The 121,896-nt window shown below is 40.0% G+C and overlaps 2 protein-coding genes across 2 annotated transcripts; one reads left to right on the top strand and one right to left on the bottom strand.

Annotated features, from left to right (window-relative positions):
- Positions 1-270: 270 nt before the first annotated feature.
- CDC73 (cell division cycle 73) lies at positions 271-101,097 on the top strand. The gene is made up of 17 exons (XM_063407713.1): positions 271-508; positions 5,891-5,996; positions 6,955-7,024; positions 8,028-8,090; positions 8,180-8,232; positions 8,575-8,663; positions 9,994-10,210; positions 20,182-20,280; positions 21,507-21,585; positions 31,890-31,954; positions 84,247-84,304; positions 87,304-87,339; positions 87,745-87,832; positions 94,498-94,659; positions 96,432-96,532; positions 98,723-98,864; positions 99,681-101,097. The coding sequence occupies exons 1-17, from the start codon at positions 378-380 to the stop codon at positions 99,715-99,717; spliced, it is 1,596 nt and encodes a 531-aa protein (XP_063263783.1). The 5' UTR covers positions 271-377; the 3' UTR covers positions 99,718-101,097.
- LOC134555765 (beta-1,3-galactosyltransferase 2) lies at positions 54,875-63,101 on the bottom strand. Its single transcript, XM_063407712.1, has 2 exons — positions 62,466-63,101; positions 54,875-57,701 (listed from the first exon to the last, which is right to left on the bottom strand). Exon 2 carries the CDS (start codon positions 57,567-57,569, stop codon positions 56,301-56,303), a length of 1,269 nt encoding a protein of 422 aa, XP_063263782.1. The 5' UTR covers positions 57,570-57,701; positions 62,466-63,101; the 3' UTR covers positions 54,875-56,300.
- Positions 101,098-121,896: the final 20,799 nt, after the last annotated feature.

The following is a 121,896-nucleotide window of genomic DNA, read 5'->3' as shown; positions in this document are numbered from 1 at the left end:
ATAAACTCAGGCAGTGGTTGCGCGTAAAGGCTCTATTTTCACAGAAGACAAAAAGCTGTGCCCGTACCCCTTGCACAGGCAAGGCCGCCACGAAGGCGGCAGAGGGGGCGTGGCCTCCGTGAGGGCGAAGGGGGCGTGGCCTTCGTGGGGGCAAAGGGGGAGTGGCCTTCGTGGGGTAAAGGGGGCGTGGCCTTCTGCCCTCAGGCTCCGCCCCTCCCGGGGCGGGCCCGCGTCATTACCATGGCAACGCGTCTCGCGTCGCCCCGAGTGGGCGGTGCGGCGGCGCCGGCTCAGGCATTCGCGGCGGGCAGCCCGGGGCGCGCCGGCGGGGTCCTGCGGCGGGCGGCGGCGGCCGGAGCGGTGGCGGCCGGGCGAAGATGGCGGACGTGCTGAGCGTGCTGCGGCAGTACAACACGCAGAAGAAGGAGATCGTGGTCAAGGGCGACGAGGTGATCTTCGGAGAGTTCTCCTGGCCCAAGAACGTCAAGACCAACTATGTCATCTGGGGGTGAGCGACGCGGCCGGGGGAAGGGGCGGGCGGGGGGAGAAGTTGCCCCGAAGTTGCGCCCGGGCAGCGGGGACGGGGGTCCCGCCGTCCTTGGGGCCGCGGCGCCCCGCAGGCAGCGAGGCAGGCGGCGTCGGGCGGGCCGGTGCTGCTCCCGCGGGGCCTCGGGGCCCCGGCACCCTGCCCGGGTGTCCCGTGGGCGATCCCTGTCCGCCGGCAGCCCGGCCGGGCGGGAGCAGTCGCCGCTGCCTTCGGGGACGTTCCCGGGTGCTGCCCTGCGCCGGCAGAGCCGCGGAGCCGGGCCCGCTCCTGGCTCCCGGCGCTCCCGCCGTGCCGGGGCCGCGTCCTGCACACTCATGCGATGAGATGGCAGGAGGCAGCTTCGCCCGAGTTCTTGCGGGTGTTTGGTGAAGCAGACGCGTTGTGCCGTTCGGACAAGGTTCTCGGGCACACGGCGGATTCTGGGGCATTCTGCGCGGGGCCAGGAGTGGCAGTGGGTGATGCTGATGGGTCCGTTCCCGCTCAGCACAGTCTGTCACTCTGCTGTCCTGCCTTGTCGGGGCTGCTTTGATGCAGCAGAACAAAGGCAGCGAGGTCCGGCGCTGCCTCCGATGAGCTGTGCAGGTGCTCTGCCCCCACCTGAGGCCTCTTCCTGGGCAGGACCTGGTGCACGCTGCTTCCTAGTTGGTCTTATCGTAATAAACAAATACAGAGAGTGGCTTAAGTGATTGTATTAGATAAAATGCCCGGTTTTAGAAAACTTATAGAAAACGAGGGGTTTTACCTGTTGAGTATCCTAGTACAGCATGGATTGCTTGCATTGCAAAGGAGTTGCTTATTTGCCTTTCCTCAGAATTCAGCAGCTGCTTGCTTTGTAATGTCCTTGCTAGAAGGATTCCCATGTATGTTTTTCAAACTTAAGAGGGAAAAATGCTTCTTGTTAAAGTTCAGGTACTGATCAAAGAGGCCATGTTATCCAGTGAACCTTTGTGGAAAAGCAGAAGTGCCTGCAGATTTCTCAGAAACCCCCAAACTTGTAATTGAGTCTGACCAGGAATTATTTTTTTGTTTTGTTCTCATAATTATGATATGACTATTAGTGGCCTTAGATTGAGAGAGAGAAAGGAAATAAGCCTACTTGCTTATCTTCAGTTGTAGGTGGACTTTTCCTAGCTGATTTTACTTTGTGCCTTATGTATTACTAGAAATATGGTTTTTCATTACCTGTTTCAAGCTCTCAGAAACTAATTTTGGAGTTATTTGTGTTCCTGGCTGAGTGAGGGATACTGGTATGTAGGCTGAAGAGGAAGAAAAATATTTGGATAAGCAGTTGCAAGTCCTGGCTGTATTTTTGCTGGGCAGTGTGGAGACACTGTGGTGCTTTCCTTGCTACGAGTTGCTTTTCCCAAGTGGCAACAAGTAGTGGTTAAGCAGACAAACAAGTTTCATTGGCCTTCTGCAGGGAACAAGAAACTGATCTGCCAGCCCTTTTCTATTGCTCAGGAGAGCTTGGATTAGACCCAGAAATCATTCCCAAAAGCCTAAAAGCAGCTGGAGAGCCAGCCTTGCTCTGTACAGCCAGGCAGCTTTATCCTCCAGGTCAGGAAGGGTGTGTGGGTGAACAGAGGCGCGCAGCAGCAGCAGCTCCCGGTCAGAGCTCACCTCCCAGGCAGGTGTGTGGCAGAATTGGAGGGGTTTTGTTCTTTGGTTTGTTTGAGGTGAGTTAGTCGATCTTGGTTTGGACCAGTGGCTTCTGAACTTTTGCTAGGATCAGGCTGCTCTGGGTTCACAGCATTTCTTGTTAACCACTGTGGCATTTTGTGTGTCTCAGCTTTAAATTGAAGACACTGTAAAAATGGGACCAGTTCTGCAAGCCAGGCTCAGTAGCTGAACACCACACTTCAGGAGCTGCTAATTTAGGTAATTGCCACACTCAGGAGGGACATTTTCAAAAACTTTAAAGATTCAAACCCTTTTATATTCAGGTCACTTGACAGGATCCAAATTACGCTTGCACTGAGCAGGTGTTGGTGGCTTAGTCTTTCACAGAACAAACCAGGAGTTCTGTTTTCGGTGTCCACAGCAGAGTTTCTGTAATTGCATCTGCAGCCTGAAGAGAGAAATGCTGGGCTGAAGAGCAGCAGTGGCATTTGTCCCTGCTAGAATTAGAAGTAGTCCCACGAGACATTTAGCTCTGGCTCCTCGAGCAGCTTAGCTGGCACCAGTCAGCAGTGCTGCCCTGCATTGCCTTCTCCCTCTGCTAGCACAAGTGAGGAATCAAGCCAAGTTAAAGGTAACCTGCAGTAAAAAAACAAAACAAAACAAAAAAAAAGTGGGGGGAAAGCAACTTTAATCCAGTTTAATTTCCAGATAATAATTATAGGACTGCTCCTGCTGGCACATGAAAAAGGCTTGGTGGTGTGAGATGAAGTGGTTTGTGTGTTTTGACCTATGGGCCCTGAAAAGTGATTAATGAACCTGTTTCAAAACCAAAGGAAGGAATGAATCTGCCAGAGAAATTTATTGCTTTGTTTGCCTAGTCAAGGGGCTTGGATATGCAGCTGAGTTTTTAAAGAGTGAGCAGCTGGCCCTGGGTATTGTCAGTTGTGTGATACTCAGTGTGCTTTGTCATGTGTTTTTAAAGGTTTCTGTTTGATTTTGTGGATGAGGCACAGGTCTTTAATCCCTCTGTAAAACTTCAGGTTTTGAAACAGGAAAGAGGAAGTAAAACTGTTAAAAATTAATACATTCCTGGTGCCCACAGGCAGAAGGTGAATTGATGAGAAAGAAGTAAGTTTCTGGTATTAAAAATGAGCAGGTGAAACTTGCTCTCTCCTATTATATAAACAGTTTCTCCATTTTTAAGTTGGGGTTTATTTTGCAAAAGATACAACTTTTCCTTATATTTTTGCTTTATTGATTGTCACTGGGTTTGTTGAGGTCTGCCTCTTAAGATTTTAAATTTTTATTAAGCAATTGATGCCATAACTGAATATGGGAAATAACACAATTAATTTCTATTTCTCCTTTGGATGTTTGTAAATCAAATGAGGCAAGCTACCCTCAGATCTGCCTGTTTTTAGTTCTCTGTGTATTTAGCAGGAGCACACCCTGATGTTGAAATGTCAGTTTAGGCTTAGGTTTTCTCCTTGTGTGCAACTGCTTGTGCATCTGATGATTTCCAGTTAATGTGCAATATCTTGTCCTCCTAATAAAACATCCTCTCAGAGCCATAATGAGCACGGGGAATTTTTGTGTGTGTGGTTGGTGAGGTACCAGCTGTGCCCTGCTAAGCTTTGGCAGTGCCTGTGGCTTTGTAATACTGTATTTTTTCAATTAATAGATAATGGTTCAGTATTTGTGTGGTTTTGTGTTTTATCATTTATTGCTAAATATTGTTAAAGCTTGAGTAGGTGACCAGCTGGACTTCTCTCTCATGCTCAGTGCATATGGCACCCTTCAAAGCAATAATGAGTTATTCTGAATTAGACAATCGAAAGTGCTTGTTTTGAAATGAAGTGACAGCTCTATCATGTGACATCACGGCTTTGCTTCGGAGCCAAGCCTGTGTGGAGGAAGCTTTTGTTTGTGCCACTCCCTCCAGTATATTTAGATACCACCTTATCAGAGATGATTACTGCTTTGCTGCCTGGTCAAACAGTTCCTTTGTGAGTGTCCAGTTCTGGTGGCTGCCTGTGGTTGTGAAGCCAAGTTTTGGCTTCTAAACAGTTGACAAAAAGATTCTGTGTCTACTCCCTTTCCTCTGCAGCAACAAAAGTACAGGCACCCTTCACCTGATGCAGACCAAGTTTTCAGAAGGAAGGGACAGTGGTAAGAGAGACCCTTTATTCCCTTTATTTTACAGTTCTGGTATCCAGAGTCCCTTTTCTCTGCTTGTTATTCTTATATTTTTCTCAGGCATCATTGTGAAGGTTTCAACTTTACCGCTAATAATGAATTCTGAACAGGTTATTGGGCATTCTTAGCTAATTTCAGAAAACTAATGACAAGCAAAAGCAGTAGGTGGCATTAAATCCACAGTACTGAGAAAACACACACTTCTGTTGGCTTAGTGGATTTTTGTGTGTCTCTTTCAGGCTCCATCAAGTTGTGACTGAGTATTTTTTATGTCCTCTCCCTTCCCCCAGTGAGGCACTTCTGTGGTCTGTTTTGGTGCTGATGATGAGCCATGAGTAAAGCCACTGTACTTAGAAAGAAAACTCTTTTAATGAAAGGTTTCTTCCTGAAATCTCTAGTTTGTTGAAAATCCTCTACCAGTGTTAAATTTATAGGTTTGGGCTGGTTTTGTGGTGGCTTCTCCTCCTTGGGCTTTAGGGTGAGCCAGCTGGTTGGGGACAGGGCCTGGGCAATGTGGAGGAGCCCTGTCCTGCCTGGAGCTGGGGTGTGACACTCAGTCCCCAAAGTGCAGCTGGGCAGTGGAATTGCTGCTTTGGCTGTTTTCCTGACTGCCAGGTCTGCTTCAGAGCAGTTGGAGTGTTCAGAGAGTCAGGTTCTTTGAAAGAAGGACAGGCATTGCTTTGCCTAAAACATCTTGTAATAACAGCAGAATGGATGGATGTGTGAGGGGGGGAATTATGTTCAATGTACATGGAGCCAAGCTGAGCCAGGGATTTATTTGGCCTTGTTTGGTGTGGTTTGTTTGGGTTTTTTGTGAGTAGTTGCACGGAACAAGTTCCCTTTTAGACTTAAAAGCTGTATCTTTGAAACAAGCTGTTTGAAAGCTGACATTGAACTTGATGCTGTTGTGTTGTTCTGATGTGGTCTGACTCCAGTATGGGAGCTCACTGATTTTGTATCCTTCAGGGTTTTGCTGGTTTTGTGTGCAATTAATTTGTAGTCACGCCTTATTTTGTTCTTTTGGCACCATTTTGCACCCTTTGCTCCCTAGACTTTGTGGAATTTATATATCCCAAGTTCTCACTGTGCTGTCTCTAGTGCTGCAAATTCTGGCCTGTTGCACCTGAAGATGATGTAATACTTTATTTTGTTTGCAGCTCAGTTCTGTTTCTCTGGCTGTCTCACACAGTTCCTTTAATAATCACAATAAATAATGTGAATGAGGGGGAATGTGTAGTTACAATTTCCCAAGTCTTGCTTGTTTATTTTACAACGCATCCAGCTCTTATTTTGGATCGTTTTGGGAAGGTTTTTTTAATAATTCATTCAGTAAAGAGGCTGCAAGAACTCATTTCCCTCACCTGTGTTTTTAGCACAATTGAGAGCACACTAGTTGAGCAATAGCCTGATAATAATATTAACTGCTTGCTTTTTAAACTGTCATCTGAAAAGAAGAGACCTTTTCTAAAAGAGGGTGTGCTTGAGACAGAGATGAGTTAACTGTGACAATCTTTTCCTGTGTTACAGGACAGGGAAGGAGGGCCAGCCCAGGGAGTACTACACCTTGGACTCTATCCTGTTCCTGCTCAATAATGTGCACCTTTCCCACCCCGTCTATGTCCGTCGTGCTGCAGTAAGTGACCACACAAAATGCGATTTTTGTCTTGTGATAATGACCACGTGTGTAGCTGTTTTCAGGGAATGATAATAGTTTTGTGTATGAATTTGGCTGGGAAAGTGAGAACAATGTGCAGCACAGTGTGAGTGTGTGTGTTTGAAAACAGGCATCTCTGCAGAAGGATCACATGACAGGTCCTGTCAGGGTGGAGTGTTTTTCTTGACAATTCACTTCCTTCACAGATTATCCCTTCAAACCACCAAATTATGTTTACAGCAAGAGTTTGTCAACCAATTATTAACAGTAATGGCAGCATTTATCTTAATATTCTATGGACACAGTTGTTTCCAGCACTAAACTGTTTCAGTAGTACTTTTTTCCACCTGTTGTGTGGAGTGATCCCAATCTAGGTGATCCTTTAGTGCCTTAGATGGCAGGGATCTGCAGAATGGAGAACAGCAGAACAGCTTTGGAGTGGACTTGGAAGTGAGCATTCAATTAAAAAATTGCTGGTTAAACCCTACAAATGAAGGTACAGAAATTTTTAAAAAAGTCCTTTTGATTTCCATTTGACTGCGTTTTACCAGGCCACTCTTCATCTTTCTTGTGCTTCATTGTTACCCGAGACAGCAGTGGTGTGTTGGAAGAACACAGCTGAGATACTTCATTTCTGTGTATCAGCACAGACTCCTGGTAGAGGAGTGTGTGTGTGTGATAAAGGCTAGTTCTTCATCTTATTTACAAGATTCAAGGGAAGGAGGAGAAGGCTGCCCTCTCTTTCAGTTTTGTAGCAGGCTGCATGTTTAATTTTGTGTAGCTGAACATCCTCTGGGATGTGGTTGCATTTTAAGGGTGGCAGGACGTGTCATGTCTTTGTATGAATGAGAAGTTTGCAGTAAAAGTGAAAAATCTTCAGCAAGAGTCTCTGTGAGGGAAGTCCAGTTAAATGTCACATCTATTATTATCTTTTCAGACTGAAAACATTCCTGTTGTGAGAAGACCTGATAGGAAGGACTTGCTTGCATACCTGAATGGGGAGACATGTGAGTGATGTGTTCTTTTGGACACACAGTGCTCTTTACTGCTTCATATTCGTGGCACAAGGGAGGGGTAGGAGGGGAGGGCTGGGTAACAACAGGCACTTTGCATCTTAACTGAATGTGCTGGAACTTCTCAAGCAAAGTTACTAATTATTGTGCTTTTAACTGTCTTCTTAAATGAACTGTTTTGCTTAGAAAGGAGCTGCATTTCTACATGCATGTTTAGAGGGGAAGATTTTTATTACTGTTAGCCTGCTTTGGTTAATAATTATGTGTTAGAATGCTTAGCATGTATGTTTTTTCCTTCTCTAGAGTATGGGAAGCTTTCATTGATGTTAAATACAAGAAATGTGTGGGATGAAATCTTCAGTTTAATAAAATATATTAAATCACTACTTTGTCAGTCTGGCAGATTTGCCTGGCATTTCATCATCTTAAATTTTTTGTTAACAATAGTCAGAGAAAAGAGGTTTCTCTGAGAGAAACAGAAATATTAGCTTTGTAAGATGCTGTGTTTCGTAGGTGGTCTTCAAATTTGAAATATCTTGGAGTATGAGATTATTTTTGTAATATGATGAGTAAAATCACTTTATATATATACTTTTAAAGGGATCAGTAGGTTGTCTTCTTTTAAAAAAAACCCTAGACAAACCAGTAGATCTTGATTTTAGGTTCAAACTCTCATTGTGACTGTTTTCTTTTATGAGTGGTATATGGAGATCATAGAATCACTGATTAGTTTAAGTTGGAATGGAGCAGAAGAGGTCACCTGGGTCAGTTCCTTTTTCAAAGAAGGGCCAAATGTCCCTGAGCAACATTTTTTAGCTTTACATTCAGTCAGGTTCTGAATATTTCCACTCCACTAGTCCCAGGGTTTGACCACCTTTGCTATCTGATATGTAGAGTTTCCATTGTTGCAGTTCATCTGTTGTCCTTCTTTCATTTATTATTGCAAATACTATTGCAAATATTTTCTATTTAAACTGAATGTTCTGTTTGAGTGCAGCAACCTCATCAAGCATAGACAGAAGTGCTCCACTTGAAATTGGTCTTCAACGATCCACTCAAGGTACAGTTTAACTAAAAAATAACTTTGTGGTTTATATTTATAAAAATCTACTACAGTCTTGCATTTTTAATGTCCTCTTTTTCTTGTAGTTAAAAGAGCAGCAGATGAAATTTTAGCAGAAGCAAAGAAACCAAGAATAGAGGTAATGACAGTGACTGTCATCAGTACAAATTGGGGGTGGAGGTGAATGGTGGTGTTTCTCTGTTTTTGTAGGGATTCCACTGGGTTACTTTGGTGTACAGTGTGCTTCTGTCCATGTGAATGGGAGCTGGAAGGGCTTGGAAGTTAGGCTGGAAGAATTGTGGTTCTTGAGAGGAAAATTCAATAGCTCTGTGCTTAGTGCTAGTGCCCAGATCCAAAATCATTTGAAAAAAAGATTGTCCATGCAAATGTGAAGAAAACACTTCTGAATAGCTTCAATTCTAGCTGTATTAATGTTTGAGAAGAGAATGCACAGGAACTGAAACCTGCCTGTCCCTTCCAGGATGAGGAGTGTGTGCGCCTCGACAAGGAGCGCTTGGCAGCTCGGCTGGAGGGGCACAAAGAGGGCATCGTGCAGACCGAGCAGATCAGGTGGGGCTCCTTTCCTGGTGCCTGATGGGGAGAACAATTCCTGGGCTGTTCAAAGCAGCCAGTTTTGCTTCTGTCCTGCAGCTCTCAGTGGAAATTTTCCTCTTTTTGATACTCTTAGTAATGTTTGAGGAATCTCACCTTGCAACACTTATGACAGCACAGATTTTTGAGGCATTTATGAAATCCATAATCATAGCTAACCAGATAAAATATGTATTTTGAGTGACTTCTTCCTATCTCTTATATGTATTTAAAAGGAAACTGTAGGGAAAAAAAATCTGATTGTGGCATAATTAGAAAGCATAAGAATAAAAAAAAATCACAAAGTACACGTGATTTTGTAAAAATTAATAATTTGGATGCTACCTTGAGTGTATCACAACTTTGCAATGCTGCAGTGAGGATTACCAATTGTTGTTTGAATTACTTTGCATTCTCTAGTTATCAGTTCTTTTAATGCTGAATGTAAAAGCCTGCCCCTTTAAAAAAAGTACAAATATTTACAGGCGGTGAGTTTCAACCCCATGCTTGACCCTGCTGTGAACCAAGCAGCAACACAAAGAAGTTCCCTTTCCAATAACAGAGTTATAGAGGAGAATGCTTCACAGCCAGTCCTTGCATTCATTTTTTCACATATTCTTAAAGAAAAAACCCTGTGTAAGAGTGAATTTGGTGTGGACAGTTAGTATTGTGCAATTCAGTCTTTCTTTTATTTTCTTCAGCTCACCTGCAAAACAGGCTGACTGACAGCCCAGTTCTGTGTTTGCAATTAAAAGCAAACACACATAGGTATTGCACTCTTGGATCAAGTGAGCTCTCTCAAACCCAGATGAATGTGGATGAGGTTACCACACTCTGTGGTTTTATGGCCTGCATGGTCTGGGAAGGTACCACATCCTCCAAGGGACCAGGTCCTCATAGCTGCACCTCAGCCAAGGTTTAGAGTAATGCTTGGAAAGCCTCAGAGAAGCCAGGGGTTGGCTGGCTGCACACAAAATTGTAATTCATTAAAAATAACAGGGAACTGAAATTTGGGTGTTGTTATAAATGAAGGTGTTGGTCCTGATGCTTTAAATTTGGATTCTTTATTTTTGTTTGGACTTTTGGATGGTCTCTGTGTTAGTGATGTCTTTTGTCACAGATTGGATTTACATGCCCAAAACAGCAATGCTAAGCCCACATAATATTTCAGTGTATATATAAGGTGACTCTTTTGTGGTTTTTAGCATAGCCTTAAACTTTGGCAGGATGAAGTTACTCATTCACAAATTCCTTCAGAAGAATCGTTTGTGCAATTATTCAGTCTCTACTGTTCGTTTTGCTCATTTAGGTCCTTGTCTGAAGCTATGTCAGTGGAAAAAATTGCTGCTATCAAAGCCAAAATCATGGCAAAGAAAAGATCCACTATCAAAACTGACCTGGATGATGACATAACTGCTCTGAAACAGAGAAGTTTTGTTGATGCTGAAGTGGATGTAACTAGAGATATTGTCAGCAGGGAGAGAGTATGGAGGACAAGAACTACAATCTTACAAAGCACAGGCAAGGTAATGCTCTGGGTTTTGTAATCCCTATGACAAACTGCATTTTTATTTTCTGTATCTAATTTGTTCATCAGAGGTGACAGGGGGATTATGTTCAGTGTTCCATGTAAAGGTGGGCTTGCAGGGCTGTTGGCACAGTGACAGAAGTTTGGTATTATCATGTTACAAGAAATCTAAATTGTATCTCCAACTACTTGCTCCAGCCATTTAAAAGATACTAAGTAATCACTTAATTCCTCTCAACCAAAGTTGGTTTGAGCTCTGGAATGGGGAGAGCTCCTTGAAAATACCTGTGGGTTGGAAACAGACCAAAGTGGTGAGTAATTGATAGGAAGAGCAACCCATGTACATTGGAAGTCCAAAGGCCTCTACGTTGTGCAAAACACCAAAGATAGGAGGAAGAATGCTGGAATGAACAAACCCAGAAAGTGTTACCATGGAGAGGTTTTTGTCCCTTTACACTGCTTTTGGCTGCACTTGGTTATGTGCTGCTCTGAACATGGGTGCAAGCACAGCTGACAGCTTGCTCTTTTTGGGCAGTAAGCTTGCTTTATTGCAGAGCCACTTAGCATTAAATTTCTCAAGGAAACAGTAAATCAATTTCTAAAAGATTTCAAGGGTCTGTTTTCCTGAGGTTATTGTCAAGCTGCATCCTTTGCCTTCACTACTTTTAAGTATTGTCACAGGAAAAGAATGTTTGGAAGTAAATGAGCTCTCAGTCTTCATTTGTCTTATTTTGAACAGTATTTTACATAACTCTCACCTTCCCAGCATTGTCTCAGGGCATTAGTAGTAGAATAATTTAATTCATGAATTAAATGATTACTGGGTATGTGACACATCCCTGTGTGCCATGTACAGAGTGAGTGTTGCTTCTTTGAGTCTGGGAGATCTGACCCAGGGAGAAAGACAAGAAACAAGAGGTGAAGTTTGTTCTTGGACTGTGCCATGCAGTTCTGTGAGCAGCCTGATGGGTGTATGGGCATAACAGCAAATCTCTTTTGGTTTGGGCAAGGTTGCAGGAACATTCTTGATAGCTTGGACAGAAATCACCAACTTTAATGTTTAATAAAGTTCATATTTTCCAAGTAGCAGTGAGAGTAAGTAGATGAGGAAAAATCACATGTTACTGAGGGCTGTGATTTATCCCAGAACAGCTCAGGTTTTTCATTTTTACATTGGTTGGGAGGGTTGTTTGTGTGTTTGTTTTTTTGTTTTTTCTTGAACCTTTGTGAGGACCTTCTTGAAAGTTGTGAAGAAACTCAGATACGTTGTCTCAGGCAAATAATTTCTTCCCTTCTCCCCTGTTCCTTTTAAGAATTTTGATCAGGGAAGCATGCTACTGCTCTGCAAATGCTGTTTTGACTCTTCTGTATGATACTTGAATTGCTGATGTGCCTGATAATTCTTTTTATTGTAAATTTTCACTATCTGCTTGGTATGAGTTTATCTGCAGTCTCTTGAATGCTCCTAGAGTATTTAAAACCAAAAATAACTTCAGCAGTGCATGCCTTTTTAATATCTGAGTTCCTTTGGAGCTCCTGGGTGAATGGTAACAAACAGTGAGCACTCCTAGATGTAAATTTTGTTGTTTCTTTGCAAAAATTCCTTCAGTCCAAGGCTGCTTCTCAAGCTCTTTTCCACAGAGCAACACTCCTGTGTGTGTAAGTTTTCCCAGTATTCTCTGTAGTAAACTAAGATCCAGAAACAGCTTAAGATGCAAAAAGGAAACACTGGGAAGATCAGGACATAGTACAAAAAAAAATCTCTTGACCTTTTCAGCTTACTGCCAGGTTTCCTCTGGTTTTGATATGTTTGAAGAAAATATCAATTCCTCCAGCAATATGCTTCTCCAAATTCTTCATAGATGCCAGTAACATTAACTGTGGTTCTGAAGCATGTACTGTTTCTCCTTTTGGACACACTTCCCAATTCTGAAGTTTGCTTTATAGAACTGTTCAGGATTCCTTTATGTCTCCAGTGATGTAGTGTTCTTTTTTAACATTTAAAAAAATTCTCATGCATTCTGTCCTTTTACCTGCTGCTTTTATTGCCAGCATCTTCACTGTCTCCCATCTCCCCTTGCTGAAATGACAGTGGTAGGTTTTTCCCTGGCTGTGGGCTTTTTTTGCTTTATGAGAATGTGGAATTTGGGTGCATTAATACTCCTGTTGTGGAAGGTGCTTCAGTGTCATTCCCAGTTTGTTTGACCCCTAAGATTTCTGTCATGCATCACACAGGTCCCCTGTCTGTATGACCTCTGTGTTGCCCTCTTTTGATCACATGTAGCACTGATCCCTGGGTGTCTGTTTACTGATTTCTCTGATGTCCCTGTATTTGTAAAAATCAGACACTTCAGTTCACCTGTCCTCTTCTGGTTTTAAGATTTCTACATATATATTTATCTGCTTGCTCATTGTTACGTTTTGCTTAAAACTTTTTGTTGAGTTATTTTCCCATAGTTTTCTGTCTGATTATTATGCAGTTCTACCTCTTTTGGAAAGTCAGTGTTTGATTTAATTCCTAGTAGATGAGTCATCCTGCACTGTTTTATTTGTTGGCTTTCCCCAAGTGTATTCTGTAGTCTTCTAGATTTTTATGAATAATGTGGCATTTTTATGTGATCACTTTTCAGAGCCAAACTGCATTTGTTTAGAATAAGGATTTTTTTTCCTTGTCATAGTAACTTAATTTTAGAACTCTTTGACAGCATATGTTGTTTATAGGAATTTAATTTCAGGAAGAGTTTTGAATCCATACATAGGCTATTTACTATCATAAGTGTTTGAAATGTTAGTTTTTGCATCAGTGCTCTGCACAGGTTTCAGCTGTGTGCATGTTTTTAGCTAATGGGAGGCTGTTCTGTAAAACAAACCACGGAATACCTAGAAAAGACCCTGTGTTTATTCCAAAATTGATTCTTTCCTTTGACATCCTTCCTCTAGCTTTCTTTCCTAAAAATCCTTTTGTTTTTATCATCTTCTGTAGCAGGCAACAACAATCTTTTCTGAAGGAAAAACCTCCTCATTTCATCTGTACTGTAAATGTATTTGGCACTTGAATTTTCCCTGTGGGAACAAGTTAAAGTAGACTAAGCAGGAGTTTCAGCATTCACAGGTGTATTTGGAGAGTGTGTTTTTGTCTGTGACTGCTGGTGTACTTGATTTCTATTTTGTTATTTATTTTTAATCTCCCAGACTGCTCAGAACTATTTCTTAGATAAGCAGCAACGTAACTGGATGGGCTGTGCTGAACATGCTCTGCTTGTGTGTAGAGAAATCTTAAAGCTGGGATCTTGGAAATGCACTAATACTGGCCTTGTGAATTTGTAACTTTTTGAAATGAACCAGTGTTCTGATAGGAGCAGCTCTGAGCATTTTAGATGTTCTTTAAAGAAAAAAAACTACAGTGTCTCATCCTTTTCTTTGTAGAGGGTGGTGGGTTGACCTTGGTTGGATGGATGACAGTTGTCCACAAGCTGCTTCCCTCCTCAGCAGGATGGCTGGGAGAAAATAAGATTCCAAAAAACGTGTGGGTCAGTATAAAAGCAGTGTAATAAAAAACAAAGGTTGTGTGGAGAAGCAAAGGAGGACAAAAGATGTATTCCTCACTTCTCATCAGCAGGAAATCTCCAGCCACTTCCTGGGGAGTATTTAGCTGTTGATACAGAAGACAAATATTGTAAGAAATGCCCGTCCTCCTTTTTTGTCTTAGCTTCTGCTGCTGAGCAGATGTGATGGGGAATATCCCTGCAGTCAGCTGTCCTGGCTGTGTGTCCTCTCAGCATCCTGCCAGCCCCAGCTGCTGAGCAGGGGCTGCTGGAGGCAGCCCTGGTGCTGGGCCAGCAGCAGCCCAAACCCTGGGCTAGTATCAGCACCCTTCTGGCTACCAAGGCACAGTGAGCACCACCAGGGCAGCTGGGGCAGATTAACTGTGCCTCAGCCAGACCCAGTTCGTGTGAACATGCTACAGATTATTGCTAAAACTTCAAATTTCAGCCAGCACTCTTCAGCTATCTTTTTCTCACAGTTGCTAGTATATTAGAATTATATTTTCTCAAGTGAACTCTAACCCTGTGTACAAGGAAATAACATAATCCAGCCTGTCAAAGATAGGGGAAGTCTTAAAGGTTATAGCACATAACCTTTCTAAATCTCTTCAGCTGAGAAGCTGAACAGTAGCTGCACACTCCTGATGTAGGTGCATGGTCCAGGCAGACACATTTACACATCTGTCAGCAGCTTTGGGGCATTTCTCAGCTTTTAGCATATGTGTAAATATTTTCTCCTCCCTGGGCCTTCTGTAAGTTTTCTGGAGACATTGTCGGGCACTGGGAGTGCAGAGTGACCTATATGGCATCTGAACATCACTGCCTGCCTGGGGACAGTCCAGGAAAAGCACTGAAGTAGAACCATGTAAGTTGGACAGGAGAAATGGCATTTGAGGTTTACATATTTCTCATGGAGTTAGGGGTGTATAAAATCTAAGAATGCTGGGATGTGGGCTCTTTCTGTAGGTAACTGTTTATAATGGAAAAACTGTTAAAACTTGGCATGGGATCAGAGTTAGCTGGAGCTGAGTCCCTGTAGTTTCATAACCTTTACATCATGAAATTGTATCTTTTTGTAAGTGTAACCTTGTTCCTGTAAGTGTATATTACTTACAAGGTCAAGGTTGAAATGTTGAAGCAACTGTCTGGTTTTTTTCTTGTTGTTGCTTCACTGCTGCAGACTGGTGAATTTGATTCTCTCTCAGTCTGGGTAGTTATACTTTCTCTGCTTAATATAATATATACAAAAAATTAAGAAAATATTCTAAATTACAGCTTTTTAATATAAAATTCTTCGTTCTTTCTAACAAGGTAGGAACTAAGCCTGAATCAAATAAAATACTTTCCTGCCTTAATCCTTATATTTATATATCCTCTGTTCCTGTGTGAAAGATTTAGACTGGGCTACATTTTCTTAAGTTTTTTTTTGAAAGTATGGAAATCTTACACTCTATAACAAATAATTTGATTCAATAAACAACTTTGTTTTTTAAGCCTTTATGGCCTTTAACCTTTTATATCTTTAGTTATTGTAATGTACTAGTTCTCTATACTTTACTTTTAGAAAGTTACCTGATGTCCCGTGTATTGTTATCCATGACACAGGATGTTAACACAGAAGGGAACAGACTTGAAGCTGAAATTTAATTTCATAGCTCCTGACTGTGAGTTTTATGTATTAAATTTCATCATCCTGATTTGTATTTCCCCACTGTGCCACCCTCAACTTGTGGGTATTTTTTGTGTGCCTGGTGAGAGAAGAGCAGAACTGAGCAGGATAACTGGAGTTTGTAGCTGACATAGCTGGAGGGATTGGCATTTTCCTGCTGTGTGGCATTTACCTTGGATGTAACCCACAACTGCAAATTTATCTAACACAACATCTGAACTATTCCAGCATGTTGTTATTTTGTGGTTTTCTGTATTCTTGTACACCAGTGTTAAAGAGCAGAACTGTTATTTTTCTGCATAGGGAGCATGATTTTTAGTTTTGTGTTACCACCTGCAAAATATTACTCCTGCAGTTAGTACTTGGATATTTTATTTTTAAAATTCATGTATTTTCTTTATAGGTTTGATCTTTTTCACAGCAACTATTGAATTTGAAGTAAATGTTGTGAGAAATCATGTTTTCAGTCACTTTCAGTTCTCATTTTTGTTCTGATGGCTCTTGACCATCCTTACTAGTGAAGCTACCGGTGAGGAGGTTAATACTACAGTTATAATATCAGTTACAGTTTCAGTAATTTAATTTATCTGGAAAAACAATTTTGAAGCAAGACTAATAGTATTTTAATCACTTTAGACAACTAAGATGTCTGGGAGTAAAATTTTGGATATTTTAAAAGAAATTGATTGTAAAAGCATCCCATCTGTGGGCTCTAGGTGGCAGAATTGTCTCACGTTGATGAAAATCACAGCAGTGGGACTCGAATAGCAAATTGAAAAAGGAAATGTGTGGCAGGCAGCGGGTGTCCCTGTGAGTCCTTCAGGTGGCTTTGGGGTGGCTGTGCACAAATATCATGGTACAGCCTGAGTGCCCAAACTCCACTTTGTGCAGGACTGCCTCCCTTAGTAAAACGAGGCAGATTCTTTTATTGCTGCCAGGCACTACTGCAAACATTGTGAATGTAACATTTAAAGGAATGATGGGCCAGATTTTAAAAATTTTATTTGTACTGAGCAATAATAAATCTTGTTTTGTCTATACGTGCCTTGAATTCGACCAGAAATCTGTAGAATAAAGCATGATGTTTCCTGAAAGAATATTTAGGTCAGCTATAAAGTAATTCCTTTAACACTACTCCAATATAACTATTAAGAAATTATGTATTTCCATATGCTGCACTCATAGGAGAAATAAACCAGGATTATGCATAAAGGAGATTGGGATTATTGAGATTTTAGACTATACTGTATCTTCAGCCTGTTACAATGTTGCTGCTCTTCCACACTTCTGAATTAACATGTCAAATTAAATGTTTCAGTTGTCTTTCATATAATAGTCTGGCTATAAAAATTTACTGAAGATAACACAGAGAAAGTGAAAATCGCTGAAATTTTTACTGAAAACATAGTCCACAAATGTACAGGGAGCATAGTCCACAGCTATACAGGGAGCAAATAGAGCTATGTTTTCAGTTCAGCTTCAGTAATACACAATTAACTTTTTGAGTGGAACACAAAGAGAGGCCCAGATGAACTTTTTGTGAAAGGAGTGTCTGATTTTTTTTTTCTTTCCCCCCAACAGTTAGTAACAAGTTGAATTTTGTCAACCTTTTTTATAGACTCCCTAATCTGAAGCTTGGCAGTCATGTGCTCTGCTTTCAGTTGTTCAGCAATAGAAATTCCAGTAGTGTAAAGTGCATTTCTTAAACTACCATTGTCCTGAAAGCAGGATCACAAACACCCATTTATTCAGGTGTTTATTCTCCAGTCCCCTGTGTGGCAGGGTGCTTGTTGTGTACCCCAGCATGGCTTGTCTAGCTCAAAATTGGGCAGGGAACAGTCTGAGGGGTACCACGAGTCCTGCAGCTGTGAATTACAGCAGCAGGGAGGAGAGAAAATCAAACTTTGTCAACAGTTTGCAAATGGAAGATACATAGTCTGAGGCATAGGAGAGTGATGCCTGAAGTGATTTTTTACTTTTTGATTTGAATTCCAGATTTAAATATGTACTTTAATTTTAGATGTGCAAAATATTTTCGTTTAAATATACAGTTTATCACTTCATGTTCCTTATGAGCAGTGTTTTAATTTCTGCTGTATTTTTATGAGGCCATCCCAATGCTGTTTTCACTTTGCTTGTCATGCCATACATAGGAATTACTGAAAATGTGTGATAGGAATATTGCCTTTTTGGCACAGCATCGTGCCTTTCAGTCTGCCAGTGGCTGTAAAGGAGGTAGCAGTATGTCTCAGCATATCAAGCAAATGTATAAAGAAATGTAGTTGGGGCTCAATTTGTCCTTCTCCAGCCCTGTCTAAGTCTGGACAATGTTTACAACATTCTGCAGCTCTTGATTTTCTGGGGATGCATATCCAAGAAATCCTTACTGTCAGTGCAAGTAAGAGTTTTTTTGAGTTTATGTGGTTTTTCTTAGACTCCTCTTTCTCTGCAGTGAAACACCAGAGTGTAAATCTGATTAAAAATGGATTACAACTTAGCTATGGGAAAGTTGTGAAGCACTGTAAGCCATATTGTCTAACAGGGTATATACTTCCAGTTTTACATGTTAGATTTAAGGTTTGATTTTTGTCAGATGATTGAGATGAAGTACACTTCAGATTTTTTTTTCCTCTAGAATTGTTTTCAATGAAGTTGAAACCCATATTTATCCTTGATGATCACTATTAAAAGAATAGTGATTTATTTATTTTTGCTAGCATGATAAAGCTGCTGTAGTGACTAGAAGTCTTTGTTAATGAGAGTTAGGGTTATGGTGAGCTCCAGAAATTAAAGACTGCAATTTTTTAGAACAAACTGTGATATATTGAGATGGAAGTATTTTTGTTACGCAGGAAATTCAGTTAGTGATGTGGCTTCATTAAGCCTTCCTCATCAGAGCAGTCTGATCTGGCTGGCCCTGGGATTTCTCCACAAACATCCTGGCATTTTAAATTGCCTCTGGTGATAGTAATTTGATTTGATGTGTGTTAGTCACTGTGTTGGCAAGGGGTAGAGCATCGGTACAGAAAAACAAATATTTTGATGTTTGGGGTTCTTCCCCTCTTCTTTTCTGCTCTGTCGCCCAGAACAGAAGTTTTTGGTAGTAAAAATACTGTGCTTGATTAAGTTTAACTAAATCTAGGACAGAAGCTAATGGATATTCATATTCTGATCTCTGAAGGGATGAACAATGAGAAGTTAGCAGTCTTCAGCTCTGCAGGGCTTTACAAATCAGCCTGTACATGCCATGGACTTCCTGCTCAATCATTTTTCTGTCACAGTAATATAATCCCATATCCCTGACCAAGCCAGTGACTAGCAAGAAGATGATTTTAGTTTGAGTGCTTGTTAGAACACTGCTGGTTTTCTCCCTTCCAAACAGCCATTAGTTGTGGCCCTGAGGGTCTTGCATTTTCTCACAGTGGAAAAAAGATATCAGCAAGAACATTTCTAATTCCATGCTTATTAGTGGCTTGTTTTCAGCAGATGGGAGAAAGAATCTCCTGGGTTTTTTTACCTGAGTTTGGTCCAGGATGTGCAATTTAAGGTTATTAAAATCCCATATGTTTAAAGGCTTTTGAAAAATTCATCATTTGAAGTTCAAACTCCCTTTAAGACTATGTTAACTGTCGGTTTTATGAGTAAAATATGGATGTAAATGTTGGTTGTAACTTGCTTGTGACTGGAAGATTTGCCTTCTGCATGGACAATCACTCTTACAACATTGCTCCTGTTGTTAATTAGTTCCTCCCTGCAAGTTTCAGAAGATGGAGTAGCCTTGTTTCCTAGAGACAGTGTGTGATACAGCAGAGCAATGATAAGAATTGTGATTGATATGATGCTCAGACCACAGTTTGGGAGAAATCTGAATTTGCAGTAAAAAAGCCTGTAGTTCAGGCTTTGAGTATCCTCATATAATTGATATGTGCATGGCTTGCATCTCTTGCAAGGCTTTTTTTCCCCAGGATTTTTCTGACTGAAAAGAACTTTAAATTTAAGACTTTAAACCACAATTTTGTGTGAGTTCCTTCAGACTTTCTGAAAAGAACTGGGTTTGCTCAGGGGACGACTTTGCCTTTATAAGTGATCTTCCAGTTCCTGCCCTTGGTGGTTTGCAGTGGATTGATAAGATGTTCAGTGAGGTCAAGTGAGCAGGCTTAGGGAAGCTTTTCAGTGGAACTCTCTAAGTGATTTCTACAAAACTCACCCCAGAGGTCTTTGGTTTGTAATTCATGTATTTGTTTCATGATGCCAGTGGTGTAAACACCACTTCAGTGTTAATATACAATACTCTGGAACAATGTAAGCATTTTGTGAATACTTTATATTATTCTGTACCATTAAAAAAAAAAGTGTTTTCCTTAATTGATAAAAGGTTTCTTTTACTGATTACTGCAAATTGACATTAGTAAGACACATTGTGTACACTTAAATCTGTAGCTCAAAGGTTACAAGTGCTTTGAGAGGAGCTTGGTTTACCTTGTGAAGCCAAACAATTAAAGTTAGATAATTAAAGTTAGATTTAGAAGGTGTGGGCCTTAAAGAGTAGGGGGTAGCAGTGATGCCTTAAAACCCTGTCAATGTTTGGATCCTGTCACAGAAAAGGGGTCAGAAATCAGCTGTTTAGAAAATTGGTGCATCAGTTTTGGTTTTCGGTGAAATGTAAATTAGCCAAGTGGTGTCTTCTGCTTGGATGGTTGGTATGTGAAAAGCAGATGGTCAGTAAGGTTCACAGGTACCTGATATCTTTTTCAGAACTTTGCCAAGAATATTTTTGCAATTCTTCAATCAGTTAAAGCCAGAGAAGAGGGCCGAGCTCCTGAGCAAAGACCTGCACCAAACACAGCGCCCACGGTAAGAGCAGTGCTTGGCTGGCCACGAGGGCTGGGACAGCACAAGTGAGAGTACAGGGTCTGCTCAGTGTTACACACACAATTTGTTTGGGTTTACTTCCAAAAAACGCACATTTTTCAAGCATAACTTCACAGCTATTCTTTTACTTAAGTTGCATTTACTGGTATTTAAAGAGTTGAATATATTAGTTTAATTAGTTCAATATGCTCTTGTTACTGAGAGATTAATCTGCTAGTGCCAGCTTCTGCATCTATCAAGCATTAGCCACATGCTGCATCTATTTGCAAAAAATGTATTTGATGAGAGTGCTGCCATTTCAAATGAAGTGTTTTGCTGCTTTTCTGACAGATAGGGTAGCAAATGTTTAAGAATCTGGAACATGACTCATGAGTGGGAACAGCTCGAACCAGCTTTCTTTGCCTGTAATAAAGCAGGACAGACTTAGAGCTGTATTGTTTACTTTTATCTAGGTATTAGACAGGATTTGTTTAGAGTTGTGGTGTTTACTATTGTGTTCTATTAAACCTAATATATCTTTGAACATGGTGGTAGTCTGCTCTAAAAGCTTTTTAATCATGCTGTGTTTTGTTTTTGCTGCTCCTGCATTTAACAAAGAACTAAATTTAAATAGCAAGATGAATTCCAACATGTAAATATTTGATTTGTGTTGTATTTCTTAAATGGTGCATGGCATTATTCAAATATCCCACTCAGAATAGGTGTGAATACATAACTAAGCCATTCACATAAAGGATTGAATTGGTCTTGAGTGCGCCTCTAGATTGGTACTTTTTCTTGTTTCCCAGAATGCCATTTTTCCCCTCAAAATTGTTTTTATTTATTTTATTTAGAAAAAAAATATCTTAATCAGGATGACAATGGAAATTTTGTGTGGCTGAAGCCTTATTCATCAATTGTCAGTTGATTTTTTTCCTTATTAATTCTTTAGATATAACAAAAACTCAGAGATTTTAGTAATGTAGCTTGTTACTGTTATTTTAGTTTTGCCTCAGGTTGTTCTCTTTGCATTCAGTACTAAACTCTGTTTCTGTAAGACTGTAAGTGGATATTGAATGGAAACATCAGAAGTTTTCAAATGCATTGGAACTCCTATGAAAATGAACTGGTTTTATGCTCTTGAGTAGTTCTAAGCAACTTTTCATGAAATTCAAAAACCATCAAATGCCTTTTAGTATGTTTTACAAATGTTATTTAATCTGTTTTAGGATCCCACTTTACGAAATAAGCAACCTATTCCAGCTGCCTACAACAGATATGATCAGGAGAGATTTAAAGGCAAAGAGGGTAAGTCGACTGCAATGCTTTTTTCAAAAGAAAAAAAACCTGACAACCAAAACTGACAAGTCATAAAGGTCATATTAGGAGATTTTATCTGCTATAGTTTAAAAAAACTATGAAAAGACAAAAAAAGAGCTGTAACTGTGCCTGAAGATAGCTTTCCAAGTAATAAAATCCAAAAGTATTATTTTGGAGAAATCATTTCTACCTCTTAGGAAGCAAACTGAAAGCCTAAATCTTCTTGGGGGAAAAAATTGTTTGGGGAGGGTCCTATGCAATTAATAAAAAAGGACAAGGGCAATGATAAGTGTCAGGTGCATAACATGTAACAGATTCCCTATCCTCCAACAATCACAGTTACTCTAAGAGTTGCCTCCAAAAATTCCCAGTAAATATTATATATTTGTGTCTATTTAAATTAAAAAACAGACTGGGAACAGCAGTGCAAAACACAAGTGCCCTTCTGGAGAGGAGATGGAAGCAATCTACAATATTGAACAATTCTCACCAGTTTTAAAACATGGTGAACATTGAACTGGAGTGGTGATTTGTCTTTCTAATGCAATTTTTCTCCTGTCCCCATTGCTTTTTTTAATCTTGTTTTTAGCACAAGTTCAGTTATTTCACTTTCATGTCTTGCTGTGGTTTTATTTTGCAATCTTGTGTTTGTTGTGCTTGGATGGTTTTGTGCTTCTTGCAGAAGGTCATGCAAATTTTGTTACACTTCTGAATTGCCTCTTCCTCCTAGTTCTCACACAAAATAATTTCCCTCTTTAATGAAACTTCCCATGTTTTTAAGGGCTTAATGTTTTTAACGACTTTCTATTCTGACTGCAAGGATTTAAATGCTGCTGAATACCATTTTAAACTGTAAGAGAACAATTCAACTTGCATTTTTTAGAATATTTGGCTTTGTCCAAATGATTACCATTTTTTGTTCTGGGACACTGTAGCCAACTCACCTCTGAAATGATTTAAATTAAAAAAGAAAGTTTTGTAAAGATGCATTTACATGTGAATACATCCTTTATGTTTATGGGGCTGTTTGTTTGTGTGTGAAACTTCCTATGGGAAATTTGGTCAGATATTGTATTATCTCCTCTTGGAGTCTATTCCCTGTTGGCATTAATATATTTCAGTGCAGTGGTTTTATTTGCTACTGCTCATTGTCAGTTGCATGGTGGGATGGAGAAAAAAGCCAAAGCAGGATATTTGGTAGCTTTTTCAGCACTGAAAAATAATCTCAAGTAGCTTCCATGAAGAATGAATTGTTACAAGAAAAACCAAGGGAATTTGGGAAAGAAAGGAACAAAAAATATAAACCTAAACCAACCCTTCCATGAATATTTTTGCTAGTCCTTACTCAGTTTCCTTCTATTGATATCTTAAACCTTCAAAACTCATCTATCTGCCGAGTAGTTTTCCTTTGAAAACTTGTAAAAGTAGTAAATATGTAAACTGGACAACGTGAAATTAAAAAAGTCAGAGCAAGAAATTAATGGTCAAGTGTAACAGTTCAGATGTACCAGAGCCTGTATTTGTGGACTCTTTTACACGAAGCTGAGGTCCAGGGCTGCTCTGAGTCCTCCTGGCTGCCAATGACAAGGTTCTGCTCAGGAACCCTGCACACAACATCTGTCCTGGACAGGGGGGGATTTTTGCTTTTACCACGTCTGTGTGGTTCAGGAGGGAAGAGGAAATAACAAGTTTTGCATAGCAGGAAAGAAGAACCCTGGACAGTTTGTGGAGCAGCTCATTGGGTGTGAGCTTCATGTAGAAACTTCTGAGCAAAAAGCAGGGCTGAGGTCAGATGACTGACAGGGGAAAAAAGATTGTCTGTAATTAGCAATGGTGAAAAATCCATTTCAGTGTTGTGTGATTCTGAGAGTGTGGTGTTGGGGTTTCTCTTGGTGCTGAAATGGGATTGACTGGACTGCAGCAGTTGTTCCAGCTGAAAGATTCCTTTGTGATGTGGTCATACTCTACCTGCCTAAGTCTCTGTCACACTCCATTCTGGAGTGTCTTTATCTGCCTTAACTTGCTGGTTAGTTATATTTGGTACAGTCACACAAAGTTAATTTTGTATTTCAGGTTTCTAGGTATATTTAAAGAAACACATAGGTTAAGAATATCAAGTTAGCTAAGTGTAGGCTAGCACTGGAAATAAAAATGAGGTGTTGGAAAAAAGGTATTTTAAACATGACATTGATTTATGAAGGGTATTGGTACATCACTTGGAAGTTACATAGAATTAGTAATTAACACCTGGATGTTTTAGGAAAGGATCTAGAGATATTTGAGATCTTCTTTGTCTTCAAATTTACTTCAGAAAATAGCAAAGTCCTCATTTACTTCTAGGGTATTGTATTGTAAAACTATTACCTTTTAAATTGTAGTCTAACTGGAACTGTGATTATCGGTGGTTTTCCTGTCATAATTAGGTGTTAATGCACTGATAATGTCATTTGCTTAAAGCTGAACAATGCACATCACTTGCAGCTCTGTCACAAGGGAATTCATTCCTTATGGGATTTTTAATGTAGTTGCCTTCAAAATGGAGCTGTGGCTGCCAAGTACCCAGTGTAGAAGTAGTGAGACTACAAGCAGAAACAGTCATCAATAAAAACAAAATAAGGCATTTTAAATTTTTTTATTAAACTCTTTTTTTTTATTTTTACAGCAAGTTTAGTAAGAACTTGGAATTACACATTTAGGGAAAGATTGCAGTATTGGGACTTCTGGGAAAGAATTCTGAAGGAAAAGAAAGATAATGAAGTTCAAAGAGTAATAACTTGCAGTCTTGATGCTATTGTATCCACTTTATTTAGTAATGATGGATAACATCTACAATAAAGAAATAAACTACAGATTTCTGCCATTCTGAAGGGTTCCCACACCTTGCCCTCTATGGCAGTGGTTGGCTACAAATGGTGGGTTTGGCTAAAGATTGAAACAAATCCAACGAGCAATATCTCTAGGGGTTTTTCTTTATTTTTCACCTATTTGCTCTTTCCTCAGAGGTATTGAAATCCTAGGAAGGGTTCACAGTAGTCCTCTTCTAATTGCAGCAGGATTGTGGTATATTGCCCATATTCAGTATTGTATGATACTACAGTATTTAAAGTTTAGGCAGCAAAGAGGTGAACTGTTTTTCTTTGAATATTTGTGTGCTTTAATACAGAGTTTTTCCATTAGCTATCTTGTCCTTAGCATAAGAAATTCAAAGCTTGTAGATTTAAGGGAGTAAATTTAGGAATTTTAACATGCATCAAGTAAACTGTTGAGTTGCAGCCAAATTTCTCTGCTTCTCGTGATGGATCATTATTTCTGATGCCTCTCTGGTAGACAAACTTAAATTCTTCCTGCCAGATGGGCCAGGCTGTGGTGCTGGAGTGGTTTGATAGTCAGTGTGAGGGGGTGGGAATTGTGCTGTTCTGGAAGAGCAAACAGTGAGTTCCACTTGCAGTCAGTGGAACTGCTCAGCAGCCCAGGGGCAGGCTCGGTCACCTTTTGTCCAGCTGGGGTCTTGTTCCTGCACCTGTGGTCAGGCAGGACAGAGAAACCTTTCCTTTGGTATTCTCTGGGTTCTGTGCTGTTAGAGGGTTGTTTGCAGTGGGAGTTGCACACCCTGGGTATTTGCACATGGAAAGGGGAAGAACACGTTGCTTGGCAGTGCACCCATCCTGCCCAGCTGCTCAGATGTTTCTGAGGTGAGCAGGTGAACTTCTTGCAATCACTTTCCTTGGGTGCTGTTTCCTTCCTGGGCACATGGCCACAGGTTACAAGGGATTTTAAAGATTTATTAGCTAATAAATTACTGCCACACAGATTGTTTCTATTTTCACACCAATAGATAATTAATTTTTCTTATATGTTTTTGCTTCAGTGCAGGCTTTCTTAGCCAATCATATAATGACACACAGAACTACTTGCTACACCTTAAAACTTTTTACTATTTCTGTAACTACTTCTATATCCACACTTTAAAACCTTAAAACTTTCCATTACCCAACTTAATATGTTTCTAGCTAAACCACAAACCCACATTCTTGCTTATGGTCTCTAAATCCAGAAGCCTTTTCCAAGGTCTTAGGTTGAACCCTGGATTCATTTCTGTTTGGGCCTGCGTGCACAAGATTTTGAGAGTTTTCTGTGCCTGGAATTCTCACAGTTCTTGTTGCTTTGTTTTCTTTCATGCTGGCAGTTAGTGAGGGTATCTTCTCTTCAACAGCATAGAGCTCCATCCTGTGCTAAAGTTCCTCTGCTTTTACCTTGGTAGTCCTATTCCTTTCCTCACTATTACTTGCTTGAGTGGTTTTTACACTTTATTAATGTGCATCTTTGCAACTGGGGATATTTTTTCAAACTGCAGTTTGTCATACCTTCTTGAGCAACATAATTTTAAAATCTTTTTCAAGATTTAAAATCCTGTGCTCAAATGCCATTTGATGCTTTAGGAGCTTATTTTGTGTCCTCTCGTGTGTGCCTTAATGTTTGATATTTCAATACACATTATTGATATATATGTTTTGGGTGCTATACCTTGTTTTTCCCCCATTTTCTTGGGTGGCTTTACCTCAGAAGATCTTTTTCACACGTTTGTTCTGTAATTTCAAAGTGTACAGTAGTGCTGGGATGGTAGTCTTGAAGATGGAACATTTTTTTGACCCATTGAATGCATCTCTCTGTATGGATGGCAAAAAGTCAGTTTTCCCTGTGCTGTTCCAAGGTCAGGCCTTTAAGGCTTATTCCAGGAGTGTTCCTGTTGTTCTCAAAGTTTCAACATAGTAGAAGCAATTGTTACTACTCCCCCCAAAAATACCAAAAACTCCCAGCAATAAAATTACCTCCAGCAATATTCAATCCTGTTTAATGTAAATCAGAGAGTCTTGCTGTGTGATTTAGCCCGTAATGGTCGAAAGAATATTCTTGACTGTGTTCATGTGTTTCTTTCAGGAAAGTTTTCTATTGAATTCCTGATATTGTCATTTGATGTTTTATTTATAACTTTATTCATAACTTTAACTCACAGCTGCCATTTTCCAGAGGTTTGTCTGGCTTTCAATCAGTCCTAAGTGCTAAGCCCAGGGAACAGAGGATGTGAAGTTATTAGATTTGGGGTGACACTGGACCATAACATTTTGTTTCTCTCTTGTATCCATTGTTAAGAAAGTTTCTTTATAGAGCATTTCTCATTATAAGTTATTTTGTTTTAAATTGTGTGATATCCTTTTACACAGGGAGGGTAGAATTGGTAGCAGGAGATGGAATATTCTAAAGTTTTACTGGTCAGACTTAGTCTGACCTGTTAAACTTTTATTTATTGCATTCACTTTAAGATTTATATGTTTCTTCTTGTTTTTCCCTAACAGAGAGTATGTGCAAGAGAGAGATGCACATTTGGAAAAAGAATGTGGTCTATCTGTATTTCCTGGCTTGATGTGACCAACTAATTTAAAAACTTTCAGCACTGGACATTCACTTCTGTGCTGGAAAACATGCATAAATTGCGTGTAACTGTGAAAAACTTAATAAGTTGGTGTTAATTACTGGTAAGGGTATTACAGAACAGTTATATATGAGCTGTACAGAGAATTTGTAAAGTAATTAGTGTAGCTTGGAAATTTAGGGGTGAAACTTTCACTTGTGAGGCTACAGTACTGTAAAAGGAGTGCTCAGCAAACTCTCATGCAGAGTGACGTTTGGTGTCAGGGATGAAATTACTGGGGCTGTGAAGTGGGGCAGTGAATCATTTCCAGGCAGTCTGCAGAGTGTTTCTATCTGGGGCTTGAAGAGTACACAGCTGAAAAAAGAAGTGGTTATTCAGTCTTATTCATCCACAATTCAAACCAAGTCTTTAACTTGAGCTCTTCAGTGTCTGAGACATGCTGCATTGTTCTGTTTTTATTTCCCTTGACTTCCTTCCAGAAATTCAGGTTAATTTGAGTCTTTTTCAAGCTTTTATTCTTTTGGTAATGTATCAGAGCTCAAGTTTGTAGCTGGATTGGATGGCTTGAGCTGCAGAAGGTGCAGAATCAAAGTGCAGAGTGACCTAGATGGATGTGGAGCAGTGGCTTTAAGCAAATGGAAGGCACTCTGAGCATTAATACTTCTATGCAAGGAAATGGAACATGCTCCCAAATGCTGTGGGAAAATATAATCAGTCCAAAAAGCTGATGCATTAGGGTGAATATTTCTTTTCCAGGTCTAATTATTTTAAATAAGAAAAGGCACTCAGATTGATGCATGGGGATGCTAGTAAGGTAACTAGGGATGAATCACACTGGAAATGTTTCTGGTTCTTTTACCAGTCTTTGGGTCACTGAGAAACTGTGACCACAATTCCTGCAATGACTGAAGAAAAAAGAACCTGGTGATAGGTTATGTTTTTGAAACACTAGAGTTGCTTATTTAGTTCTAGTTATTATGTCTAGTCTCTCAAGATGTAGTTTTAAGGCATCTGTTGATGTTGGTGTTTTTAACAATGCATATATTTCTAAAATTGATTATATTTGGCAAACAAAAGGTCTCAGTACAGTTTTTCATGACAAAATTATTGTTGGGCTTTGCTTGCCTTCTTTAGTCCTTAGTGTTAAACCTGTGATTGAAGCATTTCATATGTACTGCTCTTTGCCTAAAGGAAATGGGTGTCATAACTTTGTAGTAATTATATTGAAAATTCCAAGTGTACTGAAGAACCTCAAGTAAGTTTTTTAGTAGTTGTTCTGCATCCAAGTCCAAGCTTAAAAACAGGGGTCCAGAGTCTTACCATCATGTACCTTTATTTATGAGGCCCTTTTTTCTTAAATAACCTTTCCTAGTAGATGGTTTATCATTTAAACTGCTTCTATTGCCACCAGTGAAGCTGGGATTTTGAAGCTGGAGTTACAAACTAATTCTTGGCCAAGTATTACCATTTCATCTCAGTGCTAGTGCGTGACTCAGCAGCACAGGTTGGAGCAGCTTTGGGAGGGAGAGGAGAGGCATTGCTTTTGTGTTTTGGGAGGGGGTGGCTCAGCATTTGTGCTGGTGGTGCTGAGGGCATGGCCCAGCAGCTCAGGGATGCTCTCTTTCCTCTTGACTGTGGCCCGTGGTTCCTCTCGTATCCCAGCTCTGCTTTGAGCAGCTGCAGCAGGGTCAGAGCCTGGCCTTGGAGAATAATGTGGAAGAAGTGCCTCTGCTGTCTAGCCTGGTCCTTGAATATCTTCTGCAGCATTAACCTGGCTGACACCCTCAGCAGTTTTTGAAGTGGGGATGAGGGTGGAACTGTGGAGTCCATGACCTGGAAACATTTGTTTGCTGCTTTACCCAGGCTGTGCACAGTGAGGGGAGCTGAGGGTGCTGCTGGATGTGCCCAAGTGCACAAACTGTTGAGACCTTCTAAAATGGTACAGAATGCAAGGGCAGGGCTCTTGCTTCTGGCAGTGTTTGTTTCTGTAAGAGAAGGGATTGCCTGGCAGGTACAATATCGCAGGGTGTGTGAGAGGATCGAATCAATCAAGCTGTGTTCTGAGGAATCTCTCAGTGCTCTTACTGCTTCAGGGGGGACTGCTATGGCCCTCTGGAAGCTGAAGATGCTTTACTCTAATTCACCACTTGCTTGAGAGTTTGAGGCAGGAAATTGGAGAGCAGTGGGCAGTTTGGGAGGTGATTTCTTCTACTGATCCCACCCTAGTGCAGAGAGCAGAGCATGGGCCTGCAGTAGCTCTTGTAAGGCTGCAGTAATTGCAGGAATGTATGTGGGTACCTACCCTGACCATTTAACATGTCTTACATTTGAATTAGTACAGAAAGCTACTATGCCATTATTTGCTTATTATCAGAAATGTTTTATTTGCTGCCTGAGTAGCTTCTAAATAGTACTGGGGCCACTGTGTAGCTGCTGGGAACATTGATCAGGCAGGAAACTGGAGTTTGCTTGAGGCAACAAGTGGCTCTTCATCCAAGTTATTTACTTCTCCTGCTAGAAAGAAGGGTCAGGACAGGGCTGGGAGCAGGAAGCTGATGAGTGTCAGAGCTGTGGTTTGTGGCTCTCGTGGCTCATTAAATGAACCAGGACAGATTTTATGAGAGACTTGGGAAGACTTTTGCAAAAGATGAAACCCGTGGCAGTTGAGCAGAGATTTATTCCCTGCCAGGTGCCTCTCTCTCCTTTGATTTACTTTCTAACTGTGCTGCTGGCTCTGTGGGCCTTTATTCCTTTTGCAATGCTGATGGAGACAGGGAACAAACACGAAGAACTAATTACAAAGTCAGGATTTGTGCTGAGAGGAAAGAAGCCACAGCAGGCCAGGCACAACAGAGGATGGTGGTGTGCTGATCTTGCCATGGGGTGTCTGTGTTTTTTGGAAAGATCTAACCAAAACAGTTGGACATGCTCTGTGTCATGGGCATGAGGAACCCATAATAGGTCAGTCTGGAAAGGATAAAGGTCCTTCTGGTGGTGATGTTTGTAATGCACAAACAACTGTCAGCCTCGATTAGACACCTCTGATTTATGTAACTCCAAGTCATCAAAAGCATCCCTTCAACTTAGGGAGTTACACCAAGCATTCTGCAAGGCTCCAGGCACCACCTGAAATATGAACATGCTCCCTGCCCTGCTGCAGTGACCTGTATAGTCGCAGAGCAAACTGTTCTCCAAGGAAATGTTTGTGCAGTCACATCTTGACCATCCTCAGCTCCAGTTCAGTGGTGTGACCTCTGAGCTAAGACTCAAGGCATAGTTGCAGTTTGGGGCTGAGGGGAAAGGTGGGAAGGCCTATCCACTTGCTTAGGGAAGCAGTATCAATTTCTCTTGGGAGGCTAGGCTGCTTTTTGTGGGTTTTTCAGTGACACTGGGCATCTTGACTTGGTAGTGGGTGGCGGGTCTGGTGGCACAATTGAGGGAGTGAGGGGGAGAAGGTGAAAGCCCAAACTGTTCAGTAAGTAGATAGCTGTCTCTGTGGTGAGAGGAGTATGATAAGTTCCAAACTCTGGAGGATCTTTTTATAGGCACTGGAGAGTTCTTAAATCTGGGAAACTTTTTGGCCTCGTTTCCTTTGAGTGCCTGATGATCTTCCTCATCTAAGGAAGAAAGAATGAGCAGCCACAGATGTTTCCCAGAGCATCTGCATTGCTTTCAAGGTTGTTTGGGTTTCAGTTTAAGTTAATTTTCTCATGATGAGAGCAAGAAGCTCTAACAGTTTTGAAAATTCAATATTTTTCTTGGACTTTTTTTAAATTCGGGGAGGAGCCATGCTTTGGTTCTGCCTTATTTCTTCATCAACCATGATTTTGTGTTGGTGCACAAAATGAAGGGAGTGTGAGAAATGACAAAAACATTCCACTTCCAAGGAGCTGTTTCTGCACAGTAGCAGTTACCTTTACCCAAGTCTAGTTGGAATAGCCCAAAAGTTGCCTAGATGTAGACAAATGTTTCTCATGGTTTGAGTGGTAATTATCATGCCATTTTAGGTAGGAATGGTTTAGATGGTTGGGTGATGGGATCAGTTGATGGTACATGCATGAGGCTAGGGAATTTACAGAAAGAAAAAGTTTTCTTTCCAGTCCTGGTGGCACTGTTCAGGAGCTTACTTTGATCTTAAAGTCCTGAGAGTTGGGAGACAGGGAAGGAGTATTTAAAGCAAATAGGCTACTGACAGCAGATTTAGTCATTGGGCAGTTGCAGGCTTCTGGCACTTAGCATAAATTCAGTCTAATTAAAATTAATTAAAAAACCCATCCCCAGAACGCCCCTTTTTATAACCTTTGGTCTGGTATTGTGTATTTATGCAGATTCTGCCTCTGTATCATATGACAATGACAATGTTGCTCTTCAGCACTCCAGAAGTGAATTTATCAAATATAATGGCCGCACTTTTATAGTTGGCATGTAAATTGGTTTCTTAGGTATGTTTTTCCATTAATTCAAGTTGAATATGTTGCATTATAATGTATTCTGGGAATGTGAATGGGGCTTCTCGATCTTGTAGTGAGGAGAATTTCTGAGACCGCATGCAAGTTGTAACATATTCCCACAAAGGTTTGGGTTTATAGCCTTTCTCTGAAGTGCTTTCGATTATTCCATGCAGCAGGAAAAGCTTACTGTGGTTACAGAAAGCAGGAATATCAAACTGACCTTTGTCTAAAGAAAGCAGATTCCTGGTGACTACCCAGGTTCTGTACTGGGAACAGAACCTAAACCAGCACCAGCAGCAGCAAAATGTGTTCTTTGACAAAACAACTTCAGAGAGATCTCCAGCGCTGTCCATTTAGACATGGGACTGCTGTGTTCACGTGGATTTACAGAGGCTTCTTTTTCTTTGCAGAAACGGAAGGCTTCAAGATCGACACCATGGGCACCTACCACGGGATGACTCTGAAGTCTGTGACAGTGAGTGCAAATCTTTGCTTAAATATGTTTTATAGACATGATTGTAAACATCTATACAATATATGTTTAGAGATAGAGATATCTTGTCCTCCTTGCCTAGGCTCTGGAAGGTCACGTAGGCTGAGTAACAATTGGTGAAAGTTCTTGTCTGTGAAATAACAAAATGTGTTTTGTTTGATCTGTATGTTCTAGAGGTCTGTGCCCCAGGAATTTGTCTGCAGTAAAAAGATGTACTGGGAAAGGCTTCTTGAGGTTCAGCTCTTTTCTGTTACACTTAACATACCCAGGTTTTTGCTGACCTTAGGTGTATCTGGAAAAGGCATAAGTGATAAAAGTATACTCAGAAAACTGAAGTAATAAACCCAGATTTTGGGGTATTGCTGTTTCCCACTCTGCATTTAATAAAATAAATTTTTTTGGTGGTGGTAGTTAGACCTCAGCATTCCTGTTAAAGCTTGTTAAAGCCTGGTGAGGTGGACTGCTGTTGTATGGCTGTACAGTGCTGTCAGTGGGAATTGAAGCATTCACAGATGAGAAAGAGAGACCCTCAAACAGATTCCCTTTTCTTTCTTTGGCCTACTTTTGTCTATTTGTGTGGAAATGGGTTGAATGCTCTCAAATAAATGCTGTTTTGATCTGCTGGTGAGTATGACAGGTGCTACAAAACTGCTGTGGTGCCCTCATGAAGGTTTTTGCCAGCTGCATACCTATGTAAATGTGATGAATAGACAGCACTAAACACTCTGCTAAACCCATGCACTGCTTTTGGTTTACACTACTACACTTGGCATTTGAACTTAATTACGTAGAAATCTCTGAAAAACATTCAAAGGTTTTTTTGTTTGATAAAAGTCCTTTCCCAAATCTTTCATTCCCAACTCCTCTTGACTTAGGATACTGGAAAAGAAAATGGAAGGGAATGTTTAAGGAAAGAATGTACTTGGCAGTAATTAGTGTAATTGCTAGATGAATTCAGAAATTGATTGGATGAAGAAAAAAGATAACCTATTATGTCTGAAGATTTGTTCTCGAGCTTTGCATGAATTTTGTGCTGCTTTATGAGGAATCAGTGTTGTTATACCAAACCCAGGTTTCTATGGGATATCATCTCTCCTTCAAGGGGTAGTGATTTGAAATGGGTTAATAAATAGGTTCTGTTTAAATTGCTCTGTGGGGAGGCAAAAGAAAGAAGAAAGAGAAAAGCAGGATTATAGTAAAGCAGAAATGTTGAAATGTTTTAACCTTATCAGTATAAAATCTGTAAAAGTGAAGGGATGACTAACTCTAAAAACAATAAATTTTTTTAAGGTCATAAAAATAATTAAGGTTTTCTTGTTCTAGGAAGCCTACCTCATGTGTTGAGCATATTGCCTAGGGTTTTGAGGTTATTAAACTGTCCTTGTTGGTTTCTTCCCTTTAGGAAGAAAATACAATATATTAAATTACAAGTAAACCTTTTTTTTTTTTAACATAAACCAGAGTTTTTTGAAATAACTGTTTAAGAGTGCGGGACTGCACATAAAGCATCATCTGGTGTCATGAGAAATATTAAAACTCCATCTGTCATTAGCTTCTGTCTAAGAAAGAACTGGTGAGGGATTTTTGGAGCCTTATTTTCCAGACTATTAAAAAGGTGCCTTCAATCTTTAGCTCATTCATAAATTGCAGTGACATGCTGGCTTTGTGTTTCAGATGGAGGAGACATAAATCTGTTAATCATGTTCATCTGTTTTTGTCTCAACTTTGTCATGGTGATGGACCGCACAGTTCTAACCTTTAATATCAAATTGTATTTTTGTGGAGAATAGTTCATCTCCTGCCACTTGGCAAGTTTCATATTTTGCTTTTAATTAAGGTTTTTTGTGGTTTGTTTATATTTTTTTATGCTGGACAAAATTAGGGAGGAAATGGGAAAGTAATTGTTCCCCCTAGGTGTTTAATGGGAAAGTACATTATACTCACTGGCTAAATCCTAGGAATATGGAGGATAGCATTGGAATTCATTCCACCTGCATGATCTCATCTGCTGTCCTTGCAGGATTGATTTAATCCCTGTAGGAACTCATCAAACATTTCAAAGGAATTAGAGTGCTGGGTAGCTCTTGGTTAGAGGCTCTCTTCAAACTTCAGACCTCAGATTTCCAGATGGATGCTCACGTTTGAAAGCTTCTTTTTTTATGCCTTCTTCTCCTTGACATCATGGCTCCCCTGTTTTTTCTGTGATGTTTGCTTCCATTAATGTATTTTTGGAGTGTGGTCAGATTCCCTTAAAACTTACCCTTAGTTCTTACCTCCAGTGCAAAGTGATTCACTGTTTGGAATTGCTCACCTTCTTCTCATACAAAATTTGTAAAAGGTTTTTTGTTTTGTGTTCTGTTCCTTACACTTGCACTCTGCCTTACTGTAATTGTCTGTAATGATTTTTATGAAATGTGCAAAAGTTCTGTTTTGTGTTTGTTCTTGCTGAAATGTGAGCTGTCCTAGATGCTTGTTCTTTTTAACAGCAGAACAAAAACTTCTTCATCTTGACTGCTTTCTTTTCATCAGTGATGTTGGAAACTTTCTTAGCATTCAGAATTTGTGCCAGAGCAGATGGTGAATGGTGGGCTTTTTCTGAAGTAATGTCAGCTAAAATAACTTGTGCTGCTGGCAGTTCTTGCCTGTAACAGGGTTTTTGCTTGATTGGCACACTATGTCTTAGAAAAAACTGACTTATTTATTGAATTTTTATTGTGAAGGCATGATCTCATTATTCTGGACCTGGAATTGTTTATAGTAAGGCATTTTGCTCAGAAAGATTTAAATTTTTTTTCCTTTGTTTTTTTAATACCTGTAGCACCTTCTATTTGCCTGAATTGCTGATGTTTTGGAAAATTAGTAAGTAAGCTGGTGGTGGTAGCTCTTGCTATCTGGTTCCCCAGCAGTTCATGTAGCAAACTCTTCAGCAGGACTGTTCAGAACCTGCAGGTCTCCCTGCAGGCTTCACTTCCAAGCACAATCCCCTGTGGAGCAGAGCAACTCCTGCTATTTACCTCTGGAATTTTGGTGTTTGAGGTGGAGCAATCTTTAGAAGAGAAGTATGTTTGTATTTCTGTACCATATGAGGTAATGCTGAGAAAGAATCTTAAGCTGATATTCTGAATATTCTTTGTTGCTTGTGTAAATTTGAACGTTTGAGGCTTTAGCTTGCACTTTTCTAAAGGTTGATGTTAACTTGAAGGCCAGTGTCATCTGGTGCAAGCCTGTAAGGGGGTCTTACCTTTTACATACAACGAAATTGAATTTTAGACTATTCATTTCTGTAGCTAGGGTATGTGAATCATTTCAGTGTTAGTGTAGCTCAAGATGTAAAGATGAGAGCAGAGCAGTTATCTGCACCTAGGGCAGGATAAAAAGTTGTTGCTTGTTCTGTGAGCACCTGATAAAGCTGGCTGTGGGCAGCTTCCAAGCTCAACTCTTCCAAGCTGAGGGCCTGCTTTGCTTTGACTGTGTGCACTTGCAAATAATATTTGTTTATCCATTACAATAATAATAATGCTGGGGCTGGTTTTACTCATCTTTGTGCTTTTATCCTTGAGTTCTCATGAGTTTAATATGAAAGAAGGAAACAGCATGAAAGGCTGTGGAGTTCTGCAGGGTGGTTTCCTGAGTTCTGAGTGCCCTGGCTGGTCAGGAGCTGTGGTTCAGGGTGCTGCAAACTTGTGTTCAAATCAACAAGAACTGCATGGCACTTCAGCAGGTCCTTGTAGAAATGATTTTTTTGTCTTTCCTAATTGCTGGAAAGCTCTTCTGTTTTCAACTTGGTATTTCTTTCAGCATTCAGGGCTGCTGAAGCTTCCTTTGTCTTTGGTTTTTACAGCTAGTAATGGAATTTGTCATTGATCATCTGTACTCATAAGCAGCCAGAGCTACTGTTGGCATTTCCTTCTCTTCCTGTTCAGTGAACAGGCAGGTGCAAGGGCTCTTGTAGGATTGGGAGTCTGGAGCTACATCTGGATGATCTGTATAGTCAGTGAGGACTTCACTGGAGGCACTGCACTTATAGCACACTCAAATGCAAAATTCTGTGGTGTATTCAAACTCTATGAGTAAGAAATTCTACGTAAGTTTTCAGTGCTTCTGAGTTGAGTGATATTTTTCCTCCAAACTGACAAAAGTAACATCCCTCTTACCATTGCACACTGCCAGCCTTTCCAGCAATTTCTGGGTAAAAGTGCCCTGGGTAAACATATGAGAATATCAATAATTAAAGTAAATGCATTACATCTCATTACAACAAATACATTTCATAATCCTAACAGAAACCAAGTAATTAGAAAGGAGTCCTTAGTAAACCACAGTACAAGCAGGTCAAATTTCAGAAGAATTGGAGACTGGTTCAGCACCTCTAAGGTCAACAGCATTTTTTGATCAGTATCAGATTTGGGAATTAATTAATCAAAAGATGTTATTCTTATTGTCCTTAAAATCTTTTGAGTTGGGTATAATCTCTGTATTTTTTTTAACTGGGAGGTTGTTTAACCACCTCTGGTGTGTTTTCAAAGGAATAGTGTGTAGGATAAACGAACAGAATTACCAAATTATGGCACTTTACAGACTGAGTCATTGGAGAGGAAGCCGTTGGGGCAGAAACAATTAACATGGTGTGTGCATGTATTTTATATAAAGGACTTAAGAAAATTTATATGCTTCTGTGTGAGTAGGTAAATCCACAGAATCCTATAAATGATCATGAGGAATTTGTAATTCAGTGCCAAAATTGAAAATGACTGTTTAGAAGCATATGGTGGAGTTAGACACTGTCTCTCATTGTTCAGATAAACAGTACTTTTAAAAAGAAATAAAAACTTAATACATCTTTAATACTAGAGATGGAAGAGAGATACCTACTTATCCACATCGGTTTTCTCTGTCCTGTACTAATCTCATTAAAACGTTGGAGGACAGTGGGACTGAGGGAGGAGTCAGCAAAACAACAGACTCTTTGAAATGTTTGGAACAGGCTCTGAAGTGCCACATAATTTTCGTGCAGCCTGTGCATAAGGTGGTCATTATTCCCAATGTGAGTGCAGCACCACGCTGCCTCCACCCCCACCCCCGTCTGCAGGCTCAGCAGCATTCTGTGAATTCTCTCTCTGCATCCTATTCAGCTCTTAACTAGCAAGAGGAGCTGAGGAAAACTGTAATAATACAGAATCATAAAGTTAGGTAGATTTGCATGGAGGGCAGATGTTTTTCCACAGATGATGTTTGAGGTAGATAATTGTTTTTATTTGGTTTTTAAATTATTTTTCACCATAAGTATTGTCCTCTGTAACTAATTCAGACATGCCCATGAGGTCCTTGGTCCATTAGGGTTAAGGGCCAGGACATGACCATGAACTCAAAAAATCCTTTAGCTGGAGAAAACGGATGTTTCTCCAGAACAGTCTGCCAACAACCTTACACTGCTCTGGGGTAGCAGATAAGAATGCTTTGTGTGTCTGTATTACTCTAATGAGAGTGGATAAAGTGCAACCAAATTTCCTAAGAGCTATTACTGTATTTTATATTTAAGGCCCACACAACAGTTTCAGTGGTTGGCATTTCATTGCCTCGGTTGTGTTTCAAATTCAAATAACGAAATTGCTTTCGTTAAAAAGTTTTAGTGTAAATAGGGAAGCTGATACAGACCAAGAAAAATCACATACAAATGCTGCTTTCAAGAAAATGTGTTGGGTTGAACAATGGTGCACTTGTTTTCTTTGGGACTGTAAATCGTGTACATCTGTGCCAAGATATCTGACTGTTGTGCTGTGTTACACAACAGAACTGCCTGTTTTATGCTGAGGCTAAGAACTGCAAACTCAAGGAAAGGCAGGGATGTTGTGTGTGATCAGTCCTGCCTCAGGAAGTTGGGCATTGCTGTGTGGCACCAGTGTGCTGCTGAGCAAGAGGGAGCAACCCTGTGCAGCTTTGCCCTGGAATGAGCGTGCCTGGAGTCACTGTGTGTGTGTGAGACTCCACTGTGTGTGAGACTGCACTGTGTGTGTGTGAGACTGCACTGTGTGTGTGTGAGACTGCACTGTGTGCGTGTGAGACTGCACTGTGTGCGTGTGAGACTGCACTGTGTGTGTGAGACTCCACTGTGTGTGTGAGACTCCACTGTGTGTGTGAGACTGCACTGTGTGTGTGAGACTGCACTGTGTGTGTGTGAGACTGCACTGTGTGTGTGACTGCACTGTGTGTGTGTGAGACTGCACTGTGTGTGTGACTGCACTGTGTGTGTGTGTGACTGCACTGTGTGTGTGTGTGACTGCACTGTGTGTGTGTGTGACTGCACTGTGTGTGTGTGTGACTGCACTGTGTGTGTGTGAGACTGCACTGTGTGTGTGTGTGAGACTCCACTGTGTGTGTGAGACTCCACTGTGTGTGTGAGACTCCACTGTGTGTGTGTGAGACTCCACTGTGTGTGTGTGAGACTCCACTGTGTGTGTGTGTGAGACTCCACTGTGTGTGTGTGAGACTCCACTGTGTGTGTGAGACTCCACTGTGTGTGTGAGACTGCACTGTGTGTGTGTGTGAGACTGCACTGTGTGTGTGTGTGAGACTGCACTGTGTGTGTGTGTGAGACTGCACTGTGTGTGTGTGAGACTGCACTGTGTGTGTGTGAGACTGCACTGTGTGTGTGTGAGACTCCCCTGTGTGTGTGTGTGAGACTCCACTGTGTGTGTGTGAGACTCCACTGTGTGTGTGTGAGACTCCACTGTGTGTGTGTGAGACTCCACTGTGTGTGTGTGAGACTCCACTGTGTGTGTGAGACTGCACTGTGTGTGTGTGAGACTCCACTGTGTGTGTGTGAGACTCCACTGTGTGTGTGTGAGACTCCACTGTGTGTGTGAAACTCCACTGTGTGTGTAAAACTCCACTGTGTCACTGCTCAGGGGGCTCGTGGCTGGCAGGTCCTGGAGAGGTTTGGATGCAGGAGTGCCAAATATGAGAACCCAAAGCATTTCTGAGTATACATTCAGTTGGGGTTTTAGACATCCAGGAAGCTTTACTTAAAAAGTTTGAGAGCCTCAGACGTGCTTAGTATGAGTTGTGAGCTGACCTCCTGGACCTGTCTTGATCCAAAGCTGCGTGACAGGAGTGTATTTGCCAGCCCTTAGGGCATCCCCTGGGAAACTCATCTGCCATGCACACTGTGCACTAGGACTGGGATCCTTGATGAATGTTTCAGGAGTCACTCTCATTTGGAAACATAGCCCCAGATAAAACTGCCTAGGGCACTCTTTGTGTTCCTTAGGTTGGATGTCCGCCTTTACTTGAGTCCTGTATAGGATTCTGCTTAGATTCATTTGTGTTTCACAGCTCTTTGGCTTTGTGTGTAATCAAAGTTTCATAGGGTGCTGATACCAGCTGAACCTGAGCTACAGGTTTTTGTACTTTGTCCTAATAGTTCTGAACAATCAGACATCATGCACTGCACAAGCTTATTTTAAACAACTGGGTCAACAACTTTCCCTCCACAAATTATCTCCAAACACGTAATGAATGTCTAACTGCAGCATCTTCACCTGACAGTCCTGGGGGAAGAACAACTCTGCTGTTAGGTAGGGTTTTAGTTTATTCACAGCTACTGAAGGTGCTGTAAAGGTCTTGCAGACCCAGTAGAAATGAGCATGTGTCAGATGGGGGATCAAAAAATAATTCACTTTAACATACCAACTTCTCCCTGCAGGTTATGGGTAGCCATCCTCTTGTCTCGGAATTAGAGTTTTAACAAAGTTTTGAAGGTTTCTAGCACACTTTGCAATTCATGATACAGTAACTAAATCAAAATTACTATGAAAACATTTATTGATCATCTGAGTAATTTATGTAACTGATATGAGAACTGAAGATTTCCATCTCTGGTCAGTTTTTGAGATTATACCATTGTCATCAGGCCCTGTGATACTTTACTGCTTAGTTGTTTGCTTGGAATAGAGTAAGGTAGAATTGATTATTTGTGGAAACAAGTTTTCTGCTTTTTCTGCTTGGAGTACTTGTTTGTATCTAACTCAGTATCATAGTCTGTTTATATCTAACTCAGTATCATACCTTCTTCTGAGCTTGGAAAGTAGGATAGCTTGTTACCTTAGCAATATCCATAGGAACTGCCTCAGAGCCCAGGCTCATGTACATCTCACTCATGCCATTGCTACTACTTAGTTCAGCCAGAACACACTCTTCTTTATCATGTGTTTATAATTATTTTTATATTTTCTGTGCTTAGTCCTTATTGTTACCCTCTTTGATCACACATAAGGACTGTTGTTTCAATCTGTGCCCTTTGTTCTGGTTTTGGGCTTTTAAGGGTCCACTTCCTTTCCTTTTTCTTGCAGTGGGTTTATTTTGTTGTTTAGTGGAGGTTTTTTCCCCTTCTATTGAATTCTTTCAGTGTGTGGCTGGGAGTGTGTGACACCAGAGGGTATCTCAATGTGGCAAATTTTGTTCACAGGTACACAGTTACTACAGCAGTGTGGCATGGGCAGGTGTTCTTCAGTTCTTCATCTGAATATGTGAGGCAAAGATAGCCGTTTTAAAGCACATTACACCTACAGAGATTTAGAGACAAATGTTGATGAAATACTGAGGCAGGAGCCCTGGTTCTTCGTCTTCTGGGGATGGATTGTAAGTGATGTCATTGGGCACTATTTCCAGGTAGTGCAACATAACTAATGAGAAAATCCAGTTAGAATAGCAAAATAGGACATATTTTTAAGCTTTTTGGCAGTTCCTTCTTGCACCATTTAAGAAGGTAATTGATTAAGAGTGACTTATTTAGGTCTGGAAATTTGTGAGATTGTAGTATTCCATTTAAATCCAGGTGTTAATCTGCCTGTGTCTTTTGTGAAATCCGGGTGTTAATCTGCCTGTGTCTTTTGTGAAATGCAGGTGTTAATCTGCCTGTGTCTTTTGTGAAATCCGGGTGTTAATCTGCCTGTGTCTTTTATGCAGCCCCACTGTTGCTGTTGAGTCAGCATCCTCACCTTTAGGATGTCTGGAGGCCAAGTCTTGCTTTACTCAGCTTTGCTGTTGGTGGTTGTGCATAACAGTCTGTTCACACAGGCTTTCTTCCTAGGTAAATGCCTGTAAAGGCCAAATAATGAACTCTGCATTAGTTATGGCTCACTCACCTGGCATTTGGGCAGCACTGCTCATTCCTCCCGGAATATACCTGTGGCTGGAGCTGCTGAGCTGCCATCTGGAGCTGCACTTGTGTTTACACTCAGCAATATGCTATTGCCAACACCCCTTGCATCACTGCTGCTGCAAGGGTGGGTCCTGGCTCTTTATTCATCTCAGACTCAGCTCAGCTCAGGGACTTAAGGGAGATGTGTATGCAAGTGCCTGCAGGCTGGCACTGAATGATGCACTGCCTGGTTTAATTCTCATTCACCGCTTTCTCTCTTGTCCCTCTTTGTTCCCAAAAGGTTTATGGGGTTTTCTGGAGATTTTTGGTTTGGGATTTTTCTAAGTAACATGAGCCTCATGCAAATGGGACTTAACACTGAAGAAGGTGATCAGGTAAAAATAAATCTGGTTCCTTAGCTTTGTGAATCAATAAATGTGTGGCTTGAAGAAAAATTTCTTTGAGAGACAAACACTTTGATTTTCTTTAAAAATCTTTTAAAATATAAAAGGCTAATCTTGGATCTATGCATCTATAGTACTTAACTATTTTAAATAATGAAGATTTGTCCAGTGTATTTAAAATGTCAAATTTCTAAGGCAGTTGGTAAATTGAAAGAAATTTATAAATAACTTTGAGAACAACTATATTTTTTACAAGTACATAATTTAATTAGCTGGCTTATTGTTATAAACGACCAATCCCCAAGTGGGAATGAGTTATAGAAGTTTTATTGAGAACAAAAAAAATTAGCAAAGCAAAAGGGACAGTGCTGGGAGCACAATGCCAGAGGCTCATGCACAAAATGGTGGCTTCACCTTTTATACCCCTTATATTGCATCAGCTTTATGCATATTTATTTTTGGTTTTATATAAGCTCACCCCATGTCACTCTTTTTGGCGCTGGCGTAGTTTTGTCACTGTGGTCATCAGGGTTTTCACTGGATGAAGTTCTGCTCCTTTTGAGGTCGTGTCTCAAGAGGTTGGCTGGCAACAATCTGTCCAAGCAAACTCATAAATCCACATTACAGCACGTGAAACCATGCTATGCTCGTGAAAACCAGGTTCACAACTGGGCTAGTCTAACAACATTAACCACTTTATAACATATATTATTACCTTAATATTAACATTATAATATCAATTCATATAAGACTGTGAAAGCCAATTCCCATTAACTTGTTTCGCACACCTATAAAACTGTTGGTTTTAGACTCTCTACAACTTGAATATTAATAAAGCACATTTTTATTTTGTCTTATATTTCCATTGCATTTGGCATATTGAGGTTTAGGAAGTCCAACTATTCAGTTGGTTTGCTGCTTTAAGAAACTTAGGATGTATTTTTGGAATTTAAATCTCTTCCTTTCTATCTCTCCATAAAGATATATGAGTAGGTTTTATGCATGAGCAACAGACATGCTTTTAAAATTCAGTTCAAGTGTGAAGGAAAACTTGGTGTGACTAAGCAAAGTGACGTAGTGATATGATAAGTTTGCTTGTAGTTAACTATTAGTCTACTGGCTGTAAGTTCAGAGCACTTTGAATTTAGAATATTGTTAAAAATTTCTACATTTCTTCATATAAATGATGGGTTTGTCTCTAATCCCCTGAGCCTGTGCCCTCCCTTGGCCTGTGCAGCTGCTGAGTTACAGATGGGTGATTTTGGGTGGTTTGGTGCTGCTGTTCTGAGGGACCCAGAGAAAGCACTGCCTGCCTTTCACTCCCTGCGAGCTTCACTCCAGGGCTTCATCTCCCCGGCCAACAATTTGCATAAAAGTTGACAAAGGCAATAATTTTCTCCAGGTTTTATTGAAATTGGGAAGTAGTTTCAAACCATAGTGTGGGAGAAGGGAGGGAATGTTACTAAAGTAGGCTGGAAGAGTTCTATTTCCTGAGGTGGGGAAAAAACCAGCTCTGCTTGTGCTTTAGCACAGGAGACTTGAGGGTGCATTATGCAGCACCATCCATCAGCCCCAATTCCCAGTTACCTTTGGAGCAGTTGGTGTAAATCAGGCAAGCAGATTTACATATAACTGAAATAAAAATGGAATACAGTCATCATTAAAGCAGATAACCTGCCTGACTAATTGTGTTTTGTCATGATTGCTAACTAAAACAAAAGACATGTGGCTAGAGAGGGCTTTATATTGCCTTAAGACAAATATTTTGTAGCTAATAATACACAGAATATATTATAATATTCAGAACATATGCAGCTGCCTCATATGGGTCTATAAAAGCCATTCTGTTTTAGGGTGATGTGTGCTGTAGCAAACAATGATTTTTATAGTAGCTTTCCCATGTATAACTATGTCTGGAAAATAATGTCAAGAAAAAGCTTCCAAAAATATCTGGACATGAACAGCAGGTGAAATGCAGATTAAAGTAGTAAAAAGCATATTAAAATCCTAAATGGATTTTAATGCTGTCTTAGAAATTAAAATCTAAAGGGACTCTGAACTGCCTGGATGTTACATCTGATTTTAAAGGCTAGGTTTACAGCTGGCTCAGATTTCAAAGGTGAAGTTTTAATAAGTAAATGAGCTTCCTTGTTCATAGCTGAAATCTTTTGAAAACCATATTTGCTGGTTTGTTACAGTTCCCATTCAGAATAATGGAAGTGCCTAATCAGGCAGTTTGCTCACCTAAGGTGAGCTAAATATTTCATAGGGGTAGCTCGCATATGTGTGTTATTGTACTGCACAACAAAACCCAGATTCAATATGTCTCTTATATTCCTTCCCCTGGCAGGGCTCAGCAAGACTCTTAATGTCCTTTTATTTTCTGCTCTGGAAAGCTGCCTGTGCTTGGCTTGTAATACCAAACACTGTGAATTGTAATACTTTCAAATTCGAATGTGGGTATTAGATAATTTTAAAGAATGAGTACCATAACAGTAATCCATATGCAGGAATCTATATTTTATAAATGGAAATCTGCAGTACACAGAAAATATTTTCAACTATTATTTTATTACTCCTTTATATGGAGCTGAGAGAAACAGAATATAAAAGGTAATAAGTACTCAACATCCTCCAGGTTAAGATCCAGAATGGATTAAACACTGGGATAGTGTTACAAGTATACTAATATTTGTGAAAGTTCTCAGTTATGAATAAAAATCATACCTTTAAGGAAATAATGTAACTTCTTCTGATGCCTCTCCTAAGTGGAATGGAAGTGATTGATTAACCTGACATTTAATCTTTGGCATGCTTCAGGGAGTTTCTGCCATATGTTCAGTAAAGTGGTGTTTCTTTAGTGAAGTCATATTTAAACTATGGTAAAATGCATAGAAATGTACTGATACTTAATAAATGTAGCATAACTAAAGAGTGTTCCCAGCTTATGATTTTTTTCCCCTCCTCCCCCCTCTTTTTCTTTTTTCTCTTTTAAACAAAAGACTGACTTTGGCTCAAGTAGGCTTGGCTAGTTTCCTCTCCCCCCACATTCCCCAGAAGGAAGCTAAATGAATTCTGTCCATAAGAAGATTAAAAGCTGATGGGCTGGGCAGATGTTTTATTTTCTCAGGGGTGAAGGAAGTAGCATGAGCTTCTCTGGCAAGTCTGAAGATAATGGTGGTGGGAGACAATGTTTTGCTTCTAGTTAAATTGCAGAAAGGCATTTATACCTTTATACCATAATACATTTCATGTGTGCTTTGACCTTATCTTGATGGAAAAATAAAGATGTATTCAGGGTTTATGTATTAGTAGTTCATTTACTCCAACACTGATTTGTAGTGAATCTGTTACACTTCAGGATAAATTTAGGTGTTACTGTGAATTTTATTTGCTTTTTACTTCTTTGTTTTTCACTTTTAGATGTTTTAAACTCAGAATTTTCCTACATTATTTATATCTTGGTTCATTTTACTTAGTTTAGTTAGTTTTCAGTTCTTTTGCTTAATATTCTAATACTTTATTTTTCTATTGATAAAGCCCTGGCTGCAGTCTGGCTTACTCCTTGTGGCCAAGCTGCTGCAGGAGAAACTCATGGTGGACCTTGTATGATTTCTAGCAGAATTCAATAAGAATTCACAGAATTCTCTTCCTGGAATGAACTGATTCTTAACCCCTGAAGCTTCATCTCTCTGTGGCAGCCTCCAGCCTGGTGCTGACCTGGCAGCTTCTAAATAACTTAAAATGACAATTTACCTGCCTTTCTCATCTTTGGATCCTCCTGGATTCCAGGCTTGTTAAGGGATTTTGTGACAAATAAATAAAATTCTGGAGGTGCCTTTGTGCTCACACAAAAGACAATCAAAAAAAAAAAAAAAAAAAGCTGGGTAAAGCTTTGGGGTGACGTCCCTGTGTCCAAAACATGACCGTGGCTCTTCCTGGTGGCCTTGGCTTCTCTGTCAGTCAGTGCCCTTCAGGGACTGGAAGACCTTGTGGAACTTCCTCCTCGATTTCTGTCGTAGTTCCTGAGCTGTCCAAAGCAGGATTTGTTTTAATGGGTTCAAATCTTAATTCATATTTCATTTGTAATGAAACCCATCAGATCTTTCCAGGGTGGAGCTGTTGGCACCTGAGCATGGCTGAGAGTCATTAGGAAGTTGAGAGTCTTCAGTAAGAGTCTGTGTTTTCCTGTTAAAGCAGTACTTCATAGTTCTGCCATTCACAAATAACCTTTTCTCCTTAATACAATGGATGATGCAATCTAAAATGGCAATTCCTTAAGGCTATATCTAGATCAAGGCACTCAAGCAAATTAAAGCAAATTACCAAAGTGTTCTACATCAACATTCATAAGTTATAATGCATTAAATTGCCATTGGCTGGTGATGTCTTTAGGAATAAAATTAATTTAGTGAGCTGTATGTAGTTTAGTTTCCTTGGTTTACAGTGAGCGAAGGCCAATTTACTTCTGCATTGGAAAACTCCCATGGGAATTTAGTGCAGTTAAATTAATATGTTTTGACTTCTCACCTTTCCTTGAATCTTGATAAACCTTCAGATCTCTGTTCGCCCATTATGAGGTCCCCTTTCTTTGTGCTGTGTGTGGCTCACGTGGGATTACAGATTTCATCTGCACCAGGGCCACAAATAAAATTCAATTGCTGCTCTTCAGGCAGTAATGGCTGGATTATACAGAACCACTCTAGTATTTATTAACTAACCTGCCTCTTTTCCACAATGCACTGTTCAGGATCCTCTAGATCTCAGGGACAGCCAGCAGTAAATTCAGCACCTTTCAAGTTTTTCATAATGCACTTGTTCTGTGTGTATATATGTATGTAAAATTGTAAAGGTATTTTTAACTTTGGGTTTTATTTTGGTTGGCAAGCATAAGGGTAGTTTGTTTTGCTTTCAGTTTTATGTTTGGGGCGTTTAAGTTGAGAAAGGAATAGGAAATTAAATTGCAGTGGATGGTTAATAGACTGTTTATTTTAGGGCATAGTCAGTGCTTTCACACTTTACTTCGACTGTCATTACACAAGAAAAAACACTCATTTCCAGTACTTAAACTGGTGAATTGAAGCCTACCACTTAAAATTTGTCCACTTATTTACTTACATAAGCTCTTTAAGGCAGAATATTTTCTCTTTTAAGTGCTTTTCCTTCCTGTGTATCTCCCCTGAAGTATGAGTTTGTGGGTTTTGCATCTTTTGTCTCCCTGTTTAATAGAAAGAGATGTACTGTGTAATACTTAACTGAAGTGCCACAACTTACAGGGTTTGTAATTACTGTCCATTATTCCAAAGGATTTCTACTGCTTTGTAAAAGCATTTTTCATTTAATGCAGTTAGCAGCAGCAGAATAAAAGTACTGATAATTTCTGCTCCCATTCTGCATGTGTGGAGGATGGTACAGTCCTAGATGACAACATCCCTATAGCTGAATCCATGTAGGTGAATTTCTGTCTTCTGCCTTTATATTTTTCAGTAAATGGGGAAACTTGGGTAATATTTCTGTGACTTGTTGGCTAAATTTTACCAGCTGTTTAGGGAGGGAGTATTGGTAATGACAGGTCCTAATCAACATTTATTTATACTTACTGTTTTTTTGAAACAAGTAATTTTGATTTGGTCTAATATCATCTGATGCCACTGTTAAGTAAGGAGTTGGTCTGTAATATATGATCAGTTTTCTAAAGGACTAAAACTTGTTAGTAAGCTTTGAAAATGGTGTATAGAAAATTCAGAAACTGTAGTTTGGTATTTATGAGAAGCAGACAGATTTGTGTCATCTCTGGGAGTCATAAGGAATAGGTTTTTAGGGAGTTAGTGTTCACTTGTTTGAAAGGACTGGTTAGAAATTTCTCTGAAAGTGTATGTTTAATGCATTTTTGAGGTGTTTGGGTGAGGAGGGAGATTGTTTTGGAGTTTATATAGAAAATGCTTAGATTTTCATATTGCATCTTGCAAAGACTCACTCCTAGGGGTTACAGCATATCTCTGATAACTTGAGAAAACCTCTACCTGTGAAGAGGTAGTTTTAAAAGGAATATAGGACAACAAGAAAAGAAAGCTTTATTGATAGTTGGAAAAACAATTATATATGTATTTTTTGATTCCCAAAATCCAGGAACAAACACATATTTATCTGTATTGGCCACTGAAACAAATGAAATGCCAAATGTTTTAGCTGGCTGTGGTGGAAGGCAGCCTTTTTTTTTTTTTCTATGGCAACACATCTCATTGTCATCATTTTTCACTTCAAGTAACTGACAAAACCAGTGTGAAATATGTTCAGCAAATATGTAAAGCTATTTTTGCCCAAGTCTTAAAGTGACAAAAAAAAAAAAAAAAGAAAAAAAAAAAAAAGAAGGAAATTGTCCAGCACCAGTGGCAGTGGAACAGGTGGAAGGAGTGTCCATCCTTTCATTGCCCAACTGCAATTTATCTTAAATTTAACTGGATCAAAGCTGTATGTGCTGAAATGGCAGCACTTGGAACTGGAGCAGGAGAACTTTGCTGTGTCCTAGCCAGGATATGTCAGCACAGACTGCTTGCTGCAATTCCATTGTTGTGAGAAAAAAGAAACACTTAATGCTCCTGATCTTTGTTTGTCGTGAACATCCTATGATTTATCTGCTCTGTGAGTAACTCAGGGTCTGATGAATTCGAGGACTATGTTAGTGCTTCAGGTGCTGATATTGTAAGTCCGGGAGAATATTGTGATAAGAAATGGGGGAAAACCACTCTATTCCATGTAAAATATTCTACAATGAAAAAAAAAATTAATACAAGATTCATAGGTGGTTTTTTTCTTACAGAATTGGAGAAGGTAAAACATTAGTACTTGACTGGTTATCGTAAGGGCTCTTACAGGAAAACCAAAGTAGTTTTTCATAAAACTCTCAATTTATGGAATGTGTGAGAAGATGCTACTTTAAAAAGTGTGCTCATGGGTGTAAATTTTTTTAATGAATAGGAGGATGGCTAGGAAGAAATGTCATTGTGTAGTTTATTCTGGTTTTTCCATTCTGCTCTGCTAGCATGAAATTTGGACAATAAATCATTCAAACTGCCTAACTTTTACTAGTAGAAAATATGGAAATGGTGGAAGGGGAAAAAAAATTAAAATGGTGCAGGGATCCAGACAGTGCACTTCTTAATGACTAGGACAGCATTATATTTCATTCAGGCTTAGAGCCTCCAAAATATTTTCACAGGGCTCTCATTTATTAACATAAATGAAAGCTGGATATCTGAAGTTGTTTGCAGTATCCATTTCTGAACTGAATTTTGATGAGAGAAAAAATCTGACCTTTGATGGATGTAGCAAACACATTTGCCTGCTTTTTAAAAATGGGATGATTCACAGCTGGACAGTAGGAAGTAGTGACTGCAGCTTCTAACTCTGAATAAATTTTACTTTTTGTAAAGTAAAAGAATTGTGATTATTTATCATTGTTGCCCTAATTTTTTTCTTTTTTAGCATTTTGAGAATTCAGGGAAAAGATTAGGTTTTTCAATTAATGTGGACAACTTCCAAAATAGTTCAGTCATGTAAGATTTGATCAAATAATAAAAGCAAACTGCTGCCCCTGGTTTTAAAAATAACTTCAGATTTGGAAGACAGATTTTGTCATGACATAAATAGAGGTATTACTGAAAATATTGTTGAAGATACATCTGTATATGCACAATGTGATTTCTGAGGGTTTCATGGGTTTTGGTTGGTTTTTCCTTTTTCCCTTTGGTATGCCTCACTGTAGGTGCAGCATAAACTTTGTAATTTGCTTTTTGAGCAATAGAGGTGTTAATTGTTCCCTTGGGTATATATGAATTATTTACCTTTATTTTAGAGTCTTGAGTAACATTAAGAGTACCTCTGAATTGTCTCATTTCTTTTCATTTTTGCGACATAAAAATGTTACCCTTTTCTGCGTTAAAAAACAGTCAATAAAATACAATATTCTAAATTAGTTAAAGCTGATACAATGGGAAATTGGTTCTCTTCATTCAGAAGGCTGGAAAATTGAGTTGAATTTTTAAGGCAGCAAAAATCGGTGTCTAGGTGGACTTTGGAAGGATGCCTATAAAAGGACTGGCATTTGCATTAAGTAGCAGCACTAAATTTTTGACTGAGTCACAGATGGTACTTACCAGTGTTTCTTTTTTTGTTTTGTCATCTTGTATCAACCTAATGTTAGGGCAAAACAGGTTTAAAATGTGACGTAAATTGATGCTTCTTTTGAAAGTGATGACAGTGACACAAATCCTGAATGAAACCTGCAAGATTGTTGGTTATTCTTGTTCTCAAAATAGTTCTTAGATTGTTTAAATGCAGGGTGTGTTAAATATTTAGGAAAGGCAATGAGGAAGGTTTTAGTTTCCTTCGGTTTCTTGTCTGGTGTTTTATTAACAAAGGATTTCTTGTGGCAGTTGGTTTTTCTCATTTTAAACTTTGAGCCTTACTGAGATGTGGGAACATTTGGCCTTTCCAGAAGAAAAGATGTGGTGGGGTTGCGGTTTTTCAGGAGTGTGCAGGGGTTTGGTGGTTTTAGGATGGCATGGGTGTTTTTAATTTTTAATTAAATATAAAATTTTAAAACGTGCTAACAGCAAAAGAACTGGGAATACTTTACCTTCTGAAGACTTTTTTGTGTTGTAAAGATTCCTCTCTTAGATCCTTGAGAGCATATCAGCCTTTTCTGAAATCAGAATGTTTATCATCCAGGGAAATTTTTAAAGATTTCACACTGTTTTCAGTATCTTCATCTTTTTTTGTTGAATATATTGCTAGACATTATCAAAGCTGGTATCCTCAAAATGTTAGGATGACAAACATGTTTCACACGCTTCACTTTTTAATGAGGTAAAGAAAAAGAGACTTCTCCATTATGCCCACACTGAGCATCTGGGAGATCAGAGCAAGTGGTTCACAGAATATTCCTATTAAATAGTTGAAATGCCACTTATTATTAGCTAAAGCTAAATGGGCTAATAGGAGGTGGAGGCATTGCTGTGATGCCCATGTCCTCAGAGCACACTGTGTATTCCTCAGTGCACTTTGCAAGGTAGAACAGCTTGCAGGGTTTTGTTATTTAAAAAACTGTATTTTGGTTACAAACTGATAAAGATTGTATAAAAATGCCAGTTTCTTCCTCCTTCTCTTTTCTTGAGCAAATGACATCTTGAAGGTCACCAGCAATTCAATCTGCCCTGCAGAAAGTAGGTTTTTTCCTCCAGCCTTCCCAGGAAAATGAAAGCCCTTTGAGAAAAATCCCATCAAAGATTTTAGCAGTCTTGACTTCTCCACCCTGGACACTGTGCACAACTTAAGCATTCAGATGGAAACCTTCGAGAGTACATAAAGCTTTAAGCCATGAGAGCTCCCTGAGCTGGAGGGACTTTTTTTTCTTTTTTCTGAGTGATAATTCAAGGTTACTCTCTTGGTCAGAATGTTTTGACCAAAAGCATGCTCTTGAGAAAAATGAAGGGAACGGTTCGTACCCTGTGGTTATAGAGCAGTTAGCTTGTGAACCAGAATGCATCATTACTATCATTCAGTTAGTGTTATCAGGAAACCTGTCAGATTTAAATGCTTAAGAGAGCTCTTGTAACTGTTGCCATGGCAATATCAGGAAAGCAACGTGGTAGTGTTCATCCATATCCCCTGTTCAGCTAAATTCCTTTGCAGTCCTTTAACTGGAAAAGAAAGGTACCATATTGCACCAGGCTCGGTTTCTTTTGAGCTGGAACAAATGAAGGCTGAAATTAACTCTTTGTGTGAAGGTTAAATACAAATGCTAGGCAGAAGTGATCTAATTTGCTTTGCTCTTGGTTTGCTTGTGTACTGTGTGTAAAGTACTCTTTTTGTTACTGATCTGCTGTTCATGCCATCATGTCATGACTTGGAATTCAGTTTGGGTTTTAATAAGACACATGCAATGCAGTCCCAAACTAACAAATTTTTTAGAAGACTGGGTTTACCTCATAGGTTCCTATTTTCTCTAAGTGCAGAAGTGTGAACACTTAAGACTGGAATTCCAGATCCTGCTTTCTCATTTGGCCTCACTTTTGTAACGCTTTTCCCTGCCACTGAGCCCGCCCTGTATTTCCAACCTGTGTGCTGTTGATCAGCTGTGCATTTTTAGTTTCACTCTTCTGTTTTCTGACATTTAAGCTCCTGTTTCACTATCTTGCTGCAAGAAATTGTTTTCCAGAGCCCTCCCCCAGCCTCCTGCCCCAGAAAGCTTTGCCTGCACTCTTGATACAAAGCAGAGCCCGTGTTGTGTCCTTGCTGACCTGCATTTGCACAATGCAGTGTTTCAGAGGCGGCGGTGCAGCTTCCCTGCCTCCCTCCTTCCCTGGGCAGCCCATGGGGTGGCCGGGCTTGGGAAGCAGGGCTGGACGGGCTGGAGATGGGATCTGCAGGAATAACAGCCAGTGCCATGTCCAGTACATGTGCTGAGCCAGGGGCTGACACTGCCCCGAGTCACATCCTGCTTTGGAAGGACAATCGGAAAGGAAAAGGACAACAATGCTCTGCATTGAGAGGTGCAGTTCTCACAGTGTAACTGAGTGATTGTCCAATGTTTACTTATTTGTGCTGTTCAACAGCAGAAGAGGGATTGAGCAATACCATCTAAAATGGGGAAAATATGGCAACAACAAGGGATGTTTTTGCATATCAGTTACAATCCTGTTCTTCCCAAAAACACAAATGGAAGAAGTAGCAGCGTCTATATCAGCATCTTCCCTGTCCCTTTCATTTCCTCCTAGGACTTTTCCATGCCTTGCAATGAGCATTCATTCCAGAGAAAAGGTTTTTTTGCCCTGTGGGATTATGTAGGTATTTTAAATTGATGTGTGATTAGGGACTGTGTTAACATATCAGGAAAATAAATGGGAAGAGGGGTGCAGTCTAAAGTAATGGCCTTTTGGTGCTTCCCTCCCCTCCAGTGCCTGATTTAGCCTGGGCTTGGAGACAGTTAATGCATGTCTTAACATGTTGATATATTCTGAAAATATTTTGTAAATGAGGACTGACATGTCTTATATTACTGCACTGCAGAGAAAAGCAGATTCTAAATTGCTGTTCTAGTAAGGTTAACCTGAAAAGCAGTCTGTCTCATCTCTTCTACATCACTGCCATCCCATAATTTAAGTTTATAAATTTAAGTGAAGATCTTAGTGGGCACTGAATTTGCTCTTAGAACAACCACTGACGCTTGGAAGTACCTTGACATGTAATTTTTAAAATTTAGAACAGCTTGTGAACTTTACGCAGGGAAGATCTCCCAGTGACTGGGGATGGGATCAGTTCTACTACACCAAAAGCTGTGGTTGTACATTTTGCATTCTTAATTCTATTGGTGTGGGGTGTGCAAATATCTCACACCACTGATTTAATTGGAGACGTGAAAGGAACAGTTCTGTTGTACAATAACAACTTTTTTTGGTGGGACTTCATTTTGATCTTGTAGTATCAATGTGTAGGTCTCTATTAAGTTGAAAGTTAAATAAATATGGGGAAATGATGGAATTTCAATTTCTGATTTTTGTTACCAGGCCAGCTTTTCTAAGATTTTTCTTTGCCATAGTAATGGTGCTGATTACGTCACATTTTTTTTCTCCCATCATAACTTCTGAGCCATTGTGACTTGTTTTCAACCTGAAGCAGACACACAGAGAACTAAAAACATTTAAAGCAAGTATTATACAAACTCTTGTACTTCTGTATTCAATGAATAGTTATATCCCTTTTTTTACTGCATTGCAGACATGTTAGAGTTTTAGCTACAAGTTGGTATTGCTAATGAAAAAAGCATTTTTTTTCTTGCTGTACAGGGAAAGGAAGTAAGAGAACGTGTCCAAGCTTTTAATGATATAATTAATTATTGCACTATTTTTAACATGAACTGTTTTTGTATTCTAGTAGAGTGAGCAAATATCTTAAACACAAGCTAGAAAGTAGTAAAACATTCAGAGAAAAGAATGTAGAGTGTTCATTCTGTAATTGCATATTTCATCATACAAAATTATTCCCTTTTGTTTCTGAAAGCTTTGCAACAAACTGTGCAAGAAAACAATATTTGGATGCAAATGTTTTTAGTAGCCTTTGACCATCTTGATAAGGATTCAAGTATGTTTATAGAATAGTCTCAACTTACACCCAAACATTAACACAAATTTAAAAACTCATGTTACACCCTTAAAAGGGCATTAAGCATGGCTTTTTATTTAGCATTCTGGTCCTCACTAGTCCTGTAAGCAACAGGAGGTTTGGTTTGTTGAACTCATGGACATTGTGCCGTGGTTCTGCCAAGCTCGGGCAGATCAGCATCGTGCAGGAGCTCCAAAGCCCAGCACCCAAGAGGTGGTTTGGCTGCCAAACTTGATGATTCCAGTGCCAAACTATTTAAGGTTTAGTATTAACCTCTTGGACTACACCCAGGAGCCAGGAACAGCATTTAGGATGAGCCAGAGTTGGTAAAATCAAGTACATCACAGTGGAGCTGGCAAGTGCCAAGGGCTGGGAGCAGCACTCAAGTCCTCTCCAGGAGGCTGGATTGTGTCCTTGGCCAGCACTGCCTGGGGAGAGGCCACTTACGGCATTGGACATCTTCCAAAATGCAGTCCCCTGCAGCAGTAGCTGGCTTCCCACACTCACTCTGGGGGTGTAGAGCCTGCCCACAGTGACCTTCAGCCAGGTGCCTTTCAGCTGGATGTCAGCTGTGGCCTGCATTAGCTGGGAGCGAGCAGCACACTGAGTGGGCAGAACTGCAGTGAGCACTGCAAGCACTCCCAGAGCATCTGTCCAGGGCGGCTCTGTCACATGAATGCCAACAGGCATCATGCAAACTGAGTGTATGGACTTCCAGTTTAGCTGGAGAAATCTCCGCTGAAGAGAGGTATTACTTTGACAGATACTTGCTTTCCCCAAAGCCAGACATTTATTTATATGATTTGAGGTGTGTTGGAAATGCGAAAATGTACAATTAGCACACCCCAAATACAGCAGAGGAAAATATTTAGTGGATGATCTCCAAAAAAGGGTGTTGAGCAAATTCCCATCTCCGCCTTCCAGAGGACCTGCTGAAATTGCTTCAGAGGTGCATCCAGTGCCTTGCAGTCTGTTCACATGTGAGAGTTCCTGCAGACAGACAGCCTGAGAGCTGCTGAGAATGGTCAGTAATACGATTTATCTTCTCATTACAAAGAGAAAGCCCTGCTGTGGTCTCTGTACTGTGCACAAAAACCAGGCTTTAAGGACTAGGGAACACTAGAAAAACCAAGTAATGCTAAAGCTAGGAATTTCTTTCTTCCTGAGCAGCTTTCCCAGAAAAAGTGAAATCTTAAGACCATAAATATAATCAATTTTATTAAATAATAAAAGTACATCAAATATTTGTATTTTATCCAATTAATAAGTCCCAGTCAAACAGAAAACTAATTGCAGTTTGATCATTTGCTGATGATCAGAGGTGGGTATTGCTTACCCTGGCACTGTGACAAGCAGCAATAACCTGAATCTGATACAACTCTGCTGTAACAGTTGGAAAATAAGCTTTAAAAGTTCTGTTTGTTAGAAAACTGCAAACCTGTAAATAGATTTAACCCACTTCTCACAATTTATTTTCAGTGGTACATGTTGAGATTTTAAATTGCTTAGATTTTGTTCCTGCCGATATTGCTGGCTGGAACTCTCAATTTTATTGTGACCTAGTCTTCCCCACCTGTAAACTCAGGTGTGGGGCTTCATTTTCCCCAGCAGAAGTGTTTTCACTTGGTTTACCCTTGCTTTTTGTCAAACAGGAAAGATCAAAACAACACGTTTGATTTGCTTTCTTCTGCTTTGCACAAAATGATATTTTGTCAAGAATGGTGCAAGACTGGAACTTAGGTTTTACATTTCTCCTCAGCCTTTGAGTTACCTTGAAGTTATGTAGGGAAATTAATAGCAGATCCAATGAATTTGCATGAAGGTTCCAAGTGGAATGAATGTTACTTGGCACCAGGTCTTAGGTGTTTGCCCTGTGACTTCTAGAGAATGAAGTAACTTTCAGTCAGCTCTTTGTGGACTGAAGGTTGCATCCAGAACACCGCTTGCATTTCTGAAGGCAGTGTACAAAGCTAGTCTTTGCAACTTTGATTTCATTTATCTCTCCTTCCAATCTGAATAAGCAAACTTCTCGAAACTGGACCTACTTCAAGGGAATACATTCTAAGTGCTTTAGAATTTATTGGCAGTGTCTTACTAAATTGTGACATTGCTAAATGTGTTGTACATTAAAGTAGTGTATAATAATTGTCATGTGGCATTTGAAGGTAAAACTGATCTGCCCTCTGTGCATTTCCTTAGTTTTTAATTTTTCATTTTGTAGCAGTTCTGGATAATAAGAAATCATTACATGGAGGAGAACTAGAGCTATGAATGCACTCCTTAAAATAAAATTTTAATGTGGAAAATATGCTCAATTATATTTTACTGGCACATGAATCAGCAATTGTACCACCAAAGTGTGCATGCTTATTATTGCATGTTAACACAGAAATCCTTATACACCTTTTTTTATTTTAATCTCAAATTCGCTGGGAAAACCTTTTGGTTATAATTTCATCATACTCCAGAGCTATACTTAATTTTTTTAACTTAAAAAAATAACTTCTGGCGTGCCCTGTGTGCTGGGCTCAGTCTGGGCTGTGCCTGGGCTGCTCCGTGGTGGCTGTCCATGCGTTCTGCGTTTATTTACACGTGCCCCGCGGGGCGGGCGGCAGCGCCGCCCTCAGTGCAGTCTGCGGTGGCGGTACCTGCCGGCCTTGTCTTTGGCCGCGTTGGCGCAGGCGTTGTGCTTGTTCTGCTGTAAGTGGTTCCAGTATTTGATCAGTTCGCTGGGCTGGAACTGATGGGAGGTAATTAGGTGGCTGTATTTACAGCTGGAGTAAGAAACTCGCCAGTGATTGAAGACAAACTCGTTGGGCGGGGGCATGGGGTCAATCCGCAGCTTGGCGAGACAGATCCCCACGTACACATCCTCTAAATGTAAACGTCGGATGCTTAAGGAGACCTTAAAGATTTTTTCTGCTAAGTCTCCAGAAAAAACATAACCAGTTCCAGAGCAGAATACAGGATAACGTTCACTTGGATACAAATCAGGTGGCATATACCACTTGCTATCCTTGTTCCTGTTGGGTGCATAACCTCTCATTAAATAACCTGTAAAATACTTGTGCCTCGGAGGAAGTTCTGGTTTCAGAAGCTTGTGTATTAAATATTCAGTATTGACAAACATATCACTATCAGTTTTCATAACATACGGAACATGTGGACAGTAGGTTGCAACCCAGTTCATTCCCATCAGAGTTTTTATAGTTAAATTATAGTAGGTGTCTAAGTACTCCTGTTGAATGATGTCGTGGTGCTGTCTGCTTTCCTCAAGGATGGTTCGCTGGAGATACCCATTTACCTTGGTGCTTAATCCCAACAAAAAAATCCGCACAATTTGGATGCCAGGTGTCAGGCTCTCGTTGCCCCAGGTCTGTCGAATTGCTTGTCTGGCCTCCACCTGGCCTGGCTCTGCAGCTATGAGCAGTATTAGAAAAGGGGTCTTTTCCTGGCACTTGCCAGGCTCGTTGATGACATATTTGAAATGGTAGGAAGCTGGATGCCCAGTGCCTTTCTCGTTGTAAATACTTCCATTGGCACTGAGGGTATTTTCCAAACCGGTTACTCCCTGTGGGGACAGGTCAGTGTTGTTAGGGTTGGTGACTGTCTGGGGCCTGAGTGTCTGAGGCACAGCATCTCTCCACACGTTCCTTAGAGAGCTGTGGTTCGTCTCACTTTTTGTAGATCTAAATCCTCGTATGGTGTAAGACATGGGGTTTTCTCTGAATCCCGCCTTGCCTGGCAGCCAGTCGTGATGGTTGAAGAACAGAAACATGGCAAAAAGAAACACCAGAGAGACCAGGCCGATGAGATGGGTGCGAAATAGAGACCTTTTGGTATTCCAGGTCATCTTTGCCAAGCAGCAGTGTCGTCTTCTCCACTGAAGCATGTTGTAAGGATCCAGTGATGGGATATGAGACAATGCTCAAGGAAAAGGCTTTTCCAATTGCTGTAGAATCCACTGCTATTCTTTGGTATTCATTTTCCTTTGAGTTGAGTAATTGTCTGCAAATGGCTCGTTCTGCAAAGAATTAAAAAAAAATCATAAGTCTTTCATTTTGCACACTCATAAACAGTTACAAATAGAAACTAGATATAAACCTAAAATTGAGTTAAATTTACCTTTTCAAAGAACAGTGAATGTCAATGGAAACAAGATTTGACTTATGCCAAAAGCCAACCTTGTTTTATGATTTAACTTGATTTGTTAGCTTTTAAAAATGCTTTTTTGCCTGGTAAAAGTTTGGACAAGCATCCTGGATACCAAAGATAAAGAGAAAAAAAATGGATCATGTTAGCAGGAAAAAGTGTGAAGTAGATGTAAATAGCTTCATATTCATGGCTGTGAAATCCTTGTGGAGTGTTTGAGAAGGACTGAATGAAAAAGCCTTGCTGGCAGATGGAAGGTTTATTGGCATTAATTAAAATTGATTTGACACGCAGAGGCTAGGATGGCTCACCGTTTTAAAGGCCTTTCTGCAAAGGGCCGTGCCTGGTGGTGGGACAGACGGCGCGGGGTTGGCGATGGCAGAGCTGTGTTAGTCACAGGACACTGCCTGACGCGTCTCCACCGGCCCCCACTGTGCAGGGAAAGTCAATGAGAAGATGCACCTGTCAAAATGAATTTTCAGGGTCCAGTAACCTCACTGCACAGCCCTCAGATGCCAGTGCAGGGTAACACTCCCGGTCGCCTTTCAGGCACCTTTCACCTTCCACTCCACATTGGAGGAAAACATTGACTGGAACTGGGCTGTGGTGCCAGGCTCAGAGGCAGCTGAATTAAAATTAAGCTCTTGATTTTTAGTAGACAGAGATCTTGGGTAATGATCATGTTAACTGGAAATAAAATTGCTCAGGACTAAGTTTCTGGCCAGCTATCTGATGATCATGATACTGGGTTGGTTTTTTTCCTATATAAAAGTATATGTAACTACTGTAATAGCAGCTGGAAATTTCAAGTATTCTGACTAGCAGCTGTAGCTGTGGGAAAAAGTGCCAAAGTAATCTGTGCTTCATTTTCTCTTAAATTTTTGTACATATTCAGGAGCAGAGTCAATATGGCAGCTTCATGATGCTGCATATTAAAAGCTGATCACATCATCTCGTAAATGAACTTTCACTGTACAATAGCAATTCGTTTGCGATTTTCAATTTGCTCTAATTTATTCCTGGGCCCTAGGGTTTTGTATGGGAAAAAGGATGACAGTTGAACAAGAGTCCATAGAAAATGCTGTTTCTAATAGAAATATGTAATTTATTAATTGCTTCCCTATCTTCTTAAACCAATATTTGGATTAATTTGTGCATTTAAAAACTAAGTGATATGTTACATGGGAAATTACAGGGTTTAACATTGTAAGGGAGTAATTTAAGATGAGATGTCAATCGAATAATAGGATATTAAGTTGTATGTGTGTGATGCAACATTCAGTCTGCCCTGTTCACGAAAGGGAATATTTGCATTTCGAAAGGGTGGGCAGAGGGGTATCAGTGATGTTTATTTTGTTTGCTGCCGGTATTTTTACCAACACCCTTCGGACCGAGAGGGAGCTGCCTCCCGGCCGGCCCGCCGCCTCAGCCACCCCCGCCAGGGGGCGACGCTGCGCGGCGATTGTGACGCGAGTCCGGACGGGAACACCCGAGTCTGGACGGGAACACCCGAATCCGGAGGACGGGAACACCCGAGTCCGGACGGGAACACCCGAGCCCGGCCCGGGAACACCCGAACGGCCCAGTGCACCTCAGCCGCTTTCACGCGTTTGGTTTTAAAGCCTGCTGAAAGTATCTCTGATTTTCTCATTTTAACTATTCGGGGCACATGTCACTTCCCGGAGACTCAGCTGTCTGTGTAAAAATCATAAATGCTTGTGTCTAAACTGTGTACTTCAGGAATTAACCTGACATTCCACACTTGTGCTGCTTTAACTCGAGCGTTGGCCTTATATGAAAGAAGATAAGCCCCAAATGTGCGAAACTCGTGTTTATGTGACCATTTGCACCTGTTGGAAAAACAAGCTTCCCCTCAAAGCTCGTAATTTTTAGTTTGTCTGCAATTAGTGTGCAGTGAGTTGTAAATGAACACTCAGCTATTCGGGAATATCTCTAGATGAGCAAACATAAATGTCACTTGAAAGGATAGCCTAGATCTCAGGGAAGTTAATTGTTTGATAGCAGATTGGAGGGCAGCAGTGGGAATGTTTGATTAATTAGCGTTCCATTGCATGTGTCCACAGTTTAGGAAGAAAATCAAAGCCAGAATTTCACGAATGTGGGGTAGCAGCTAGAACTCAGATTAATTTTGTCACACTGAATTTTTCCACTCATAAAACTACAGTCATTAGATGGAAATATTTCAGCAAAAGTGCACTGGGATACTAATCTTTGTTTAATCTTTAACTGGGGTAGTGTTTTGATGAGGACCGACTTCAATAAAGCAATAGGCAAAAGTGAGAATCTTAAGTTACATAAATATTTGTGTAAACTGAAAGTGGTTTGCAGGTGCTGTGTTTCCCTGGTGCACTGAGGAAGTGTCCCAGCAAAGGCAGTTGCAATGGCCAAAGCCTGTTTTTATTAGGCTGCATGCTTATATAATGCATATGAAAATAAGTTTTACAGTGAGGGACAGAACTAGAATCAGAAAACATTTTAAGAGAGTCATATTTCCTTGATTTTTAAAAACTATTTCCGTGATTTTTCAAGGTAGGAGTATCTTAGAAAATATCTCTCTGTTAGCCCTTTAAAAAGGCATTTTATGAATAGGGGAAGCACTCACATTTATGTTTCAGTTTCATAGAGCTATTGACTGAAAAAACCCAAATAACTTTGGGCTCATTTTTCTTTGCAGTTATGTGTAAAACATTTCAAAATATATAGTGGAGTATTAAGCATTGAAAATATAGCAACAACATTTGCACCTTTGAAAAAAATACTACATGTTAGGGTTCATTGTTTAAAAATAATGTGAAAAACTGTCAATAGGTATTAAACTCACCATTGCATTGCATAATAAAAATATTATTTTCTGTCACTCAATTAGGGCTAGGGCATTACTTTTTTTCCCCCAAATAGTAAAAATTCCATTTTACAGAAAGGTTATGAACAGGCACCAACTATTGACAGTAGATAAGAAAGCCTAAGTACAGCAGAGGGTCTCTGGAACACTCATCTTGTCCTCTGAGAGTGTGTTGTTGGATGTAACTGCATTTTGGAGATATTATTCCTGATAATGCTGCTTCATTTTTGGCACCTGGCAGTGCAGTCACTGATGCATTATCAAATGCCAAATACATAAACTGTGAATGCCTCTTGAATTTTTATTTGTGGTCTGTGCTCTGCTGGTGTTTTGGTTCCTGGTACTTGCAGTTCTCCTCTATAATTACAGCTTTGAAAATTGAAGCATTCGACTTCCTATTCACACGTCTTGGTTTTTCATATTTTGATTAGCTGTGTGGGCAAACTCTTAAATTAGAGGGAAGAGTTCAAAAGGCAGCCAGAGTCTGTACTCTGATGAACAGCAGTTGCATATTGGGCCTCATTTAATGTGCCTGACTTCCCTTACGAGCTCCATTAATCTTTTGCACAAAACAGTATTTGGGATAAGGTTTGATGTGCAGGTTTTGAAATGTCTGGTGCCAATGTCTTACATTAGCCAGGTGTGCTTGTCCTGGAGTGTTGCCTGAAGGTACATTTTTTTGTTGTTGTTTTAGAAGTTCTGTCAAGTGACTTTATATTCTAAATGTCTTAAAACTGATTTGAAACCGGTGTCTGATGTATGCATCCCTTGGTTTGTGAACGCTTTCCAGCTGCAGTTGTTTTATTTCATGTTGGCATTGCCTTGGGCAAAGAAAGCACATCTATATTGACATTTAATGATTTGTTATAGCTTATTGGTAGATTCTGCAGATAAGGACTTTCTGTCTGTAATGTATTGAATTGCTATAGACCTAAATTTGTATTGCAAATATTCATTTTTTTTGTCACTAGTGACAAAGTATTTAAATTTCAACAAAAAATAGGAATGAATGGCAATTAGATGGAATATCATTTTACAATCCAAGTTAAACAGTCGGTGTTTTTCATATTAAACAGAAATTGCAGTGATGGCAGGAGATAAGTTACGTGCTTACCATTTTGAGTGTGCAGTGTTTGAAGGTTTCCTTTCGGGATGTCAGGGAGCCTGGTGTTACTTGTAAATCGTGGTGCCTGATTGCACTGCTGATGGTTTAAATCGTGCCCAGTCTTTTGCATGCTCCCAGTTTATGCTTGGCCGGTAGTGCCCTTGTGACATTTTGCTTGTGTTTGGGGGGCAGAACAGCAAGTGTAAAAAGGGCTGAGGGGACTTCTAAGATGTCTTTTGACTGTGTGGTCTGTTTTGATGGTTCAGTGCTCTCAGTATGTCACATTATGGCCATTTTACCGTGCTTTAAGATTACTTCAGATAAGGATTAATTCTGACCTAGTTTGAGAGGATTTCTAACTGGTTTTTCTGTATTGGAGGGGTTTGAGTTTTTAATTTCTCAGTTAAAAGCAATCATTACAGGAACTCCATTATCCCTTAATCCTTCCTCTCCAGCCACACCAGCCTTGGCAGACTGTGAGCAGTGCATTTAGTCAGTGTAAGGGAGTGACATTGTGCCGGGGGAGAGCAAAACCTGCTAGAATTCTTTCTCCCCGCTCAGAGACAGTGTTATCTCAGGGCTCTGCAAATTAGGAACGATCATTATCTGTAATGGCTGAAAAGGCAACAGACAAGCGAATGAATATCACACACAAGGGTTTGACATACCTTCCTTGCTCAGGCCATTTATGGTGCAGGATTATACCCACAGAAAATAGTTTGGGCACGCCATCACTTCAGCAAAAAAGATGCTGCCGACCATGCGCACATCCCCGGCAGCAGCAGCCGTGCTCCCCGCGGCCGCGGCGCCGGGCTCCGCTCTGTCCATCCGCCCGCCGCTGCCGCGTTCCTCCCGTGTCACTCCCGTGTCACTCCCGTGTTCCTCCCGTGTCACTCCCGTGCTGGCCAGGGGCGTCCTTGGCTCGGGGCTCTGTGCTCATGCTGCAGACAAAGGACACGAGCTGTGCTGTGGGCGCGGGGCGACCGCCGCTCACGGCCGCCGCTTTGGTGCTCTCACATCTGGTGTCTCCCGGCTCGGACAATGCAGGGCTGTGTTCTCCTCTCCTCGGGATCCATATTCCTGGTGGAAATGTTAGCGGGGAGTGCCAGTGCGTAGTGCCTCAGTTGTCTTCAGTAATAGGATCTCCCTCTGACCCTTCCTTCATTGTTGCTAGGCAGTAATAGAAATGGTTTGGAGTTGTTTTAACCCAGAATTGCGGTGTATAAAATCCATTCCGTAGTTGTTGGGCTGCTGCACAGGCAGGCAGCAGTTTAAATGTGGGCTTTGACAGATGCTGTCTTCTGACAGAGCAGAATTTAACGTCACTGCTTGGCTGAATCCCACGTGATTGTTTGCATTCATTTTGACTAAATCCGAAGGCAGACAGGAAGCTTTACAGGCTCTTGCTCTTATTTGATAAATGATACATACTCAGTTCATGCACAATGGTAGCTGAATAGTATAAAAATTGTATGATCATTAAGTGAGAAATTGAGGATTTTTACAGATTGTTTTCACTTTTCCTTGACACTGCAACCTAAGATTCTCTAGGAGATTTTAATGCTAGATATTCTATTCTCATATTCCAAAAGCTATTCTGCAGTGCAAGGGAATTATAAGCATTTAAATGCTGAAGCTTGATTTAACCCTTTTGGCTCTCTTGGAATACAAATAGTCTGTGCCTTCATGCGAAAGAAAATATAGAAATGTTATTCTTTCCTCACGTTTCCTTTATACATGCTTACTCTTTAAAAGCTGCTTTTTGTTATCTGGGGTTATTCAATTGGGCTGTGATGTATAAGCACATGCTGTTAAGCTGCCTCTCCTGTTAATAGCTTTCTGCTATGGTACTACTATGGTCTGGCATTGCAAAGTCAGGGGCACTTCAATTATTGATGAACCTAAAATGTCTTTTGTCTATTACAGATATACCTATGTCATAAAATTTGTCTTTTTGGTCCTAAGGAAACTTGTATTCTTTTCATTTTTTTTTCCTTTCAATGACTGACCCTTCTGTGCTGAAGCATCTTATTATATTTACTGTATAAATAGAATAACCATAATACCTGAGAAAATAGAGAGCTAGCAGTATACATACCCAGTTATTTATTAGTCACTGTGTTTGCCCACTCTATTTTGAAAAGCTAATGACTAGCTCTTTAGACTTTTTTTAGCCAAAGAGTAAAGAAACTGTGATTTATGTGGTGTGTCTGATTTGTAGGGTTGGGGGAAGCATGTCCCTTACTGGTAAATAAGGCTTCCCCAGGCAGTGTGTTTTATTATTCTGGATACATAATATAATAATTTACTAGAAACGTAATCAGATTTAGATCCTCCTAACTAAATCATCTATGTACACTAACTCTCTCTATTAATTTAGTCTTGTTTGTAATGCATGCATTTCCTAACCTAATAACGATTTCCACAAATCCTTTGATCCTATCTGAGGACATTTTAGGATCATGAGCATATTTCCTAAATAGTAATTATAAATATAAATTGCGTATCAGTAAAGACTTTGTATCTCCTCTAGTCTAAACAAATCACTGCTTAAAAAATGGAGGGGAGGGGTCAGTGTGGGGGTGGAGCATGAGAAGAGGGCCTGTGTCCAGCACCACTATAGATTTAGGTCTTAAATTTGTATTGCAAATATTCATCTTTTTTTGTCACTAGTGAGTGGGACCTTGATGAATAACTGAGAATCAGTGGATTGAGATGTTCCAGATGTGCCCAGACTACTCAATTTCCCCCCTAAACACACAAAGCTTTCTTATGCCCTTTATAATACCCAGAATTTGGTGTCATCTGTTGCTGCAGCACACAAAACTTGTGAGTGTGGCCAGGAGTCCTCCCAGTTTGCTGCACTCAGGGCTATGAGTAGGAAACCAGGTGGGTTATTCGTGTGGTCAGTGCATCCATGGGCACTCAAGCAGAAGGAAGGAATGCTTTTGTCAAACATAAGCACGTAAATCTGCATCTGGGTTTTGAATTTTCAGACATGTAACCTTGTATTTGGGAAATGAGTTCAAATCTCACCAGAATGGTAATTAAAATCTATGCTGTTTCAATTTATTTGCTACTGCTTCACTGTACCTGGTTCCTGAAGCTTGGGAGCTATAGGTAGGATGTTTATGTATTATATTGGAAGAGGGACAGCTGTTTTTATTTTTCTGTAAAAGCTCATTAGTAAATATTAAAGGTACAAAAATCCCAAGGGTTGTTTTTCTAAAGAGAATCCTTTTTAAAGTAAATTTAGAAGGGAACAGACAGCAGCTTCAGCTTTTAATTAAATGGCCATATCCCTTGTGTGTAGCCTGTAAAGTTCAGGCAGAGCTGTTGTCTGTTGGTATGTGTAAAAATTGTCATCTTGCCTTGTGAACAGATTGAGTATTGAATTCTTAAATATTAATGACCAATTTATTTTGTTCATTCCCTTTTTTTTCCTTTTTCCAAATAAAGTATGAGCAGTTCTTTGCTCATCTTACAGAAAAGTAAGAAAAAACTTTGATTTTTCTGCCGCTTTCCGTGTGGGAGTGACTGATTTAGCTTTAGAGTCAAAGTTGTGGGAAGAATTTCCTTTTCTTTTATAGCACTTTGTTCTTTGCTGCTTTCTATGATCCTGTGCATTTGTGGGTATTTCAGGAGGGCAGGTCTTGCTTTGGACTGGAAATAGGAGCTGCAGGTTTGGGTGATCTTGCTGGCTTGGAGGTTGCAGTGAGCTTTATTTCAGCCCGGGCTCAGCGCGAAGGGTCAGTTGACTGCTTGTTCTCCATGCAGGGAGTAGTGTGTTCTGTAATGTTACTATGGTTACATCCCAAATTAGAAGCTGCAATGTTAGTGTTTGAAAGGCTGCCACCTATTAAGGCTCCGAGGAGTGAGTGAAGATGTGCAGCCTGCGTGAGGAGCAGACGGAGTTACTGTGACCGGGAGCCGGAGTGCTCAGGCAGCCCTGCAGCCAGAGCAGGGAGAGGAGAGGGCTGCTACAACACCCAGTGCACATCACCCCTTGGAACTGAGCAAAATGGACCCGTGCAAAACAAACTTGGGCTGCTTTGGGATATTTTCTTCCAAAAACGTAACGCTCTGCGTGTCGTTTTTAGAGGGTGTCAGCGGAGTCTTGTCTAACTGGTTTTATGATAAACTCTTAGGTTGAGCCATTCTGTAAAGTTGTGTCTTGACAACATTAGGAGAAATTCCTCAAAGCAGTTTGGAGTAATTACAGTTGTCAGGCTTGGTGACTTCTGCATGGTGGCACAAGCCCCTTGAGAGTTGAAATACTGAGGCCATAGGTGACCTATCACTACTCCCTATGGGACTGTGCTTTCTGGATACTCCATGAATACTTTGCAAAGTTCATTTTATATGAACATGAATATATTTATTCATGAATATCAACGTATTTATTTATAGTTGAATGGAGTATTATATCAGCTGTAATGTGTTGAAAACCTTTCAAGTGACAGTTCAGAATGATTAATGACAACATTTTCAAGGTTGGTTATTCTTGCTTTTAAGCTTTATTTTTAACTTTTGGAAATGTGTTAATACAGAGTGTCGTAAATGCTTAGTTTTCATTTTCCATGTTGAGAGTTATGCTCATTCTGCTCTTTTCTTCTTCTTCAAAAAAAAAACCTTCTCTAGTAAGTTCATCTAGAGTGGAGACAGGGTTGGAAGACACTGGGAATTTGCTTGGCTACTCTGATATCCCAACATGTTTCTTAGCTATCCCAGACATGTTTGTAAGTGAATTAAAAATAGCAATCTGGAAATGACCACCAGTGTCAGTGTTGCCTGCCTTATTTTGCTTAGTAGATTTTCACCCTTGCTTGGCTGGTAGTGAAACCCAGCTTTTACATTTGGTGCATTTTTTTTATAATGGTCAAGATTTTGCACTCTGTTCTAATAACACCCAAGCCATAAACTTGATGATTTCATGAACTACTGAGTGTCATAATTTTAGAACTTGAATGCAGCAATATAGATCAATCATAGAACTAGAAAAAGTTCCCAGTTATTATGAAACATGCATCAGGTTTTATGTAGTTAATTATTATATTTTATTCCATAAGGAATATAAGCACATCCCCAACTTCACAGAGTTGTGAGAGAGGGGAAAGTTCAAGTGATGTTTTCAAGTCAGAAGGGGTTTCTTGGGAAACATTTCAAGGAGATGTTCTATAATTTTAAAGCTTGTATTTTTTTGTTAAGTAAACTGATGTTTTAGGTGTCCAGCTAGAATTCAGTCTGTTCTCCTATCACAGCTTTCGTAGAGGAACTCAGGTTTGGAGGGCTTCAGAATTTTCTCAAAAAGCCGAAGTACAAAATATAAAGTTTTGGTCTGCTTTGATTCACTTCTGGTTTTGTGTGTTATGCAAATGTATATTGGACTACTTTCAAGATGTGTTTCTTTCTTCAATACTGCGTTGTTTTCTTTATGATATCTTTTCTTTCTTCTGTATTCTGATTTTTCATATCTTTCCCCAGGCGCTGCATGCAATTATTGCTGATCTCAAGTGCTAAATGCAGATTTTATTCTTGCAGGGGATGGACAACATAATTTCATTTGTGTTGTGCAGGATTTTTGGTTGTGTGGTTCCTCCCTGATGAACTGACAAGCCAGTGCCAGCAGTAATATTTTCTGCCTGTCACAAGTGTTGCTTTTGCATTCTGAGAAGAGCAGGGACTTTATGAAGCTTTGATTCAGCACAGCAGGGGAGAGGAGGCCGAGCAGCTGAAGTACCAAAAATTCACAGGCAGTTTGCAGTGGGAAATGGGCTGGTGTTTCATGGCTTGTTTCATTTACCTGCCTGCACTATATGATCAAGGTACCCCTAACACCCACCCTCACAATCCCAGCATGAGAACTGGAAATAAAAACTCCAGTTCTTACAGAAAGTGAGACTCTCGTGGAAGAACTGGTGCTAAATATCCAATTTCAAAGCATGGAAGATGGAATGAAGGAAAATGGCATCCTATTGGAGATAATAGGAACTAGCTTTTATGCCGAGGAAGAAAAATGTCTTGTTCCAGCTGCTGCCACCTGTCCAGACCTTGTGTCTGCCCGATTCCTTCCCTTTCCACCCCTTTTCTCTAGGCTATGCTCAGGCTCTTGAGACATCCCACACTTTCCTCCCAGTAACTTCAAGAGGCTTGGCTCATCAGGTTCAGCAGGGGATGCAGACATCCTGCCCAGCACTCTGCCATGCTGGGGGAGCTGCACAGATTATCTATCTATCTATCTATCTATCTATCTATCTATCTATCTATCTATCTATCTATCTATCTATCTATCTATCTATCTATCTATCTATCTATCTATCTATCTATCTATTTATGGTGGGACCAATTAAGAGATTAGCAAGTCCAACTGTTCATCCTCTCACTAAGTTTTTTTTCCCCCGTGTGTATGTTTTGTACAGGAATACGGAGACATTTTGTCAGCCTCAAAAATTTTTAGTACTCAGATTGATGATGCATTTGTTTAGTGAATGTTAAATAATGTGAAACTGAGGAACTGGACTTTCAGAGCTGTCAGAATTTCCTGTGACTTGGGTTTGAGACACGTACTGTGTCTTTCCATCTGTCACATTTCCTCAGTAGCTTTAGTGTGTTAATTCCTACAGCTCCCTCCTGTAGGTATCCTCATTTACAGCTAATTCTGGGGGACATGAAAGGTTTACAGCAGAAATAACAAAGATTTAGCAAGTGCCTTAAATGCCTGAATCCTTTTCTTCAAGCACAGATGCTTAAACTAAGAAAGCCAACAAAATCTGTGGAAAAAAATCCTTTCTCCAGTGACTCAAGAGGTCCTATTCGTGTAATAAATTTCGGCAATATTTGTTCATAGCCAACAGAAAATGTGGAACATAAAATGGAGGATAAATCCCCTTTTAAGAGCAATTCCCTATTGCCCTTTTTTTGACATGTTGAAGGAACTGAAATTCCTCTAAACACTGTGCACATCACCCAGTCTGACTGAACTGCTTCAGCCTGGCCAGCTGGGGACATGTCCTGGTTTACTGAATACTGTTCCACCCTCATGTTCCCCTCAATTTGCTCTAGTTCCCAATCAGTGGAGATTAAGCTGCAGACTTTCCTCCTCTAAAATTCACAATAAACTTAAATTATACCATTCCTTGAGCGGCTTCCAAGGAAAAGGAAGCTCTGCTGTGGAAATCATGGATTTTGTCTGAATAACCATGTTCGTAATTCCTTCTGTAATCTGTGTAAGACTCTAGATTAGTTTCATGAGCCTGAGGATTTTTCTCCCACAAATTACTAATGTAGAGTCAGTAACCAGGACTCCTAGTTCTCAAATACTTGATTTAGAGGAAATCCTCAGAGTCTGGTTTGTATGATGTAAATTGACAGAGAATATTGATTGAGAACTAGAGAATTTTTATTATTTTTTGCTATCTTAAGCTATATGTCAAACTGAAATTCCAGGTGGTTAATTTTCTCTAATTTAGTAGGTTCTAACAGAAGAAGAAATCAGAGACAGCTCTGATTAACAGAAAAAATGCTGGTTGTATTTAATAAAATAATGCTGAATTAATAAAATTTGGCCTAAAATCTTGTAATTCATAATCAGCATCTGCAGAGAGTTCTGTTGCTGATGTGTCTTAATGTAGTAAATTTATAGAGAGCATTTGTCATCTAAAAAAACCCACTCCACTTCTTAAAAAATACAAAAACCTGTCATCCCTTAAAAACCCCACAAGATCTCATGACCTTGGATGATGGGTTGCATACTGTAGATTCATTGAAGTCTTCTCCTCTTGAGGATTTTTATAATCAAACATTCAGACTTCTACAAATGCTTTTTCTGTAAGTTTTGGGTACTGCATGCTTGTTTTATCCATGTGCAAGTATTATGGTTTACACTGCATATCAAAAGATTGAACTGTTGATGAGACCAAATCTGACCCACTTTTTTTCTGTGGTTTTTTTTTCGTTCCCTCACACTGTTGGATCTTCATGTTAGTCTTTGCCTTGGTGTTCCTTATTTTGACAAATATAAAAAGCCCTTCTATTGTGTTTCTAGGTAAACAAGCAAAGTGATAAATAGAATAAAAATTCCTTCTAATTTAATAAGGCCTGGATATAGTACAGAAAGGGAATCCCTTTGTTTGAGAATCTAGGTCACCTCATAAGGAAAAGGTTTCCCTACTGTGAAAAATTTACATTTGTCATTTTCTTGGGTTTTTTTCCTATTTTTCTTTACAATGTGCCGGTATCTGTACTCTTATGCTGATGACAAAAGGGGGAAGAGGTTTTTTATTCCATGTAATTAAATGTCACTTATCTGAGGTGCTTGGGAGGAGGAGAGTGAGCAAGGAGATACGTCAGTGAAGTGAGAAACGCTGGGTGCAGCAGAAAGGTTGGAGCAGCTCTCTGGCGTCTCTGTTCTCCTCTCCCTGACAGGTTGGTTGGGAGCAGTGCCAGGGTAAAATTGGATCTGTGTGTGCACAGGGTAATGTGCACAGGGTAATGCACACAGTCTCCTGAGCCTGTGGAATGCCACCACGTGGAATAGATGCAGCAGCCTGCTCAGAGCAGGCTGGTGCAGCCCGGGTCCCGTGTGGCTGGAGCGCTGATGGCTCTGTGCAGAACCGCCTGCTCATCCTGGGAGCAGTGCTGAGGCATCCATGGCACGCCTGCAGGGGTTATAAATAGCAGCTCCGTGCTGGGTGGCAGGGCTGGGGCTCTGCTGGCCTGGAAGGGAGCGAGCAGGAGTTCTGAGAAGCTGCCCCGAGCTAAGGAAATCGTGGGATCGGAGGCATCCTCCATCGTCTCGAATGGAAAAGACGCTGCCTGGAAGAATCTGATCCCAGCTGATTGAGATCTGAGGGTGATAATAACTTGGGGTTTTCCTCAGAGCAGCTTTCACAGTGGCAGTGCCTTCAGATGTGTTTCTTCAAACTAGGCACTAGGCAGTGACAGAAATTTTTGTTGGAGGAGATAAGGATTTTTGCTCTTCCTTCAGAACAGGCATGTATTCATTCCCCCAAGAATATGCCAATGCCTGTGAAGTAAGGAAGAAATACGTAGTCTGGTGTTAACTCTGGATTGGTTGTTTTTTCTTACATTTTCAAAATGTCTTCTTGGAAGCACAGGAATAAATAGAAAAGTGTGAAGTCTCTGGTCTGTGTCCTTACTATCAGCTCGTTGAGCTACGTGTAAAATTACTCTGCTGCCCATGCTCAAAAGGTGATGCTGCTATTTTGTTTTGGTGTTTTTCTCGTAAAAGTAGAGTATGACTTGACTAAGACAAGGAAGATATTGGATGAGTCTCTATGAAATTGAATCTGTTTGTGACTGGTAAAGCCATCCTAAGCACGAACAGAAAGTTCCAGGGTGTCGTAACAGAGGAATCTTGTTACACTTTGTGTTGGTTTTTTTGTCTCTCATTGAAATCTTGGCATTGAAAGCCTAACTCTATTCCAAAACATTGTCTGCTCTTAGTGGTTTACTCATTTTTATTTCCTGCCACTTAAGTGTTTAGCTTTCTGAACTGAGGGGATTTTACTTTGCTGTAGAAGAAAAAAAAAAAGAATTTATTTATTTTTTATCACCGACATTAGACTTTTCAAAGGTGAAACAGCTATTTGGAGTACCAGGACAGATGTGAGGGCTGAAGGAGAGCTGAGGAGGTGTTGCTGCCTGTGGCAGATTTCCCTCTGATAAAGTGTGAAATGCCCAGGATCATCATGGATGACTGATGGTTGCTCACACGTGAGGAGCAGGAATAGTGGCTGTAGTGCACCTCACCGGTGAGTGCTGACTGGCAGCCTGTCATCTCCAGGGGTTACTCACTCTGGGAGGTTCTTAAAGATGAATTTTGTGTGTGTGTGTGTACACAGTGAGAGGGCACAGCTGTTTGAAAACTTCCAGAACCTCTGTTGCGATGCATTTTTGGGTCTGCTCATTTAGGCAGGGGTTATTTTTTTTCAGCAATGGATGAAGGCTGTATAAAATTTACGGTGTAACAGGAAGATCCTAAAATCTGTTGATTTTGTAGAGCCCTTATTGTGTCCTCATCTTGGAACAGGATGGCTCCAGACTATGTGAGACCTTGTCAGTTGACCTTTATTTAAGACAATGCATTTCTGCACTGCCAAAAATACAGCTGAGTACAGTCATGTGATAAACCAGTTCTAGTGCAGTGCTAGAAGCTTGGAGATAGTCTATCTAGTGTATGGATTGGGTGTAAAATGAAAAAAAAAATTAAAGTTGAATGCTGTCATCTTAGTGCTTTGAGAAGGGCTTAATTTAATCTTCTGTACTAAAGAGAGAAGAATAATGGGGAATTTAGATATAATGCCAAAGGAAGCTGAAAGTAGAGGCAGAAGCCCAAATGGAAAAATTCCTCTTTTGTGATACAGCCAGAAGCCTTCCTGTATTTTAACTTAATGCATGATTTATTGCCACTGCAGTTAGTTTTTGATCTGGACATGTAACATCATCAGCTTTTATATGCTCCAGCAGGGGAGTATGAATGATATGTTTCTTCAGGATCCCAATACCAGCAGTCCTTTGCACAATCTCTTTGGTGTATGGCGTTGTAGCAGTAACACACAGATCCTGTTGGAGCCATGCTAGCACTAAAAGCCTTGAAGACACTTCTTTAAACATCTCTATTTCTCAAGAGGCACACAAGTAGAAAGCTTTGTTGCTGTGATGCAAATACAGTATATATTCTTCTCTTGTTTGTCCTCAATATAAGAATCTGTGATGTATGACTGGAATGCTTTTCTGTCCCAGGTGGCTTTGTTAGGTGATGATTAATATTGTGATTTTGTTGCTTGGTCCCCCTATGTGATTTCTTTTGGAAGGAAATCAGCCATGTCCAAAGGCTGTATTACTTTTGGCAAAGAGCCAGGCTCTTAGAACATCCTGAAATGGAGACAACTGAAACTTTAATGTATGTTGTCTGTTTGTTCTCTGGGTATAAACCAGAAGGTTTAAATTTGTTGTTGTGTTTGGGGGATTATTGGGTTGGGTTTTGTTTTCTTTAATTTTGGAGTCTATAGGATAAATATAAAGGCTTAATTGAGGAAATACAGAATTTTGGGTTCAGGCCTGGCTCTTTCTGCTGACATGTACAGCAGTATGATTTTGTGCTCTGTAGTAGGGATACCTGCAAAATACTTCAACTTTTCGTCTGTTTACATCTTTACCCAGGGAGGGAAACTTCAGCCCTTTTGAAATTACCCAGTTGCACTCAGTGAAAATTTCTTGATGAAGGGGGAATAATTAATATTTTGGTCTAATTTGAGTGCTCCTTCCTAATTGTAAATAAAAGAATATTTTAATTAAAACAGACTTTTGGAATGAGAGTTCTGCAATGAAAAGTGTGCATTGGAATGGATCTCACAGGGAAAGCTGGAGGCAGATAGCACTGGAGCACAGGGTGATAAATGACACACGAGCACCAAAGCCTTTGCATTTTTGTTTGGGGTGTTTGATTATGATGCTGCATATGAAATTTCTACATCCTGCAGCCAAAGAAAAGGTATCTAGAATGCAGATTTTGTCACAGCTGCTGTGACTGCTGTAAGAGGAATGCTGTAACTGCAAATTCTGGAAATGCTGACTTCAGAATATTGTACTGAGAAAAATAGGTTAATGATGTTGACTCTAGGTGGAAGCAGCCATTTGAGGACACTGAAGAGCACAAGTTTTGTTTTGTTTTTCAAAGATGTTTTATTGTGTTAAATATCTAAGTTTACCCATGGGAAGCTGCAGGTAAGTAACTCCTGAAGTTTAATATTACAAGTTTGAGGTACTATTCATACACTGCTTAGGAACTTTGCAGCTTTGAAGTTTGTGTGTGTATTCTTTTGAATCCCAAATTGCTTCCATGCTCTGTCTTATAAAGTGGGAAAATGCTTCCAAGGGTGTGTTTGTATTGTTGAAATCTGAATATAAACATTGCAGTCCAACAATAGGTGTGGTTTTTGTGTTGACATCTTTTGTTTTACTTGATTCAAATGTGTAAAGTCATGGGGCAGAAAGAAACACTGCAATCAAATGTCAGCTCTGCTCATAATAGTTCTTAAAATAAGGCTTTTTCACAGGGCATCTTATAGCAAGCCTGGACATGGGAAATGTAAAGCATTATGTTCACAAGAGCTGCTTTCTCCAATTTGAGATTTTTAGTGAAATAAAAGTTCGTTCACAACATGACCAGTAACTTTGTGCTTGGGGATAGATTTTTCAGCTTCTAGTGGTAAAACCTAAGCTCAGTTCCTCTGAACACATTACCAGCCTTAACAAGGACTGTTCTGGGGCTGCACATGAGCAGAGGAGCTGGGAGCACAGGCTGGGCTGGCAGTGTGGGAGAAGTGCCAGCCCCAGGTGGAGAAAGCTTTGTTTGAAGCTTTTGTCACAGCTCTCCTGCATTTTAACCTTGCATATGCTGGGTGTAAGTGCAGTGTAACAGAAAAAATACAGTTTGTATTTAATATAATAATGCTGAATATAGTTAATAATGCTGAATGCTTGACAAACATTTCACAGGGGCCGTTCCAACTGTACAAGCTGTAAATGCAAAGCTGAAGTTCAGTGTCTGAGAAAAGGGGAAATGACCAAATTGTGGTCTTGCTGAGGAGAAGTGATACTTTTGCTGCCACTATGATCGGGGTGCTTAGCTACAGTTATAAATTAAAAAACATCTGTTCACCCCTTGTCCTCTCACCCCCTCTCCGTGAGAAAACTCTGCATCTTGATTTGATTCACTTTGTCTTCATGGTGGACAACATACTTTGTTCCTTTCAGTCTGTATTTTTCAAAAGGAGTTAAAGCAATAAAATCTGTAGAGTAAGAGCAGGACGGGATCTGGGGGGGTTTGTGAATTGTGGTGTTCCTTTGGTTAATTTTAACTTTTTTTTCTCCATATGACCACTAAAACTGAACTTGTGAACTGAGACAGCTGGGGCAGGACAAATGTTCAGAGACAGGATTCTGGTTATCTTGTAAGCAGATTAAAACACCCAGTTTTCCCCGTCTGGGGGAATTACAGGGTGTGGATAACTGCAGCATGTGCAAGTCCAGAAATCTTAACACTTTTGTGCTGGACTAAAACTCAGAAATTTTTGCAGAGAATTACTGCTCTATTTCTATCTTGTCTCATGTTGTACAGATCTCTCTTGTGTCTCAGTATCTTGTCAATAGTTTTATCACCAGCACTTAAGACAGTGAACCTGCCCTGTCTGAACAAGACAGTTTGTTGATCTGAGGGCTTTAACCAATGTCATGCTGGGGTTTCACTGCTCTGTTTGCAGATGACATAGATAATTTCTAGAAATACACTTATTTTTTCCTTTCTCACCTATACCCACTGCTCTGTCACTTTACTGTAGCCACTGAAGCAGTGGGCATCCCACAAGAATCTTTTGGGTTGTGCTTGTGTAACTCACAAAAGTACAAGAAGAGTTGAGGAAGAGAATCTGAGGTAGCACAGGTTTCATGACCGGTGTCACTCAGCTGACTGCAAACGTGTGGTTCAGTATTACCAGCAGCTTTATTACAGTTACAGCAGATTTCACTGTCATCATCTTTTGGGGTTTAAAAAGAAGTATCTTTGCTCTTTCAGCTGAATTTGCATAGCAGATGAGCTGTTGTTCATCCAGGAAGTCAGAGTACAAGGCACTCTGCAATTTGAAGGTTTTTTAGCCCTTTTTCTGGCCTGTGGAAGTTCAAAATAGCCCTTTCCATATCCAAGTGGTTACAGTCCCTTGAATGATCACATCCATCGCTGTCATCACTCAAGCCCTCATCTCCTGGCTTGTTTGTTAGAATTTTTTATAGCTGCAGCTAAAGCTTTTGATCCTGAAAAACACATCTTTGAACTCAGCAGTGTTTTTTCTAGGCAACACAAACAACCTGGAGTTCATTGCTCTACTGTTCAGCATTGCACATTGGCTCCTCAAGGAGTTTAGTTTCAGGATTTTCCCCAGATATTTTAATTCTTGCTGGGTGATTACTTGGAAAATTGCTTTCATCTCTCTGCCCATGACCACCCATGAAAATTGTGTTTTCTTGTAACATAATGTAATATATAAGCATAGTGCTGGGATTGCTAAAGCTGGCGAGGTACAGAATAATATTAAAACTACTTTTCAATGAATAGAAAGGAGAAGATCACATCAGGATGAAGTACAACTGGGAACAACTGGAGCTGGATAAATTTGTTGAACAAGCAATCATGAAATAACCCAAGGTCTTTAATAGCTGCCTGCATGTTAGAATTCTAATCCAGCATCCCCTGTGTTGTAGCAATAGGAGTCAGTATAAGCAGGGGAAGGCTGGAAAGAGCCTCAGCAGTTTCTGTTGCATTGACATGTTTGACAGCATCCCACAAAGTTATTTGGTGACTTGAGTCTTTTAAGGTTTTTTTTTTTGAGAAATTTTCATACAGAAGGATCCATCTGTATTCATTTAGGCACCTGCAGAGCTTTTAAAAACATTCTTCTCACACAAAGCATTTCATGAGTCTTTCCAGAAGTTGCAGAGGAACCTTTCTGAGGTCACAGAGACCTCTGCTCATGTATTGCTCACTGAGTGCAGGTGCAAGTGGGGTCTTCCTGCTGCTCTGTACTGAGCAGCATTTTCTGTAATTTCAGTGTGACTTCCATTGAATCTCATTTCCAAAGCTGAATCTGAACACAAAAAACCAACAGTGCTGCTCTGTATGTTTGGAATTTGCTGTGTGTTGTGCTGTTTTGCAGATGGATTGCTTGAGCCCCACATTCTGGGATATTTCTGATAAAACCCACTTCCCGTGAGTGACTGTCCCTGTCCTCAGAGGCAGTATTGCAACTAGTTATGATTATGTGAGGTTGTAAGTCAGAGACTCAAACATGAGCCAATTGCAGTAAATTCACAATTAGATACAAATTCCAGTTCGGGGGATACAAAATCCAGTTCTGGATGTGTCCTGGGCTGATTGTGGCATGCAGAAAACCAGCAGGGTAAAAAACCTTTACACCTGGCTTTTGAGAAGGATGAAGTAATCCCTTAATATTCAAATTGTGCTTCTCAAAACCCTTCCTGGCTGCCAAATAATATGTGTGAGGCTGGCTTAGATAACTAACCCAAAGGGAAAGAATTCTAAGCAAAAATAATGTTTTAGTGATAACTGCCTTTGTCTTTTCACTCAGTTCAAGGAAACGAGTCTTTAAAATGAACACGGGTAAGTACAGACAAGCCTTTATTTTTCAAACAAACAAACAAGTCCTCTGGAGTTCTCAGGATTAAGAGTTGTTGTTTTTGGTGAAAACAGCTTATCCCCAGGAAAACGGAAGAGCTTACATGTTTAATCTTCATCACCAACATCCCTCTTCTGCTGAAAAATTGCCATTTCTATAGCAACAGTTTGAGTTTATGTGAGCGATGTAAATTCAACACAAAGTTCTTAATTTTACAGGTACTCTGTGCAATAAAGGTGGGAGGAGCTCCAGCACACTTCTGAGAGGGCTCCTCCAAGGGATTGGACAGCTTCATGTCTTTGTGGAGTGGGAGACAGGGACACGGCATTGCCACCCTGAGTTCCTGCAGCCACTGCTCACGTTTATTGTCTTTTACAGCCTTTCAAATTTCCTTACAGACATGGCTGGGCAGGGCTCTCACCTCTGCCCAGCCCATGGCACTGCTGTGGGTGTCTGTGCTCCAGAGGGGCTGGCTGGGCTTCTCTCTCTGGGTTTGGATCTGTTGTTGTTGTGTCAGGGCCGTGTTTACTCCGGGCTGGGCTGGTCCAGCTGGTGTCTGCTCAGCCACAGCATCTGTGCAGCCACAGCCCAGCCAGCTCTGTCACAGCTTAACTTTGGGGGTAATGGTTTTACAGCATCTCAGTAGTTGTGGCTTTGATTAATTCTTCTCAAAAGTTTCTCCAATGATTTCTGCTTTTGTTATTATTGCAACTTTTTAATAAGCCTTTTTGTCCCTAGTTGCTCACTAGTCACTACAGTTTGCTTTTAGATTCTGGGTTGTTTTCTTTGCAGAACCAGAATATTTCCTAAGATATCAATAGGCAATCCAGGTAATTCAGTTACGTTTAAAGCAAATTTCTTTTAACTTGGTAATGAGCAAGAAATGGCAGTGAATATTTTTCATGCAATGACACTCATTGCCAGGTCTAACCTGCTACTGAAAACATCCATCAGTTCTGTTTATCCCATTTAACAGTGTCAGGGGTTCCGAATTTGAATAATCTTGTCAGTTTTAATTCTGTAATGGATTAATAAAGGACCAGATTTGTAAGTGAAACTTTTAATTTGCATGGTGTGGTACAACAAGTGTTAGTGTTTAAGTTTAGGTAGTCCCTGGGTGGCACCAGCAGTTTTATTTGTGCCACCCTCCCCTGGTTCTTCTTTCCCCTTCTCTTGCATCCCTGGAGTGCTGTGCTCATTCTGATTTCCTTACTCTTGTGAAATTTGCTATGTGTATTTCAATATTTGGAAAACTATAATGAGGCTTCTATTACCTTTGTGAGATTGACATTGAATTTTCTGGCATGAAACTGAATTTCAGGATTGGAGGGCTTCTGTGCTGGATAAGACATACATAATACAATATATGTATTCAGTATAATACATTTTAATATAATACATTAAAGGTTGGACTCAATGAGGTTGAAACTCTTTTTCAAATTTAATGATTCTATGATGAGTTTTGTATTTTGAAACAAACATGTTCTATATATTTTTTATCAATCCTCTTTCTCTTGTGACATCAGTATTTTTAGTTGTCTAAGTATGAAAAAGTGACTCTATGCTGTTATTTTCTTTAGGTAGTTGGTATGGGAGTCCCTTGATAAATACTGGTAAACTTCTGTTAAAATTTGTTCTGTAAGAATATCTTTAATTCTGCTTAAACTCCCACTCTCTCTTCCGGGAAATAAGGAAGTTGAAACAACATAAACAGTAGAAATGACCTTTTCATTAATATTGCAAACAATGGAAGTGAAAGTTACTATAATATTAGAAGTATTTGCACAATAGTTAGATCCTGTTATCAAAGTCTATTATTTTACTGTATAGTTTAAAATTAGGAAGGCAGTTAAAAGCTTGCAATTTATTATTTAAGTATGTCTTGGGGGATTGCATGCAGATTTGTGTGTGCATAGAAGTACGAAAATAAACTATACCAGTTTAATGTACAAATGAAATGATTATGTGAAACACTAGTTAAAATATTACTAAAATTTTCTTGATGCAAACAGAAGTCAGAGAATTATTGGGAAGGCTGCAGAGGCAGAGCCACTGATTTGGATTATTTTGCATGACCGAAAGGCTTGAATTTTTTTCCAATTTAAAGCTTCTAGGAGCTTTAAATTTTTTGAACAAAGCTCTGTGTTTTCAGAATCCAATTTATATGAAATAGATGTTTCTATCAGGCTTCAAGTAGAGCATCTGGACCAGTTTTTACATACCTGCTTTGAAGTCAACCCTTTGTTTTGGCTGTTTGTTCATACATTGATATATGCAATATTTAATTTATAGAAAAATCATATTCTTTCTAACTATGCAGTTGTTTTAGGCTTTTCTGTAGCCTGGCTTTACTAAAATTTTCAAAGGTTCAATACTTTAAGTCAGGAGATGATAATAGAGCTGCTGGTAATTACAGTGAGTTTTTACAGTCTCTTGTACCCTGAATTGAATAGATGCATTGAAGTCTGTTCCTAAAGATAAATTTTACAAGCTTTCAGTCCACATGTAGTTATTTTCTTTCTCTTTTGAATCCAAGTTTTAGTGTGTTCCTCTTGACAGAGCTGTCTTTGGGTGAATTCTGTCATGGCTGGAAGCTGCTCTGTGTTTTACATAAAGCAGTTGCTAACACTTCTCTCACAATCAAATGTTACTTTTTGCTTCTACTGCTTCTGGGCAGGAGCATGCAAGCTACCCAATAATTTGCAGATTTTTGGGTGAAATTCTGGGACTAATTTAAATATTATTAAGGAACAAGATAGTAATTAAATTTACCAAATTAAAGCCACAAGATGGCATCAAGTTGTCAACTCTGTCCTTTGCTCCTAATTTTTTTTTAAAGGTCAAAATACTCCAGGCTCTATCAATCTCTACATAGAAAGCAATTGGGAAAAGGAATATGCAATGAAATAGTTTTTCCTTCCACCATTTGAACCTATGAAGCTGCCATAAGACATCTTTAGTAATTTGGTTTTAAACAGGATGGTTTATTTTCTAAAGGGTAGCAGGAATTACTGTTCAGGCAATTTTTCATTCCAGTTGGGAAATTAAGATAACCTAACTGGATGTTAATGCTAATGTTTAGACCTAAGAAAAGCATGAAGTATCTAAAACACAAACTTTTTTTCTAAAATATAGTAAAAGAACAGTTGGGTCGTGATGAATCTGTCAGGTAAATGTTGGTAATGGGTCCTTTTTGTTAATTAATATACATAAATTGCTGTTTTAAAAAACTGTTATTTTTTAAAAGGTCAAAAAACACTCCCAAAGGTTTCAAAAGGTGTCTAAAAGAAAATAATAGACAAACAAACCCCATCACCCACTCTTAAGAGCCTTAAACCCAGCCACAGCTGTACTAACCACACGTACTGAGCTGCTTTCCACTCGTGCAGTGGTTTGTGAACCCAGTGGTTTTAGATGTTTAGGTACAATAATGCTAAACAGCAGAAGTAATAAACTGAACACAAACCCATGGTGGACAGAGAGATTTTAAATGTCTAGAATGACTCACTAAAATGAGTCCCACCGAGAAGCAGATGCAGCACTATAGGGGAACGAGGCAGTGAGGCTCAGGAGAGTTTGGAGCTGATTACATTCTCTCAGGTTGTGGCTTCTGAGTGGTTAAAATGTAAATCATAAGTAAACTAGATATATATATATATAACCTTCTATGGTAAATTAGCAGAAGTAAGCCAAGTAATGTGTTTTTGATTAAAAAAAAGTCAAGTGGTTGTCTTAAAGATTTGTATTTTTCAGATTACATGGTTTTGTTGCTAGATTAGTTTCAATTTATGAATATTCATAATATACTCCTTAACAGTGTCAAACAGCTTATGCATGAGAATTAGGTATGTCATTTTCGAGCAAAACTGTCCAAGTATTCAGAAATTTTGAGGAAATGAATGTTCTTTAAATAGCTAAACAGTGATTTCTGCTGCTTGTGATGCTTTGGGTACGGCTGCACGAACAAAAGCTCCCTTAGCTGGAGCTGGAGTTTGCAGCGTGCTGGTTACTTCACAGTAACTTCTAGATTAAAAATTTCACATGAGAAGATTTGAAATATCTTCCTGTGTGCTCAGTGAGAAATAACTCTGGCCTCTACAGGGAGTGAGAGCATGCAAACCAGGAGCTGCCTCTGAGTAGCTGGGAGGCCACAAATCACCAGCAGCAACTCCTTGGTGTAGTTGGATGATTCAGCTGCAGAGGTTGTTCTGTCAGATGAATTCTCTTTTGCTCTGGGACAAATCCTGGCAGGGAGTTCTCTGTGGTTAGACCTGCCTTAAGAACAGGACTTGGCTTAAATCAGTGTGTTGTGATAGGAAAAGCTTATATCTCTATCTGAATGCTTTTGAAAAGTGTTGATTTTAAATCCAAACTTAGCAGGACAAAGGAAAATATTAACGAAATTATCCTGATAATGACTTCCTTACTGACACCAGGTTTTCCTCTCCACTTGCAGCTCTTGTCAACCGTCACAGCTCTGTACTTGTGTTCTTTTCCTCACCTTAGTAGTATACATTTCTCCTTACTAATCTTCTGAGAAATATGGGGGTGAACTATTAATCAGAGTTTCTTCTGGTACATCGGCAGCAGCTTTTACAGAATAGGAGGGAGTGGTTAGATCACTGAAAACTGCAAAAAGAGAAGGGGGGGTGTGAATCACCTCCAAAGGATTGGTGGTACATCTTCCATCAGGTGACAGCTGAGCTTTGAGGATACCTCAGTACCAGGACCTGTGAGCTGAGGGAGGTTCATTCCTGAGATTATCAGAGTCTAAGGTACCAATTGATACAACTGAAAGTTGTAACCTCCATAACTTATTGATTTGCAGAATTTGGTCTTACAAATTTGGTCTTCCATGCTCATAGGCATGGAAGTGGTATTTAGTAATTTAAATGAATTTGTTTCTTACTATTAATCAGATATTTTTATGTGATTTTTTTCTCTACTTCATTGTTGGTTTGAGCAGGGGGGTGTTTTGTTTCTTTCAGCTGCCATGCTCTCAAAGCCTTCCTTTTCTGTGTTAGGCTCCTGCTCTGAGTTTCCCATAAATCGCTGTAGAGCAGGGAATTCAGAGGGGAGTGTGAAGAGCTCCCAGACAGATAATTTGCCAGTTACTTCATTAGGCTCAAGCCACTGGTTTGGCTTTGATTCTTATTTGGTTGTAATGCTTCCCCAGTTTCTCTGCAGCAGAAGCCACTGGTTTGGCTTTGGTTCTTATTTGGTTGTAATGCTTCCCCAGTTTCTCTGCAGCAGAAGCCACTGGTTTGGCTTTGATTCTTATTTGGTTGTAATGCTTCCCCAGTTTCTCTGCAGCAGAAGCCACTGGTTTGGCTTTGGTTCTTATTTGGTTGTAATGCTTCCCCAGTTTCTCTGCAGCAGCTCCTGGTTGTGCCCTTCCCTGCAGGCCGTGTTTGAGTCATGGGGAGCCCTGGATGAGCGGCAGAGGAGGCAGCAGTGCTGCACTGCTGATTGTGGAGGGGTGGAAGGAGGACTGAAGGTGTGGGACAGCACACTGGAATGGTGATGCATCTGAACTGGATTTAGAAACTTGAAACTTGGCTTTGCAGGAACTGCTGTTTCTTTAGGTTGATAATTTTCTTTACATTTCATCAAGTACTGTGAATTTAAAGAAGTGTTATGAGAGAAATCTTGGTTTCTTCAAAATGAGTAACTAGTGCAGCACAGACTCATTCTTTTGACACAGAACATGGTATCTTTCTACAGAAAGAGGTGCAAAATGTTTTGGTTTTTTGCTTTTTGGAAAGTGGAGGTAAAAAGAAAGATGCTGTTTCTCAGTTGCAAGGCTTGTCTCAAAGGTAATCAGCCTTTCCTGCTGCTCTTCCTCTAGAGTGTGGTGGTATTTTCATTTTTATGATTTTCTGAGTAATTATTGTGAAAGGACATTGTCAAAAATACCTTTCCTCTGCTGCTATAAAAGTAAGTCTTAAAATAACAGGTACTGACTCAACTGCCCTACATAAATGTTGGTATTTTAATAATCAGAAAAGAGCACAGCAAAAGTTGGGATAGGCCTGTTACTTGCAGTGCAGGGTTAAATCCTTATACTAAAGATTAATGGGAGGTTGGTGCCTGTAAAACTTACAAAAGCTGCTCACTGCACCAAATGTCAGCTCCAGCTTATTGTAACTAATCGTGAGTGGCTTCTCTACGCTCAGGGAAGAGAGGCTTTGAGTAAATTTGTGTTTTCTATGGGCTTGTGTGGGAGCTTCTGCGTGTACTTCAGAGATCATGAGATAAAGAGTTCTAACTTTCATGATGGAAACTTAAAAGCAGTTCCTCTAAGTGTTATTTAAATCATGGAACATGAGCCTTCTCATTAGCTTTCTTTTATTTTGCATTACAAAACATGCTGTTATTTATGCACGGACATAGAAGCCTGATAATGCTGTATTGGAGTCCTTTCCAGCAGGTTTTTCTCTGAGTGGGATCTCTGACCTTTCTCAGTGTCTCATGCTTGTAGGATACCTCACATAGTGCTTAAGTACTTGTCAGATAAAATGCATGGTTTCATGTTAAAAAGGTTTTTCCCTGTCAGCTCTGCAAATAGAGGTGGCTGGAATATTCAGCAGCTTTTTACCATGTTGGTGCTGTGTGTTCTGTTCAGTGGGGTTTCACAGCAGCCACCGAGAGCAGAATTTGTTCTTGCAGGAGTTGTTGCTTTGGAAGCAGACGCGTGACCTCACTGTTTTCTTTGGTGCTGGCTTGACTCTGGGGAGTTAACAAGAATAAACAGTAGTGCAGGTCTTTTGTGTGTTACATTAAGGTAATTGGATAAGGCATGAGCAGAACTAATTATCATGAGAGCGCTATTTCTGGGCACTGAAGCTCCTCAAGTCAGGAATGCATTGCAATTTCTGGGTCCTGGTTTTCCATCCAAAGCATGAGTGGATCTTCTCTGGAAATTTCTATAGCCAATTGCTTATATTTACATTACTAACCCTTGGTGAAAGTGATGGTAGATAAAATGAAACAATACTATAAATGGGAAAGGTTTTTCTGAATGTATATTAAAAAGAAGTTTATGATTGGTTAAAATGTAAGACTGTAAATGTTCGAGATTGTGTCTTCCCTAAACCTAAAGCAGGATCTATAAAGAGTTTGAAATATTTTCTCTATTTTCTCCCATCTCTTTAGTGGAAACACACTGCTCTCATTATTGTGATATTTTCTGACATGAAGCTCAGCTGATAATGTTGCCTCTTCTGTCTTTTCAAAGGAAGGCGCATCTGCTCGAAAAACACAAACCCCGGCAGCACAGCCTGTGCCACGGCCAGGTAAGGTGCCACTGTCACGAGTGCTTCTGTCCCACACGGGCATGAGGTTCAAAGAAGTTCTGTTTAAAACTCGAGTTAGCTCAAGGATGAAGTGTGGGTCATTTGGTTTTGGCCTTTAAATGTGCATATATTGGGAAAAACCCCATAGCCTTTTGTTTGTTGTTATCCCATGGGACTTGGGGTCATTCTCCTCAGTGTGTTGCCCAGTTAGCCCATTGAAAAGATGCACTGCTGAAATAAAAAAGTCACAAAATTCTTGGTTGTGGGCTTGGTATGTCACCAATTAAAATTTCACAAAATTCCCACTCAAATATCTAACAAGAGCTTGTTAATACTCCATGGATAAACAACTTAAACAGAATATCCAATTTCAAAAAGAGATATGTTATTACTTCTAGGATTAATATATCAGAAAGAAGTAGTTCTCTGAATGTGTTATCATTACTTCACACTTCTTAGCACATAAGGTATTTGTAATGGGGCTGAAATCCTCAGCTGGGTTTTTAATTCCCACTTAGTAGATTTTGGCTACCAAGTCCATTTGTCTGTCAGGTTGAATCTCGAGTTTTGATTCAGTGATGGAATGATAAATGCACTTTGTTTAAATAAGAAACCATTAGGATGAGTTTTTGGAAGCATGTGAGACCAGTACATGAGGGACAGTGTTTGCAAACTGCTGTGCAGATTTGCCCCTGGTTTACATACTCTGAGAGTTCAGTGGTTTGGTGGAAGAAGGTCTCAAGTGGAAGGTGCTATTTCAGGACAAGATGATGTTATGAAAATCCCAGGGACATTCTGGGGGGCTTAAAAACAAAACTAGCAGTTAAAATGAATATACTTTTTCTAGAAGTACTGCTGGAATACTGTATATCCTTTTTGAGACTCTAAATGCTTTCAATGTGTGCCTCGCTAATTCCTTGAGATTTGTTTGCAGGATTTAATGCTTAGACTTAATATTGTAAAGCTGCTTCTTCCCCCAAAATCCATTCTAATATTGAATGTTCTCAGCATGCCTAAATGCTGTTGTGCGCAGATTCTGCTGTTTGGTTATTTTGGAACTGGAAAGGTCATGCTGCCTGTCATACTTATCTCACTAGCCCCGTTAAGCATCCTAATGCAGATGGAGTTGACAGACAGCACTATGAAAAGGGTAGAAGTGGCAAGAACAGAAATGTGACTGCATTGTCACAGTCTCTGCTGCTGGCTGTGATTTCCTGGGCACTTCCTGCCAGCAGTGTACATTATATAGGTGAGATTGATACTGCCCTGCTCTAAGGCCAGCCCCATCCATTATCTTGCTTCTATATTGGAAATTGAAGGGAGAATAAAGAAGACAGGTGTAGTCAGAAGAGGTTTCTCTTTCTGTCTGTTCTAGGATATTTTTGCATTTTGATATTTGGATATTTTAAGAATTCAGCTGTTCTATTCTTAGCAGGCAGAGCAACTAAAACCTGCTGTTTCCAGGAGGATGCTGCTTTGCACATAGGAATCATTAGTTAAATTAGGCTAAAGTGTTGTACAGTAGTGATTTGAAGAAAATACTTGAGATGTGCTCTTAAATTATGTTTTTTGGCACCATTTTGCATTACCAACTTTTTCTCCTAACCTGTCTTTGTACAGCTATTCAATTTCTTACAGATGCTTGTTCTGCCTCCCCCTCCTTTTTGTTTTGTTGTTTTTTGCCTTAAGACAGCTGGCTCTGCCCATAATTTCAAGAACATTTTTACTTTAAGGAGATACCTAGATTAAAAAAAAAATTAAAATCACTGGGTAGGTAAAGTTCATGTAGATCAATATAGCATTGCCAATTATATCTGTGCATTTGACAGTGTCAGGAAAAGATAATTAAGGATATGGTCTCAATATTTCAACAATGGCAAGTATGTGCTGTGAATATTTATACTGTTCTAGGAAGTTTCTGAAACAGTTGGTCATAAATAAACATGAGCAAGTTGGTGCTAAGCAATTGGAAGTCAATTAATGGAATTTGTCATGCATAGTAGCAGTTGAGACTTAAGTTAGTCTGCATCAATCTCTCTACTACTCACCATTTTCTGAATTAGGATAAACATGGGTGATGATGATGATCAAGTGCTGCACTTCTCTCCAGAAGTTAGGGGTCCTGAAAGCTGAACTGTGAAATGTTTGTTTGGGGAAGCCAGGTAGGTCAGTAACAGCACCAAAGGGAAGAATCAAAGATGTTTTTCCACTCTTGGAATGCAGTGTCTGCCACACTGAGGTGCTCACAACTGAAGGGGAAACATTTTGCTGGAGAAGTGGGGCCAATTCTTTGGTTTCTACCAGTCCAGCAGTGGTTTTGTGAGTTTCTTTGGTAGTTGAGGGTAACTTTATTTGGGGGTGGGTTGGTTTTTTCTTTGTTTCTTTTTTTTTCTTTTTTTTGGTTGCTTGGGGATTTTCCCCTTGAGTGTCAAGCTTGACTGTTTCTGGCTCCTGAAGACCTCAAGTAACTCAAGCTGAAAGCCAAAATTAACCTGAGTAAGCCTGAAATTAAGGTTTTGATTGTTGAAAGTTTTCTATATGTTCAGGATAGCTAAATCCCATGTCATGTGCAATAATAATAAAGGTGAGGTGTAGAGAGCAGTTTGTTGTGAAGGTTTTCCTGTTGGTTCAGCACTGCTGAACTGAGGATGTACAAGCAGCTTTTTTCAAGATTGTTGGGAATTTTTGACCATGGTGTCATGTCCTGGCCCTTTTTAGAGGATAGAGGGGAGATGAGTAGCTTCAGTAAAACTGGGAGAGATTGACTCAGCTCCCCTAGCATCTGCTTCAGCTGGTCAGAAGCTGTTTATTTTCTGAATACTCACCCCAAATTGTAAATGCCTTCTTCATCTTAGTGTCTTGCATCTGTAAAAGTGATCTAAGGACTGTAGTGTGACTCTTCCCTATTCACTCCTGCAATTAAACAGATGCCTTGCAATGACTTTTGGATTTATGTCCTAGTCACTCTGCTGTATTTTTTGGTTTTTTTTTCCCCTCAGTTTCTCAAGCAAGACCACCTCCAAACCAGAAAAAAGGTGAGTCAATTTTGGTTACATGATCCTTTTCATTTTTGTGTGAATTGTGCCCACTTTTCCTTTTTTTTCCCCCCTGACATTACAAGCAAAAGTACAAGTGAGCAGTGGAATATATAGCATGTATTCTGTATAGCATAATAGCATTCTGTTTTGCTAAATATGGGTCCCACACATGTTGAGAGACTCATGATACAGGGATCTGCTGTTTTGGTGAATGAAAACCTTGACTTTAGAAAAGCTTTACTACTGTTTTCCTTGACTATTTTTTCATGATTGGGACCTTTTAAGGGAGAGTTTTGTTATGTACAATTCCTTTAATGAAAAAAGGGGAGAGGGGAGAAAACACCAACCAGAACACAACAAAAAAAACCTCTCCAGGCAAGTCTAACTTTATTATCTCTACAGGATCTCGAACTCCTATAATCATTATTCCAGCAGCCACGACCTCTTTAATAACAATGCTTAATGCAAAGGACCTTCTGCAAGATCTGAAGTAAGTAGCTGATTAGAACATACTGTATAACAAATTGTTTTCAGATACAAAGTTATACTAGCACCTAATTAGTAATTAAGCAAGAGGGTTCATTTACTCTCTTCTGACAAGCTCGTTTTACAGACCAGAGTATAAAAGAAATTAATTCCTCTTGACTAGTAGGAAAAAAGCAAAACCCTAACTCGGAGTTTTGGCTCAGTTGTGCCCTGTGGCCAGGTTTAGGAAGCTCTTGGTCGCAGTTGGAATGTGTGCAGTGCTTTTCTTTGATGTAACTTCTGTGCAGCCTCGTGCAAGTGAACCCTTCCCATGGAGGAGGGCTGAGAGAAGCTGACCAAGGGAGTCATGGAGCTCAGAAAAGATTTTGGGAAAGAACAACAGTAAAGGAGAAGGTGAACCAGAGTGGTTGTATCAGGCTGTATCAGCCAAGCATCCCAGCTGGTTGAGCAAATAAAGATTTTTTTCTGAAGTTCACATATTGTCATTAAGTATTGATGCAAATGCATCCAGGGAAATTTCAGTGAATTGCTAAAACTTGTTTATTGCATCACACATCTGATTCTAAGATTTAATTCATGATGTGTGAATGAATCTTTCTGCTTGTCCAACAGATCATGGGTTTTAGACTTGCCTGTCAGTAAATATCAGGTAATTTTTTGGAAACAGTCATTGTCACAGAGAAATACACTGTTGTAGGTTGTCTACAATGGTATGTCCAAAAATGGAGGGGTAATCTTTTCATCCAGCACTCACCTTTTGTGGTCCTGTTACCCTGCTTTTGATGCAAACCAGGCTGTTGTGGTGGCACAGCTTCTGCTGGAGCTGCCCTAGAGCTGTTCAAAGCTGTGCTCTGAGATACCAGGTGCCCTCTGATCCACAGCTAGTCCTGGTCCCTGCCTTGCTGCCACAGCCATCAAAGATCCAGTGGGTGTACTGGGCTCTTGGTGTCTCTTCTGAAATACTTGCAGAGAAGGCTTCTAACATTACAGTTTAGTGTGAAGCCTACATGAGAATGAGAAAGGGGAGAAGCAAGGTATGTTAATGAATCAGAAGTGCAATAGCAGAATTCAGAAGAGTAAAATATTAATTTAGCCATGACAGGTCTAGCACTCTTCTGGAAAATATGCCACCTGGCCTGTATTTGTTCATTCAGATTTATGGAAGTACTTTGTGCAGGAATGGCTTCAGGGTTTGTTTTTACTGTTAAGGTATGCAGAGTGTAGAGCTAGCCTTGATGTAGAGTGTGATTGATAGGTATGTGATGGTTTTCCAAGGAAAGAAGACTTAGCTAATTTCTGCCTTTTAAATCAGCACCTTCTTTAACTCAGTCCCCATTTGCAGCTAAATTTTGACAGAACAGCAGAGATTTCAGAGACTCCTTTCATTGCCACAAGTTTTGGGATGAAAAAATATTCTCCAGGTAGAAAAGACACATCTAAATTAATCTTCCCTCCCTTACCCTTGCTGAGGAAGATGCAGGTAGATTTGCACCTCTTGTATTTCTAGAGATAGTCAGCCTGCTTGCATTTGCCATCAGAGGGGATTGGTGATACAGCAGAGGCCGATTTTCTATATCAAAAATAGAGATCAAAACTTACAGTCATAGCTGGGAATCTGTCGTTTAGGATACCTTTTGTCTACAATCCTGGATATTTCAGTTATTATTTTATTTATTTTTTTGTAAGGAACTGGATTGCAATGCATTGTCACTTTGATATGAGATAAATTATTTGTGGTATCATTGCCAGATATTTTAGGTTGGTGATTGTAAAATAAACAGGAAATTCTTCATCCAGTTCTGTGGTATGACTTAAATTGAATTGCCAAGAACTGAGAGAAACCTATTAATTATACCAAGATTTTTACTAAGCCTTTTCGTAGCTCTGTAGTATATCAGTTTTTCATGCCAAATTTAGCTGACATTTGTGTGATGCTTAGCATCTTACTGTATCACTTACGTTAGGCTCTCTTTTAAGGTAGAGAAATGGAAAGCAGGAAAGCTATCATGTGTAGAAGGAAATACATATGACAAATCCAAAGCATGGCACTGGTTTAAGGTTTTATTTTTAAGATATCTAATTTTTCTATTCAATATATTTGTTGCAACTCTAGATTTGGAAGGGAGACATTTCTGTATGTGATTGTAATATACACAATTCACCTGCTAGATAACATGCAAACGTTCTTGCTAAGTTTTTTTGAATGGTTACTTTTCTTAGGAGCCAAGTACCACATAAAGTGAAGAGTTTCCAAAATAGTAAAAAGATAAAATTTAATTTAAAATCAGAACTGCAATACATTCTGGTATGTTGTGACGCTTCTTTAAAATATTTTATATAATACATTTTATTCTTACTATCTGAATGCAACACTGGATATTGCAATTACTCTGAGAAATTGTGACTCAGTATTTGAGAATACCTGAAGTCAGGCTTTTCAGAGGCAAGGCTTCTGCTTTACATGGAGCCAAAGCAAAGCAGAAATTCCATCAAGCAGATGAGAATGATGAAATGGTGATTATGTATTTTTATTATGATGATGCTCTTGCTTGTGATACATTTTAACCAGATGTGGCCAGGCAGCTCACTGGAGATTTATCCAGCTTTGATAACAGTTCAAGTATCTGGGATAGATTCAGGCATGATGCAGTGCAAAAAAGCTTTGTTCTCTTGCAAAAATAGGTGTCTAAAGCTTTTGATACTGTAATTTAACAGAAACACTGAGAGGGTGGTAAAAATAAGTCTGCAGTTGTGAACACAATCAAATGTGTATTGTGATGATCTCAGTTGCTGGTGAGTTGCCTTATTCTCCTTCCATGCATTTCCAGTGTTCCTGAGCTGGGGACAGGAGGTGCTGGGTGGCCTCAGTGGAGGGGTTTTACAGCTCTGTGCAGTGGCTGTGAGTTCAGAGCCAGGCAGGAGGTGCTGGGTGGCCTCAGTGGAGGGGTTTTACAGCTCTGTGCAGTGGCTGTGAGTTCAGAGCCAGGCAGGAGGTGCTGGGTGGCCTCAGTGGAGGGGTTTTACAGCTCTGTGCAGTGGCTGTGAGTTCAGAGCCCAGGCAGGAGTGGCTCAGGCAGTCAGTGGCTGCTCTGTTCCCAGTTACCTCCCAAAGCTGATGGGGTCAGCTGCTGGCCTCTTACCTTGGGGAAGGGACCTGCTGCCTTTGCAAAGTCAGACTGCACCATTTTTCATGTGGAGAATGATTTTGGCAATTAACAGTGAGGGCTAATAATTTCCTACCCCTGCTAGGGGTATAAAAGTGCATTTTAAGTAGTTATGGAATTTTTTTTTTCAATAGGGAATAGTAATCTGGAGAAGCAGCAAGAAACTGTGAGCTCCTGCACCCTCAGGTTTCAGAACCCATTTCTGGTGTATAAAAAGCTGTCAAGTACAAATGTGTAGTTAAGCCACTGGCTGTAGTATTATATAGGAATATTATAAATAATCTCCAAGAGAAGATGGGATTTTTGGTGTTTAACACTTGGTTTTCTTATGCTTGTGTTTTATGTCTGGGTAGGGATGACACAGGCCATATATATTTATAATCATGCAGTAATTTCTATTGATTCTCCTTTCTTGAGCACATGACTTTTACTGTGCCTACTGAGTCGATGATTCCCGGAAATGCAGGCATATATTCCATAAACTTTCCATCAGCTGTCCTTTATTCCTGTACTCTGGGTGTTTATCTGTGTGTGAGCTTGCTTCAATGCTTGCTTTGTGACAGTTGTCTTCTCTGCTGTGCCATTTGAATCTGCTCATTGAGAGTTTTTCCTTAACAAGAAATCTTTGTGTTGTGTCCTCGAGAACTGCACTCACAAACTCAGATTTTTTCCAGGAAATCAAACTGAAGCCATTGTGTAGAAGGGACATAACTGAGGCGCAAGTGAATGGTGCCTCAATGGCTGTAACACAGTTTCTAGCTGAAATGGGCAGAAACTGCCAAAAACTAGTGTTGAAATGAATTCTTAAACACTGGAACCTTTAAAGCAGAGAATGGGAGGTGTCTCAGAGTGGTGAATTTGTTACTCTGTAGCACAGCAATATTGCTGCTCTCATTTGTCAGGGCTGCTTTGCTTTCCTGTTTCCATTTAAAATGTGTTTGCCTCCTCACATTTACAAATTAAATGGAAAATGTGACCTTTTAGATCTCTGTTCAGATGAATACCTGATTATCACTGTAATGTGTGTAGGGCTGTTTGGTTTTTATTTACATATTCTGTAAGAGTTTGTTCTTGTTTAGTGTAGGGAACAGAGAATAACAAAATTCTTCTCGTGCTGGCCACCATTTCAGATGACCCTGGCTTTTCCTGTAAATTCTGCCAGTTGGATAAAAGGTGTTTGAGGGCTTGTTTCTCTAAATATATATATATATATATTATCTTCATTCTTTATAGCCCAGATTCCCTAAGTTCTAATGGGTGATGAGAGACTCATTAATAGTTTTCTTAAAAGCTGAAGGACCACTGAGCAAATCCTCATTTTAGGTTCTAGAATTTCCTATCAGTTGTTATTGGCAAAGCAAAACCTGTGACACCTTGGCAGGACAGGCCATTAGAAGTGCTCATGATAAAGGGCAGCCTCACTTTGGAGTTTTTAAATTAGCAAATTGATGAGAAATACTTAAATTCTGGTGTCACATTGGGTGGCTTTTTCCAGTGCAGAACTCATTGAATGCTTCTGAGTAGCATGCAATTGTATGTGTCAGTCTGTTGTGATGGATACAATATTAACTATTTGCTAATTACTTCAGTTATTAGGGAAATTATTATCTTAACTTCTAAACCAATATATTCTAGGTGTCCAATGTGTACATTTCTCCCAGTGTCCTGTACAGCTTTTTTGTCTGTATTTCCTTTTGAATGATGGTGTTTCACATGTACAAGACAGAGAAGCATAATTTAATTTATAGCTCCTCATTTAACACCTGTGATGCTTTTTCTGTGTTTGCAGTGCTAGTCAGCTTTAATGCACCATTCATAGTTATTTGCAGGTGTTGGGCTTTTTTTAATTTCCCAGTGTAGTTGTTTCAATTGAATGCATTTGGACACACATTTCAGAAATTGCTTGTGACTTTCTCTTTCTGAAACGCTGTTAAGTCATGAGGAGCATGAGGGGACATCATCTGTTAATTTACATTGAGAAAGTAAAACAGTTTGGCTTGAAGGTTTATTGACAGTTTTCACCTGTTACCTTAAAACATGTTTGATTGTTTGTTTTTTGGGGTTTTGGTTGTTTTTTTTTTCTTTTCCCAAATGCCATTTTCTCATTGGATATGTAGTGAAAACTAGTGTTTTCAAGTTGACTGAATAATGAACTTTTCTTCATATTCAATCTTGCATTCTTTTTTCCTGTTTATCCAACAATAGGAAATGCAGTCAGTCTCTTAAAGCACATTCAAATTTGGTTTTTAGTATTCAAATAGAAATAAAGAGAACAAATATAAATGATGCAAACAACTTACCCAAAAAATATAGTAAACTGCTCAAAAGCACTATGTGCACCATAATGAAGAGAAATGTTACCAACTATGTACTGTGCTTTTAAAATGTATCACAAATGCTCCTGCTAACTACTGCAGATAAGGGAAACAGAGTTTTATCTTTATCAGAGGCTTTGGCAATGAAATGTCAGCAGCAGACAGGGCTGTAGTGCAGCTGGGTGGTTCTGAATGGGATATTAGGAGAACACAGGCCTGAACTCTGTGTTTGTGCTGGCCTGGAAGATGCTGCTGGTCACATCAGCTTCCCTTTCCAGGACACATTTTTAGTTCTGTGAAAGGCATGGCTTTGTTACCTTTCTTGTATCCATCTCAAAATCCACTGAGATTTATCAGTAAAAGGGCCCACACTGCTCTCACATTTATGATGCCAATTGTCAGACCTCTTCTGGATATTTTATTATCACCATAAAGAAGAGGGCCTTGAAATGCAGTTGTGTTTGTTTTTTAAGGTGAGGGGGCTGAATGATTCAAGATCTGTAATTAATTGGAGGGAAGAAACCTGTGTCACATCTTAGCGTTTATTTTTGTTATATGTAGGTTATATATGACATGAGGGCCGTTATCTAGATTGTACAAGCACTCAATCAATCACAGAATCTATTTAGAAAAAAACCCCAAAAAACTGTTGTGTCATGTATCATAGTAACCAGATGAATCATTGATAATGTAAAATCACCACCCTCCAAAAAAATAAAACCTCACTCAAAACCAGTTTCGACCAAAAATCTCAGCTTTCTTGAGGAAATTTTAATTGGTAATAATTACATTGGCTCCAGGAGGTCTTAACATTTGCTCCAGGAAGGAATTATTTTATTGTCCAGGTTACCCTTGGTCTCTAAAAAGAAGAGTTGTGGTCACTTTGCAGGTTGTGGTTTGGCTTCTCATCTGCAGATGTATTGTATAAGGCCTCAGATGTCTCAGGCTGTATTTTTGAGGCACAGAGGACCTTTTAGTGTGACTGTTTTTACCATGAGGGCTTCTGAAATAGTATCCTTACTTTTTTTTGGTGTTCTGAATGAGTAGTGATGGAGACTTGGCATCGTGAGAATGAGGTGCCTTCAGTGACTGCTGTCAACAATGCCAAGTTCTGATAGAGCTGTTACTTTTCCTGCTGATTCCATCAAGTAAATTGCCCTTGTCTACTGCGGGGTTTGTTATTCCCTAAGGTTTGTACCATCAGATGAGAAGAAGAAGCAGGGCTGTCAGCGAGAGAATGAGACTCTAATACAGAGGAGGAAGGACCAGATGCAGCCGGGGGGAACCACAGTCAGCGTCACTGTCCCGTACCGAGTGGTCGACCAGCCTCTGAAGCTTATGCCACAGGACTGGTAAGAACATTTCTCCTTTACACAGTTTCTCACCCAGGACAATGCAGAATTTGGAGGGGAACAATGAAATCCTCTGAAATCTACTGGGAAGTGAAGATACAGATATAAGGATGGATTTTATTGACTGTATAGGCGTCTTCAGCTGAAAATAATATGAAACTAAATTAATCTACAAGATCTTTAAAACTGGCAGCACTTTATATTTTTTGTGAGCAGCACAGTTAATATTATTGGGTTTGCCAGAAGTGTTCCAGAAATTCCAATAGAAATGTTCATACTGTTGTTCTGGTTTGTGGTAGTGTATCGTGCAAGTCACTGAACCATGATCTGCAGGAAAAGCCCTCCTCTCCTGCTTTCCCAGGAAGACTCTGGTGGGAAGATCTGTTTGCAGGTTGGCAGCATCTGACAATCCAACTTTTTTAGTAGTTAAAGAAAGAAGATACATCAGACAGCAAAGACCGAACTGTGATTCCAGTACTGGAAGTATTGGAATTTTATTTCTGAAGGAAGAGCCCTAGTTGCAGAAAGGGAATTGTAGATAGTTTTTACTTTCATGAAAAAAGGTAAAAATAAATTATTTGGTCTGTAGCCTATTCTTCAATGCTATAAAAAAATAACTCCCTCTGAACAGAAAAACTCTGGAGAAGTTTTTTTAATTGTTGTTTGACAACTTTTTGTTATTTAATGGTGTGCATTATGCAGCATTTTTACTTCTTCCTCACAAGTGAGAAGATCAGGGATGTGGACAATGACATATTGTGGTTTTGTAATTTCCAAATTAGATTTTAATGGAGGGGAATACTTTGAAAAGGTTCTGTTCCTAAATCAATTATTCTCTTTATTTATAACTTGAACTAATCAGAAACCAGTGGATTTAAATTCTGAATATTAAATAGCACTTAAAATGTTTAATGATCAAACCTTTAAGAACCATCTGGACTACTTGCTAAAGTACTTCTGACCAAAGACATGAATTGTGTGCACTTTTTAATCTTGATTTTATCCAAGGAAGCCATTATAAAACCTGCAAAAAAAACCCCACCCAGACCACAAAACTTCACCTTGATTATTCTTTTTCACTTGGGATTTAGTGGATCTAATGATAAATTAAATTTGAGGATTAGATTAGAGAAGTAATTGTTTGTTGTGGTAGGTAGGAACCATGGTTGGATGATGTAAATGTTGAAGAGAAAGATAGATCATATGTGGGTAGGTCATTTATTCTCAAAGGTAGAATTTTTAAATTTTACTAATGCAAAAGCCTAATCTTAATTACAAATGTATTTTCTTAGACCACAGGTAATGGTTGTGTACTCTTAATATAGCTGAAATACCTGAAATTTCACTTTGCAGAAATTTAGCAGCTGTTCCTTCTCATTAATTTTCAGCCTGGAAATCAGCAGTGTTAAGAATAAAGGCTTTTAAATCTGCACATCTCAGTTTCCAGTGCCGTTTGCAGAAGATTATGTCTGAAAACGTTGGAGCACTTTTCAAAAGCAAAGTAATGATGACCACAAATAAACACTGACTTCTAAAAATTGTAGCCTGAGAAACTGAGCTGCCTTCTGCACAGGGACAGGGCTGAAAGCCCACAGGAGTCCCGGCAATGTTTTATTTTCTTTACAAGAGGGAAAGCAGTTGTGCTGGAGGTGTGGTTGTTAAAAGTGCTATCCTGCTCTATAAAAGAAGCAGCTGTAAGGCCCCGTGCATGTTTAGGACAGCAGGACACTGACACTCTGCAGGCTGTGCCCATGTCCCTCTCTGTGTTCCAGGGACCGCGTGGTGGCCGTGTTTGTCCAGGGGCCCGCCTGGCAGTTCAAGGGCTGGCCTTGGCTTCTGCCCGATGGATCTCCCGTTGATATCTTTGCAAAAAGTAAGGGATTTAATTTGTTCCTCGGTTTGGGGGTTGTTGTTGTGTTTGGGGTTTCTGCAGGGTGTTTATGGTCATGACAGAGTCTCTGCTGCCAAAGTGCTGTTGGGTGTGGGTGGCTGAGCAGACTTTGGTCTCCTCGCAATGGCAAATATTCCCACGGCCTTTGCGATTGTTCTGCTCTGATCTGTGGAAGATTGATCTGCTCTCATCATGGAAATCAACTCAGCTGTCAGCTGCAGGAGTCACAAATAGCTGGTGAACAAATCTGCTTTCCAGTCTTCTCAAAGAGGGGTGAGCAGACCGTGTGTATTCCAACATTTCATAGATAACAGGTTTACACGCTGTCTTCACGTTCCAGGGCTGTTTTGAAGAGAGGATTAATCACCTAGTGTGCCACTAAGAAAGCATTCAAAATATGATCTGGTGTCTGACAAAAACTTCCAAGTTTTAAAAAGTTTAAGTTTCAAGTGAGCTAGATATTAACATTGTATAGATCTGAACAGGTTTTTCGAGTCCTCACAACTGGGGTGCTTTGAGGCACTTCTCTGGCACAGTTCACCCCTCTGATAGAGAGGTGGGCCATAATATCTAAGGAATCTGTCAGCTTCTCTTCTCTGTGGCTTCAGTTTGGGGTTGCCTTAGAGAACAGACCTTTTGATGGTGTCTTGTGATTTCAGATTGTTTTTAGAAACACCAAACCAACACATATATACACACACACCAGAAAAAAAAAGCATCAGACCCAAACCCACCTCAGATCAGTTCTGTCATCTTGCAGTCAGTGTGATGAGGAAACAGGTTTGATCAGGTTTTGTGTGTGCCCCTCTTTGGTATGTGATGTAGAGTCTGGAAAGAGAGTGCTGCTTTGGTGTGCAGCAAGGAAAAAGCTTAGGGGTGGGAAAGAAAGCTAAGGATGGGTCTGTGAACAAGAAAATAGAGTGAGTTACTTAAAGGGGGGATTGAGAATGAGCAAGGAAAGAGAGAAAGGGTCTGGAAGTCATTGTGGAAGTAAAACTATGCCACAGGAGTTTAACAAAAGAGACTAATGAAAGAAGAGAAGAGCACTTCAAAATAAAGATACTGAGAAAGTGGCAATTGCAAAATGCAAAGCCAAGAAAAATGCAGTGAAATATTGAAGGTCTAGCTAGCAGTTACATCCTGCTTTCTATTATGTTATAATTTTTATACATATACATATATGGAGGGCTGTAGGAATTGTTCTGACTTGCTTTGACATTCCTGGTCTCCACATGCCAAAAGATCACATAGCAGAGGTAATGTATATATATTCTTAATTATAAAGCTTGGAGATTTATCTGGCAGAGGTACAAGTCAGATGATAATTTCTTTAATCTGTCAACAAAAATAATGCTAATTTCACATACCATCCCTCTAGGAAGTTCCCAGATGGATCTGGAAAAGAGAACTGATTTTGTGGAAGACAAAATTAAGAGTGTGGTATCCAAAGAAGATAGAACCATAACATTAAAAAGAACTAGTTTCCATAAGACTGATGACTTGTTTTAGTTTTCCTATGCTACTGAAATCATCAGATTGGATTACGAGATAGGAATTGTACAAGGCTTAAATATGTTGGTTTTAATGCTCACTGTGTAAATGCTTAGGCTTTAGCTAATTCACATGTGACAATATTTCCCAAGAGAAAAATAACAGTTAATATTTTACCATTTTTAACTGAGTACTGGATCAGTGGAAATGGGCAGTTACTAAATTTCTGGGAATGCTTGATGTAGCCTTTGGGGGTTCCACTGTCATTCTATCAATCTTCTACAGGTTCTTTTAGGAGATAGCCAGGCTTCCTACTCAGAGGTCTCAGAAATACCTTATTAATTTTGATTCTTTGACAGTTAGTTCAGAGATCTTCAGAAAGATCTTGTTTGTTTCTCAAAGAGAAAGTTCTTGAGCTGGCAGTGTGTTCCTGCTGCTCCCTTGGAATCTGAAAGCAGGGGCTGCCCTTTCCCTTCACCCTGGAATAGCCTGAGAGCCACTGACCTCTATTTTTAACTGTGCCCTTTTGTGAGCAGTTGACTTCTTTGCATTATGGGCATGTTAATTTTACTCTCAGGCTTCATTCTGAAGAAGGAAGGGTGTGGTGGGAATGTTCTTTGGCCAGTAAGGAAACACTCAAGTGTTCATGTTTGTACCAACACTTCCCTCCGTGTGCTGCAGTTAAAGCTTTTCATCTCAAATATGACGAAGTGCGCCTGGATCCCAATGTACAGAAATGGGATGTGACAGTGTTAGAGCTCAGCTACCACAAAAGACACTTGGACAGGCCGGTATTCCTGCGCTTCTGGGAAACTCTGGACAGGTATGCTTCCTGCTGAAACTGTCCTGTTCGTGCTTGTATGGTTTTGCTGGGAATTAAAAGTTCTGGTAACAGGAGAATTGTTTACAGCTTAGATATCTAAACAATGTTTCAGCTTGGAAATACTGCTTATTTTGATTTTCCCTGATGATACAGTTAATTAAATTTAATGGTGTATGTCTACAGACTGTAAGTAATCTCCAAAGTGTGGATTTAAAGGATAGGTAGTTCTCATTAATCACTGATTAGACCCATGATTCCCCACCTTCTGACTCTCGTTCTCTGGGTCAGAACTCTCCTGAAGGGGAAGTTCACTGTAATATCTTGTTCATGTTGTAGACAAGAAACTTTATTGTCATGAAGCAGCTGATGAAATATTGAGGGTGGGGAGAAGCCCATGCATTTCATGAATGTTTAATTTTTTTCATGTTGATTCACAGCAAACTGCTTAAATGATTGAGTGAAAAAGAACAATCCTGTGGGAATTGCCAAAATAGTACCAACCATCAAACTTTCCATGGCTTTCTGTTGAGCAGTCTCAGATGAGCAATGTAGCTGAACTCCCAGAATGAACTAGTTGCCTTTACAACAGTCTTTCAATGTTAGGGGTCATGCAATGCCTTGGAAAACATGAATTTCCTTTGAGGCAGGGCGGTAGCTGGCTGTTACTTGGTGGGACAGCACATTGCATCTCTTTGGCAGCTTTCTAATTCCCTAAGAATTCTCTTTTAACAATGCCAGTGCGTTTTATTCCTGCGAGTAAAATTCCTATAAATGCCACAGGAGTAGTAATGCTGTCTTGTGTTAATTTTTTTTCAGGTATATGGTAAAGCACAAATCTCACTTGAGATTCTGAATCCTTCAGCTGCCATATATTTCCTGAAGTATGGATTGAAAAAAATGGAAGGGGCTCCAGTTTGGAGACCAGAGTCCGCACTATATATGTCAAGAACTTTACAAATGAGGAAGGGTCACAGTTGAAACTTTTTATAAAACCTTACTTGGATGATTCATGCTATGGCAGGTTGATACCTGTTGTTATTCAGAAGCAAATGGGGTTTTGCTTAAAACTATTTTTTTAATGTTGTTAGCCTTCTAGTCTGCAATCCAAATTGTATATTTTGATAGCAGCAGTTTCTTCTCTGTTTTGTTAAATTAGGCACATTTTTAAACGATGTGTTTTGTTCCTGACTAGGTGATAGCTGGATCTCCACGGCAGGTTCCCTGTGTGTGTGCGTGTGTGCGTGTGCGCACGGGTGTGTAAATAAATGTGTGCGTGTGTCTAGAGATATAGTGTACAAAAAAGTTATAGACACACTGGTGCACACATAGGTGTTCCCAGGCTTTCTAAACCACTTAGCTTCTGAGCTTAGTTTGGGGTTTCTTTGCTTCCTGTTTCACTTACTGAAAATATTTTGTTGTGAATGATACTACATTTTAGTCAATAGGACTTGCGAACTGAGCAAAGTGAAAGTTGTTTTCCATAAATCAAAATGTCAACCTGTATATGTATATTCTGTCAGTCTTTGTTGAAAAAGGGAAGATCAAAAATCTATTATCACAATTTTTGGATTTGTAACGTCCCAGTTTAATAAATCTTGAAACTTTATTACAGGTGTACATTCAAGTCACGTTAACTTTAAATTGTCATTCTCCACGTCTCTTTCTTTAAACTGAAAGTATGCATGTGTACATTCCCATCTAGCAAATACCTTTGCATAGGAGTCTAAATGTTGCCTAGATTAAATGATGAATAGAGGAGGAGAGAGTTGGATGTTTTTTTCCTGGAACAGCCACCACAAGGAATGAATAATTTTAACTTCTTTGCATTTATACCTCTAATATTATTTTCTCGTGACAAAAGCAGCCCAGACTGTCTACAGGAGTTGTAATTTTCTGAGCTGAGTGGCTAACATGGCCTCCTAAGAGTCCTGCATTGGAAGGGAAAATCAGCCTTCTCCAACTACCAAAGAACAGATTTGCTTCATCTACAATGCGAGGCCAGAGGATCCTGGTATTTGTACCCATTTACAGCATCTCTGTATCTATGGAATAACATTAAGTTGATGTTGCATACCAGTGAATGTAGAGAATGATCAAATACTGTAACACCTGCATGATTTTTTTTTCTGGGATAGAAAATACATGTTTATATTCCTGTTCTTGAAATTCCAAACCATGTTTTTTAAATATACTTTACATTTAAGGTTTGACAAAAATAAAATGTTCTACCTACTCTGTTTTGGTTTTTATTTGACGTTAACTTCATTTTTAATAAAACCCAAAGTCACATATCCGTAAGAGGTTTTCAAAACTATGTCTTAAGTTTATGAGGACTGTGAGGTCTGACTTTTAATTGTATGTTTCCATCTCTGCTATATTGGGACTGCATTTTCAGATGGGCTTAATAGAAATGTAAAAACTCAAACCAAAACAGGCCCCTGTGAATCCCCAGATTAGAAGCAGCTGACCCTGGATTTTGGAATGGATTCAGTGTGGTGGCTGGGAAGAGTGGGCACTGCAGGACTGCTGGGAAGCCTCCTGTTTGTGTGGGCAGTACCCCATTACTGTGTTTTCCCTGTACTTGAGCTTGTTAGAAATGTGTCCATGTCATACTAGAGCTGGCTAAAATTGGTTTTAATCTGTACTGTACAGAGCAAAGCTGTGAAGTCTGTAATGGCTTCTTCCAACACAGCAGCTGCTACCACAGGCAAGTGCTTCAATTTACAGTTCATTTCTGCTTTAAGTAGTGAGATACCATGTATGCTTTTTTTAACTCGAACATTTCCAATTAGAAATGCTTTTTTTTCAGATTCAGGAAGTGCATCGTGGCCTGTGCTGTTTTAAAGAGACTTCCAGGCAGTCAACTTGAAGAGTAAATTTTGGAGAAGTGTGTGCTTCACATGCCATGTGATATGCAGACCATAGCGTGGGTCTGCAGTAGGCAAGGGTCAGTTTTCTTTTGGTGTCCTGTGCTTCACTTGTGTTTGCAGTGCAGGTGTAATCCCAGATCCAGCACTGTATACAGGAGATGGCTTGATTTAGATGTAAATTTATGTATTTATTGGCAGTCAACTCCTCTGAAACTACTGAAGTTACACAGATGTGGAATGGGCAGAAGAGCGACATCCATGCAATCTTTGTGTGACCCGTGTTGATTTTTATGGGTTGAGGACAGATCTTTAACATCTTAGAATTTTGTACTGGCAAGCAGTTTGTGACCCAAGTTACACAGTTTGTATTTGTGAAGGAGCTGGCACCTATTGTGCATATTTTCGTCAGTCATAAAAGTACTGATGTTTATAAAATGAGCTGTTTTGCAATCAGATCCTGCTGACATTATTGGAAGTTTAATTAGGTTGTCAGAATAGCATTCCTGCTTCATAAATAACTGCACATAGATTATGAAACTACTTGGACTTAAAAATTTAGCCTTACAGCAGCATTTTGCAACACAGCTGGAATTTTAGACACTTATGTTATGCTTAATTTATCTAGATGTTAATGTAGAGTAATAAAGAAAACTGATACTAAGAAGTGGGGAAGCTGGAGGAGCAGACATCTGTTTTACTGAGCTGCTTTCTAATTGCTGAGCAAATTCTACGCACTGCTTGGAGGTGTATAAAGTGTGTAAATTGTATTTAATTAAAATGTACAACTATAGTTGAGATACTTCCCTGGCTGCAGTTTATTGAACAATAGAAGGACAGAGCATGAGGATCAGACAGCAAAGTGGCAGTTCCTGTTGTACACCCTCAGTGTCATAACTCTGCACTGTTCCATGAGTGTGAGGGAGGCAGGGGAATGTGAGAACTGGATTGAGGTCTGTTACTGGCCTCACATACTGTCAGCAGGTGCTTTTTGTGGGGCCAGTAGTTGTACCTGAAGGAATGATTTTATATAAAAAACTAAAATACCTGTGCTTTGTGCTATTTGAGCTTTTGAATGTTAGTCTGAAGGAAGCAGATGAAAGGGGAGTTTTTTGGAAGGTAAAGTAGGGCAACTGCAGGGACCTGCGTACCTGAAGAAATTGCAGATCAGCATCCTCAGCTGGGTAGGCTCAGCTATTTAGCTATTACCTGGAAATTTTACAAATTACCTGGCTTTACAAATAGGGCCTAAAGTCAGTGCTTGAGCTAGACAATTTATGGAACTGTTCTGCAATGCTGTAAACCTTTTTGTCTGAATTCAGAAGAAAATGTAGATAGCAAACTGTGTGCTAAGTTGCCCTTCATCATAAGTTAAACAATTATGTTATATTCGACTGCAAATTTGGAACAGCAAATTTGTTTTTGGCTTTCATTTGCTGTGCAGTTGGTGTATAAAATATTGCCATTCTCTACAGGGACAGGCAAAAGTAAGTTTTATTAGTACAGCCTTTATTCTTTTGCTAGTGAAATATGCACTTAGTTGCTAATTCTTGCAAACACTATACCAGAAAAAAAAAAAGAAGCTGATCAAAATTAATGGCTTAGTGGTTTTAAAATTTAATGTCATGAATGCATTTTAGTTCAAAAGCCATAACTAATGCCAAGTACTTTATTAGAGCAATGTGTTCATGAAAAATTAAAATCCCTGCCTGAAGAAACTGCTGGCCAAGTAGGTTACAATTCAGTTAATGTGTGGAAAAATGTACCACGAGCTGGAATCTCCAAATGTCATAACCTGAGTTGCTCATTTGTAACTGAATGGATTTTTTTTTTTTTGAGAGGTGGCAGTTCTGCCTCCTTTTCTGAACAGGTGCATTCTTCACTCACACCTGGGGAGTTTCCCTTCCTAGGTTTGGGTTTCCATTGAGACTGCACAACACAAGGGTTCTGGGACAGAAAACAGATCCCTGAGCATGGAGGTGTTGGAGGGGAGCTCAGGCACTTGGCAAGGGATGGAGATGGTGTCTGAATGGACCCTGATCCAGTGGGCAACATCTGATGATCCTTGTGGACCCTTCCAGCTCAGCACATTCTGGGATTGTTCAGCTGCCATTGACTTCTCAGGGGTGATGCTATCACACAGGGCAGGTTTGAGAATGGGATTTAATCCAGCACAACCTGTTGGTAGGTAGAACACAGTGGCAGGCCATGCATCCAGACTTGTACTGTGCTATTTTTTCTGTAAACAAGATCTTTATCATTTTTAAAGTAAGAATGCAAATGCAAAGAACAATCTCTAATGTTTCAAACTTTATTGCAGATACGAGTCCACGTGTAAAAATGAAAGATATGAGGTGATACAGAAAATCTGTAAGAAAAATAACTTAGTGTCTGTTTTTTATTTCCATCTGTAAATTCTTTTGGTGTATTTCAAATGCAGAAAAACTATTTACTTGCTTCACAAGGTTCCTGCATGTATCACTGGAAACTGTCAGAGGTAAATCTTCAGCTGCAGTTGCTTGACAGTTTGTGGATTTTATGAGTGTATGGGTTATAAGTTCTGGCCTTTGTCAGTGGCCCAAATTTTAATAGTGGTTTTGAAGGTTGAAATTCAAATGAAATTTCAAAAGAACCCTATGGGAACAGCTACTATTGAATGACAGAGAAAACAAACGTTCCTTGAGACTAGACCTTTAATCTGTGACATAACTGTCATAAATTTGTGGTTTTTTCAACACAAGACTGTTAAATTTTTGGAAATGTCTTGTCACATGACCTGTTATTTAAGATCTGAACTATATTAATGATGGTTTTTACAGAGCTCAGCATTAGCTCAAGTCCAACTTCTGAAAATTCCTAGGAAAAATATCTTGTGGACTTTAAAAGATAGGATATCTTTCTAATTGCAACAGTCAGCTTAGCCCTGAAAGAAGAAACAAGGCATGGTTCTCATGTTCCTATCAGTTAAGACCAAACCTGTAGTTTCATAACACTGAATATATCTTTATTGGTGAAATAGGATGTAAAAAAATACCTTTAAGAAACACCTAATGTTTCACTTGTTCCTTCCTTCTTGAAATCCTTTCCAGAGACCTATCAGCCACCCTTCTGCTTCCCTGATTTGTTCTTCCTGCTTGTTTCTGCCAAACTGGGACTGTTCCCTAACCCAGAGTCTTTTCATGTAAGCATACCACTAGGAGTTATTCCTCTGTCCTATCAGGGCACAGACAGGGCAGTGGAAGCACAAACTTCTTTTTGTGTCTTAAAGCTGTTTACAAACTAAAAACCCCCAAACAAACAAACCCCTCAAAACTGGTAAAAATGCATGTATGAATATTTCATCCTGCATCTTTCTAGTTCAGTTTTGACCTGTAGCAATGAAGCTTTGAAGTTTTGAACATAAAAATACCGAAGGCATACTAGCTGTTAGTATTTCCTTAATGACTGGTATGTCCCTAATTATTCTCCAAGGATGTCTAAGTGCAGAGCTGTCCCTGTTACTGCAGGTTAGTCTTGGGTGCAGAATGATTATCCTGAGCTCCACTGAGTCACTCTTAACCTGAGACTGAGTGAAATCTAAATGCTTAATTACCTGACAGCCTTTGTTCACAGCTGGCAAACAGTTTGAGGAACACCACAGTAGTTTTGTTATTGATTTTGTGAGACAGATTAAATCTAAAAAAAATATATAAGCAGTGAAAAAAAAATAATAGTTTTTTAGGTGCTACTCAACTCTTATAATAGTGCTATTTACAACTGAGTAAGAATTGTGAGATAAGCACAGCAACTAATACTAATCCCAAGAGCAGAAAGAGTGGATTTGATGGTTTTCCAGGGCCAGGAGTTACCAGTAAATTTTGCAGCAAGCCCTTAAAAAGTTCAGATGGTCACAGAAAAAGAGGGTGTAGCTGAACAGCACCTCACCAGCTGTGTCTGTGTCTGTAGGGGGACATCTGGGCTGAACCCCTCCTCAGCTCAAGTGTCCATACTTGGACTGCAAGTTCCACAGGAGACAGAACATGTTTTTATTCTGTAACAGAACTTGCAGGAAAGAGCCTGTGTTTTATGCACAATGGAAGCAATTAGTCTGGTTGCTGAAAAGTTGCTAAAAAGGTAACAATGGGATTAAAAATTAAAATCAAATCACTCAAAAAGAAAAAAAACCAACCCCACAACTTGCAAAAACCACCCAACAACAACATCAAATTAACAAAAACACCAGCAAACCCAAACAACCGAAATTATTAATCTGAAATACCTTTGGAACAATGCATTGTAAAGTCTGTGTACAACAAATTTATTCTGTGTGGATTAATGCCCTAAATTGTGTTCCAAATAATTTTTTACCTTTGTTGAGTTGCCTGATCCACAGATTCACTCACTGGTGTAAAATTCCTCTTGCATTTTATTTTCAGTTCATATTGGATTTTTCTGGCATTGGTCAGTAGCTATGGGTCTGCCCATCTTGCCTTTTTCACCCAAATATCAAGGCAGCTGGATGATCTTGTAAGTACAGAATTAAGTAAATAAAAAATAAGTTTTGTATTTATGCTCAGGTACTTTACTGTTCTACTGAGAAATGTGTATCCATCCTGATGGACATTGTCATTTTTTATATCATGACTTTTGTAATGTATCAAAATTCAGGTGGGGTGTTCTCCATATGTTAATTCCTTTCAGAACACAGTTGACACTTGGCCATACAGCGTGAGACAATAATCAATACCTTAACTAAGCTACATAAGGAATCATAGGTAAGGGAACTCTGCATTTAGTCATTTGCCTCTCAGGGCCTTGTTTTTACACTGATACAGACTGAAGGCCGTTTCCAAGAGCAATAAATAGCCTTTGAGAACTTCAGGATAATAAAATCTGCCAGAAGTCTTCAAAATGCATAGAATATGTCAGGGATTTACCCATTTGATATGACATGTGAAATGTCAAGCAGGTGTCTTCAAAACATTCTCATCCGTCACATGTCAGGTCTGCAGAATGGTAATAAATTCACCATCACTGGCCCAACAATTCTTCCTGCAACGTATTTTTTAATGCTTCTCATCTTATACCCTGAAATTGTGATTTGTACTGTGTTTTCTGGTGTTAATACCTTCAGGTGTGTTACCAGTCACATCAGGGGAGGGGGCAGGTGTAAATATTCTCTAATTTTTAGCTCCTTAAATAACCAGTATCTCTTGAAACAGGAGTTCTGTTTAGTGCAGGTAGCAGTGTGTCTGGGAAGAGTTGCTTAATCGAAAAACAGGGAAATAAGTGGATTGTGGTCATTGCTTGATTTAGGGGGCACAGCAACCCAAATGTTTAGGAAATCATTCCCACACTGTCTCAGCCCACAGCCAGTTTTTCTTACCCCCTGTCCAGTGCTATTTCACAGCATTTCCTGCCCCTTGTTCTCTCAGTCTCTCCCACCTTTTATTGCAGTACTTGCCCACTTTCTGTAAAAATGACTCAGCTGGCCAGAACTATATTGCTGACCTTATAAACAGTCATGGGCTACCTCATATCTATGTCAAATATTTTTCTGTAGTAGTAAAAGATGATATAAAGTTTATATCTGAAATACAGAGATAAATGTCTGGTTTTCTTTAATGCAGCTCTTAATGTTCCATGCCACACTTAGCAATGCAGTGGATGGCATTGTCTGCAGACTAAGAGACTCCTTAAAACCAGCAATAACCTTGAAGCTTTTAGCATCCAGACAGGGAAACAGGGGTTCTGCTGTGTCATAAAATGATGATAAGGTGAGGAGGTTCAGGACCATCAAAGGAGTCGTATTTCTACAGTGCCCACAGGCAGTCAGGATTTATCATAGCTTAACTTTATTTGGCTGTGGTTTTATGCTCTGGAGGTTAGATGAAGTCATCAGAAGATTCTCTGGAATATGTCAGAAAAAGTCTATGTGAGAACTTTTAGGTTAAGATTTACAAGTTAAAAAATGATATAATTTTTTCATCATGCCATTGCCTTTATTAGAATGTGCAGCTGAAACAATCTTCATGAAATGATCATCTGACTCAGCTAACTATTGCATCCTCCTCCCTGGGTGAGCTAGCTGACCCTGCATAACATAATTTAGGTCATGAGGTAAATTGACACAGCTTTTACATTAGCTGAGTATGGAGCTAATAACTGCTAAAGACAGCAGTTTTTCTATTATAGGAAATTGATCACAATGTAAAAAAAAATTCATTAAGTATTTTGACGCTTGGAGAAAGCTGCAGGTCCTCAGCAGTGTCAGAAAGCAGCTGCTTGCATGGCACCACATATTTTTTTTTTGCATCAGCAGTGCCATGGCCTGACTGATACAAATGACATTGTAAAGCCCTCCTTCAGAGGTGGATGGCTTGGAATCTTTACATTTTCTAGGAATTCAGTGCTTTTGCCCAATAACACTAGTGTTTGATCACTTTATTCCCCTGTGAAGGCAGCAAGTCCAAGCATTGTATCATATGTGCCTGGAAGGCAGAATTTCTGCCTGCTGACTGCTGCAGAGTGTGAATGATTGCTGTTGACTTACACTTGTAAATGGCATGCCTTGTGCCCTTTGGAAAGACATTCTGTTCTATTAACTTCTACCTTCCTGTGCACCCCTTTTAATTCTAATTACTTGTAGTGGTATGTGCATCTTTCAACAGAATGATGAACCTGACTTCCCAAACTTGCAGGGTAAAGTGCAGAGTCTAATATAATTATCTGTGTCATGCAGAGCTAATATGATTTTCCTATAATTTTCCACAGGTGACTTTTAAACTATTATGCTTGTGAAAGAGCACAGAGAAAGAAAATTATTGATTCTAGATCAAGTATTTCCAGTAGTAAAGTAAGTTTCTCTCAAATTAGATGTGGAATGTTTACATAGCATGTAACAACAGAGAGTGCAAGCAAATTAGAATATCCAAGCTTTCTGTGGGAACTTGTTCTTTATCCAAACTGCAGCACTGATGTAGGTGCATCCTTTAAGGCTCACTCTAGAGTCTGCATAAAATGGTCAAGAACAACTAACATACATTTCTGGGAGGAAAAAAATTCCATGAAACTTGGGCTTTTGCTAATTCAGTTGCTGTGGAAGGATCTAAGCCGTCAGGGTAAATGAATGTCTTGCAGTCTTAGCCTAAAACTTCGCCTTTACTTAGTGGGCTTCATCTTCAGTTTTGGAGGGCCACTGGGTGCCTCTAATGTAAGCCCTGCTAATGAATCCTTTTGGGGACTTCTCTATTGTATAAAACTATTTTTAAAATGGAGCTAGTGTATTTAGATGGTTCAATGTAAACAGATTATTCTGTTTTCACTTTGGGGGTAGAGATTTTTTTTATTAGTTTTATCTGAGAGAAATGCCATTTGTTTGGGTTGGTTTGTTTATGTAGTATGTTTCTCCTGTGTTGACAATCATTTCATCACTGGGAGAGAAATTAATGTGGGATTTTTAAAGGGTCAAGGCAGGTCTACTGTGTTTTCCAGTACTTAAGAGGTAGCTGAGGAGAAGAGAGGGGTTTTTTCTTCCTGAGGATGCACAGTGACAGAACAAGAGTAAACAGGGACAAGCTTCTTCAGGGGCAGCTCTGTCTGGAATGAAGAAAAGGGGGGGAAAATCTTCATTAGAGCAATTAACCATAGGGAACTGATTGCCCACAAAACAGTGGAAACTTCTTTAATCCAGATGTGGTTTTATGGGCCCTGGTTCATCTGGTCTGTCACTTTGCTTTTAACAGGAGGTTGGACCCAGGGATTTCGAAAAACCTGGACTTTTCCATGAGCCCACAAATCCCCTGTGTTATCTCCTCACTATCTCACATTGTTTCAGGGCCACTGATCATTCCATTATGTGGTAGAGATGTACCATGTACCATTCACATTAAGACCCAGTTAATCTTACATCTGTCTTTAAACAACAGTGTGTGAAGTCAGTCACATGCTGATGCTCCTTCATTTCAGTGGCTTCCATGTCAACAGATCTGTGTTTTCAGGGAAAGCTCCTCGAGTGCCTCGGGACCTCTGTGCCTCAGGAACCACCCCTGCCTCAGGAACCACCCCTGCCTCAGGGCTTTCCTCAGGTGTCTCAGGAACCGCCCCTGCCTCAGGGCTTCCCTCAGGTGCCTCAGGAACCGCCCCTGCCTCAGGGCTTTCCTCTCCCCGCCTCAGGTGCCTCAGTGTGGGAGAAGGGGATCCAGGTGCCCTCACCCCTGATCAGTCCCAGCTGTGTTCATTACCCAATGCAGCCTCGCCCTGATGAGCCACAGCTGTATCCAATAAAGATCAGTGTGATAAAGGGAGTGGGTGAGGGCGTGAGGGAGGAGGAGCCCTGAGGGAGAGGGACCGAGAGGATCACGATGAAGAAGGATTCTGAGGAGAGAATCACTGCTGTGAGGTCAGTCTGGGGTTGCAGTCAAGTCTAGCTGGGTAAAAGCTGCAGTCAGAGTCTGCACACTGATCCCAGCAGTCAGAGGCTGAAAGGAGCTTGCTGCAGCCAGAGTCAGTGAGTGGCTGGAGTCAGGATGGCTGAGCTGTAAAGAGGAATAAACCAGGACCCTTTTCATGCTGTGGTAAACAAGAAGTTTCTATCTCGGCTCATTTCTACCCTCTAACAAGAGGGCTGCTGTAACACCTCGGGATGCCTCTCCTGAGGAGCTGCAGCTCATCCCCCTCACGCCCTGCTGGCCCTGCAGCTCCAGATCTCTGAAAAAGAACCAGGTTATTTTTCCCTGTGTGGCTGTGAGGGTGAGGTGCCTGCCCCCAGAGCAGAAGGCGCTGGGAGGCAGAGGAAAGCACTGAGTTTCAGTTGTGTCCTCAGTTTAATCAGTCAGTTTGTAATCAGCAGGAGGTGGTGGTATTTAAATATTGTTCTGAGTAATCTTCTAATAATGGCCAGGATGATTTTGCTATGTAAATGTTAACAATCAAGTTTATTTGCTGATTGTTTTCCCTTCCAATTAGCAGCGTGGCTTTATTCACAACTATCTCAGCTTCTGCAGCAAAGAACAAGAGTTGCTTGCTATCTTTTCCAGACCTAGATGGAGAAAGTTACTTTTTGTAATGTACCTAAAACACAAGCCTGGCCCCATAACAATGGTTTGTTTTGTTTAGTAGATTTTTGTTTGAGATTTTGGGTTGGTTTTGGTTTTTTGTGGAAAAATATATTCCTGTCGTTCTTCAAGTGTTAGCTATGGTTTTTTCCCTGCTATTATCAAGATAGAAAAATTTGCCTCTCAATTTTCTTCCTGGATCCTCTGACCACTGGTGAATTAATTATGTCCATTTAAGAAGGTGTTTTTTAATGTTTTAAGTTATTCTGAGAGACTTCTATTTGAGTCTGATGGATTAACAAGGTAATCTGGTTTTTTAAATGAAACTTGAAGGCTGGTATTCAGAAGCCATTGCCTGTTATGTTCACACTTTAATTTAGGGTATGTTCCTTCTTCCCCTCCAGCTGAAGATATTGACTGAGACAGGACCAAAAGTGGCTTTGATGGTTAGGGTCAGTGAGATACAAGGCAAAATTATGTTATCCAGACAGTTTTATGTGTCTTAGGAACCTTCAGAGTTCTCTTTTTGTCCTGCCAAATCTCAGAGGTTTTTGAAGTTTCACTGCTCTGGTCTCACTGTGGTTTTTCTCACAGAATCAATCTTCTTCTCAGTGTTATTGCTCCTCATCAGTAAAGGTTCTTTTCACTAACAGCAAAAAGACCTCTGAGATGCATTTACCTCACCAAGTGAAACCAGGTTTTCAGCGTTTCTCATTACTGGAACTGGGTATTGAATGTTTTGGATTAATCAAGTTTAGCAAGCTCTGATTTCTCCCTTATATGCTGAGTGAAATGTAGCCGAGCTCTGTTACTGATCAGTTTACCAATTTCAGGGAGCTGGTTTTTCATCCCGTTGTTTCACAGTTCCTGAGAAGGTTAACAGTAAATCCCTCTACCAGGGCTGTCTAGGGAGGGAATTCAATGGGAAGCATCCCCATTCCTAACATCAAAGGAGCCATTCAAAGTACACTCAACACTTTCATGAGGCTTTTTGCCACTGTTAAGGCACCAAGGACTGTTTCAATGCTGGTAGAACTCTAGTTTTAATGAATTGCAGTAACATGCTCTGTCTGATAATTATGAGGGTGCTGGATGCCTGCTTGCAGTGATCCACAGTATAAACTGATGTGTGATTTATTTCTTGAAGTCAAAAGACTGTTGCTTGTTAAATACTGAGATTCTTCAAGATGTAAATGGAATAAAGAGTTTTAGAGATGAGTTAGATATAGGAATCACAGAATGAAGTTCTCTGATTTATTCTGTGGGAAACTGGGTGAGCATCTCAGTCTCTTCTAGCCTTAAAATGCAGTGATATTTAAAATACTTTGCTTTACTGTACAGAAAAAAATTGAGAGTTTGCTTTACTGTACCAGAAAATACAATCTGCTGTAACTGTCACAAGAATGTCATTTGCTATCCAAAGTAGCTCAAAAAAGGAAAAAAGCAGAACATATGAACCATTTATATACAGAGCAGGTTTATTTGGACAATGCTAAAAGGGAATTTAGTAGAGCAGGTTCACACATGTCAAAAATAGCAATTGCTGAAAATGTCTTGCCCCTGAAAGATGTTGAACCAGGGCCAGAGTTTGCTCACTTGCTTAAGCCACTCTTTATAGGGAAATGCAGTGGATTAAGATGGAACAAATTCCTGTGTGGGAAGGTGGCACATTGCAAATGGAAGGGCCCTTATCTGGCTTTCCAGTGCACAGTATCAGCTAAAGAACATTTTATCTTGGGACACTGGGTTTGATTCTGGGCATTGGATTTTGGGTTAGAGCTGCTGCCTTACCATGATTTGCTTAGTTCTTGGAGTAGCTGTGTTAGAGGTGAACAGCAGGTGTGTTGTCTTTCAAGCAGTATTTACAGATGTCATCAATATATTTACATTTATTAGCAGTCTGATGTCTTTGTGTATCATATTTTAAAATCTCCTCCCTGACCTCTGTACAAGTTTTTTGTTACATGTTTGTGATTGTTCAAAAGCAGCAGTCAAGAGAGTTCTGGAATTCTGTCATTATCAGAATGCAGGTAAGCTAATAATCAAATAATAACCAAAACAATTATCAAATTATAGCACAGATTAGAGGACAATCATGCTTAGAAAATGGCTAATTCCCTCTGACTAGAGGTCAAGTGGTGAGGTCCTCATGTCTGCTACACTTCAGAGGCAGCCAGAAATTATGAATGGCACTTAAACTCTTACCAGTGTTGACTATTATTAGCCATAAGGTTTGAGCACCAGGGTTCTTTACAGGTGTTTGTTACTTTGTAATCTCTCCATTATTTTTACGTTATTAAAGGATCTGCCCACCCAATCTGCTGTGTTCTACTTCTGAGTGAAAGAAGATTTCTTTGGATAAGAATAGAGCACAGAAGTGTAATCCTTTCTCCTCTTTAAAAAGTTTCCTCCTTTCCCAAATACTCTGTTAGACCAGAGAGTTTAGAAAAGGAGCTCAAGCCAAGAGCTTGAACACGTTTGCTAAATGTGGCTTCTAAAATCTCTGGGCTCACATGGTCCTTTCCTTAGAGCCTGGAGCTGCCTTTGGGGTTTTTTTTTTAAACTCTTTTTTTTTAAAAAAACTCTGCTTTGCTGTGACTCTTGAGAAAGGCAAAGGGGGCGGGATGGACAGACAGAAACGTGGAGATAGAGAACACCTGTAGAGGCCATTTCAAAGCATGAGAATGACACAGGAGCTCTTTAGTACAATCTGATTGTGAGGAGGAGCTGCTTCTCGGCTGGCTTTTCTGGGGGAGAGGTGTGGTTATTGTTTTTTATCAGCAGATGTTTTCTGCTGTGGGTCCTCCCTCCTCAGATCTGGGGAGTTTCAGCTGAGCAGAGATGGAAGAGCTTCCTTGGCAGCTAAGGCCAGAGATGGGCTGCCACTGATCTGTGAGGTAAATGAACTTGTGTGCTGGGCTTTGTTTTTGTTGTTCCTGTTTAGAGCAATAAGATCCAGGAGTCTCGGGCTGAGCTGGCAGCAGCTGGTGCTATTGTACCTCCTCTAGGAGATCCAGAGCAGGTTTTCCTGCACAAGTTAGAGGCAGCTTTCAGACCAGTCCTATGGAGTGTGCATGTGGCAGTATTGGTAGTCCTGTGTGCAATGCAGACCGCTTCGGATTCGTCTCTTCCTGAAATAAAAGCAGCTCTTTATGGTAGCAGCATATGTTTCAGATGGAATTTCTGCCAGAGACAGTGATTTGATGTGACTCAGTTTTCTCAAGAGGTGTCAGACTCTGTGTGCTATCCTACCATGAGAGCCCAAAATTAACTTTATAAATATTTTGCTATCCTGATAGCTGGAAACAGCTCAACTGAGATGTCAGGCTGGTCTCAGATTGAAGAAGGGCTGTGAGAGGGGGCTGTGTCCTGCTGTGCCTGCACAGGGTTTCCTTGCCTGGGAAAGCTTCATTGCTGATCCCCTGGGTTGTCAGTCCAGGACTGCAGTGCTTTTCCTCTGGATTCTCAGGGGAAGGGCACAGAAGGCACACACAGCAACACCTTTTAAATGACAGCTGTTTATCTCGTGTGCATTTCTCTGAGGATTTAAAGGATGGCAAAGCTTTGCTGTCCCTGTGGTCTGACTACATTAAAAACAAACAAAAATCTAGACACACAAACCCACCAAACGTGGGACTTTGAGGTTCAGTCTGTGTCCCAATTTACATCTTAGCTTTAGAAGTCTCAGCAGAACTCGCCAATACCCAGAAGTATTGTGAGCTGTTTCTGTACTGTAAGGACATTTTCCCTCTTTTCCAGCTTCAACAGCCTTTAAATATCGAGTCTTCACCTTCATCTGACCACTCTCTTTCCCCAGCATAGACATTGTGTGCCTTGCATTAATACATACTCTTTTACATAAATGAATTCATGTTGAGGTGATGGCTGGCTTCTGAAAGATTCAGCTCACAGGCAGGCTCATGGAAGAATTCTGTTTAGGAGACAGAAGAATGAACCATTTTATAGGGCACTTATAATTTGATTATTTCAATTAGGACAAATGCTTCTACTTCACATAGATATGATGGCAAATAAAAATTGCTCTTTGACAGCTCTTGTACCTCTGCTTTTCTGTGTCTGAAAAAGTATGCAAGAGTATTCCTAACAGGTGACTTGTAAGGGCATTAAATTTTGGTGTGAAATGATAAAGCACAAACAAAACACCAGGAATTAAAGAAAAGGGACAGAGAAGAAATCTGTGGAGTAAAAAAGAGAGAAGCAAGAGAAAATACAGAAGTAATTTCACAAGGGACCTAGAATTTGTACTAAATTACTGATAATGAGTAAGCAATGCTACTTGCCGTGTTTGTTGAGCAATCTAATGAGATAATTCTGAAGATTTCAAGGTCTCTAATCAGACAAACTGAACAGGTACTCACTAAACATTGGTTTGGAGATGTGGGGCTTCTGGGACAGCAGCAGGAGCCTGACAAAGCAACTCCCGAGGGCAGCCCAGGGCACCATTCCCGTCCTGGCTGTGCACACTGGACACTGCTGATCCATGTGTCAGGTGGCATTAAGGTTGGAAAAAATCCATTGTCTGTTTGGAGAATGTGCTGTTAATCCCTTGCAGTGACAGGCAGAAGTCAGGAAGGAGAGGCAAGGCCCAGCACTGTCTGGATCTGTCCTTGCTCAGCCTGGCTCAGCAGACTCTGCAGTGTCCAGCTGGGACATCCCAGCCTGCAGGGTGAACAGCTCTGCCAGCCAAAGGTGCCTCTGGCTGCTCTGTCTGTGCAAAATGAGGTCAGTTTATATTCCACATAATACAGTGTCTTGTCACACCTTTATTGTCTACACCCATATTGAATGCCACTAAACTTCTGTGGAAGTTAAGCAATTTTTTCTTGCTTGTCAGAGAAGCATGACTGTTTCAGAACAGTGGAAAATATGGTGTTTGAATGGTTTGTTTTCATCAGCTGAACTTCTCAGGTAATCTCCAGAGAGGGGGGGAAAAAAAAAAGAGCCTCATTTTCTCATCGAGTTTCTATTCTGCAGTCCCTTCCCTTGTCTCTTGCCAAGTATATTGGAGCTGTGGCTTTTCCCATACTCTTCCTATGGAGTGAAAACTGGGTGCACCACTTTTCAGTCACCTATAAATATATTTTTTCTTATTTTGAACTCAAAGTGCTGTACTTTTGATCTGCATAAAATTGGCATATTTAAACAATGGTAGAAATGAAGGCCCAACCTAGTTTGAAAATAAATTTCACCTTGAGATTTAGGAAGAAAAGTATACATGTTCTTTTAATAGCTTTATTTCTACTCCTTTAAGGCATAATAAAACTCCCAGTATTCAGATAAGAGCAAACATGAAAATATTCTCTAAAACATAAAGAAAAAGGCAGTACATTAAAAAAACCCCAAACCTGAGAAGAAAGAAGGCAAAACTGTTATCTTAATAAAGTCAGGCACAGGCACAAAGCTTACTGGAGCTGGAGAGATTTTCCTGGTTATTTTTAGGGGTTCTGTGTAAAACCTTTACTATTACATCTCTATACCAGTGTACATACAGCCAATGCTTGTCTGCTGGGCCTTCCAGTGAGTTGCCATTTCCATTTTCCAGCCCTAAGAAATAAAAAACAACAACCCACAAGGTTTTAAATGGGCAATAAACTTAGCAGGGAAGTTTCTTTGTCTGCCTTCTCCTTCAAGACTTTTAAATGGAATTCTGAAACACTTTTTAATATAAGCAGAATTTAATTTTTAAGTTCAAATCCTCAAAGCTATGGGAATAGCAGGAAAATTAATTCATACAATACTCAGAAGTGTTGACTGAAATGTTAATCTGAAGTAATCAACACTGGTATTGATATTTAAAATGCTTACAGTTTCTGGAAAAATTGTCTGTCTGCTGGAAAACACTACATCCTTGGAATTGTAACATTCCCTAGGAATGCTTTGGTTTAGTCTGAGCGTCCTTCAGAAATCAGGAAGGGAATTTCAGTAACTTTGAGAAACCAGCTTTTTTGAGGTTTAGATGGAAGAATTTTGATTTGAAAGAAATGCACTATAGTCAAAACAAACAGAAACAGGTTTTTTGGGTGGGGTTTTTTTGGTGGTGTGGTTTTTGTTTTTTGTTTTTTTCCCTTGAGTTCACTCCTTCTTCCATCTTTAGCTTTGGCTCATTTAAGACTGGTTTTCCCCCAACCACTCCAACAAAAGTGCAAAATTTTAATGATGAATCCTTATCATCCTGGATGATAGGTAAAGGACACTCTTCAAACAACTCTTATATCTTGCTGTTGAACAGCTCCTGCTTCTACCTCCATCTTCTGAAATGAATTTGCCCTTTATCAGTTCCCAGAATATAAAATTGCCTAAGCTTTACCACAACTTTTTATGTTTAATAAAACAATTACAAGGTTACAATTCTTCCAAACTTCTTACTTGCTATAGCCTCTTCACCCCAAGATTTAGAAAGGGGCTACAGAAAATTATTCATAAGCCTTTGTTAAAAGGAAAATACTCTAAGGTAGTCCCCATAAGGCATTTTTTTAGGGAAAAAAGAGCAATGATTGTACTGTTCTGTTAAAGAACTGGAGGGAAATCTCCAAGTTAAAACATTCATTAAGGAAAGGACAAAACTGCTCTGAGGGCACTGGAGGGAGCATGAGAAACTCAAAATCTTTGAAGGGATTTCAGCAGGAAATGCTCTGGTATGACACAGGCTACTCAATGGTCAAGGTTATGGCCTGAGTTCTAGAGAAAAACAAATTCATGGAATCCCTTCCTGCTTTTTTTCCCATGTCTGTTCCCTGCCCTACAGACTTGTGATTCCTAGAAAGTTATTTCTAAGGGTTTTGATACAAGCTTCTTTGTGTTTTAAGAACTCTCAAATTCCCAGGGCCCATTCATGAGTATTTTTAATCACTGTAGCTGTGTGGGTACTCTTGCAGGTAAGACTGAAACATAATTTGTGGGGCTACAGAGGCAGAAAAATCCAGACAAGTTTACTCAATCCCAGTTTTCAGATAATTCTTTGTTAGTCTGACTCCTATTTGAGCTATGTGGAGGTGACAAACACTTTTGTTGTTGAAAGTTACAGAGCATATGCTGGAATATTTACTTCTTTACTCAGGATTTCTGTATCAACTCTATTTTTGGAGTTTAACCTTCCATTAATAAAAGTATAAGTTCTTTTTGTCCTTGAAAGCTGAGAGACTGCCTCAGATTTTATTAATCTGTATTTCTGGGAATCATAGAATGGTGTGGGTTGGAAGATACCTTGCAGATGATATAGCTCCAACCCCCTGCCATAGGGGCTTGGAACATAAGCCATACAAATTTAATTTGTCTCCTCATGGATTAATAAAAAGAAAGGAAAGATGGATATGAATGGGAAAAAGGATTGAATTAAGCCAGATATACAGATGCGCTTTAGAGTAAGCCTGGTACATGGAACAGAAACAACAGCTGAAATCTTACCCAAACTCATAATATTAAACTGTGAAACAATAGGAATTGCAGATAGAAGTTTACTGCAGAGAGCAGAGTTTTGTTATTAATTACAAACCCACACGAGATAAGAGGGAACAGCAGCCCCAGCTTTGCCCAGGGATACAGAGCTGTGCTGGTCTTTCCACCAAGAGCTGTGTTTGGAAATCCACCTGGAAATGTGGATTCCAGGGAATGTGGAGCTGCTGTGGCACAGAACTGGCCACAGGATTGTTCTAAACTATCAGGGTAGTCCTGGCATCTGCCAGACTCTGTCTGGACTGGTCTTGGCCAGCCTGGAGATTTTTTTTAAATCCTGTTTAGATATAACCACAATTATCCAATTGCTGCTAGATTATTATATCATGACAAAAGGATAAAGACTTACCCAGGTTTGCCCTTTGCTTTGTAAAGATGTGTAGCATAACACTAAACATTATGAATCTTCTTTAAACTAATGTAATCACAAGCAGTTGTTCGGGGGAGAGTGAACTATTTATGGGCAGAAACCTCACAAGTACATCTACATGAGAACACCAGAGCTAAAACAGGATAACCCATGGCCAGATCCTGGTCAGCAAAGGAATGCAGCCTTGTGAGCTGCAGAAAACCAGTCACAGGGGTTGTACAGAGAGCAGAAAGTGCTCACAGATGTGAAACACAAAGATGAACTGAATTCAGTTGTAGTACAACAAACACAGAGCAAGGTAGAACATGCAGAGGCTTGCTTGGGGAAAGCACTAGGGAAATTTGAAAAGGAATTAAAAGACAATCCGACTTGAAAACAACAGTTTGGTGATCTAGGCGTGCTTTACACGACCATAAATGATGTTTAGTGATTTTTTTTTTTATTTTTCAAGTACTGTGTCGCAAAGTTAATAATTACAAGAACCTGCCACCATTTAACATATGAAAAGTATTCACGTTGGACACCCCTGTAAAACCAAGACTTGAACTGAGCACTATGGAGGGGTTGGCTTGAGATGAATTTAGTTTTGGACTTTACAGTGCTAAAAATTGACTTGAAAAACAGATTCTGAGCTGAGGTGAAGGTGTTCCATGGGAGTTAGATTGTTGCTCACTCGTGAACTTTTGCATCACACGAGAGGATTATGTGAAAGCAGGCAAGCTAGGAGCCTTTGGAGTTGGAGTGCCCCTCCTGGGCTCTGTCTGGATTCCTCTGCTCTGTGGCAATTGATCACATTATCTAACCCCTTCTCTCTCCTACTTTCCCAGCCTATAATTGCCTTCCATAACTGTTTTTCTCCCACTTGCCTCCTTTACTTTCTCTCACTTGCTTTAACATCAGTATCCCCTTTTCCCTCCCACATCTCTTTGTTTGGCTTATTCCTAGCTTACTAACCTATTTGTTTTCTTCCAAAAAAACAAGAATAGCTCCTTGATCGGTCTGCTTTGTGTTTATATTCTTTCCTCTGTATTTTATCTGTTTTGGCTGCTCAGGCTCCATGCTCTTTGCTGTCATGGTCAAATCTCTTGCAGTGTTTACAATAGTGAGTCCTCGCTGTGGGCCAGCCCTGAAATATGAGTTTTATGATTACACTTGGTTACTATGGTTATTTTTAAAATAATTAGAGAGAAATTTCTTACGGGTATATGCAAATACTGAGAGCTTAAGTGTCAGTTTTGAATCTGAAGAAATAATTTGAATAAATGAATATTTAGAATTTGAGTTGACATAGTGAATTGATCACTAATAGTCTGTGCCTTAATAATGAATGCTGTGGTTTTGAAAAAGTAATTTTAGATGCCTAATCTGGAGGTAGGAACCTTGATTATCAGAAGTCAAATGTTTTTTGGAAAGCAGCTTTTGGAGTCTTAATGTGACCAAAATTATATCTCTCTGCAAAGTCCTGGCCTACAAAATTGAATCACCTTCAACTCCTGTGAACTTAAACATAACAATCACAGTAGGGTGTGATTTATTTGACCATTTCCCCCAATTCCCTCTTCAGGAATTCAAAGTTTCTTTCTTGCTCCACTGATCTATACCTTTTCCACTGGTATTGAGTTGCTGTGTCTTTGTTTGCGGAGCTGTGCATATTTCAAACAAGTTGAAGGAATTTGCTCTGTGTACCTTGAGTAAATGGACCACAACTGGAGATTTGAGAGCTGGGAAACAGGACTGACTCAGCTGGTGTGTGATCTGGGGGGATCAGAGCAATGGGTGATGGAGGTTTATTTGACACCTCTTGCAACTGGCTCTGCCCTGTGTACTTGTGTTAGCCACATGCAAGTGCCCCAAAACATCAAAGTGTAGTCATTTGTATCAATATTAATGAATCTTTGCCAATATCGGTTTAAAATTCTGCTTTATTCACCCTTTTCTATGCAATTCATTCCACGGGGGAATCTTGTCACGATCACAAAAAGCAGCTCCTGTGTGCCTTTCTGCTTTCCCAGTGGGAGATGAAGTGATTAATGGAGCAAAGCCATGAATCCCGAGTGCCTGAGTTAAACTAATGGGAGCTCAGCTGTTGCACCACCAGTAAATGGGAAGAGAAACTTTTCATCTTCCTGATGCTGCAGAGTCCTGCTTCATCATCCCCTTGTCTCTGCTTGTTTTCATTGCAAAAGTCTCATTATCAGAAGTAGGAACTGACATCTGCTGGAGAGAGTTCTTATGGATGACTGTTTTCCTGTCACCAGAGGCAAAAACCTGACGGGGGAAAGAAAGGAGGGTGACTACATCAAGACAGTTTTTCCTGGATTTGAAGAGGGAAAACTAACAGCACAAATTATAAGGCTTCTTTTTCTGTTGCTGGAGGATAAATACATGTAAAAGCCCCGTATTTCCAACCCTATCCAAGGGATAGTCAGGTCTGCTTACAGTCCATGAATCATCTCACTTTTCCTGAGTACCCATCTTCAGACTTGAAAAGAGAACGGAAGGGTGAGTGGGATAAGCAGTTGGAAGGAGAGATTTAGCAGAAAGGGAAACTAAAGGTGTGAGAAGGGGTGACGGCAGAAATGAGTGGAGGGAAGGTGTGTGCTGCAGTGGGTGTGTCAGACTGCACAAATTATACTGAGAAATGCCAATAACTGCAGGGGGCCTTTCAGGGGAGAGGATCTCTCAAAGCCCAGACAGCCCTAACAATCATACTGTATAATATTGAGATGACCTCGGCAATGGGATCAGAAATACCAGCTCTGGGTACAGGCAGTGCCTGGAGCTTAGCTGGATTTCACAGGTGGATAACGGGGAGTTAGGTGAGAGACAGGGAAATTCACAGATAATTGGAGGGAGCTGCTGGGGCAGTGAAATCTTCCAAAACCAACAGAACCTGGGTAACCTTGTGTGGTAGAAAGCTTGGATGACCTAGATAATGGGGTGGGGACAACAAACGTGGGTGTAGGTGTAGCAAAACTGGAACCAATGGGAAAAGTATGCAGGGGTGGGTTTTACCTCCGGGGGAAGAAGAGAGGAAAACACAAATGAATGGGGAAAGAATGAGCATGGGAAAAAGGGAGAGCAGGGAGATAAAAAGGGCTGGTTAAGAGTGAGCAGGCTGCTGGTCAGCACTGCCTGCTGTCACCACGCTTGCCCACTCTTGGAGCTCTGTTCCTGTTTTCTGGAATGGGCTCCCTCTGTGTGCACGTAGGCACCTGACTGGTGCCTTGGGAAGGCTGGCCTGGAACAGAGACTGCACAGAGCTGGAGAATGAAGTAGGTATTTAT

This window comes from Prinia subflava, chromosome 10, assembly GCF_021018805.1.
Source record: "Prinia subflava isolate CZ2003 ecotype Zambia chromosome 10, Cam_Psub_1.2, whole genome shotgun sequence".
NCBI classification, from domain to species: Eukaryota; Metazoa; Chordata; class Aves; order Passeriformes; family Cisticolidae; genus Prinia; species Prinia subflava.
This window is presented reverse-complemented; position numbering and strand designations above follow the sequence as displayed.

What these genes read in the sequence shown, in the direction of transcription:
- LOC134555765 (XM_063407712.1), bottom strand. Translation starts at nt 57,569, where the DNA reads ATGCTTCAGTGGAGAAGACGACACTGCTGCTTGGCAAAGATGACCTGG.
- CDC73 (XM_063407713.1), top strand. Translation starts at nt 378, where the DNA reads ATGGCGGACGTGCTGAGCGTGCTGCGGCAGTACAACACGCAGAAGAAG. An exon ending in GACCTTCTGCAAGATCTGAA is followed by an intron (nt 87,833 to 94,497) that starts GTAAGTAGCTGA and finishes TTATTCCCTAAG; the next exon opens with GTTTGTACCATCAGATGAGA. An exon ending in CGTTGATATCTTTGCAAAAA is followed by an intron (nt 96,533 to 98,722) that starts GTAAGGGATTTA and finishes CGTGTGCTGCAG; the next exon opens with TTAAAGCTTTTCATCTCAAA.